The sequence below is a fragment of the Dipodomys merriami genome, unplaced genomic scaffold (genome assembly GCF_024711535.1).
Source record: "Dipodomys merriami isolate MVZ:Mamm:240054 unplaced genomic scaffold, mDipMer1.0.p SCAF_21, whole genome shotgun sequence".
Taxonomy (NCBI): Eukaryota; Metazoa; Chordata; class Mammalia; order Rodentia; family Heteromyidae; genus Dipodomys; species Dipodomys merriami.
This window is the reverse complement of record NW_027203493.1, coordinates 4,498,265-4,642,443: the sequence shown is the minus strand read 5'-3', so window position 1 is coordinate 4,642,443 and position 144,179 is coordinate 4,498,265. Positions and strand designations below refer to the sequence as shown.

The 144,179-nt window shown below is 35.4% G+C and overlaps 13 protein-coding genes across 13 annotated transcripts; 11 read left to right on the top strand and 2 right to left on the bottom strand.

Moving 5' to 3' along the window:
* Positions 1-13,643: 13,643 nt before the first annotated feature.
* LOC138833605 (olfactory receptor 5T3-like) lies at positions 13,644-14,612 on the bottom strand. The gene has a single exon (XM_070031887.1). The coding sequence runs from the start codon at positions 14,610-14,612 to the stop codon at positions 13,644-13,646; it is 969 nt and encodes a 322-aa protein (XP_069887988.1).
* Positions 14,613-27,724: 13,112 nt separating this feature from the next.
* On the bottom strand, positions 27,725-28,690 carry LOC138833604 (olfactory receptor 5T9-like). The gene has a single exon (XM_070031886.1). It carries the CDS (start codon positions 28,688-28,690, stop codon positions 27,725-27,727), a length of 966 nt encoding a protein of 321 aa, XP_069887987.1.
* Positions 28,691-34,971: 6,281 nt separating this feature from the next.
* On the top strand, positions 34,972-40,397 carry LOC138834158 (olfactory receptor 5T7-like). Its single transcript, XM_070032915.1, has 3 exons — positions 34,972-35,034; positions 35,744-35,796; positions 39,461-40,397. Exons 1-3 carry the CDS (start codon positions 34,972-34,974, stop codon positions 40,395-40,397), a joined length of 1,053 nt encoding a protein of 350 aa, XP_069889016.1.
* Positions 40,398-51,840: 11,443 nt separating this feature from the next.
* Positions 51,841-52,794, top strand: LOC138834157 (olfactory receptor 8K3-like). Its single transcript, XM_070032914.1, has one exon. The coding sequence runs from the start codon at positions 51,841-51,843 to the stop codon at positions 52,792-52,794; it is 954 nt and encodes a 317-aa protein (XP_069889015.1).
* Positions 52,795-60,261: 7,467 nt separating this feature from the next.
* LOC138833603 (olfactory receptor 8K3-like) lies at positions 60,262-61,203 on the top strand. Its single transcript, XM_070031885.1, has one exon. The coding sequence runs from the start codon at positions 60,262-60,264 to the stop codon at positions 61,201-61,203; it is 942 nt and encodes a 313-aa protein (XP_069887986.1).
* A 5,770-nt stretch (positions 61,204-66,973) lies between these two features.
* LOC138834156 (olfactory receptor 8K3-like) lies at positions 66,974-67,930 on the top strand. The gene has a single exon (XM_070032913.1). The coding sequence runs from the start codon at positions 66,974-66,976 to the stop codon at positions 67,928-67,930; it is 957 nt and encodes a 318-aa protein (XP_069889014.1).
* An 8,489-nt stretch (positions 67,931-76,419) lies between these two features.
* LOC138833602 (olfactory receptor 8K3-like) lies at positions 76,420-77,361 on the top strand. The gene has a single exon (XM_070031884.1). It carries the CDS (start codon positions 76,420-76,422, stop codon positions 77,359-77,361), a length of 942 nt encoding a protein of 313 aa, XP_069887985.1.
* A 7,892-nt stretch (positions 77,362-85,253) lies between these two features.
* LOC138833601 (olfactory receptor 8K3-like) lies at positions 85,254-88,260 on the top strand. The gene is made up of 2 exons (XM_070031883.1): positions 85,254-86,168; positions 88,219-88,260. Exons 1-2 carry the CDS (start codon positions 85,254-85,256, stop codon positions 88,258-88,260), a joined length of 957 nt encoding a protein of 318 aa, XP_069887984.1.
* Positions 88,261-93,596: 5,336 nt separating this feature from the next.
* Positions 93,597-94,538, top strand: LOC138833600 (olfactory receptor 8K3-like). Its single transcript, XM_070031881.1, has one exon. The coding sequence runs from the start codon at positions 93,597-93,599 to the stop codon at positions 94,536-94,538; it is 942 nt and encodes a 313-aa protein (XP_069887982.1).
* Positions 94,539-104,975: 10,437 nt separating this feature from the next.
* Positions 104,976-115,130, top strand: LOC138833599 (olfactory receptor 8K3-like; the record flags this gene model as incomplete). The annotated part of the gene is made up of 2 exons (XM_070031880.1): positions 104,976-105,888; positions 115,111-115,130. Coding segments are annotated over exons 1-2 (933 nt in total), but the record flags the coding sequence as incomplete, so codon positions are not given.
* Positions 115,131-126,379: 11,249 nt separating this feature from the next.
* On the top strand, positions 126,380-127,321 carry LOC138833598 (olfactory receptor 8K3-like). Its single transcript, XM_070031879.1, has one exon. The coding sequence runs from the start codon at positions 126,380-126,382 to the stop codon at positions 127,319-127,321; it is 942 nt and encodes a 313-aa protein (XP_069887980.1).
* Positions 127,322-133,106: 5,785 nt separating this feature from the next.
* LOC138834155 (olfactory receptor 5T7-like) lies at positions 133,107-134,098 on the top strand. Its single transcript, XM_070032911.1, has one exon. The coding sequence runs from the start codon at positions 133,107-133,109 to the stop codon at positions 134,073-134,075; it is 969 nt and encodes a 322-aa protein (XP_069889012.1). The 3' UTR covers positions 134,076-134,098.
* A 4,774-nt stretch (positions 134,099-138,872) lies between these two features.
* On the top strand, positions 138,873-139,951 carry LOC138833597 (olfactory receptor 8J2-like). The gene has a single exon (XM_070031878.1). The coding sequence runs from the start codon at positions 138,873-138,875 to the stop codon at positions 139,824-139,826; it is 954 nt and encodes a 317-aa protein (XP_069887979.1). The 3' UTR covers positions 139,827-139,951.
* Positions 139,952-144,179: the final 4,228 nt, after the last annotated feature.

Here is a 144,179-nt window from a genome sequence, read left to right as displayed (position 1 = left end):
GGGTTCAGCCTCCAGTACCAAGAAAGAAAAAATAAAAATATACAGCTAAAAAAACAAACAAAAGAATATATTTGAACTCAAGCCCTAATGTTAAAATCTTATATTTATCTCTCTTTGGTCAGAGACATATAGTGGAATTACCTGTGAAAGTGTGACCATCTTGCTTCCTTCAGAAAGAATGACACCACCCCATTTGTTAGGAATTGGAAAGACTTGGAGAAAATCATATTAAGTGCAGCAAGCCAGACCCAAAGAAACATAGGTCCCATGGTTTCCCTTATTTGCAATAATTAGTATATGTCTACAACAATCTTATTAGATGAGCAGAAAATCTCAAAAGCTATGTACATTTGACCATATAAGATGATGCTAAGTGAAATGAACCCCAAGATATGGACACAAGAGATGTTTCTTTGTTATTGTTGTTTTTAATGTACTATGTGATTTTTTTTTGTTTCCTTTGTATGTTCTTCCCCCTATGGTATATCCCCTGATGTCACTGTACTTAATTTTGGTACCCTGCATCTTGTATATACATTTATCCAATTTGGGGAGAGGAAGGAGAATAACAAAAATGCTGAAGCAAGGACACAGGATGACTCATTGCAACAATGATACTCAAAAGACACTATTATGTTGGAAGTGAACTTTGCAACTTCAGAGTGGAGAGAAGGGGAGGTGGGGAAGTGAAGGGATTGTAGGAGAAAAACGAAGGAGGGTGTAACAATGTTCAATAAGAAAAGTACTCGTTACTTTACTCATATAGCTGTACCCTATCTGTACAGCATTTTACAATAAAATAAAATTTAAACATTCTTATACTTAAAGGGTAAAAGACAAGGATATAAAGAAAATACTTCCAACATTAACAGATGTATTCATGATAGTTGCTGAAGATAGCTGGTTCTTAAACTGACTGTAAATATATGAGATTTTCTCAGGACACAAGTTGAAGACTTAGTGTACAATACAATGATCTGGGAGTTCAGGAACTGAATCCTTTCTACAGAAATAAGTAGTCTTAATGACTAAGAATATTTCATAGTCAAAAATGAAATTCATGCTCTCTAAAAATCAGAGTGGAAAAGAGAGTATTCAGACAGATGTGCTTTCACCAAAATAGACATCAAGACAGAGGCTCTTGAATGTACAAATAAAATCCTTTGTTGCCATCTTATTTATATTTTTGGACAAGTCAATCTGGATTTCTAGTGAAAAGTTACGCAATATGCTGTTTGAAGTACCCAGCAAATATGCAACCTTAGATTAGTCAAACGGCCTGGGTCCAATTATTACTGTTACATATACCTGATGGCTTCTTTATATCCTTGTATTTTAATCATTGTAATGGTGATTGCATGATGATCAAATGAGGCTTAGGGCTGGTTCCTCTGGACTGCTAACCATCAGCAGAATAACATCTGAATGACATATATATATAGTTATTAATCATAAGGAATAAATCAACTACAAGTTTACACTTCCACTGTCTCCAAATTGCCAGCTCTTTTTCCCCCTTTGCTTTTTCCTGTTCTTACAGGAAGATACTCTTCTACACTGAAAGTAATTCTCTCTGATCACACCATATTCACTGGTCAAAAGAAGGGGCTTAACAAGGACATAATCTAAAGAACCTAAAAATTAAATGGAAGTCTAGTTTATCAGCTTTCATGTCCAAATTTTGAAAATATTAAGAAGATGAAAGTTAAGGTAATGACATTTTACCATTCATAAAGTAAAAGAAATATCTGGAAAAAATAATTATATTAAACATAGTAAGCCAGACCCTAAGAAAAGTTCATTACATAGCTTCCTTCATTTGTGGAAACTAGAATGTGCCAATATATCTCAAAGTGAATACACTGTATGTTTAAAAATACACTGGATATGATAAATTATACAGTAAGGTCTCTAGAGACGCACAGTGAGACCAAAGGAAGCTATTGTTTGGAGAGGATAACAAAGGTGCAATAGCTATGTGCATATGACCATATAAAATAATCTTTACCAAAATGAACTCCAGGAAATGGAAGAAGAGGGTTTTTGGTTACTGTTTTATTTTCTTTTCCTTATGTCTTATTTGTTAGTTTATCTGTCTTTGATAGGGCAAGGGGAGACACATTAACTCAGGGACAAATGATGAACAAAGGCAGCAAAGATACTCACTAGCCACTATTTTGAAAAATGAACTGTACAACTTGTGAGTGGTGATAGGAGAGAAAAACTGGGAGACAGCAAAGAAAGGAGTGACATAGTTCAAAAAGAAATGTACTTTTTACCTGTTTTATGTAGCTGCAACCCCTCCATGAAACACCTTTACAATAACAATAAAAATGAAAACAAATATTGAAAAATATTTCTACTTAAAAGGAGTAAAACTCAAAGTTAGATTTCTATCATGGCTCACAACAATTTCTCACAATTTCTGTATTTCCATACCATAATCTCATCATAAAATGCCAGAACTATGGAAATATTATCTCTGACATGGTATTAAATGGCATCTCTGTTAACTTGATGTACTGAAAGATACTGACTATATCAAGTATAAAATTGAAAGTAACTTTTATTTCTATTAACTTATCCAATCTTTAAAATAATCTCAGTATTTTAATTACTATCTCATAAAAGCAAAAGTGAATAAAAATTGAAACCAAATTAAGATATTTCCATAAGCTCATTGAAACTTGTTGTTTCCCTTACCTCTGATGATTAACTTTATTTTTCAAAGAAAAAATAAATCCCATTTCTAAATTACAGCTCTATTAACTGAAACATGTACATCAACCTTTATCTTTTCTATAGTCTCAGAATATGCTTCATTTAACTTGGCATGTAAAACTTTTTAAGTAAAAGTAAAATATTCCCTGTAAGATTTAAATATCCACATTTATACTCTAGTTTCAAACCCATTATGACTTTTTAAATAATTTAAGTGACGAAAATATCCTCTTACCCATGAAAAAGAGCAGTTTTTCACTCAATTTCAAATACTATGAGTTCTGTGCATTTGGACTCTTATAGAAAATCTCAATTACTTGAGTCCATAGGGAGTTTGCAATGAGGCAATTCTCTTTGTTGCAGAAAAGAAAGCCATCTAGATGATTTAAAAAAAACAAGGCAATGATTCCAGAATAATAAGCTATTCAAACATGATTATGTAAAGGAACTTTAGAATTTACTTTAGAAAGTATTCCTTTGTGTGAAAATGTGATTTTACAAAACATAGACCACACTTTGATACTAATTATTAATATCATGCTGAGTTGGTAACTTTGATGCTTTGAAATTCTAGTTCTTGCTTCTGGGAATATAATATATGAAGATTTTTACCATATACATTGTAATAGAATTCATAACATATAATAAAGTTACTTAGCCTTAATATTGGATGAAGTATGTGAAATAGATTTGTTTTCACTGGGTCTTTAATACTGAAGACAAGACATGAATCTAAGATATACATGCATTGATTGTAGAGATGGATTACTTACATATAACAGTGTTCTGTGGAACAGACATTACAGTTTGAGGGATCTTGCAGACATAAAGTTGAAATGAGTTGAGCCATGTCGAATTTATTTGTGCCTAGATGATATATCTTGGTTATATATGGAGGATCCTATAACCTAGAACAAGTTTCGTATACTCAAATATACTTCTGAACTTACAACACTTAAAAAATCAAGACAGAGATGTATAGGGATAAAATTCATGCCTCAATGAACAGAACACATAAAAATAGCTTCACACATTTTCTGCCAACTTATTTTGACAAAGATAGCAAGGAAAATACATGGAGAGAAGACATTCTTATTTGGTGTTTTTTTAATATCAAAGAAAGATCTCATATCTAATATATACTTAAGAGTTCAAAAATAACTCCCACAAAAACACAAACCCTCAAAGAAACCACTCAATTAATAAATGGATTAATGACTTAAAGAGAGATTTCTTAGCAGAAATAGTAAAAATGGCCAATGGTCAACCTCTCTGACCATTAAAAAACTGCAAATCAAAGCAACACTGAGTTTCTACCTAACCCCAGTTAGAATGGCCATTATCAAGAAAAAACCTTAAAATATGAAGTACGCCTTCATATAATGATAAGATGATAACCTGTGTGGGGATTACAGTGAATAGATCAAAATGTAAGACAGACTTCTAAGGTGTAAACAAAACTGTATTTTGTTGTTTTTGTTTACATGGGTGGTATGATGATTACAAAATTTCAGTAGCTCTATTTATGATACATGTACCTTCTCGGTCTTTTTCTAATAGAAGCTAAAAGAGTAAGTTTCTTTATTTGGTTGTATATTTTTCTAATAAATGTTACAAGGCCTTGCATTACACTATGGATTAATCATTTTCAATGAATTTCTCATGCCAATCACTCACAGTTTACTAGTGTGTTTAAACATGAGATTCCATGGGAATAATTTGTATTTTAATTTTAAAATCCAACCCAATAGAAAAACTCCACTTGTTTCTTTCCCTTATAAATGCATACTCCACAGTGTAATATCTAACTCAGTAATCACTTATGCACCTTGAAAATATAATATAATATAAAATATGAAATATAATCTCAGAATCTCTATAAGTGTCACTGCATTTTTCAACCTTTCTTGTCTTTCATCTCTTCCTTCATCTTTTCCTTCTGATTCCCCTTCATAATTTTGTCTCAATAATCACTCAGACTCAAAAATCTGAAAATTTGCCGATTTTGTTGAATGAATTTCCATGTCTGGCTCAAATAACTGCTCAAATAGTTCTTAAACTTATTCCTTTCTCTGTGTTTCTTCTTGTAATCTTTGAATGTTACCATCAATATTTCATACAATAATGTGAAGAAGCAGAAGCTGACAAATGTTATTTTTCCACGTACTACAGGGTTTAAAAGCAAGCACTCTCTAGCTAAGATTATTAATTTGAACCTATTACCATTCTAAAGATTATGTAGCATTGAGTAAATTATTTACATACCTGTCCCTGTTTTTAACACATGATAAAACTGGGACATCCTATAATTAAAACATATACGTATTTTCCAAATCTGTCTTAGCAGTGTTTAGTGCTATTATTACATTATTGCTTGATACACTCCTCAGTCAACAGATACTTTCTTAGAAAAACATGTTTCAGATAATACTCTCTAACCTGGACATACAATTGTAAGGACACCCACAGTGCCTGTTCTAATAAATATTTGAAGGAACATGGTAAGAGAGTTATCTGGTAACCTGATAATGTGAGAATAATAGGATCATCACAAAATAAATGGCAATCCTGTTCATCAGTAAGAAAGACCTTATGAGGATAGGGAAACATTTGTTTCAAAGGAAGGACAAAAGGTAATTAATCTAAAATAGGGAGAGCCAAAGGTTGTTATTTCTGTGTTAATTGCATGGTTGTCTCATTAACTGAATGTAAAGAATATCATGAGAAATATCTGATTTTGACCACTTGATTTCTACTTCACTATAATGAAATGGAAGAGACTGGGATCTGAAAGGAAAATGTAACCCAGACAGAGAGTAACCCAAAAGACCACAGGGGCAAGGTCAGATAGAGAAAAGATTTCTTGCAGAAGAGCTGACAAGGCCAAGTTCTCGTGAAGAAATGGAGACAATGGCTTCCTCTGGCTCCTTGGAGGCCCCTTGCACACAGCTGGGGCTGGTGGTGTTCTACCACCAGGCAGGAGGAAGGAGGTGCCTCATCAAGGCACCCCATCAAGGGCGGAGCTCAGGCCAGTGACTTACATTGCTGACTTACATTTCCCCCCTTTTTGGTTAAATACGAACAGTACGGGGCCCAGAGTTTGGGCGAATGTCTTCTCTTCTGGAGCTACTACCTAAGAGGGGGCTGTAGCCAAAGGGCAGAGAGTCAGGCACTGTACATAAAGCTGACAGGGGTCTTGATGGTCATGGGGATTTTATTTGTCCGGGACAGGGCCCTCTAGTTCCTTGGTGACTGGAGGAAGACCAGGTGTGGTCTATTTTATCCATAGAGATAGGGGTCCTGTTGGTTCAGAGGTATATGAGGGTCCATCAAGCAGGTGACATTTAACATGGCAGATGTGAATCCAGTGTGGACAGCCCTGAACCTGCAAGGCTGTGGGAGTAGACAGAGTTACTGAGTAGGATCCCTCCCACTTAGCAGAGAGCTTGGTGGAACCAGGTGACTGTGGGCAGGTATTTACAGAAGAAAGTGTGCAGTTGTTGAAGGAGAGAAGACAGCATGGGGGAGGGGGGCAAAGGGGAGTCCAAGGTCTGAAATATGGGAGGCAAAGGTGGGGGCCATACATAACTTCAAAAGGATTTAATGTTGGAGGGTGTTTTTGGCAAGACCCTTAAGCGGAAGAAAGCTAAAGGTAAAAGGTTTAGCCAATCTAGAGGTAGTTCAAGGGATAGTTTGGTCAGAGTTGATTTAAGGGAGTGGTTGGCACATTCCATCTTTCCCGAGGACTGGGAGCAATAGGGAATATGGAAAGACCAGGAGATATTTAGAGACTTAGCCAGTAGCTGGGTCACAGAGCAGGGAAACTCCAGTCCATTGTCCATCTGGATGGAAGCAGGCAGGCAAGCCAAAGTGGGTAATTATTTCCTGTAAGAGATGAAGAATCACAGAGGAGGCTTTCTTGGTGGTGGTATAAATGCCTCTATCCAACCCGTGAAGGTATCCACCAGCACCTGCAAGTATCTGTATATCTGTACCTGTGGACGGTTGGCCTATGGGTGAAATCAATTTGCCAATCTACTCCTGGGAGGTTACCTCCAGCCTGATGGGTTGGGAAGGGAGGTGGCCACACATTGGTATTTCGGTTTGCCCTTTGGCATACTTCACAGGTGTGTGACAGCTGTATGAGGAACTGTGAGTCAGCCGGGGTGAGGGGAGACTCTGTTTTAGGAACTCCCTTAAGGCTCCTATCTGGGGGTGGAAAAGATGGTGAAGGTAGTTAAGGATGTCTTACCTGGAGGGAGGATCAGGATCCTCTGTTATTGGTAGTGTGTTACTGCCCATTGTTTTGATGATATAGCAGCCCGCTTGGCAGTTTAATCCTCCAGGTTGTTTCCTTTGGTTATAACTAAGTCATCTGATCTGTGGCTCCTGCAATGAACTATGCCAACAGCTGAGGGGAAGTAAGAGGCCTTTAAGAGCTCAGTGACATAAGGACCATTGATTACCGAGGTTCCCTTTGTGGTTAGTAGGCCTCATTCCTTCCAAATAGCTGCATGAGAAAGGACAGTATGGGAGGTGAATTTAGAGTCCATGTGGACTGTCAGGGAATGTCCAGAAGCCAGGTGGAAAGCCTGAGTCAGGGCCTGTTGATTGGTGGTCTGAAGAAGCAGAGGTTGACACAACACCACATCCAGCCACCCGTGAGCCTTCCCAAAGGAAGGAGCTACCATCAGTGAATCAGGTAAACAGGGAGTCCTTTAACAGCTCCTCACTAATGTGGTCTGGGTGAGGTAGCACGTCCTCCAGAGTCTCCACACAGGCCTGTTGGCAAGCTCCCTGTATCTGGAATGGGTAATAGGGTGGAGGGGTTTAATAGAGGGCAGGACTGGAAGGTTAGTATGAGGTCCTCTACCAGTGACACCTGAGGAAGAGAATACAGGAGGAAGACATACTTTGCAGCTCCTTATAGGTTAGTAACTCAGAGAGGTGATGGTGGGAGAGGCTTGATTAGGTATAGGGATACAGGTGGACCCATTGCAACAATGAGATGTACAAGTCATTATGTCGAAAACGAACTTTACAACTTTCGTGGGGGGTGGGGAGGATTGTGGGGGAACTGGGGGAGGATGGGAAGGGATGGTAAGGGAAAACAAAGGAGAAGGGTACAATGCTTGATAAGAAATGTACTCATTATCTTGCCCATGTAATTGTAACTCCTCTGTACAGTATTTTCACAATAAAAAAAAAGAAAAAGAAAAAGCAACACTCTACACACTCAGTCTTTGAAGTTCTTGAAATCATACCAAGTAATTTTTTTTCTGGAAATTGGTCCTGAGAATGACAAAGTGTTGCACAATTTTCCATGCCCTTTAAATGAGGCTTCCTGCAGCTAGCATGCTGGGAGAAGAGGAAAACACTACTCTATAGAAAACCAAAGTACTTGTTTGGGATTCTTTTCAGACAGAGCTTCCCAGCATACTTTTGATTAAATCAAACAGACCAAAATTTCAAGAGTGAATTAATTTATCACAGAAGAAAAGAAATTCAAAATAAAAAACAATCTGCATACATGGAAAATAAATGTTGTAACAAGCAAAGAAACTTTCACCTTCTTTAATTCATTTTACACTTTTTTCAGAGGCAAATTAAGGTTTGACAGTTCTGTGGGTGCTTTTTTCCAAACTTTGACTTTCACCATCTTTGGTTACAGTAAATATTCTTATAAAATCTGTAAAATTAGAACAAAATTTGTAGACATATGACTTGGGCCTAAGCTAAGTGATGTAGACTTGATTTAGATTCTTCATAATATGATTTTTGGAAACAGTTTATTTTATCATATCACTTTGAGTGGTATGATACAAATGTGCCATAAAGTGAAAATTTGGATTTTGACATAATTGACATTGAAAAAGAATGAACACTACATGATACTCTTATGCTGTCTACTCTCATTATTTGCTTTGACTAATATTCTGTTCAATTTCACTGAAATAATTATCAAATAGAATATGCTGGTATGATCATGTCATTTCTAGTCAAGTATCTAAGACCCAAATCAAAATCCATACACACAGATTAAGATGAAGTTACTTTCAGTTTTGCTTGATTTTCCACATCTAAGATATTGTTATAATAATAGTACCAATGGTCTACCACTTAGGTATATTGAATATCGTCTCTATGAAATCATTTGGAACAATTTCAGATCCTTTCTGCATTCAAATATCAGTCTATCTTCATGCTTATTCACTGAAACTTGAGTAAAAAGTGTAATGGACACTGGACCATCCATCTTGAGGTCATTTGCACTGTCCTCTTTTATGTCTCAATAGTTTGCTGCCGCATACTATTAGAACACATGTTGCCATCTTTTATCTTGATAGCGTTGACAGACTCTAGAGAGCTCGAGAGGGCCCTCTCTCTGCTGATTCTCCTGATACACCTAATTTATCTGCTGAGCTACCTAGAAATGATCATGATAATTCTGAATCTCCAGCCTCACACCCCTATGTATGTTTTCCTTACTCAATTCTAATTTCTTGACCTGTTATTCAAATGTCATCACACCTAAAACCTTAGGGAACTTTCTGACTTCCACAAAGAGCATTTCAGTTGTGGGCTGCTTCAACCAGATATTCTGTTTTATCATGTTTAGTGCTACAGAATGTTTTCTTCTCTCTGTAATGTCCTATGATCACAACATAGCTGTCACTAAGCCTCTATATTATCCAGCAATTATGTCACCAGGACTGTCATTCTCTGCTCACTTGCTGCTACATGATTGGTTTTATGGATTCCTCTGTCATCATCCGTTGGAAGAGCAGGTTATGATACTGAAACTGCAATGTAATCCATCACTTTTTCTGTGAAACATCCCCAATTTTAATCCTGTCCTGCAATGACACCAATGATACTGAAATCATAATATTCCTCATTGCTGGTTCCACATTGATGCTCTCTCTTTTCATAAAATGGTATGTCCTATATGTCCATTCTGTTGACTGTTTTGAAAATCAGTTACAGTTCAGGAAAGCAGAAAGCCTTCTCCACCTGTGCCTCCCAATTGCTGGAGTCACCATTTTTTATGGCACCACTATCTTTACTTATTTAAAACCCAAGAAACATTTAAGACCCAATACAACTTTGGCAAATGATCAAGTGCTGTCCGTGTTTTGCACAATTGTGATCCCCATTCTAAACTCATTCATCTATAGACTTAGGGACACAGAAGTAAAAAATGCTTTCATTTGAGCCATGCAGAAGAAAAAGAGTTTCAGGAGATGAAAATAACAATCGTGCTAAGCATTTAAGCTCTATTATTTTTTGTTGGGGGCGGGGAGCAAGGGAATGTCCTATTTCACTCTAAAAATATGAATCCTTCCTTTATATTTGTCCACGGTAATTTTTTCTTGTGCATAGTCTCAGGTATTTCTGAGGGCATGTTTTCAGAAATTTGTATTTATAATTGCATATCATGAAAAATGTGTCAAGTGTATGGTACCCATATATGATTTCCTTTTAAGCAGAACTAATGTTCAAGATATGATGACATTCCTATGCTATATTACAATGTTTTAGAATATATTGTTACATAGTTGTAGAATGAGTTTGCAATTCCCTAAGTCAGGTTTTGAGTACATCTCAATCAACATCCTTCCTTCCACCAGTCTCCATCTTTCTCCCTCCCAAGTCCTCAAGCTATGTAGTATAGTGTTTGTGTTTGGACATAAATGTTACTGTCTCATGTATTTGGATAAAAGAAATAACTGTCAAATTATTGAACTCACAAATATAAAAATAGTTCAAAAGGAAACATCACCAGTTCCCAAATTTTTATGTATGTACACCAAACTAACTCTTGAGTTGGAATTCAGTATAGGAAAAAAGCATATTATAGGTTGGAGAATATTTGCCAAATATTGAAGTGTATTAAGAAAGAGAAACATTGTAAATATTGGAGATAGTGACGTGCATGTGTTTGTATGTTTTTATATGTAAATGATTGTGAATATATGTGCATATATATATATATATATATATATTACATTTTGGAACAAAATTTCTGTCATTTCCTAGGCTCTCTTTTGCAGATTTCTTAATTGAATAAAAGCAGTTTAACATTTAATAATCTCTTGTCAACCCAAACTGTGCAATAAATGTCTTTTCAATTATTTATGCAGAATTAAGTGGCTTGTTATAGGGTAAGATTCCACATGTAGCAATTACCTTCTAAACATTTAAAACTTATTCTCATCTATGACATATCAAGGATGCACTCAACTGATTCATTGCCTTTATTTGATTCCTTTAGATGTGTAATATGTGTTGCCAATAAAGTCTTCAATTAAATGCTGGATACACATTTTTAATATATATAGAAAGAAGTGTTAGAGCAACAAGTTCACAATGTATTACAGTTTGTGGTATCCTATAAACTGGTTATGTAGTATTCTAAAACCTATTTAATTTATGTTTTTATCCACATTTTCTTTTGTAGAAGCTGTTATTTTTCTCTATGATTTAAAGTTTAGTGTATAATGTCTCCTATTTTCGTTCTTCTTTTCACTTTTTTCCTTTTCTTTTTATTATTTTTTGTTGGTGTTGTTGTTTTTGTTTTACCAGTCCTAGCTTTTGAATCAGTCCTGTACTGCCTAAGAAATAGCATGCCTATAGCCTTATTTACACTAATTTATTTATTTATTTAATTTGTTCATTTAATTTTACTTTTATTGTCAAGGTGACATACATAGGAGTTACAGTTACATAAGTGAGGTAGTGAGTACTTTCCTTGTCAAACTGGTTACCCCCTCCTTCATTTTCTCCCACTTTCTCTCCTCCCAACAGCCCCACCCAAATTTGTAAAAATCATTTTTAACTTGTTGTCTTGTGTGTTTGTAACCACTGGCCTAGGGACAGGATATTCCTATGTACATTTACTGTGTAGCTGGGATTATAGGCATATAGCATCATGCCTGGCTTATTTTTTTACACATTTTCTCACTAATGTTTTGCCTGGGACAGTCTCAAACTACTATCACTCTAATATCTTGCTTCCTGAGTAGGAGAGTTACAAGTATGAGCCACCATACTTGGTCCTATGGTTCTAATTTCTATTTAAATTTTAAAATATTTAAATTTTATTTATTTAAATTTAAATCTAATAATTTAATATATAGTCTATTAATCTATTTAATTTAAAATTTAATCTAATTAAATATTTAAATTTCCTTGGTGAAACTTGTGTAACTTTAGGATGCATTATACTCATAAAATAACATTAAGTTGAAACCCCATTGTACAACTGTTTAAAGATAATATAAATACCCAATCAATCAATAAATACTACATATCTACATGATATGTTTTTATAACATTTGTCTTTGGTAAGTTAACAATTTTAGGTAAAATTATATGTGAATATATTTCCCATTACTTTCTAAGTGCTTAAAATTAAACTTTTAGGAGTTAATCTTTTAATTTTCTGAGGGTTTATTTGGGGGGTGGGGCTAATTTTTTGAGCTCTAAGTATATTTTTTGATGTGAACCTTTGTTTGATGTGAAGATTTTCTCCCATTCTGTGGGCCTTCTATTTATCTTGCTAGCTCTGTTCTTTGCTACACAGTTCTTCAGATTGATACTATCCCATTTATCCAATCTTTCTATGATTTGTTGTGAGTCTGGATCTTTAGGTAGTTTAGCTCCGTGTATAGAAGGCTTAGGTTAGTGTTTAGTCTAATCTCATCATTTAACAGAATGATGCATTTAGGCAGCTGATTGGGTCGTGTATTCAGAAAACCTGTAACAGGTTTTAGTCACATGAAGAGTAAGAGCCAAAAATTTGTAATTGTTCAATGACAGAAAGTGGTATAATTTTTGGTCCTTGACTCATTTCTCATATATCTGTCATGTTCATATAGATTATACTCTGTGGCCACTCAATGCTCTTTTACATGTTCCTTTCTCAAGGAACTGTAATTTGTTTTATAACAAAATAAAAAGCAAATTAAAAATAAAAAAGCAAATTAAAGCCACATAGCATCACATGAAAACTTCCTTTCACAACTTTATTACTTTGATTTAAGTGATAGAGAAAAAGAGGGGTTGGAGGGAAGAAAACAGAAGTAGAAAGACCTGAATATTCACTACCATTCTAGATGCTTTTTCTGTGGGTATATGTTTGAGGAATATAATAATGAAAGATTATTACTTAAAGATTCAAAAATAGTGGTTATGCAGGGATCTAGCATAGAGAAATCCCCCAAGTCTGGTTAAATTTTTAGATATTTTAACAGTCATGAATATAGTTATGTACATACATATACCTGCATATACATAATATGACATGCCTAGAAGCTTGTTTCTACTCTATATTCTACTCTATATTTCTTTCTTCAGACAAAAGAAAATACTAAATTTTAAATCTTATACTAATTATTTTTGGTAGCTTCAGGTAGAATCCAGTCAATTTCTGGGGCTCAAAATATCAAGAAAAGAATTTAATAAAGTGAGAATGAATTTAATAATGGCATGTTTACATCCAGGGTGGATCTCAGTGTGGGAGAGAATTTCAGAGGGAAAAAAAATCAGATATGGGACATCTTTCATGGGGATTTCACAACAGGAATTTGACTCCATAATGCATGCTGACGAATTGCTGTGAGAAATGCCATCATTGTTTTATAGTAAAGTATTCAAAAGCATGAACTGTGTTTAAGTTAAGTGAAAAGTAATCACCCAACTACTAACAACAATAACACTTATGTCCAATGATGTTTAATACCCATTTTGGACTGTGTATTTGGCATACAAAAGACACAATTTACTTCAACTGGAATAATGTTGCATGATCACACTCTTAAGTAAAACTTCTAATAATTTCTTATCTAGTTTATGACCATATAATTAAAAGGGCATCCTTTATATTTTCTTTTAGTTTTACTAAATTCTAAAAACTTGCTTCAATTACTAACTTCTTTCAGCAATTTTTTCATTGCTTGCTTCACATCTTTGTTTCTCAAACTGTAGATGACAGGATTGAGCATAGGGATCACAATGGTGTAAAATATCGACACGACCATATCATGGTTTGAATCATAGCTAGAATTTGGTCTCATATAGCTGAAGAGGATTGTCCCATAATAAATGGATACTCCAGTCAGGTGAGATCCACATGTAGAGAACACTTTTCTCCTCCCTTCAGCAGAACGCATTTTCAGAATGGCCAACAGAATGAAACCATAGGATACCAGGACAATCAGAATAGTGACTATCTCAATACCACCCACAGAATAGAAGAGTATAAGCTGGTTCATTTGAGTGTCAGAACAAGAAATAGCAAGTAGTGGGGGAATATCACAGAAGACATGACTGATTTCATTGGATCCACAGAAAGACAGACTGAAAGTGGCCACAGTGTCCATAGTGCCATTAGCAATACCAGCAACATAGGAGGCAATGATGAGGGGCACATAAACTCTGGGTGACATGCTCACTGAGTAGAGGAGAGGGTTGTAGATGGCTACATACCGATCATAAGCCATTGCAGCCAATAGAAAGCATTCTGTGGTTCCCAAAGTCACAAATAGAAACATCTGAGTTACACATCCAATAAAGGAAATGGATTTATCTTCTGCTAAGAAATTGACCAACATTTTGGGGGTCACAACTGTAGAATAACAGGCATCTAAAAATGATAAGACACTGAGAAAATAGTACATGGGGTTGTGGAGGCGGGCATCCCCTATGACCAGTACAACCAGGCCCAAATTTCCTATCAGTGTGAAGAGATATATCGCAAGAAAGAGTAAAAATAATACAATTTTCAGGTCAAAATCATCTGTGAAGCCCATCAAAATAAACATGGTGACTTCAGTCTTGTTTTTTAAATGAATATTATATATGTCCAAGTCTGGTGACAGTCTGTCCATTTTATCTTTGAATCTTTACTTCTAAATGATGTATCCAGTGGGAATATCTTCTGTCTCTATCCTTGTCTGTATCTATGCTAAGACCTTATCTTCTTTGGTAATAAAGAGATGGGCTGTAATGAAGAATTAGACAAGAGCACATCAATTTAACTTATAGTAAGATATCAATTTTGTTCACTTGTGGGCTATTTTTATCATTTTTGACAATGTTGTAAATTAATGTTATTTTATATATCTCAGTGAATACTGGAAGAATATTCTACCCCTTCTGGGTATATGACATGACCTGAAAATTCTCCAGGATAAATACATATAAGCATATGTATATACATACATACATATATACATATGTGTGTGTATGTGTGTGTGTGAACAATACATACCCAGGTAGTAATCCCAGTTTTGTTACCCAGCTCTTTTATATTTCATATCTCTTAAAATAAGAACCCAAAATTGCCTCACAGGTAAATATGAATGTTAAAAGGATAAATGTGCTTACTGCTCAATGGTTTGCATTTGGAATCAAAAATCATTTTATGACTGCCGTTTTAGCAAATGGCTAATTCTATTTAGTAGAATAGATTTCATTGGAGATAGATGTGACTTATTCATTCCTTATTTACAATTTTTATCTTTAAATATATTTGATACTTTTGGAAAATTTTAGTCTTTATTATTTATGTACCATTATTCGTCAAATATTAGCTTAATAACATGAAACAAGTTTCTCCCTCTCAACTCTTGAATTTTTACACAGCGCTTAGAGATACATTTCTATTAAAATTAATTATTGCTACATTTAATAAAACTTTAGTGTTTCTTATGAAAGTTTCAAAATTATTATAAAATCAAAGTCTCTGAGATAATGAACTAATTTTTTGTCAAAACTATTATTGAAAAGGACAAATTATATATTTTCTGCAAAGAAATATTTGACTTCTGGATACATTCTGGATATCAGGAGAAGGAAATGCATATCCAAAATAGAAAAGTAAAGTTAGAAGGCTCAGAAACTGAACACTTTACCTGTCTACATTGAAAGGCTGAGATAGTCAAATGTAATTTACTGAATCAGCTGACCCACTGGGAGGTGATTTCTGCAGTGATTGCTTTGTCTTCAATATACTGTCAAACAGAAATTTATAAACAGAGTAAACACTCAAAGTACCATATATTCCATGAATGCAGAGTTTATAAATGAGTTACATTAATAAAAATCATATTAGTATTTGCTCTATTAAGATGAACACATAATAAGAGCGAATGAACAAAGAAGTTTGAACTACTTTAGAAAAGGAAACCACTTGACTACTTTGTCCCAGAGATGTTCTCAAAAGTCCATGTGGAAAATATGTTTTCTAATACATATGTTAGTTTTAACAGTACAGAAGTACAGAAATGCTATCATCTGTTTCTTAGAAGATTCTAGAATAAAAATATAATCACTGGTAACTCCAATTTCTTTCTTAATTATGTTTTAATCCATAACTATATTAATGTATAATACTGTTTGAGTACATTTGCCAATTAAGTAACAGAGCCACTGATAAACATATATTTTTACAATATACAAGGATACTAGATATTATTTGTATCTGTCTTTTATGTGCTCAGCAAAAAAATGCGTCTTTCTAAAATATTCCTATTTTTTGGTCTATTTCCCTCAACTTTATTTTTTTTTGCCTAGTCTCTCTCTTTCTCTTGGCTTCACATATACACTCATTGCCACCAGAACAGAATTCATAGGATATATGTAGCTATATTTACTTATAGAATCTGAGTCAAAAAGATAAAGAAAGGAAAAAGAAAGGGAACATAACTTTGGAAAAGAAGTAGAGAAAATAAGACAGAACAGCTGAAGGAATTAGTATGCAAAGAAATGTTAAAACATTGCTCATGTACTGAAAGAATTCACTGTTGAGCTGGATGGCAGTAGCTCATACCGGTAATCCTCACAGAACTATTTGCCAGTGTAAAGCTTGCTGTCCTGTTTAGCAATGCCAAAACAGACACACTCTCACACTCCATTAAGTTTGCTTGTGCTGGGACACTGTGTTTTACCCCAAGTATGCTCTTTCTCATGAACGTTTCTTCCCAATGGACTTTAGATAGGCTTCCTGAGATCAAGACAGAACATCCCTCAAAGTGGCTTTCCAAATAATTCCATTATTAATGAAGAAATAATGCTAGGTGTCACTAGGACACTTCATGGTCAGAGCAGAGAGTAGGCTTATTCAATATCTGGGCTTATTCTGCTTATTATTTTTTTATTGTGCAGAATCCATTCCATCTCATCATGACAACTCCTTGATGTTTCTCTGAACTGTTTCTTTCCATCTTGATTCAAGCTTATCCATTGATACGCAGCCTTAGAAGTTTTACTGAATTGTGGGAGAGAACTTCTCTTTACTAAGAACGCTTTAGCCTTGTCGGAAGAAAAACTCACAGCAACATGTCATGTATGCACAATGAGCCAGTCCGAAAGAAAGCCAGTGCAGAGGGAAACAGAGCCACAGGATAGAGAGACTTGAATCCTGGGGACAATGCTTATGGTGCTGGACTCAACTGTGCCTGAAACTAGTATATCCATTGGACTTTTCAGTTATGAGAATCAATATATATCCTTTTTGACTTATAAGAATCTCATATTTAGCCCCTGGTCAGCATAAATTTATACAAATGACTTCTCCTCCAAACTAAAAAGATCACTGATTACAGTACTCACATCTATCCTCTCTAACTATGTGCATGGGGTGATTGCAGGCTACGATTCTGTGATATGCATGAAAACATAATTTAGTGAATTAAATTTTAATTGTCCAGGAAGAATTTTTGCATATGAGATGATTTCCAGATTTTATTCCTATAAAAAATAAGAAGGATATACAATAAGATTATTTTAAATGATTAATGGCCCCAAATCAGAAATTACTATGCTTTTCGGTTTTATATGGACTTTCTAGATTAATATGTTATATATATATATATAGAGAGATCAATAGCTAGCTAGCTAGCTAGATAGCTAGATAGATAGATAGATATCTCTGGCTCAAGTGATAGAGTATCAGCCTTTAGTGAGAAAGAGAAGTGAGAGCATTAGTCTCTGAGTTCAAGAACCAGTACTGGCACAAAATAATATTATAATATATAAACTTAAGCTTCTTTAATACACTTGTCAGTATAATTTGCTAGTAAATGCTAATGTCTGTCATCTTGAATGTAAATCAATATACAGTCTATGAGCTGAGTCATATTTCATTCTAAATATTATCTCATTGGAACAGTAATATGTTTCATGACTGGAACTGTAGATATGACACAGAAAATAAAGCTATTTAGCAATGTTAATCAAGATGCACATCAAACAGCTATCTATATAAACATATTAAAGGATATTAGAAATATTTGTGCCTATTTTTAGCTAGCCTTATTTAAATGTTATATTAAAGAAAAATACCTGCATACTAAGATTTAATTAAATGAAATAACACAGAAAATTAAAGGGAAAACCAACTTATCAGCTCTCATGGTAAAATTTTGACAATCTTACCAAGACTGAAGTTAAAGTTATAAATTACACAAAGTTTTAAGAAGCCACTTGATGCTGTTAAGGCCATTAAAACAGGGTAGCAATTTGACTAGCTGGGACTTAGTTTTTTTATATATATAAAGGTGATATGTAGTATAATTTTTCTAGTTCTTATGTAGATTAATGATCCAGGAAATGGAATCAATTGAGATGCCCCTCAATGGACAAATGGATCAAGAAAATGTGGTGTATATATACAAAATAGAATTCTATTCTTCCATCAGAAAGAATGATATTGTACCATTCACTGTTTGTAAAGTACTGGGAAAACTTGGAAAAAGTTTTTAAGTGAAGTAAACCAAACCCTAAGAAAGGTACGTTGCATAATTTCCCTCATTTGTGGTAACTAGAATATGTCTATAAATCTAAAGTAAATACCCTGGATAGTTTAAAAATGCACTAGAAAGGATAAATTATACAATGAGCTCTCTAGGCATTCACACAGAGAGAGACGAAAAGGAGGATATTGTCAAGAGAAGATCACAAGGTGCAATAGCTTTGTGCGTCTGATCATAGAAAATAACATTTACCAAAATGAACTCCAGGAATCAGAAACTACAGTAGTTACTTTTTTCTTTTACATTTTTGTTTTCTTTTGTCACATTTGTTTGCTTGCTTATCTGCCTTTAGGAGGGCAAGAGGGACATAGAAATGGTGGGACAAAGGGTGAACCAAAGCAGTAAAGACATTCATTAGATACTATGTTGAAAATGATCTAGAATACTTGTGAATGGAGATGGGAGGAAAAAAAAACCAGTAGAGAGCAAGGAAAGGGGTGACATGGCTCAAAAAGAAATACACTTTTTATCTGAGTTATTTAACTGCAACCCCTCTGAACAACACATTACAATAAAACAATAAAAATGCAAAACATTCAGAAAAATATTGCTATTTAGTAGAAGCAGAATTCAAACTTATACTTCTCTCATGTTATGGCTCACAACACAATTTCTACTTGCTCATATCAAAACCTCATCATGGTATGTCAGATCATGGAACTATCTGAGATGATATCAAATGCAATCTCTCTTAATTTGATGTATTGACAGATATTAAAATATATAAAGTATAAAATTTATAATAATTTTAGTTGTTATTAACTTATCCAATCTGTAAAATAGTTTATATTTCAATTACTTTCTAGAAAACCAAAAGTGAATAAAATTTGAAACCAAAATAAAATACCACCAGCAGCTCTCTAAAATCTATTATTTCCCTTACTTCTCATGATTAAACATTTTTCAAAGAAATAGATAGATCACATTGCTAAACAAAAATCTATTAACTAAAATATGTACAGAAATCTTTATCTTTTCTCATCTATGTTCTCAGGATATGTGTCATTCCACTTAGAATGTAAAAGTTTAAGTTAAATAAAATATATCCTGTTAAATTTAAATATACACATTTATACTCTAGTTTCAAATTTTATATGCCTTTCAAAAGAGTTTAAGTGAAGAAAATATCACCTTACCCATGGAAATGAGCAGTTTACTCAATTTTGAAATTCTTCGAGTCTGGTACATTTGAACTCTTTTTTTATTAATAAGTTTTTTTATTGTGAAAATACCATACAGAGGGGTTACAATTACATTAGCAAGGTAATATGTACATTACTTATCAAGCATTGTTGCCTCCTCCTTTGTGTTTCCCCTACCATTCCTGCCCTCCCATCTCCACAAACATTTGAACTCTTATACCAACTTCTCAACTACTTAGAGTCTACAGGGAGTTTTCAATGGGATATATGTCTTGGTTGCAGGAAAGAAAGCCATATAGATGATTTTTTTTACAAAAAAAATAAACCAACAAGGGAATGGTGCCAGAATAACCAGCTATGCAAACATGATTGTGCAAAGGAACTTTGGAATTTACTTTAGAAAGGATTCCTTTGTGGGAAAATGTAATTTTACTATACACAACCCACATTGTGACATTAATTATTAATGATATGCTGAGGTGGTAACTCCATTGCTTTGCAATTCAATTTCTTCTTTTGGGGAATATAATCTATGAAGATTTTTTTTTAGAAATCCTGTAAGCATATACATTATGATAGTATAATAAGCATAGTTACTTAACCCTAATGTTGTGTGAAGTATGTGAAATAGACTTGTGTTCCTTGAGAGCTTCAGAATGAAGACAATACATGAATATTAAATAAAGATGTCTTGTCAGTAGAGATGTATCAGCATACACATGACAATATTCTATGGAATACATTAGAGTGTGAGCGATCTTTCAGATATGAAGTTAAAGTATTTTGAGGCATGTCAAATTTATTTGTGGCTAGGAGGCATATCTTAGGTATATCTGGGGCATCCTAGAGTCTGAAACAAGTTTGGTATATGCAAATACAATTAGGTCTTAAAATACTTAAAAAACGAAGATAGAGGAGTATTGGAATAAAATATATGCCTCAATGAACAGAACACATCAAATGTTCAGAAATAGCTTTACACATTTTCTGTCAATAATTTTTGACAAAGATAGCAAGAATAATCCATGAATAGAGGATACTAAAAAATCAGACAAGGACCTCATATCTAAAATATACTTAAGAGCTCAACAACAACCCAAAGAAACAACAACCCAATTAAAAAATGAGTTAATCACTTAGAGAGTTCTCAGAAGAATAAATAAGAGTAGGCAATAGATACACGAAGAAATATTCAATATCTCTGGTCATAAAAAAATTGCAGGGAGGCTGGGAAGGTGGCTCAGTGGTAGAGCACTTGCCTTGCATACATGAGGCCCTGGGTTCGATTCCTCAGCACCACATTAGCAAAAATAAAAAAGCCGGTAATGGCGCTGTGGGTCAAGTGGTAGAGCGCTAGCCTTGAGCTGAAGAGCTGAGGGACAGCGCCCAGGCCCAGAGTTCAGGTCCCACGAACGGACCCCCCCCCCCAAAAAAAAAACGAATTGCAAATTGATATTCTACCTCATCCCAGTTAAAATGGCCATTATCAAGAAAATTAACAAAACAGACGCTAGCAGGGAGGTGATCAACAGAAACTCTACTCCAATGATAATGAGAATGCAAAATTGTTTAACCATTCTGGAAAACAGTATGGATGGTCCTAAGAAGAATAAACATAGGCAGGATAATGCATACATTTCTTACCAAGCATTGCAGCCTCCTCCTTTGTTTACCCTTCACATCCCTTCCCAGCCTCCCCCCTCCTCCCCAATCCCAATCCTTTTCCTCCCCCCCCCACCCCCCGAACCGACATTGTAAAGCTCGTTTTGGACATGACAACTTGTACTTCTCATTGTTGCAACAGGTCCACCTGTATCCTTAAACAACTGGTTTTTCCCCATCTCCTCCACAAGTTATACTGACATCAAATATAGTGAAAGCAGGGGTTATACTGTGGGGGAGGGACATACAAAGCAACAAAGAGATAATCTTATAAATGCGTTAGAAACAAATGCATGAAAGAAAAAAACATTAAAATACATATCTAGGGGTTTATTTTCCTGACATCACATTATCTGACCTTTTCCGCTTGACTCATACATATACTAGATATTGCAAATAAGGGAAACCATGGACCTATATTTCTTTGGGCCTGGCTTACTTCACTTAATATAATTTTTTCCAAGTTTTTCCATTTCCTAACAAATGGGGCAATGTCATTCTTTCTGATGGAGGCATAGAATTCCATTGTGTATATATACAACATTTTCTTGATCCATTCATCTACTGAGGGGCATCCTGCCCATGTAATTGTAACCCCTCTGTACAATATGTTTACAAATAAAATAAAATTAAATTTAAAAAAAACTATTACACAAAAAAGATAAACAGAAGCTGGCTGGTAGTCACACAAGATTCTGACATATGGTTATGTGGTACACACACACACACACACACTATATATATATATATATATATATATATCACAAGTGTGATATATATATATATAGTGTGTGTGTGTAGTGTGTGTGTGATATATATATATATATAGTATGTGTGTGTGTGTGTGTGTGTGTTTGACCTATGAACTCACCCTGCTTGTTAAAAGAGATAGCTATCTAGAGTCCCCAAAGCTTGCAGGAGTATATAACATCCATCTTCGTCTAGTCTCATTTTTGCAGAATTTCTGTGTCTTTTGTTTTCTTTACCTCCTGTTCAAACCCTGACCCTTAAAATTCCTATGTTGACATCTAAATGCAAAAATATTTAAATGTACCTGAGACTTGCTCAGGGATATGCTGATTATTAAACATTAATTAAGAGAAAAAAAAAGAATAAACATAGAGCTTCCCATTGACCCAGCAATCCCACTCCAGGAAATTTATCCAAGTGACCACAATTCAGGCCTCACTAAAGCCACCAGAACATCCATGTTCATTACTGCACAGTTTACCATACATACCTAACATATGGAATAAATCCAGATGCCCCTGAGTGGATGAATACATAACGAAAATGCGGTATATATACACAATACAATTCTATGCCTCCATGAGAAAGAATGATATTGTAACATTCATAAGAAACTGTAAAGTTTTGGGTAAAATTATATTAAGCCAAGTAAGCCAGACCGAAGAAAGGTTGCATGGTTTCTCTCATTTGTGGTAACTAGAATTACTTATCAATCTGCAAGTAAACACACTGGATGGTAAAAGACAAAAATTACAATTAGATGTGATAAACTATACAAACTTTTAAACATTCATTTACCCAGTGAGACCAAAGGAGCATATTCTTAGGAGAGGATCCCAAAAGCTAACTAGCTAAGTTCATTTGATCATATAAAATAGATGTTTATCAAAATGAACCCCAAGAAATGGAAATGAGATTTTTGTGATTTTGCTCTTAGAGTTTTTGTTTTGTGTCATTTTATTGTTTGTTTTTCTCCTTTGTTGTTGTTTTGGTTTCTGTACCTTTTTCATATGTTAATTTATCTGTTTGGGGGAAGGTAAGGAGAGCACAGATTTATTAGGACAAAGTGTGAACAAATGCAGCTGTGATACTCATTACACACTATGTTGAAAATGAATTATACAACTTTTAGGGGAGGAGGGTCAGAAGGGAAAAACTGGAAGAAACGAAGGAAAGAGGTGAAATTGTTCAAAAAGAAATGTACTCATGACCTGGATTACATAACTGTAATCCCTCTGTAAGTCATTTTTACAGTAAAATAAAAATTATATTAAAAAGGATTCATTGCAAAAATCTGTGAGACTCAATTTCCTAAAGCTACTTTAAAAATGTAGGTTGGAGATGTGGCCCAAATGGTAGAATGACAGCCTAGTCTGCACTACTTCCTGAGTTCAAACCCTATTGTAATTAATTAATAATAAATGATAATGAAAGAAATTATGACTCATAATTTGAACAACCTTTGCCAGCAAAAGAGATATTAGCTCCTTCTTACTATCATATATTTTTTCTAATGAATCTTAAATTTTAATATATACATTTGGAAATGTATACATAGAAATCATTATAATATATGTCATATATATTATCAAAATAGTGAATGAACAAATAACATACCTATTTCTAGTAAACATTTTCTTAAAAAAATGTTCAATCAGTATGCATGTAGAATACATAATAACTTTTTCCATTAATTCTCAAAAATTCTCAAAAGTAATATAGAAAAGTAAAAATAAATCTGTTCACCAGTGGCCCAAGCATATAACCCTAGCTACTCAGGATGCTGAGATCTGAGGATCATGGTTCAAAACCACCTGGAACAAGAAAGACTTTGAGACCCTTATCTCCACTTAACCACCAGAAGATAAAAAGTGGTGCTGTGGCTTAAAGTTGTAGAGCACTAACATTAAGAGAAAAAGCTCAGGGAGAGAGTCCAAGCCCTGAGTTCAAGCCTTACTACTGACCAAAGAAAAAAGGCATAAACTTGGAGAAACACCATACCACAAAAGAGCGTATATTGTCAGAAAATTTCTTTGTACCAAAACATTTCTATGTACAATTTGATAGCAGGAAAATAATTTTAAACCTGTCAGTCTCCTGTAACCTGTCTTTTAAAACTTGCTATTATATGAATTACGCTGTGCCGTAAGATGAACATGTGTGCAGATTACAGTGAATAGATGAAAATTGAAGACAGACTTTTATTGTCTTTCTTTCTTGTCCTTCTCTCCCTTTGACTTCTGATTCGTCTTCATTACTTTATCTCAATGATCACTCAGATCTAAAAATCTGGAATTTATCCATTTTGTGTAATGAATTTCCATGTTCAGTTCAAATAACTTCTCAAATAGTTCTTAAACTTAATCCTTTCCGTTTTTCTTCTAGCAGACATTAAATGATACTTTCAATATTTCATATAATATTGTGAAGATGCAGACCTTGACAAATGTTATTTTTATTTCATGTACTATAGGGCTTTAACGCAAGCACTCTATAGCTAAGATAATTAAATTGGAATCTGTTATTGTTCTTAAGAGTATGTAGTCTTTAATAAATTACTTACATACCTGTGCCTGTTTTGCCTCATATGATAATATCAGGAAATTCCATAATTAAAACATATACATATTTTCCAATACTTAATTAGCAATGTTTAGTGCTATTAAATATACATATTTCCGTGACTCACCACTCAGTCAGCAGATATTTTCTTAGTAAAACATATGTTTCAGATAACACTTTCTACCCTCGGGATACAATTATAACACACACACACACACACACACACACACACACACACACACACACATACACACACACACACACACACATGCACACACACACACACACACACACACACACACACACACACACACACACACACACACACACACACACACCATGCCTGTTCTAATGAATTTTCTGAAGGAACATAGTAGGAGACTTAGCTTATAATCCAATGATAATAATCATAGCATCACAAAATAAATGACAGTGGCATTAATAAGAAAGACCTGGAGAGCATAGGGAGATATTCATTGAAGGAAAGGAAGAAAGGTAATTAAGCTGAAATAGGAAGAACCAAAGGTTGTTACTTCTGAGGTAAAGACACCATTTTCCCATTAAATGAACAAAAAGAATATCACGGGAAACATCTAAGTTCTACCATGTGATTTCTATCTCACTATAATGAAATAGGAGATAATGGAATTGCCATGTAGGTTGGCGTAGTAACATTCATCATAAATCTGTGACATTTATGACTAAACAGGAATCCTTACACATCCATTGCTGCATCTTTATTCCTGGGCTTGCTTCTTCCTCTATCAAAACCTGATGACTATGGTCAGTTTAAATGGAAGTGACACTTTTCAAAAATATATAGACTCATTTCCTGACATGTAACTGCAAACCCTGTGTAGACCACCTTTATAAAAAATAAATAAAAATTTAAAAATGAACAAATGAATCCAATGAGCCAGGAAAAAGCCTTGATTAAAACTGAGATAACAAGTTTTGGTAATCTGATTCTGGTGATATAAAGACAGCAAAGATGTTAGAATGCTGAAAACATGGTAGACGAGAAGAATATTTAGAAACACATTGGAAATAGATTGTTCCTTTGTTCAAGAAAATTCTCTCCTAAATATCATAGAGGAGAAAGATACTCTTTCATTTCATTTAACAAATGTTTATTAATTGCTTAAATTGAGACAGAATCTGGAGGTAAAGAGCACAATCCAATCTGCTGTATTGTTTCAGAGTTCTCCACCTAATAGCAGAGAAAGATGGGGAAACAGAATATTTAGAGATAAACGTTATCTTTTACCAGTGTAACTATTTTTTATTTTTGTTTTATTAATCATATTTTTGGCAATTCTGGGGTTTAAACTTGGTATTTTATGCATCCTTGGCAAATTCTCTACAGCTTGAACTATTACTCCAGCCCAGAGAGCCACATTTTAAAATGTTGAATTGAATAGCTTATTTTTAAATTAAAAGCCTTATCCATATGAATTTAGTTTGAGTCTCTACCAAACCATGAATTTTCACATTTTTCTTACCACACATCTACAAACTTTCTTTCTGTATTCTATTGGAAAACCAAGTCTGAAACTTACGTCATGATTCAAATTCTAACTTTTTGTAGAACTGGAGCTAACTTTTTGTAGAAGTCAGAGCCTGGAACTATGCCTTAAGTTGTTTGTTGATTTTTGTTTGTTTGTTTGCACAAGGCTGGCACTCAAAATATTGTCACAGCTCCACATCTGGATTGTTAATACATATCTGAAGATAAGAGTCTCATGGACCTTCCTGCAAGCACTGGCTTTGAATCTCCATTCTCAGATATCAGCATCCTGGGTAGTTAAATTTTCAGGTATGAGCCACCAGAACTTGGCCAGAATTCAAGTCTTACAAAGAAAACTGTCTTCATTACTGTGACAAAGTAGGATGTCTCTTGTGGAGGAACAATTCCAACACCTTCAAGGGAAAAAGGCATGCTTCACTAAGGACGAGTGAATGCCTACTCTGAATGACTTTTCAAGTATAACCACATTCTGCAAAAAAAAGTAAGATTGTTAAGGTTTGTTACTCTTACTCACTGGCTTTAATCTGTAGGATGATGAAAAACCAGCTAAGTAAGAGGGTCGAAACCCAGGGCTAAGGACCCAAGAAAACAAGAATCCTGAAAGTTAGACTGTTATGGAGATCTAAAGTGCACTCAAATGTTTTTGTCAGTTATGTTTTTGATTCTTTTTTAGGGGGGGTATGGAGGAGCATGATCTAAAATGTATTGTTTTCATTAATAAATCATAATTGTATTTCATTGATGAAGTATGTTAATATGAGATTGTGTTACAGGTATACAGTATGCAATGTTTAAATCAGATTAATGTAAATTTATTGACATTTAATATTTTGGTGATTATGCCTTTAGAAATTTACTTACTCTATTAGATATTTATAAATATTCAGTATTTGAGTTATATATATTCACTATTGTTATAAATTATTTTTCATGAATTGAACTAATTTACTAATAGATTAGTTTCTAAGATACACTAACATTAAGATAAATAAGTTTTAAATATTAGGATCCATTATATTTAAAGTAGGTGAAAAGCAGATGTGATCAATTTTTGATTGGTCAGTGATCAAAATGATAATAGAATTTAAAAAGTATGAAGTTTAACTAGGAAAGACCATGTCAAAAAAGCATACAAGGATATAAACATAAGAATAAGAGAGAAAATTTAATAAAATTTACGAAGTCCTCCACAGATATTATAGAATAAGGAAAAAGCATCAGAATTACTGCTCAATTTACTACATGAAAATGGCAGATGTCAACTCTAGCTATCTAAGAAGTGAAAAAAATCAAAGATCACAGAGGTTGGAAATATATTTACAACAGTAAATATTTAATACAAAAAATGAGCATAGCAATCATGATATAAGAAACATACTTCTCATACATTAAAAAAATCATACGTTGCAGGATTATTCAGTGTTTTACTGGCAAATATTGTGAGCTTCCAAGTATTATTATCTGAAACCAGGCCTTTTTGCTCTGTTGTTTCTAGATACAGGTGCTCAATAGCACTTTATTCTTTTTAGTTTATCTTTATTCTAAATGTGTACTTTAGTGATGAAGCCATATCTCTCTACCATTCTTAGAAATGCTGCTTTCACATCTTTGTTCCTCAAACTGTAGATGACAGGATTGAGCATGGGGATCACGATGGTGTAAAATATCGACACGATCATGTCATGCTCTGAGGCATGCTTGGAACTTGGTCTCACATACATGAAGAGGATCGTCCCATGATAAATGGACACTCCCGTCAGGTGAGAGCCACACGTGGAGAACACTTTTCTCCTCCCTTCAGCTGAAGACATCTTCAGAATAGCCAATAGAATAAAACCATAGGAGACCAGGACTATCAGAATGGTGACCAGCTCAATGGATCCCACAAAGTAGAAGAGTAGAATCTGGTTTAACTGAGTGTCAGAACAAGAAATAGCAAGTAATGGGGGAATGTCACAGAAGACATGCCTGATTTCATTGGATCCACAGAAAGACAGGCTAAAAGTGGCCGCTGTGTGTATGATGGAATGGGCAAGACCACCAACATAGGAGGCTACGATGAGGGGCACATACACTCTGGGTGACATGCGCACAGAGTAGAGGAGAGGGTTGTAGATGGCGACGTAGCGATCATAAGCCATTGCAGCCAATAGAAATGATTCTGTGCTCCCAAAAGTAACAAACAAGAGCATCTGTGCTGCACATCCATAGCGCGAAATGGATTTATCTTCTGCTAAGAAATTGATCAACATTTTGGGGGTCACTACTGTAGAATAGCAGGCATCTAAAAATGATAAGACACTGAGAAAATAGTACATGGGGTTGTGGAGGTGGGCATCTACAATGACCAGTACAACCAGGCCCAAATTTCCTAATAGAGTAAAAAGATAGATTGCAAGAAAGAGTAAAAATAATACAACTTTCAGGTCAAAATCATCTGTGAAGCCCATCAATATAAACATCGTCACCTCAGTCACGTTCTTCCTTGGAACCATGTTGATGTTCATTTATAGTTCTAAAGGTTATTTTCTGTGCTGAGAGACTCTAATCAGTTGTCTGAAGTTTTTTCTTAGACTGGTATAATGATTCCTTCAGCACTAATGAGTTAGGAGGTGACAGAAACCACTTTGCCACAAGTAGATGCATTTTGCTATATAAGTAAAATTAAGACTCCGTTTAATACAGGAAAACCACATTTAACATGTTAAAAACACCTCATAAATATTCATTGATTGTATTTTAATATAGTTTCTCTTACATATTCTGACACCTATTTTCATATAACAAATCATCTCCCCTTAAACCTCACAAAGATGAAAAATAAAGAAATTTTAAATCAAAACATCCTAATGAAAGCACAGATCTCTCCAGTAACTTTTGTGTGTGTGCTGGTACTGTGCCCTGAACTCTGGGTTTCATGCCCTCATTTGGCTTTTCTTGTACATTGTTGTTTCTCTACCATTTGGGCTATGCCCCAAATTCCAGTTTTATGCTGGTTAATTAGAGATAACATGCTCCACGATTTGTCTCTCCAGTTTTGCTTCAAACATGTCTTCCTTCAAACATCTGTCTTCCAGAATCAGCCTCCTGAGTAGCTAGGATTGCAGGTGTGATACACCAGCACTCAGCTTAATAGTAATCTTACATTTATTATATATTACATAGTTAATATTTGCAATGGTTGAAATGGAAAAAATCAAATTTAAGACTGTATCAAATAGAAATGTGAAAAATAGTTTACAAAATTATTTAATTTTAAATGTTTCCAAATGGCTTGAAAATAAGATGACTTACATTCATGCTGATAACATGAGATTTTAACCAAAATTATTTTATCTTTTCTTAATGCGATTTCTTTACAATACAAAGAACTTGACCCACTATTATTGAAATAAATGCATTGTGTTGCCAAACAAAACAAGTAGCATTTTTTCTATTCTCAAAAAAACCCACATAAGACAAAGTTGTTTAACCTCAGTGATTATTTTTTTTGTTTTCATTTTCATTTTTTAAACTTAATTTAACAGCTATGTAAATTGTTTTATCATTTACCTGCTTGTTTTCTATTAATGACCATGTACTTATTTTGAGGCATATGTGTATCAAAGTTAAAAGAATCACTTGTCAGACATTTTCACAGAGTTCTAAGTAACAATAAAACAAATCTCATTTGAAGATAGGAAATAATTCTAATTATAAATTCAATACTAAAATAATGAACATGCAATTTGCCACCAAACAGTATTTTACTTTTGAGCTATTTTTTCTTACATCTTTATAAATCTTCTCAAGTGTGTAACTATGAATAAGAACATGAGTATCGGGATCTCCACAACAAAAAGTGACTAACTCAACAGCACAATTATTGTAAAAGAAATTCTAGATCCAATGTAGATGCCTTACTAAAGCTACTTTGTCTTTCTTTCAGTATATTTTGAATAAGAATTTTTATACAGAATGAGAACCTGGATATAGTATACACAAAGAACTAAGGGTCATGATGTGAAATGTGCTCCAGTTTGGGGATAAGGAGACACTCTTTCTACAGGAAAAGTCCCAGAAACTCATGCAACTATTGTTAGAAAGACAAGAAAGCTCTTTGTCTATATTTTTTCCAGATATAGCTTACTTGATAAACTTGAAAGAATTTTTAATACATAAATAAACATACTCTTTAATATAGATCTATAGAAAAGCATTAAAAATCTGCTGTTTAGATTCTTTAAAAAGTACAAACAGTAGATGCTGTTTTCTGATTATATTTGGAAACCTATAACATATTCATAAGAAACACACAGATCCCTGATGTTAATTTTTAATGTCCTTAAACTGTTATAGCAATATAATGGAATTAAAATACCTCAGTAAGTAATTAGTGCAAGTGTGCATATTATTTCAAGGTCATAAAAGTAGCTATGTTTAATTTTTTTGCACACACACCCATACAAAGAAATAAATATCTACAAAAACATTCAGTATCGACATGAGGATGAATGGGAATTAGGCAGAAAAAGAAGCTTCACAATGAAAAGAACTAAAATAGGAAGAAAATTTTTGAAAAATACATTAATAGGTAGTCAAGTAAAGAAAACCATAAACCATTAAGCAATAATTAACTGATGTACACAGGAAGCATTTCACAGACCTTAGAAATTAACCTTTACTTTTCTGATGTGAATTGTATTTGGAATCTAAATGTTTGTATTAAAGATTCAGAACTAATTGACTCTAAATTTTAAAAAATTACATATATTATCTGGTTAGATTGTTCAAAGTTTTCATATATAGCCTGTTAGACTATGTGATGTTTTAATCACATGTGAATGAAGCAAAAATATGAAATATGGCCTCCATATTTTGCCATATAACAAACTATATAGTTTTATCAAATAAAATTTTAATGAAAGCACCAAGAAATTATATAGGCTAATATATGTATATCAGTATAAAATATATCCTATGTCTATTTGAGTTAATTTTCTCACCATCTAATTATTTTTACCTAGTTTTAAATATTGCCTTTGGTCTTCCCCTCTTCAGACATTTATCACATAAAACAAAGAAATTTTATACTTTGTAGTCTTAATGACCAAAATATAGACATGATTCATTTTATATTCATTTTATTCTTCTCTGCTAAACTTCCTGAAATCTGGTTTCTTTTAAAAATATATGTTACAATTTTGTATTCACCAGATCTTTTTCTGTTAGATTTAAATATTTGAGGTTTCTATCTTGGCATCAAATTAAAGGTTAAGTAATGAAACATCTTTCACCTTACCTATGAAATCACTCAATTATGGACTCCTGCGTGCACTATTCATTTTGGATTCTATTTTTTATAACAAACTCTTGATCTCTCTTTAAAGTCTACAGGGGATTGTACGAAGAAAAAAAAACACAAGTTTCTAAGATGGAAAAATATGAAGATGAATTTTTATTTCTTTTCTAAGCGAGTTAATGACACTAGAGTAATTAACTCATGAGAAAAGTCATTACATGTAGGGACACTGGCTTTTTTTAAAGTATCCCTCAGTGGGAAAGAATTTCAGAAATACAAGGCATAGTGCTGGCTTTGATCCTAATAATTTACACGACATTGAGTAGAGAATTGAATTCTCATTAACACAATTTCTTCTTCCTGGGAATTTCTAAAAAAAATTATACAAGTACATGTATAACAAAATATTATTGAAACATGACCTAAGAGAAAATGCATATATATATATATATATATATATATATATATATATATATATATATATATATATATATATATATACCAATTACTAAGGTTTGATAAATTATAAAGTACTACTCTGACAAAAGGCAAGAGAAACAGACCAAAATCATTTTGGTATTTAATGGAAGAAAAAAGATGTGAAAGCATAGATAAGACATAACGAAAAAGTAACCATTTTCCAATAAGCATCTTATTTAATGTAGGGAAAATAATTGAACAGTAGAATGCACACTGGCTCCTAACCCTCAAGCTCATTCCATCAAGATCCCTCCCATATCCCCAGCACCATGAGGTGCTTCCACTGCCTCCCTACATGATCCCATTTTCCTAAATTGTCCTTACCCATCTTATTCCAATATCTCCATTCTAATGACCACTAAAGGATGTGGTCATAGCCACTTTTAGAAGCTGCAGTAATTCTGACCTCAAGATACCCAGAATGACTCACAACTATGGTAGCACACTTTCGTGCACAGTTAACCCAAGACATTAAGAGCAAATTCCCAAAGTTAGCAATGGGTCCTCAAGCCTCTCAGACATGATCCCTCGCTGTAACCTTCTCTAACAAACAAGATCAAGCTGAAGAAGTGGCGCTGTAGCTCAAGTGGTAGAGCGCTAGCCTTGAGCTGAAGAGCTGAGGGACAGCGCCCAAGCCCAGAGTTCAAGCCCCATGATGGACAAAAAAAAAAAAAAAAGATCAAGCTGAAGAAGGAAGCCATAGGCCGTGAGAGGAAAGATGTGAGCCCAGACTGGATAATTGGGAGCAAAGTTTTTGACCACCATCTGAGGAGCCATGATGTCTCTAAATGACAAAGTATACACCTCAGGAGACAAGACACCAAAGATGCATCATCCCAAAAGCTCACAATGGTGATGGGAGCTGGGATCATGCTCACGAAGGTGATAATGGCAATGGCTAACCATAGTTGGTAAGGATGATATTTAGCCCATTCTAGGACAGTCTACATCAGAATAGAGGACTTTGGATGACACTGACTGTATCGAGCAAGTCTGTTTGGTTCCTTATAAGTTTGAAGGGCTTATTTATTTGCTCTGTAATTATAGGTAATTTCTCCTTTAAAAACGTACATTATGGATTGAGGAAAAGTCTCACTGGCAGAGCTCTCTATAATCTTCTGTCCTAAGAAAGACCAAATAATTACCTGTCAAATTGTCTTCTGTAGACTAAATAGTAATTACATTGTTCACATATAATGAATTTTTTTTCCTTTTGCTCATTTTTCTCTTCTTCTGCCTTTTCCATTCTTACATTAAGACAATTTCACTGTTCAAAGATAATTCGGAATTTTGTTTCCTTAGCCTAGTCCAGTAGAATGTAACACCCTGAACTTTATTTATTTTTTTTTTTGGTGCCTGTCCTGCAACTTGAACGCAGGGCCTAGTCATTAACCCTAAGTTTCTTTTTGCTTAAGGCTAGTGCTCTACCACTTAAGCCACAGTGCCACTTGCAGCTTTCTCTAAGTATTATATCAGAGATAACAATTTCACAGACTTTGAACTCTGATCCTCAGATCTCAGCTTCCTGAGTAGCTAGGATTACAGCTGTGAGCCACCAATGATCAGCTCATTCTAAACTTTTAGACTCCTGGGATCTCAAAGGATAAAAATTTGTGCAAAAGCACTGATAATAAAAACTAAAATGAGAATTTAATTCTCATTAACACAATTTCTACTCCTGAGAATTTCTATAAATCATAAAAATACATGTATTGGTAAAATATGCCAAAAGACCTGTAACTATGTGTGAACAGGTGATTTTAAATATGTGCTATTCTGTCATGACTATGTTTTAGATTTTAAGAAGTAAAATAGAAGGAACAAGTAAGAGATGGGGATATGTTATAAAAAACAAAACAAAACAAAACACACACACAAAGAAATGGGAGAAAGTTATCAGTTATCAGTTCCAGGTGCATTGTGAGACAAGATTGATGATAGAGGACCAAGTCCAAGAACCACACTACACACAAACTTTCCTGAAAATAGAACAGAAATACCATTAAGAAACTCCAATCACAAAAATAAGAATCTCTTCAGAGGGCACACCTCAAGTTCCTAAGAAACATGCATTTTGCTAAGAAACACAAGCAAAGAGCTTTATGAAGATGCAGGCAAATGACACTAAGGCCATGAGTGCTTGTGCAGAGACCATCAACACCCTTGTAAACATCCAAAAGGAGTTGATAACAAATGCAGGATGCCCTAAGAGTGGTTACCAGCAAGCTTCAGAAACTTGCCTACATCACCCATTCCAAGCTTGGGAAGCATATTCATTGTCCAGGGTAGCAGGCTCAGGTGAAAGCACAGGTTCATCCAAGGCTGGAACTCCAACCATATCTCCAGCTCAGGCCCAGGCTATGGGTCAGGCTGTTAAAGGTGCCCAGGCCCTTGGGAAGGCACCATAAATAAGTGCCACAGCCAGTGTGAGGACAAGTGGATTGGTGTGAACGCCAGCCCCTGGTTGGCCAGATATGAAAAAGAAAGGAAGAAAGAAATTTAGGCTGACTATATTGGTACATATCTTAAATTTCAACTACTCAGGAGTAAGGAATTGGAGGACAGTGGTTAAAGATCATGGGTTGAATCCATCCTAGGAAAGGCTATGAAACTCTTATGTCCAATTAACCACAAAAAAAATTAAAAAGCTGGAAATAGAACTATCACACAAATGGTAGAATGCTAGCCTTGAGCAAATAAAGCTTAAGGGCAGCATCTGGACCCTGAGTTCAAGCTCTAAGACAGTGTGCTCTCTCTCTCTCTCTCTCTCTCTCTCTCTCTCTCTCTCTCTCTCTCTCTCTCTCTCTCTCTCTCTCTCTCTCTCTCTCTCTCTCTCTCTCTCTGCCTCTGTCTCTCTCCCTTTCTACACACACACACACACACACACACACACACACACACACACACACACACACACACACACACACACACACACACACACACACACACACCTGCCAACCTGAGGTGGGTAGGGGAAGTGTTAATAAAAATAACATTTAGTCCCAAAGTAAGGATTGTACATGGCCTATGGATGGCATCACCAGTAAAAGCAGCACAGGGGCTCATGAGGTAATGGCCCAGATTACCAAGGTAGGCAAACATGGCGATACATGAGAGCATGCAGGGTGACACGAGGTCCACCTTAGAGCATGAATATATTGCCCCCCTTCAAATGTAACTAGTGACCAATTATGCTCTTGTGGCCCCTGGGGCAGAGCCATCCCTCAAAACAAAAAAAGTCAGTGAACCGATTTAGATATGAAAATGCTAAGGTAGCACACATAAAGCAAATTAGGCTTATCTTCAGCATAAATCAACCATCTTCCTCAGGAGTGCATATCTCTACCCTCTAAGAATCATTGTATGAGTAGATGTGTTTCTGGGGCAAAACTCCATACTACACAGTGGGAGAATTCTACCTGAGCAATGCAGTAACAGCAGCTTGGGAAGATGAGAACCAATGGACAGCTTTCCCCAGGCAGGCCAGTTAACATTCAGCAGTGTAGATTTCCAAGGAAAACACACTGACCATCACCCTCAAGTGATCCATTATAGACAGGACATGCAAACCTAAAAGTACAACTCGAGTAGATATGATTTACCAGTAAAACTGTGGGATTTACCAGTAAAACTGTGGGGTACCAACTCAGCTCTTCATTCATCTATGGCTGCTACTGACAATCACAGTGAACCCTTCCTGTGGGCTGCAAGTTCAGTGTCCATGTGAAACAAACCCAGGTTGTGTTTCAAGAGTTTTCTGAAAATCAGAGTATGCCAGAGTTTTCATCCAATGCCACAGAATGAACACCTTCAACAAGAGCCACCTCTAGGATCAGCGGTAGAATACTTGCCTTGAATGCATGAGGCCCTGGGTTCGTTTCCTCAGCACCACCTATGCAGAAAAAGCCAGAAGTGGTGCTGCCTCTCAAGTGCTACAGCGCTAACCATGAGCTAAAGAGCTGAAGGACAGTGCCCAAGGTCAGAGTTCAGGCCCCATAGACGACACAAAGAAAAAGAGTCAAAAATAAGAGACACCTCTAGAGCACACTGCCACATCATTCTGTATCAGCTATAGAGTCTTGGTCCTTGTCCAAAATAGACTTCAAAAAAGAAATGGTGGACTCTTAGTTAGAGTCCACACCACTATTAAGCAGGGAATTATTTTGGGAAAAGGAGAGGATTTATGAACTTTTTCTGCTATTTGAATTTGAGGAAGATAATGTGATTATTTGATTCTTCTCCATACATTTAAAGAGTAGAATTAAGTAGTATTCATCTTTCTGTGCCTGGCTTATTCACATATTATAAAGTCTAACAGGTTTTCTATGTTGTCACCTATGTCTAGACTTCCTTCTTTTCTATTTTTTTTAATTTTTGTTATTTTTATTGCTATTGTAAAGGTGATTTACAGAGCGGTTACAATTCAGGCAGTGAGTACATTACTTTGGACCAGTGTTACCTATTCCTTCATTTTTCTTGCAGTTTTCCCCCTCATTGCTCCCACAAATTCTATAGTTCATTTTCAACATAGTGTCCAATGAGTATCACTGCTGCCTTTTTTCAGCCTTTTTCCCCACCATTTCTGTGCTCCCTAGGACTCTCTTCAGGGTGGATAAACTTGCATACAATTCAAAAGGTGCAGAAATAAAAAGCAGTGACAGAGGAGAAAAATCAAACACAAAAGCAAGCCTCTTGTTTCCATTTCTTAGAACTTCTTTTTAAGTTCTCAATAAGATCCTATTGTATGAAAGTAGAACTTTTTTCCAATGCATCCATCAATGGACATTAATTTTTCCATGTTTGAGTTTTTTCAAAAAAAGCTAACATGAACATTGAAGTGCAGATAGGCCTTTGAGATAATCAATTATTTGAGTATATAGTTAAATATCTGGTTGCTGGATTCTATGATACAACGTCGGTGCGGGGGGGGAATGGGGGGGAAGGAGAAGGATTGGGATTGGGGGGGAGGGGGGAGGCTGGGAAGGGACGTGAAGGGTAAACAAAAGGAGGAGGCTGCAATGCTTGGTAAGAAATGTACGCATTATCCTGCCCATGTAATTGTAACCCCTCTGTACAGTATGTTCACAAATAAAATTTAAAAAAATAAGGTGTATACTGTTTTCCATAGTAACTGTGTTTGTAGACTCCTATCAACAATGTAGAGCATGGTCTATGCTCTTTTAATTTTTGAAAGCAAGTATGCTAACTGATGTTTGCATTGTGGTTTTAATTTACATTTTAAAGACCATATTATACACAGTGGTCTTAAAGCATTCCAAGATCCCTGAAGAAGAAGATAAACCATAAAAATCAGGTATTAATATAAAAAAACACAAGAGCCGAAGCAATTTTGTTAAAGAACAAAGCTAGAGGCATCACACCGTCACAGAGATCAATGGACCACAATAGAGAGCCTTGATACAGTTTCACATGTATGATCAACTATGTGAACACAGTTGGGAAAAGGATGGTCTCTCCAAAGCAGTGTTGAGAAAACAAAGTATTAATGGAAATTAGGCCCTTTAGACACATTATAAGGAAGAGCATGTAGGACCTCATACCAACACCATTTACCCTTTCATTACAAATCAAATCATTATGTTGCTGTTATGAACCAGCGGATAATTGGTGCATATTCCTCTGGGAGCATCTCTTTTGAGATTTACCAGCAGTTGAAGAAGTACATATAAACAACATGAATGAATAATATTTAGGGGCCAAACTAGCATGTTCTATTTCTTGGGTAAGATAAATTGTCAGGTAACTAAAAGATTATTAGGCAAAAAATACAGTTAAAGAATAACTATGTTGTTTTGAATTGCACATAGTAGTTGCTGATTACACTTTAGTTCTTATCTCTCTTACATGTTTAAATCACATATATTTGGAAGTATTTGAATGAATTAAAGCTGCAACCTCATAGAAGGAAGAAAAAAGCGAAGCTATTGAGTTGATTTTTGTTTATGTAAAAGATTGCTGTTTCAAAGAGGTATGATTTTGTTTTCTGATGAATGAAGTTAATTGAGAACAGGCATGATTTTTTCAGCGAGGGTAAGGAAACACTTGATTCACACAATAACCTATGGCCTTATAGCTTTAATATGGAAAAAGTGTTTTAAAAACAATATCTTCTGTATATAAGCATGGTTTTTTTTATCTCAGGAATTCAATATACTCAAGTATAATCAGACTGGACAGAGGAGAGAAGAGTTGGACAACAAAACCATAGTTTTAGGGAAGACAGTTAAGAAAATAAGTCAAAATGTGCTGTATACTGTGAGTGAGACCAAGAACTGAATAGTGGTTTTAGTTAAGTTGTTACTGGGTGAAATAATATAAAATTCATACCAGCTTATTCCTGTGGCAGATGCTCACTAAATGTCTGTTATCATGTCTCTCATCTTTTCAAACTTTGTGTTCATCATGCAGCTCAAGATCTTTGCCCTTATTTCCACTGCATTCAAGTGGAATTTTTACAATTAAATTCTTCTTGGCTTAAATAGCAAATTCAACATTATTTAGTGGTGAAAATTTTTATAGCTATTTTTCTAGACATTACTCCAAATTTTTTGGAGATATTTTTGTATTAATTGAGTCAGACTTAGTGTAACTGATTTTCACATCTTTCAAAAAATTGACTCAAGAAAAAATTTAACCCAAAACTTCTTATTGTCCAAAACAGAAGTAAGCTCATTGTACACTTAAAAAATTTTGTTAGTCATAGCCCTTGTACTCGGGGCCTGTGTACTGTCCCTAAGCTCTTTTGCTCAAGGCTAGCACTCTACCAGTTTGAGCCATAGTGTCACTTCCAGTTTCCTGGTGGTTAATTGGAGATAAGAGTCTCACAGACTTTCTTGCCTAAGCAAGAAAATATAAGAAGGAAAACCCAGACCAGCTCAGTGTGCTGGTAGATTACCTACTTAACAGATGTGAGGCTTGCATTCTAGGCTCAGTATATTTAAAAAAATTGAATTTTAATATAAGTGGTTCTTCAGTATTTATTTCAGACTTATGAAACTCGTATTAATATTGCTATTCCAGAAGTGAGCAAGTTATAGTGAAAACTTCTCTACAATTCCAGACAGACCTAATATTCTAATTCTATGCCAAACTCTGCCCTGATATAATAATTCATGGCCTTAATTAGCCACTCATTTTGTAATTTAATGTATAACATGAAATAGTCAATAGAATTCAGCTATGTTAACTAGTTTACTTGGTAATTAATAAAGAGTAATTGGGCAATCATGGTCTTAAAATCATCGCTTCTACTATTGGCAGTAGTGACTGCCAATAAACACAGAAATGAACATTCCTGAATTCTACTGCATTGAAGGGAAATTAGTCACTCACACACACACACACACACACACACACACACACACACACACACATATGCATATGCACAGGTATAGACAATAGCCAGATTCTTTAGCATCACAAGGCTGTATATTTCATTACCATCTAACTGTCTTCTTGGAATTTCTCTCTTCTAGTTGTTTCTATGACATTCCAACATAATGAATGTCACTGAAGTAACTCTCTTTGTACTCAAGGGATTCACAGACAGCCGCGAACTGCAGATTGTCTTCCTCTTCCTGTTTCTCGCCATCTACCTTTTCACTCTCCTGGGAAATTTGGGACTGATTGTGTTGGTCCTTGGGGATTCTCGACTCCATAACCCCATGTACTATTTCCTGGGAGTCCTGTCTTCAGTAGATGCCTGCTACTCTTCTGTCATCACCCCAAACATGCTAGTAGATTTTATGTCAAAGGAGAAAGTCATTTCAGTCTCTGGGTGTGCAACACAGATGTTTCTTGCGGTTATGTTTGGGACCACAGAATGTTTTCTGTTGGCTGCTATGGCTTATGATCGCTACATAGCCATCTACAACCCTCTCCTCTACACGGTAAACATGTCACCCAGAGTCTATGTGCCCCTCATTATCGCCTCTTATATTGGTGGATTTGCTCATGGCATTGTACACACGGTGGCCACTTTCAGATTGTCCTTCTGTGGCTCCAACAAAATCAGACACATCTTCTGTGATATCCCAGCTCTCCTGGCAATTTCTTGTTCTGACACTCATATAAACCAGCTGCTCCTCTTCTACTGCGCGGGGTCTATTGAGTTGGTCACCATTGTGATTGTCCTGGTCTCCTACGGCTTCATTCTGGCTGCGATCCTGAAGATGCGTTCTGCTGAAGGGAAGCGAAAGGTCTTCTCTACCTGCGGCTCTCACCTGACTGCAGTGTCCGTTTTTCACGGCACAGTTCTTTTCATGTATGTGAGACCCAGCTCTAACTATGCCCTGGAGCATGACATGGTCGTGTCAATATTTTATGCTATCATGATTCCTATGTTGAATCCCCTAATATACAGCTTGAGGAATAAAGATGTAAAGCAGGCGATGCAGAAGTTATTTAGAAAATATTTTCTTGCACTAAAATAGCACTGGGAACCTTGAAAATAATGTTGTCTGTGTCCATAGGGGAGGATATGATGAGGATCTTTGCTGGAATTAATGACTAATATTATCTCCTTGAATAGTTTAAAAATAAAGATTATATTCTATCTTATGTCCTGCTCTGTTTTGAATGAAGAAGAACAGTGATTTGGACATATGGTTTATACCAGGTTTACACATATATTCACATAATAAGGTATGGATGCTGATGCTGACATCGTCTGGAATACATAAAAGTTTCCCAGAATCCAAGCCACATCGCCTCATGCCTGTCACCTCAGCAACCCAGGAAGTAGAATTCTATCTCAAGCCTGTCTTTGGCAAAGAATTAGCATGAGGGGCTGGGGATTTAGCCCAGCCAAAGGGCGCCTGCCTGGCGTGCTCAAGGCCCTGACTTCGGTCCTCAGCCCTGGAAAAAAAAAAGAATTCGCATAATAAGCTAATTTTAGGCCATTTATAAAATGTGTATGGTGATGCGCACCTGTAATCCAAGTACCTAGAAAGCCCTAGGTAAGAGGGGATGAGTTCCAGGTATATTTTAGATATGAGACCCTTTTCCATTGTATGACTAGCCCAATCAATGGTCTTTCTATTGATCTTGCTAGCTATGTCCTTTGTCATGCAGAAGCTCTGCAATTTCATGCAATCCCGTTTGTCCAACTTTTCTTTGATTTGTTGTGTTTCTGAGTCTCTTTTAAGAAAATTTCAGCCTGTGCCAAGGAGACCTAGGGTTTCTCCTATTCCATCCTGTAATGTTTTCAGAGTGTCTGTTTTGACTCTGAGGTCTTTGATATATTTGGAGTTAAATAGGGATACAGGTAGACCCATTGCACCAATGAGATGTACAAGATCTTACGTGGAAAATGAACTATACATCTTTGGTGTGGGGGCATGGGAGAAGATGGGAAAGAATGGTAAAGGGGAGGCAACAATGCTTGATAAGAAATGCACTCATTACCTTGCCCATATAGTTGTAACCCTTCTGTGTGGTATTTTCACAATTAAAAAATACAAAAAAATAAAAAATAAGAAGAGGGGATGAACTCAGGCTGAGGTTAGTCCAGGGGAAAAATTGAAAACCTACCTAAAAGACAAACATCAGTTGCAAGTGTGTGATTCAAATATGAGGACCTGAGGTCAACAAAGGTACTACAAACAATCACACATACAAGCATACATAAATATAAGTTTTACTTCAAAATGGTGTATGTATATACATATATGTATATAAATGGTTTCCTAGAATCCTAAAATTGCTATTAAAATAAACTGTAGTCTACTACAGTTAGACTTATGAATAATGGAAATGTTCTAGCTGATATAATTAAGCTATATTAATATTTTAAAAAACTATGCTCTCAAACCAAATGCAGTGCTCTCCAAGAGACTTCTCCTAATGACCAGAGGTCATTGCTACCAGTCCTGTATCTAGCACTCTGCTTCATTTGCAGGAGCATGCAACAACCTGAATATCAGAGAAAACAGAAAGTGGAAAAACTTCTGGGATTTATCACTGAGTTGGAAATTAGGTTGGGTTTCTTCTGTTTTAAGCCCCTCTTTCAGTTCCTCACTAAACAGAGAGAAAAGGCTTTAACATTTTCCAGCCTTATACTTAAAATCAATAATAACGAGTCTTTTGAGGAACCTCCATACTACTTTCCAAAGTGGTTGAACAAGTTTACCCTCCCACCAACAATGAAGTAAGGTTCCCTTCTGTCCATATCCCCTCCAGCATCTGTTATTAGAGTTCTTGATTATAGCCATTCTAACTGGGGTGAAGTGGTATCTCAAGGTTGTTTTGATTTGCATTTCTTTTATGGCTAGGGAGGTTGAGCATTTCTTCATGTGTCTATTGGCCATCCTTCTTCTTCAGAGAAGTTTTTCTTTAAGTCTTTAGCACACTTATGTATTAGGCATTTGTTTCTTTGAGGATTTGAGCTCCCCTATGACCCAGCAATCCCACTTTTGGGTATTTGCCCAAATGTTTACAAACAAGACCGCACTAAAGCTACCAGCACAACTATGTTTATTGCAGCATTATTTACCATAGCTAAGATATGGAACCAACCCAGATGCCCCTCAGTAGATGAATGCATCAAGAAAAAGGGGTATATGGAAGTGGTGCTGTAGCTCAAGTGGTAGAGCGCTCGCCTTGAGCTGAAGAGCTGAGGGATAGCGCCCAGGCCCCACGACCGACAAAAAAAAAAAAAAAAAAAAATCTTAAAAAAAAAAAAAGAAAAAAAAAAGAAAAAGGGGTATATATACACAATGGAATTCTATGCCTCCATCAGAAAGAATGACATTGCCCCATTTGTTAAGAAATGGAAAAACTTGGAAAAAATTATATTAAGTGAAGTAAGCCAAGCCCAAAGAAACATAAGTCCCATGGTTTCCCTTATTTGCAATATCTAGTATATGTATGAATCAAGCAGGAAAGTTCAGATAATGTGATGTTAGGAAAATGAACCCTAAGATATGTATTTAAATGTTTTTTTTTCTTTCATGCATTTGTTTTTAATGCATTTATAAGATTATTTCTTTGTTGCTTTGTATGTCCCTCCCCCACAGTATAACCCCTGGTTTCACTGTATTTGATGTCGGTATAATTTGTGGAGGGGAAGGGGAAAAACAAGTCGTTTAAATAAGGATACAGGCGGACCTGTTGCAGCAATGAGATGTATAAGTTGTCATGTCGAAAACGAACTTTATAACTTTGGTTGGGGGGAGGGAGGATTGGGTGGAGGGACGAGGTGGGGGAGGCTGGGAAGGGATGTGAAGGGTAAACAAAGGAGGAGGCTACAATGCTTGATAGGAAATGTACTCATTATCTTGCCCACTGTAATTGTAACCCCTCTGTACAGTATGTTCACAATAAAAAATAAAAAAATCAAGAATAACGAAATAAAATCAAGAATAAGAAAATAAAGAAAAACTGGCCATCGGACACCCTCTCATTGCCCAGGGCCAAGAGCAAATTACAGAAGTGTGTTTCTAATGTGCTCAGGTATTATTTATTATTTACCATTCAGTTTTCATACATGTTCATAAAATACTGCAACCATGTTCACCATCCTTCATTCTCTCCATTCTCCCTCCCCTCTCCCTTTGGTATCCATTGCTTATCAGACACTGTCTTACAATACTTTCTTTAAAAATTTTAGTGCATATTGATTGTACCAAGGGCTTTGATCACTGTATTTCACACAGGCATTCATTATACTTCAATCAGATTAAAAGCTACAGTTTCACTCTTTCTATGTCCCCCAAGCCTTCTAATATTTGACAGCTCCCTGTGAATTTGCTTGTCCCATCTTAAAACATAAATGCCATGAGTTTTTATATTATTCATCACCCCTCAGCCATGGTTGCTGTTTGCTTTTCTCTCCCTCTAAGTGACCAAATATCTTAAAATTTCAATAGTGTTATACATATATATATATACATCTATATACGTATATGTACATATATGTAAACATTCCATATTTATAAAAATACACATATGTATCTTATATTTTATAAATGAAGAAAAGTCCTGACTTTTGTCCTTCCAAACTGCTCACTTCACCTAATATGATGCTCTGATCTGTTCCATTCAATTTCCTGCAAATGATAAAATTGCACTTTTCTTTATAGCCAAATAATACTCTATTGGCTACATATATCACATTGTTTGTCCTACTTACCAGTTGTAGGGCATCTGGATTCTTTCCATAATACTGAATGGATGTAGGAATATCTTTATTGTATCCTGGCTTTCAATCCTTGGGAATATGCCCAAAGGTGGTATTGCTGAATCACATGGTAATTCTATATTGTTATATTTATGAACTTCCATAATGATTTTCAGAAGAGTGGTTCAAATTTGCATTCCCACCAACAGTCTATAAAAGTTCCTTCAAATTGAGGCTTTTTTTCCTTTGTTGCTCTTTTTGTTTTCTTTTCTGTTAGTCTTGTTTGTTGGTTTGTAGAAGGAGGCACAGGAATGGAGAGAGAAAGCATGTACAAATACAGCAGTGATACTCATTAGACACTACGTGGAAAATAAACTATACCACTTGTAGGTGGGGATGGAAGGGAAACACTGGGAGAGACTGAGGGAAGGGGTGACATTGGTCACAAAGAAATGTACTCATTAACTGACTTATGTAACTCTAACTCAGCTGCACATCAACTTTACAATAAAAATTAATAAATTAAAGGTAAATAAATAAAATAGTAATTTGAACCTAAAAAGTTGTTTTATCCCACACATCTTTGCCAGCATTTGATGATGTTTGTGTTCTTGTCAATATCCATTCTGATTCGAGTGAGATGAAAGGTAGCAGATTTCATGGAGTATTTATTCATGTTTTTGTTGGACATATGTACTTCCTCTTTTAAGAAGTGTCTGTTCTTTTCATTTCCCATTGATTAATTGTACTTTGTGTATGTAGTTTTATAAGCTCCCTGTATATTCTGTTTATACTTGTGTATATCTGTGTATATTTTAGAGTTGGGGAATCTATTCTTCATTTTTTTGACTCTTTTCAGTTTAATGTCTATTTCCTTTTCCCTCAAAAAATGATGCAATCCCATTTGTCAATCCTTGCTCTTCTTTGCTCAGTTAATGCAGTTACATCCACAAAACTTCATAGGTAAACATTTATTAACCTTGTATCTTGCAACCTCAATAAAATGACTTCCAGAAGATTTATTTTCTTTGCCATTATGTGATGTGCTAACAATATTTTATTCATTTCTTTCTCCCAGATTATATTATAATCCTATTTGTCAATCTCATTCTTTTTGCTGAGCTACTGATTCACTACACAGGCTGTTATGCCTATGTCTAGATATTCCAAGATTTTCTATGTTTTTCTGTGGTACTTTCAATATTTTAGGTATGAAATTAAGGTATTTGGTCTTAAGGTATTTGATTCAGTTTGAACTGTTATTCTTGCAGGACCTAAGAGAGAAATCTAGTTACAATCTTCTATATGTGAAGATTGAGCTTTTTGACACCATTTATTTATACTGGTTCATTTTTCAATATATGTTCGTGGTTCCATTGTCAAAAGTCAGCTTATTGTAGCTATATGGAGTTGCTTTTTGGCTTATGTCCTATTTCATTGTCGTCTGTTTATGAGCCAGAATCATGTTGCATTTGTTATTGAGGCTCTGTAGTATATTTGGAAGGTGGGTATTATGTTACCTTCATTGTTCTTTTGCTTCTCATTTTCACAGCTCAAAATTGTCTCTTTGAAACTATTATTTTGAATGCATCTTTGCCATCAAGTGTTCACTTTATGGATTAATTATACCCAGACAATATCCTTACAATATAGAATGAACTGAAGAAATATTTTCTTGAAATGGGATTAATACATTTAAAGAACCCTTGTATAATACAAATGAAGGTATTCTATTAGAATTTATTTGTAGGTAATATTTTCAGATTTATGTTGCCCTTGAATCCTTTTCCTTGATACATTACATAACTCCTTCCCTCAAATACAAAATAAATCAAGGTCACTGACTTGCAGTTTTGCAAATCTATACAATGTAAATTAGGACTGACTTTGTCTATATCTGTTTACACATATGTCTAAGTGTATTTATATTATCAACTATAAAGTACTTCTTCAATCAGAACTGAAACTTACAAATTGTAACATTTTTGCTTACTAAATTTTTAATCTATCTCATAGAAATCAAAAAATATAAGACTGAACCTTTAACTTGAAAAGATGCTTCCATAAATATACTTATTCAATTAATAAAGAATAGACAGTGAACCTGTAGGAGAATGTAACACTAATAAATTGGTTTGGGCTTTCTTGAATCATTTACTCCAATTTCTGGCATGGAAATAGGAAATCTTCCTCCTATTTTCTTTATTTTTACCATATTATACTAAATTAAATCTTTGATGCAATCATAGAAAGTTGTAGAATTTTCCCACATTTTTATTTGTGTAAATTAATAACACAAAGGGGCATTATTATGACATGTCTGTATAAGCATACAGCATAATTTGATCATATTCACACCCTCCATCACTTTCATCCTCTGTACCAAACTTAACATCAATAGCCTTCATTGTTGCATTGTTTCATATGTCTATAAAGTATTTTGACTATATTCTCTGCATATGATGAATCAAATTTATTATCAAGAATAATCACCCATTGTATTGATCAAAATTATTTTATTAATGAAAATTCACCTGTCATCAAATTACTGTTTCAATTTAAAGGGGTTGTTTTTGTGACAGTTATTTTATTTTTAAGGTTGTACAATGACCACTCTTATCCAGAACTAAATATTTAGATCAGCAAGTGTAACTTCCTTCCCATACAGCCGTACTTGTTTTCCATTTACTCTGAGTAAGTGCAAATTTATCAAGGTTCATTCCTTTTGTAGCATGTACTGGGAATTCTTTCTCTTATGTTTTAAGAGGCAAATGTGAACTTTTATATAGGGTAAGGAAAAATAAAACTTACATTTTAACTTTACATATTCACAAATATTGAAAACTCCAGAAAAAGGAATATTAGATTGATTTCATTCCACTTAATGTAAGAGCTACTCACTGAAGAGTTTCCAAGATGTAATAAACTTTTAACTTCAAGTACAATTCTATACAGCAGACCTCCAGAATGAAATTATTTCATGTCTTTCCATAGACATCCCAGCTCTTATAACAACTATTCCACATTCTGGTACTCATGTAAGCAAAATTATGTAGTTGTCATTTTCTAACTGGTCTATTTCATTTAACATCTTTTCATCCAGGCACATAGTTATTATCACATATTGAGACATTTGGTTTTTAAGCCAGACAATTATTCTATTAAATTTAGTTTCCACATTTCATTCGACTATTGATCAAGAATGAAGAATTAGGCTATTTTGACATCTTGGCTCTTTTGAATTTTGCTGTAATGTATCCAAAAGTATGAACATATCTTTGAAATCTCATTACCAATTCTTTTGGATAAAACCAAAAGATGAATCACTGGCATATGCAATTAATTAAAAATAGATAAATATATAAATAAATTCACAAATTATTAAACATTGTCCCTGACAATTAGCAGATAACTTCCTGGTATTTCATTAAGCTCACAAATACTTCAGGGATAGTCTACATTTGCTCAGCATATCCTCAAGAGAAAATCACAAAGGTGAAAAAAAAATTACAAATTGCCCTTTAAAAAATGCTATGTTTGGGTCTGGTGGATTCAGTGAGAGTTCTCATGACAGTTAACAACCCTGGAGGTTCATATGTACTGACTTATGGTACCAAATCTATATAATGATCCTGTTTGCCCTGGCTTTGCTGTTGAATGTAAGTAAACCCTTCTCCTACTCTGTATTCCATGATGTCTGAGATGCTAAAAGTCATCTCTTCTTTTTGCTCCTTATTAATTTTTAGCAACTCCAAATACGTTGAGCTGATTAAGCATTTGGGAAGCACACTATATGTGTTTAGAAAAAATATGTAATATCTATTGGAAAAATATGAGAAGAAACAAGGTCTGGACTCTGTCTCTGAGCTTTTTGGCTCAAAGCAATCAATCATTTGAGCCACTTCCACTTCTGGCTTTTTTTGGTGAGTAATTGGAGATAAGAATCTCAAGGACTTTTCTGCCAAGGCTGCCCTTAAATCAGAATTCTCAGTCTCAGCTTTCTGAGTAGCTAGGATTACAGGCTTGAGCCACCAATCTCCAGCTTGTGTATAATTTTTAATGGCAAAACTTGAAAGCTGAATGATTCAGTCTTTAAGTTTGATGGGGTGTATTATACAAGAGTATTATACAAGTGATTATTTGGTGTCTTTGGATGCAAATAGGAAGTCACTACTTTACAGTGGAATAAGCACCATTAGACAATAGGAACTTCTCATGTATACATTTTTAAACTAAGGGCATGATGTTTTTCAGTTTGCATTAGGGAGCTCATTAAATGATCACTGAAGTGTACAGTAGAAAGTGAACTATGGAGAAATCATTGTTTCTTTCCATTCAACACCAAAGTTGAGATGAAACATTATTATCTTTCTTTACCTTTTAAGAAAGCTAACACCCAACACCTACACAGTTTTTGCCTCAATGTGATTACAAAATCATACCAATGAATACAATATGAGGCAATATGTGCGTGGTTTCTCTTTGAATGGTCTAGTGTTATTCTCTCATGTTGTATCTGATATATTTACTCGTATTTCTGTGAAAGGCACATGCATGAGGTGAGTTAGGATTCAAGGGGTCAGAACAGCATCAGCAACATAAAGCACATGTAACCAGATTCACTGTTTAAATTTTACAATAAAGGAATTGTTTGTTTATTGACTCGTCACTTGCAGAGCACGCACATGTAAATTCCAAGTATGCACAAGTTTATTAGAAAGTAAATACTAGAAATCCAGAGCTTGAAATTGGAGGTGGGATCACGGGAAGGAGGATAGATAAATAAAGAGAGGAAGGAAGATAAACACAGTTATAACACTCAATGCATATATTAGAAAATTAAGAAAAATGGAAGAAGTGTTGGGGTTGTGAAGGATGGGGGAGAAAGTTGAAAGGGGAGATATTAATCAAGATGCATTGTAGTCAGATACTTCTTTGTTGAATGGCAACAACTCTACAACTACTGAAGGAGAAAAATAATCTATAAAAGGAGGAGTGTCATTTGTACCCCTTGTTTAATATTGATATTGCTAGTATAATTTAATAAATACTGATAAAATTTTGTACAGTGATAAGAATTATCTTAATCACTAGCCTATCTTAATATTATCTTAAGTGTATAGCTTAGGAGAAAAAAATATTGACTCAATAAGATTCTCACTATACATTTAAGATAGAATATAATCTCAATAACATTTTTATTTCAGCTAAGCTACACCTTATATTTGTCAGGAATGATACATTCAAAAGTATTTTACTTGGTTGTATACATTTTTTTCAGATTTACCTTAACTTCCTTTTTTAATTGTGAAAATACTGTGCAGAAGGATTACAATTACATGGGCAAGGTAATGAGTACATTTATTATCAAGCATTGTTGTCTCCTCCTTTTCTTCCCCTTCCCATCCCTTCCCATCCTTCTTCCACCCCCCCCCCGCCCCAGCCAAAGTTGTAAAGTTCATTTTTCAACATAACGACTTGTACATCTCATTGTTGCAATGGGTCCACCTGTATCTCTATTTAAACAATTTGTTTTTTTCCCTTCCCCTCCACAAATTATACCAACATCAAATACAGTGAAAACAGGGGTTATACCATGGGGGAGGGACACACAAAGCAACAAAAAAAATCTTATAAATATGTTAGAAACAAGCGCAAGAAAGAAAAACCATTTGAATCCTTATCTTGGGGTTCATTTCACTTATTTCTGCATGACATATGCTATTCTTAAGTAACATTTGGATCACTGCCATGAAACTTTAAGGTATTGTATTTTATCTTAATGGTAGTTTGTACAATAGTAAAATTGTACATAATATACAACTTTAAAAAATTATTAAAACAGCTATAAATATTTTTTCTTTCCAATACAGTACCCATTAACCCAAAAGGAACTTTAGTATTTTAGAATTCAATGTCAATAAACTGTTTCTCCTACTATGCTCAGATACCTTCATATTTCCTAGGTTCTTGCATATAACAGACATCTAATATGCCCCTATATTTCAGAGCACATCTTGAATTAAATGACAATACCACCAGGGAAAATAATATTTACGTGAATTTACATCACATTATTTTGCAGAGAATATGTTGCTTTTTCTGAAAAATAGAAGATGATCAATCCCAAACTTCAGAATGCTGTCCAATTTTAGTCATTGGCCTAAATGACTAAAGATTGGGATAAAGATTGAAGAAAGTTTCAAGTGTTCATCCTCTTACCTCTCTTCAACCACTCATCACTTCAGTCTTGACAAAGAAGTGCAGTCTCTATACAGAAGCATGCTCATAGATCTGTGCAAAGAGAACTTTTTGAAGTTGGCTAATTTCTCCATTTTAAAAACAAATAGAAACCAAAGATAATTATGTCCATGATATATGGGGAAGACTTTTCAGGTAGTTTGGATATATTCAGTGTCTCAAATGTCTTTCATGCTCTTCAAAAACCCTGAGATTTTGTTTTATAGGTTAGAATAGAGTTTTAGTTCACTTATTTGCTCTCTGTATCCACAAATTATGGTGAATATTAACTGTGTCTATAAGCATACCTATTTTTACTTTTTTGTAGACAAGTAATCACTGATGTGAACTCCTATAGTTTTTGTACTGACAGATTTTTAAAAAATTTAACTCTAGGACTTGTAAGTGTATAAATTTTTGGGTGTATGACCAGTCTTGACATTTGAACTGAGAGAATGGGCATTATCTCTTCAGTTTTTCATTTAAGAACAATACTCTAGCATTTGAGCCTCAGCTCCACTTCTGGCGTTTGAGTGGTTAATTGGAAATAATCTCTCCAGCTACTCTGGAAGCTGAGATCTGAGGATCGAGGTTCAAAGCCAGTCTGGGCAGGAAAATCTTTGAGACTCTTCAATTAGCCACCAGAAAACCACAGTGGTGCTGTGGCTCAATATATAGAGCTCTTGCCTTGAGCTGAAGAGCTCAGGGACAGCACCCAGGCCTAGAGTTCAAGCCCCACCACCAAGGGAAAAGAAGAATCTCATAATCTTTCCTGTGAAGGCAGGCTTCAAGAATAAGCTTCAGAGCTCATCCTCTTGAGTAGATAGTATTACAGGCATGAGCCACTGGTGCCCAACCAAGTGGATTATAAACTTTAAAAAATGTGTTGAAATTAATGCATTTTTGAAATTTGCCATTGGAAATGTTTAATATATAACCAGCAAATGACATATCATTGTACTAGATGTATTAAGTCATAATGTGGCCACAATTACTATAATAAAATGTTAAAGGAGTAAAATAATTATACATTGATCTAAAATCTCTTAATTTTTAAATTTCTGTATTTTTCCTATACAAGTTTGCAAGAATATACGTATGTGTAGCTATCATTACCTAACTATATATATTTATATTTATCAGTATATAGACTAAGGTTTTTATACCCCCAGAGGAGGCTTATCTACTTGCATAACCTTTTAGGTTAATATTAGTAATAGAGGATGTTAGTCAGCTTGAACGAAGGTCAAGGTCGTATACCAGGAGCCCTTCAAACCCAGGTGTGACAGAAGAGTTACATATGTTGGAAAACATTCTTCTGTGAGTGAAATCTCTCTACTTGAGAACAAATAATGTAAATCCGTATCATCCTATAATACAATTTCTACTTGAAAAGGTATGATTATTTTCCAACATTCTCCATTTGAAAAGCAAGATAAAATTTTTCCTGTCATGGTTAAAATATACATACTGACTTTGTTACTGTCTTTCCATTGCAGGTTTTCTAGTAAACCTGGATGGAAAATTACAATCTCTCAGTGGTGAAAGAATTCATCCTGATGGGCATTACAGCACGCCCAGAGCTGCAGACCCCATTATTTTTGATGTTCCTCATCATCTACTTAAGTTCAATGCTGGGCAACGCGGGCATGATCGTCCTCACCACGGTGGACTCCAGGCTGCAGACCCCAATGTATTTCTTTCTCAGACACCTGGCTTTCACCGATCTTGGTTATTCCACAGCTGTGGGACCCAAAATGTTGGTAAACTTTGTGGTAGAACAAAACATCATCTCCTATTCTCTTTGCGCTACACAACTATCTTTCCTTCTTGTGTTTATCATAAGTGAACTATTTATTCTCTCCGCCATGTCTTATGACCGCTATGTTGCCATCTGTAAGCCATTGCTTTATACAGTCATCATGTCACAAAGGGTATGTTGGGTTCTGGTGGCCATCCCCTATCTCTACTGCACGTTTGTGTCTCTTCTCATCACCATAAAGATTTTCACTCTGTCCTTCTGTGGCTACAACGTCATCAGTCATTTCTACTGTGACAGCCTTCCATTGTTAACGTTGATCTGCTCTGACACTCATGAAATTGAATTGATTATTCTAATCTTAGCAGCTTTTAATTTATTTTCGTCTCTTCTGGTGGTCCTGGTGTCCTATCTGCTGATCCTCATAGCCATTCTGAAGATGAAATCTGCAGAAGGCAGGCGCAAGGCTTTCTCCACCTGTGGGTCCCACCTGACCGTGGTTGTAGTTTTCTATGGGACTTTAATATTTATGTATGTGCAGCCCAAGTCCAACCATTCCTTTGATACTGATAAACTGGCTTCTGTCTTTTACACCATGATTATCCCTATGTTAAATCCACTCATCTACAGCTTGAGGAATAAGGATGTAAAATATGCCCTTCAAAGGATTTGGAAAAAGATATGCAATGTTTGTTCTCTAAAGCTTGCATGAGATATGAATTTTATCCTGTGGTTTTTGGCTTTAGAAGATTCATGGAACACAATGAGGTTAATATATATTTCGTGATTGACCTTCTTGGGAGCAGAGTAACACTAAGAGTAAAAACGAGGAGAGATAAACTGTAGTATACTATTAATTAAGAAAATACTCGAATACATTGGAGTAGATATAAGTGAATACTAAATTGAATCATAGTGACATGTAGAGGATGTAGTATGGAAATGAATGGTTGTAGATATTGATAGTCAATATATTCTTATGGTAGTCCGTTTAGAGCAAACTTCCCAATGTTGCCTGTACTTGTGTATTTGCTTCTCTCTTCATGTAAGCATACATTTACATTTAATTTTTTTAGTTTGATTGTGTTAATGAAATAAAGTAACAGTTTTGCTACATATTCTTGTATAAAATATCTATAATGAAGTTGTTTGTTGCTCTATCATTTGTGACTGACTTCCCTCATATTTTATTCATGTGTCAGTGCTCCACTCTATCTTAAAGGTTAACATTTATGACATTGATTTGACTACTCAACTCAAAAGAATCAAACAGATAATTGTGATTTTTATTTATGCTATATATCTAAGGAGAATGTAGTATGATGTCAAACATTAATAAATCAAAACATCAAACAATTCTCATGAGAAAACATATGAACAAACATATTTTAGAAAGAATCAGATAATATTAACTCAGGGAGCCAGCAAATCTCTAAGAGGAATAGCAGAAATAGAAATGAACAAACATGATTTGAATCAACTAGAAAAAAAATCTAAGGAAACTACCAGATTAGAAGATTCCTCTAAATACTACTCCTAATAGTATTCCTAAAGAGCCTAAATTCTTCAATAAAAAGTTGTAGATTGCCTGATTGTATTAAAAAAAAAGTATTATCTAATCATTTTCTACTTGTGAGAAACACACTTCCCTGGAAAAGACAAAATCAGACTAAATGTGAAAAATTGTAAAATGATATTCCAAACAAATTTAATTCAAAGTCAAATTGGACTGGCTATCATCCAATCTGACAACCAAGAGTTTAAATCAGAAATATTCAGAAGAGAAACTGGTGCTGTGGCTCAAAGGGGTAGAGCATTAGCCTTGAGTGAAAAAGCTCAGGGACAGCACCCATGTCTTGAATTAACTCCCATGGCTGACTACAAGTAACAGCAACAACAAAAAGAAGAGATAAAGAAGGTCACTAAACTCTAATAAAGGGAACAAAATATTAAGAAATACACAAACACATAGATAAACATATATATGTGGATTTATAAGTAAAAAGTTAAAAATCCATAGGAAATTGGAGAAAATATACACACAAAACATTCACAACAGCAAATTTTTTGTATTACTGACACATGTGGTTCTGTTTTATAATGAACTAGAAATGAATAATGCTACATCATAACACAAACTTATAAAGCAGATAAAGAACCAAAGTTGTTAACTCCAAAATGTTACAGAAGAAATGGATTCATGGAAACATTTCCAACCTCTTGGTAGGAATATCAAAAGAACAAATATGATAGAAATATGAGTTTCCAATAGTTTGTATGGACAACAAATTAGAGAAGGATGTCCAATTAAATGAAATAACATGAAAGCATCACAATCAACAGGAAAATAGTAATTCTGAAGAGTAAGACATTCAGCAGTATAAAACTCACAAGTTTTTATTTGACTTATCTACAAATATCTAATATAATTTTGTAGTGAGGACATACATTTCTAGTTCACTATTGACAACTTGTATTTGAACTACAAATTATAAACAGTGTTTGAGTCTAGCCAAGAACATTCAGAGATCCATGAAGTACTGGGCATATTATATGATAGGCAATTAGCACTGTTCTCAATGTACTTGGAACAAGTCAAGTGGACTTTCTGTTCCTGGCCCTCTGACATTGTTTTTTTTTGTTTTTTTTTTTTTTTTTTTTTTTTTATCAGCAGTGGTCTTGGGATAACAGAAAAGAGTTATTGAATAGACAGAACAGTAGATGGGGGCTTGAACTCAGGGCCTCTTTCTTAGTTCTTTCACTGACCTGGCTTTCAACCACTTAGCCACACTTTCTACTTCTGGCTTTACACTGCTTATTTGGAGATAAGAAATGCTTTTTTTCTTGTCTGCTTGGCTTTTATCCTTAATCTTCAGACCACAGCCTCTTAAATAGCTAGGATTACAGAGATGAGCCGTTGGTGTCTAGATAACAATGGAAGTTGATACCTTCTTTATTCCAGGAATCATAAATAACTTTTGTATCATGTGTAGGGAAATTTTCCTTTCAAAAAAATAACATTGTTCTATTGAGATTATTTTTCATCAATATATACTTTTTTAACATTCCCAAAGTAATACTGTTGACTATAAGCATTTTATCTGCAGTAGTTCCTGGAACTCATTTATTTTGCATAGCTAACACTTCATGTCTATGTGTAAACAACTCCTATCCCTTTGAAACCAAAACAGTGTATGATTCAATAAGTTCGAGTAATTTAGTTACTTCAGGTAAATGGGATCTAGAAGGAGCTATTTGCCTTTGCATGACTTATTTATTTGATTTCACATGATGTTCTCCAGATGTTATCATTGTATATTGCAAGATGTAAATTTGAAGACTAATATCCCAGTGTTTGCATTGAATCATTTCATTTGTACATTGACAGACGTATCAATGGGTATTTACCTTGTTTCTAGCCTTAGCTATTTCAAATTATTCCAAATTGGAAATGACAGCGGTAATAGCTTTTTGAAATCCTAATACCTATATTTTGTATAACATTCAGAAGTGAATTTGCTGGCTCCTACTATAAATAAGTAATAAATAATAAAATAAAAGAGAGTTCAATGCATTAGGGATATTCAACAAATTGCTTAACAATTCCTCTGGGAATGTCACTAAAGTTAAAAGAAATTCATCAACTGTTCTTAAATGAGTAACATAAGGAACCGTATGGAAGAATCAACAGAGAGTTTCTATCGCAGGTAAGAAGGACAGGAGTTCATCTAGTATCATAAGGCATGACTAGTTGTTGGATCTATCTCCTTTTTACTTCATATTATTTTTCAAATATTTCTCTCCTCAGTGGAGAAACTAATTTCTCATAAATACCTTTGAAATGCTACATTGAGTTTTGTGTATAAAAACTATTCATTGTGAACTTATATGATTTTATATCTGAGGTCAAAATGAATGAATATAAACAGTTAACAAAATAATATGAAATAGTGTTTAGAAGCCCTAATTCACACAGGAGTAATTCAGTCCCTAATATCTATACATTACGTATACAGAGGATCAAAGCCATTTTTGTGATTCTCATACTTATTGTGAAAATAAAATGTAAGATTCACATCTGTTTTTTAATCAAGCAAAGACATTTCCATTTCACATTTATTTAGCGAGTGACAAAACATTTTTTAAATGCTGGATTTCGGATGATGGTAAAATATTTTTCATTTTGTCATAGAATCTATCTAAAATTTTCAGGAATACAGGATTAAAAATACAACTTTACAACTTCAGGCGGGGGGGGGTAATGGTTTGGGGTGCGGAGAAGTATAGGAGGTAGGGGCAGGAAGGGATAGTGGGAAAACAACAGGGAAGGGAAAGGGTAACAAAGATTGACATGTACTCACTGCCTTACTCATGTAACTGTAACCCTTCTGTACAGCCCCTTTACAATAAAAATACATAAATAAGATTCTACAATTGAAGCAGTAAAAATTTTCAAGAATTATATTAAACTATAAAAATTACTTATTTCCATTAAACTACACAAACAATGACAGGAAACACCTTCATCTTTCTTTACCTTAAGGAATATTGGTACTAATTTATCGTGTGTGCTATATTTTTTGGTCCTCTTCCTCCTTTCTTGTTATTTCGATATTGGTACTATGGTTTGAACTCAGGGATATGTACTTTCATTTTTACTTAAGGCTGTCTTATACCACTTTTAGTCTTTTGCTGGTTAATTGGAGATAAGAGTCTCACAGACTTTCCTGCCAGAGATGACTGTGATTTTCAGACCTCAGTCTCTTGTGTAGCTAGGATAACAGGTGTGAATCACTGAAGTCTGGCTTGTAGCTTTGGTGGTTCCAAACAAAAACAACCAAAACAAAACAACAAAAAATTAACTCTAGCTACTTAACAATTATTGAAGATATCCAATGTAATAAGTTGCTATACATGGCAATGTCTGTTGTAAGAAAGTGTTTGAATGTAGCAGGGCCAGATACCAGTCACCATAATCATACCAATAATGATTTATGCAAATCTAGTGCAATTTACGTGTAATCATTTTTGCATAGAATAACACACAACTGTTGTGTCTTTGTTTACTTATTTGTAGCTTGGGCACAGAGGTCTGTTACTAGAATTTCCACTAATATGTGCCATTCCTTCTTCTAATTTTTAAATTTAATTTAATTTTAGGCTAATTGATCCTCAGAAGTTTCCACAAAAATGATAATTATCTTGTTCAAATTACATTTATAAGAGAATGAATCTTGTTAATTATAAGATGAATAACTCTAGCTCCTGTACTATAGTTACTAACTATGGCCTATGAGATATATTCAGAGATGTTTCATTTTTTACACACATGTTCATCTGCAAAATACAGTATATCCTACCAGGAAAAAGTTCTTGTGGAATATCACACTGAGTTTCCCAAAGCACATCAGAGAATCCATGTTTCTGTCCTATATGTGTCTTCTATTTATGTTATGTGTCATGGTAACAGGTTTCCACTATGTGTCATAATAAATGTTTTGTATGGTTTAGGATGATTACATGTATTATAAAAAACACCCAATTTTTCTCTTGCAAATATAGAATCCCTTTCCCCTGCCTTTGTTTTGATGCCAATTCTAGTCTTTTTTTTAATTTTAATTTTTATTTTTTGTGAACACACTGTACAGAGGGGCTACAATTACATGGGCAGGTTAATGCGTACATTTCTTATCAAGCATTGCAGCCTCCTCCTTTGTTTACCCTTCACATCCAATCCTAGTCTTGAAATCAGAAACCAAGTGCTGTCTGTGAACTGTTTTGCTCAAGCTATCACTCTACCAGTCGTGCCACAGCTCCTCTTCCAGTTTTTTGGTGGCTAACTAGAGACAAGAGCCCCACACACTTTCATACCCAGTCTGTTTTCTTCGAACCCTGATCCTCAGATCTCAGCCTCTCAAATAGCTAGGATGACAGGCATGAGCCACCAATGCCTGGCTACAATCCCCCTGTTAAAGGAATTCTTTTTAAACCAATCTTCACTGGTTAAAAAACAAAATAAAACAAGACAAAAAAAGTGTCAATGACTCCTCTTCTCCCAGTTGACTCTGATTTCTCTTACCTCACCAAATTATTGCATGATAGATTTGCTATATTAAAGTTAAAACTGAGATGCATGAGTAAGGTGAATAATATTCAAAATAATGTCTAGATATACAAGTCGTTATGTTGAAAATGAACTTTACAACTTTGATGGGGGGAGGAGGACAGGGAGGGGAGGCGGAGGGAGTATGGGAAGGGGAAACAAAGGAGGAGGCTACAATGCTTGATAAGAAATGTACTCATTGGGCTGGGAAGGTGGCTCAGTGGTAGAGCGCTTGCCTTGCATGCTCAAGGCCCTGGGTTCGATTCCTCAGCACCACATAAGCAAAAAGAAAAAAGCCGGAAGTGGCGCTGTGGCTCAAGTGGTAGAGCACTAGCCTTGAGCTGAAGAGCTGAGGGACAGTGCCCAGGCCCAGAGTTCAGGCCCCACGACCGGACCCAAAAAAAAAAAAAAAAAAAAAAAAAAAAAAAAAAAAAAAAGAAATGTACTCATTATCTTGCCCATGTAATTGTAACTCCTCTGTACAGTATTTTCACAATAAAAAATTTCATGTAAAAAATATTAATTTCATACCATAATACTTACTGAAATGTATCCAAACACTTATTAAGAATAGAATATGTGATATAGAACAACACCATACTGATTATCTGATTGTAGTCTTGGGGTGGAGACACAGCAAGGTTAGAGTAAATACATAGCATGCTATTGATTCATAGCATTTTATCTGTCCCACTTCAGATATTCTTGTCGGTTCTTCCGTTTAGCAGTGACAAAGGAGTCACATGTAGAAGAATGCACATGTGCACAAGTCAACAAAGCTACTTTTAGGTAAGTTAGTATCATACTTGCAAATACAAATAAGCATAAATAAATGCATGCATACTCTCTGAAAATTACTTACAGATTCTATGCACACTGAATAATTGAATTATTCTTTATCTTTGCCAACAACACTACAATGACATGTTGGTTTTACATAAGAAATTTAAAATACTTAGGTAATTTATTTGTTGAGAACAAATGTATAAACCAATCAAAATGGTCCATGCCTGTAATCCTAGCTACTGAAGAACCTGATATTTGAGTAGTAGGGTTTGAAGCCAACCCCAAAAGGAAAGTCAGTGAAATTTATTTACATTTAATCACCAAAAACCCAGACATGGAGCTATGGCTCAAGTGATAGAGCACTATCTTGAGCCAAAAAGCTTAGGGATAGCACCCAGGACCTGAGCTCAAGTCCCAGAACCAGTACATGCACATATAAAAAGTAAATAAGTAGTCTCTAAATTTCATGTATAACACCAAATATATCTGCATACATATGCCTCCAGTTTGTTTCTTCATATAAACATAAATTTCTCTGAAATTAATTATAGATTTTTAGCTTATATATCTGTAGATTTTTATTCATACACGTACAAATAAAATGTTATCAAATTTAGGCATATTACCAACTTTAGGAATTTTTTCTTAAAACTTTTTCTTAAAAATTTCTCTTAGTATATTGTTGGATTTGAGGACTTATTATACCATTGTATTAAATATATTTGTTGCATACCACAATGTTGTTGGAGGTTTATGAATGACAAATAGATAACCTCCATAACATGATTATAATGATGGTTATCAAGTGATGTAATAGTAAGGTAATAAAAGTTTAAACATTTTTGTTTTGCACATCTATGTATGTGCATATATACATATATTTGCCTAGCTATCTAGTTGGGTGTCTCAAGTCTGGAACTATTATTTCTTTTTCCTGGAAGTCTTTTGGACTGGATACTGGATGTAAGAGGGTACTGGGTATTTTCACAGGTCTGTGGTCCATTCAGTTGTCAGTGAAAAACAAAAAAAAAGTCAATTTGCTTTTGATAATATGAGTAAAATTACCTTAGTTTAGAATCAATATATTAATATCTCTATTCATACAGAGGCAGATACCCAGTTATGGTAAAAAAAAAAAAGTGCATTTGTTTTCACATAGTCTGTATTGATAACTTTGGATGTATCTCATTGAAACTAGAATTCCATAAGAAATTTCTGCAGGTGAAAATATCTGAAACCAATTAGCTGTGATAATGCCTTTATCCTATATAGGTTTTCTGAAAACACAGGATGGAGACACACAACCTCACCGTGGTGAGAGAATTCATCCTGATGGGCATCACGGATCGTCCTGAGCTGCAGGCGCCATTGTTTGTGCTGTTCCTTGCCATCTATATGGTCTCCGTGGTGGGCAACTTGGGAATTATCACCCTTACCAAGGTGGACTCCAGGCTACAGACTCCAATGTACTTTTTCCTCAGGCACCTGGCTCTCACAGATCTTGGTTATTCTACCGCTGTAGGACCCAAAATGTTGGTCAATTTTGTTGCAGAGCGAAATACAATCTCCTACTATCTTTGTGCTACTCAGCTAGCATTCTTTCTGGTGTTCATTGGTAGCGAACTTTTCATCTTGTCGGCCATGTCCTATGACCGCTACGTGGCCATCTGTAACCCGCTGCTCTACACCGTTGTCATGTCACAAAGGGTGTGTTGGGTCCTGGTGGCCATCCCCTATCTCTATTGCACATTTGTGTCTCTTCTAGTCACCATAAAGATTTTCACTCTGTCCTTCTGTGGCTATAATGTTATTAATCATTTCTTCTGCGACTGTATTCCCTTGATATCTTTGCTGTGCTCAAATACGAAGGGAATCGAATTTATAATCATGATCTTCGCAGCATTCGATTTGCTTATCTCCCTTCTGATCGTCCTTGTGTCCTACCTGCTCATTCTCATAGCCATTCTGAAGATGAAATCTGCTGAGGGCAGGCGCAAGGCTTTCTCCACATGCGGATCCCATCTGACTGTGGTCATTGTCTTCTATGGAACTTTGATATTTATGTATGTGCAACCTGAGTCTAGTCACTCGATTGATACTGATAAAGTATCTTCTATATTTTATACCTTGGTCATTCCAATGTTGAATCCCTTGATATACAGCTTGAGAAACAAAGATGTAAAATGTGCCCTACAAAGGACAAGGGAAAATATACGTAAATTTTTTTCTTAAAGGATACACCTGAATGCACCATACACAAGGTAAAGAAGACAGAATATAAAATCTAAAAGAGAGAGAGAAAGAGAGAAATCTTTTGTTCCCTTAAGACCATGTAAGATGATGCTAAGGGAAATGAACTCCAAGACATGGAAACAAGAGGTTTTACTTCACTGTTCTTACTTTTAATGTACTATATGATTTATTTTTTCTTTTGTGATTTTCCCTTACTCCTCCTGTCACTGTATTTGATTTTGGTACCATGGGAGATATATATATATATATATATATATATATATATATATATATATATATATACATATAAATATGTATATATATGTATGCATATATATCCTATATTATATATGTGTGTGTGTGTGTTTAAATTAGGGAAGGAAAGGGGAACAACAAAATGGTGAGCCAAAAGACAAAGAAGAAACCCATGCAACAATGACACAAGACAATATGTTAGAAATGCACTGTACAGTTGGGGGGGAGGCTGGGGGGAAGGAAAGTGGGAGAAAAATGAGGGATGGGTAACAATGTTGGGCAAGAAATGTACTCACTCCCTTATGTATGTTACTGTAACTCCTCTGTACATCACCTTGACAATAAAATTAAATTTAAAATATAAGTCCAACAACTTAGGTTGGTTTATTAGAATGTAGAGTAGCACACACAAATAAACTCAACATATATTTAAAGATTCTCTTTCATTTTCTAGGTGAATTTCAAAATGCCATAAATACCTATGCAAACTAAGTAGAAAAGTATTTTGCCTTCCTTAGGAAGAAATGATATTAGTACAATATTTGAGTGAGTTATTTATGAAAAAAGAAAGGGTCTAGATGTAAAGGTCAGTAGATACAGGAAAATGGTATGCTGTGTGGCTCTGAAGAATAGTTGATATAAAAAAGGAGTAAATATTATTGTAATATTTTCAGATATTGTAAAAATATTTCCAGTCCCCAGGTATAATGAATACCTATCTGAGGATCCAAGCATTTCTATAAGCTGTTAAAAAAAATCATGGGCTGGGAATGTGTCTTAGTGGTAGAGTGCTTGCCTAGCATGTGTGAAACCCCGGGTTCAATTCCTCAGTACCAAATGAACAGAAAAATCTGGAAGTGGTGCTGTAGCTCAAGTGATAGAGCACTTGCCTTGAGCACAGTTTATAGTGCAGTTTATAGCTTTTGTTTCGTATCCACTCTGCATAGAACTGATCCTCTAACTTGGAGAAAATAACCATATGTAATCTCATTAATTTAACTGTGCTTTGTTTCTGAAAAGACTTTGAATTGATTGGGTCAAGAGTGAACCTCAGCAATAAGTAGCATATATAACACAGTCTTTGGTCTCTGCCCCAGGGTGGGTTTAGAATGCAGCATGCATTGCTGATTTCAAAAGGCATGATGCTAACGCGGCTCCATCATGAAAATAGTCATTACATTTAATAAAAGTCACTCAAAACAAGGAATATAACCTAGAATCTCCCAATTTGACATATGTACACTCAACATTATCACTGTGGTCTCTTACCCTTCTGAATGGAATCAGATTAACTTGAGTGGATGGATGAAGTTGGGAAGAGGAGGGAAAATGCTGGAAAAAGGAGCCATAGGTCAAGATTCGTGCATTGTACACCAAAGTGGACAGTAAACTTAAGTCCCCTTGGGCAGCTATTTAAAATATATATATATATATATATATATATATATATATATATATATTTAACATTTTCTCAGCTTCACAGCACACTTCTTAGCAGACACCTCAGTAGTCAAGAGTATTAATAACTTTTTTTTACAGTCTTATTTAAAACAACTCTAACAACAACAGATGCTGGAGGGGATGTGGACAGAAAGGAACCTTACTTCATTGTTGGTGGGAATGTAAACTTGTTCAACCACTTTGGAAAGCAGTATGGAGGTTCCTCAAAAGACTTCACATAGATCTCCCCTATGACCCAGCAATCCCACTTTTGGGCATTTACCCAAATGTTTACAAACAAGACCACACTAAAGCTACCAGCACAACTATGTTTATTGCAGCATTATTTACCATAGCTAAGATATGGAACCAACCCAGATGCCCCTCAGTAGATGAATGGATCAAGAAAATGTGGTATATATACACAATGGAATTCTATGCCTCCATCAGAAAGAATGACATTGCCCCATTTGTTAGAAAATGGAAAAACTTGGAAAAAATTATATTAAGTGAAGTAAGCCAGGCCCAAAGAAAAATAGGTCCCATGGTTTCCCTTATTTGTAATATCTAGTAGATGTATGAGTCAAGCGGAAAAGGTCAGATAATGTGATGTCAGGAAAATAAACCCTTAGATGTGTATTTTAATGTTTTTTTCTTTCATGCATGTGTTTCTAAAGCATTTATAAGATTATCTCTTTGTTGCTTTGTATATCCCTCCCCCACAGTATAACCCCTGCTTTCACTATATTTGATGTCAGTATAACTTGTGGAGGAGATGGGGAAAAACCAGTTGTTTAAGGATACAGGTGGACCTGTTGCAACAATGAGAAGTACAAGTTGTCATGTCCAAAACTAGCTTTACAACGTCGTTGCGGAGGGGGGGGGGGGGGAAGGAGGGGAAGGAGAAGGATTGGGATTGGGGGGGAGGGGGGAGGCTGGGAAGGGATGTGAAGGGTAAACAAAGGAGGAGGCTGCACTGCTTGGTAAGAAATGTACGCATTATCCTGCCCACGTAATTGTAACTCCTCTGTACAGTATGTTCACAAATAAAATTAAATTAAATTAAAAAAAAAACAACTCCAAAACCTTACCAATGAAAATTACTGCACCAGCAAACCTCTCCTTTAGAATAGAGTGATTTTTCAGGCAAGCAAGATCAGAGATGACTTCCCTGAATTTCTTTGTATTAACTGATTGTTTTAGTTAGAATTTCCAGAAACATTTGAAAAATATAGGCAGAAGGCAGCATCAGTTTCCTGTACCAGATATTAGTTAAGGAACTGTCAGTGTTTGTCTGTAAACACAATGTTAATTGATGGCTTATTATAAAACCATTTGCTGTACTGTTGTCATGAAATTATATTAAGTCTTTTGTAATATACTTCATAGATCTACTGAGATTATTTTTCCCTTATTTTCTTGATATGGTATATTTATTGATTTGTTTTTATTAAACTATCCTTGCATTCCTGGGACGTGTCCTTTGTTTATAACAAATACTTCATTTAATATACTGTTGTATTAGAGAATTTAATTGAAGATGCTTTCATCTGGATGCATACCTGTTGCATGTATTGATACTGCATTCATTTTGATTTTTGGTTATTTCATTGTGATCAAAATGAGATTTATGCTCCTAATAATGTAATATACCCAGTACAATACTATTAACTAGAGACAAAATATTTAATAGCAGAACTCTCAAAATTTTTTATTTCATATTCTTGCAATTCCATAAATATTTTTAGCAATTCCTTATTGCAGCTACTTCCTAGCTTTTGGAATTCTATTTACAGATTATATACATTTGAATGTTTCTGATACCTCTGGAAGGTAGGTTCCTGCCCTTTTATTTTTGTTTTATGTGATTGGTTTATTTTATTTAATGTGATGACCCCCAGGTTAATTCATTTCATGCAATATTCTAAGATATTGCGTTAAGGTGATCAATTGTGTCTACCATGTTTTATTTATCCATTTATTCATGAATGTATAGCTATTATTAAATCTTGATCATTTCAAATTATACTAAAGATGATCATGCATTCTAGTATCTCTGAAATCCTTTGAATAATAGACCACAGAATTTGGACTGTGTGCTCATACAATCTATTAATGAAGTCACAATTGACTACAAATTATCTCTGACAATTAATGGTCATTCTCCAGGCATTTCATTAAGCATTAATTTTTTTAGAATAACAATAAATTGCTTATCATCTCATTAGGGAGTTTTTCTGGGAAGAAAAAAAAACCATAAATTTCCCTCAACAACCTATGTCAAAAATACATGAGAGAATTGATGTAGAACCATATCATTGCAGGTAATAAAGTTTCATTGGGTGTCTTAGGTTAATAGTATCTTATTCAACAGTCACTTTGGTTCAAGCTTGCCCATCTACTGTAAGTAACGATTTAGGATTCATTTTCTGTGATTTCTATTACTTCATGATTCCTGGATGCAATAGGACCACTCTTCTTTTTAAAAAATCATATTTATCTTTGAATATTTTAAAACAGGTTGAGAAAGTAAGCATCTTAGAAGCCTGTATTGTGATTGCATATTTAGAAAATATTCAGTCATAAGTTTTGAAACATGCATATGTAATTCTCGACCTACGGAGATGAGTCAGAATGATCTATCTCAAGTTCAGCAGCCTGAAGTGAGAGATAGTCCTCTTGCAAATATATGTATTTATGTGTGTGTTTACATACATACATATAAGGATGCAAATGAATGTAATGTCCAACAAAAGCCAAAAGTAGGCAGGGTGCCGTAGCTCATGTCTGTAAACCTAGCTACCCAGGAAGCTGAGATCTGAGGATTGCTGTTCAAAGCCAGCCTGAACATAAAATTCCCTGAGATTCTTATCTCCAATTAAGCACCAGGAAGCTGGAAGTGACTCTGTGGCTCAAGTGGTAGAACACTCACCTTGAGCTGAAGCGCCCAGGCCCTGAGTTCAAGCCCCACAACCAACAACAACAAAAAAGCCACAAGTAAGAAAAGCTGAATCAGAAGGGTAAATATGTATTGTTATGACAGAATCTGAAACTGTTGAGTTTATGTATATATTTAAAATAGGTATGCACTTAATATGTATGCAAAATACAATTTGTTGTTTTGAGCAAAGAATGAAGAATTTCCTCTATATATTGTGGTATAAAAACAGTATTTTAATATTAGGAGAACTTCAAATTTCAGCTATATAATAATAATAAAATGTTCTTTATTTTGCAGAGGAGCTGAGTAAATATATCTCAGAGGATTGTCATAAGACTAAAATTAAAATAGTCCATAAGCACAATGGATTATAAAACTGTGATTTTTTTCATGCCTCTGGATTCCAAAAATGGTTGGATAAAAAAAATTCTCTCTCCTTTCTATGCAAAAAAAAAATTGGTAGGTAATTACCAAGTATACTTTAATCATCTAAAGATTCACAATTATAAATTAAACCAAAGAAGCCACAGGAAGCAAAATAAACATAATTTCTTATTGAATTTATTGAAGACCCTTCTCTAATCTTTGTAATCTTATATGTTTTCTCATGTTTTTAACTTAAGAACATGTATTCAAAGCATAGAGCAGAATACAAAGTAACCACAACAAAACAAGAAGCATGTCACACAGTTGGGAGATACAAGTTACACAGTCTTTCCTGTCCAACTCGGCTTTAAAACACAATCCTGAGATCTCAGCCACCTGAGTAGCTAAAATTATAGGAGCCACTCAAGGGCTCCTCGTATATTTATCAAGGTTCCCACACCTTGAGCATGATTCTTGATCTGGATATCCTCTACAGTATATATTCTACTCAGTGCATGTCTAGTAATAGAAAGGTCTCTAACCATTAGATATCAGTAAAAATTCACCCTTCAACTGTGATGCCAGACTATATGTAGTGAAAAATGTTCTTCATATTTAATTTTGGACATTCTGAGGTTCTTGAATGTTAAGGTTTGGTAATATTTCACTTGCTCTAGCCTTACATACTTAACCTTCTGTGTGAAAAAATGTTTAAATCTATTTGCTTTGCTATTGCGTTTACTCCAAGTAGGTTTCTAATAATCCTGCATGGAGAGAGACAATCTCACAGCGGTGAGTGAATTCATCCTGATGGGCGTCACTGATCGCCATGAGCTGCAGGTTCCATTGTTTGTGCTCTTCCTCATCATCTACCTAAGCTCAACAGTTGGCAACTTAGGCATGATTATTCTCACCAAAGTGGACTCCAAGCTACAGACCCCAATGTACTTTTTTCTCAGACACCTGGCTATTACAGATCTCGGTTACTCTACAGTTGTGGGACCAAAAATGTTGGTAAATTTCCTTGTAGATCAAAACATCATATCCTATAATTTATGTGCCACACAGCTGGCATTCTTTCTGGTGTTCATTGCTTGTGAACTCTTTCTTCTTTCTGCCATGTCTTATGACCGCTATGTAGCCATATGTAACCCATTGCTTTACACATCTATCATGTCACAAAGGATATGTCAAGTGCTTGTGGCGATTCCTTACCTCTATAGTACATTTGTGTCCTTGCTCGTCACCACAAAAATATTTACCTTGTCCTTCTGTGGCTACAATGTCATCAATCATTTCTTCTGTGACAGTATGCCCTTGCTACCATTAATCTGCTCAAATACCCATGAGATTGAAGTGATCATTTTAATCTTAGCGGCTCTTAACTTACTTTCATCTCTTTCGATAGTTCTTGTGTCCTACCTGCTTATCCTCAGAGCCATTCTCAGAATGAAATCTGCTGAAGGAAGGCTCAAGGCTTTCTCTACCTGTGGATCCCATCTGACAGTTGTCATCGTTTTTTACGGGACATTGATATTTATGTATGTGCAGCCCAAGTCCAGTCATTCCTTTGACACTGATAAATTGGCTTCTGTCTTTTACACCATGGTCATCCCCATGTTGAATCCATTGATCTATAGCTTTAGGAACAAAGATGTAAAATATGCCCTCCAAAGAACATGGAAAAGATTGTGCAAAGTTTTTCTTAAAGCTTACATAAAGTAGGAGTCCAATCAAACCAGAATTACCTCTCATAATTTGTTTTATTCTTCAAAAAATATATATCCAAGATAAGCCTTTATAATCGTAGTCCTAAGAAGAAATGTTCTCAGTATTTCCTTGGGAGCAGAAATGAACTGTAGAAAAATAAAGATTTTTCTCTAGTATGTAATAAAGGTTTGGTGTGCATTAGTAATAAGATCTTACAACATTGAGAATGAGAAAGGAAATAGATATAAAACAGGAGTTAGATGCTGAGGTTGGTGCTATTGCCTATTACAATGAATACTCCAATGTCCATGCATATGTGTGTGTAGGTATTACTCTTTTGAGTAATGATCCTCCTATTTTAGACTTCCCATTTTTCTAGTATTTGCAATAAAATCTTATTGATAGAGGTAGCATTCTAATAAATGTACCACAATGATTTGAGAAAGTCAGTCACTGAAAATCTGCTCAGATGTCCCAGTTTCTCTTGTGGTCCCCTTTGTTTCTCATCTGTACCCTGATTTTTTATAAGAGTTCAAGGTAGTGTGGTAATCTAGTTTGCCGTTTACCAAGCAATAGCTTTAGTGTAACATCTTATTTTTTCTAATTAAATGCATGTGTGTATGCACATAGAAATTAAGGTAAATGTATTGACACCTGAAATGAAAGCTTCCATGAATTTGCTATCTTTACCTAGGGCTTGTTGTCTTCTATTTCTTACTGATTGTCTTGCCTAGTAGCTGGAAACACATCTTTACTTTTCTATTGGATGAATAATTCTTATGTAGAAGTCACAGTCTTACATTTTTTTAATATGGTAGAATGTAGACAAGATGGTGGAATGAGGACAATTTTGGAGGAGAAAATGGACAAGCAGATATTGAGTGTTAAGGCAATAAAGTAATGAGGAGTGTGAAAATGTCATAGTTAATTTCATCTTTTGTGTGATAAATCGACACCAACAAAAATAAAATAAATTATTGTTCAATCAGTCACAGTCTCAGACATATAGGGGGGCGGGAAGAGGAGATGGCAAGGGATGGGAAAGGGAAACAAAGGAGTAGGCAACAATGCTTGATAAGAAATGTATTCATTATCTTGCCCATGTATTTGTAACCCTTCTGTATGGTATTTCCACAATTAAAAAATCACAGTCTCTTGTGCCAGTATCCAAGTTCTTTTGATTACTATGGCTTTGTAGTAGACTTTGAAATTTGGTACTGATATTACTACAACACTGTTCTTTCTGTTAAGGATCATTTTTGCAATAAAGGGTCTGTCATTGTACCATATGAATTTTTGAATTGCTTCCTCTATTTCATTGAAGAATGAGGTTGAAATATTGATAGGTATTGCATTGAATTTGTAGATAGCTTTGGGAAGTATTGCCATTTTCCTGATGTTGATCTTTCCAGTCCAAAATCATGGGAGGTTTTTCCACTCCCTAAGTTCTGCTTTGATTTCCTTTTTCAGGTTTTTAAAGTTTTCATCATAGAGGTCCTTCACTTCTTTAGTTAATTCCTAGGTATTACAAAAGGAGTTGCTTTCCTGATTTCAGCTGTGCTCTTCTCATTGTTGGCATACAGAAAAGCCATTAATTTTTGAGGGTTAATTTTATACCCTGCTACTTTGCCAAAGTTTCAAATCAGCTCGAGTAATTTGGGAGTTGAGTCTTTAAATACAAGATCATGTAATTGGCAAAGAGGGAGAGTTTTACTTCATCTTTCCCTATTTGGATCCCTTTTATGTTTGCATCTTGTCTTATTGCTGTAGTTATGCATTTTAATACTAAATTGAAGAAAAGTGGAGAGAATGAACATCCTTGTCTCCTTCCTGAGTTTAGAAGAGATGGCTTTAGTATTTTGCCATTAAGTATAATGCTGGGTGTAGGTTTGTCATATGCAAACTTTATAGTATTGAAAAAAGTTCCAGGGATTCCTGGTTTTTCCAGAGCCTTCATCATAAAGGGGTGTTGGATCTTGTCAAATGCTTTCTCTGCATCTATTGAGAAAACCATGTGGCTCTTAACCTTGCTCTTGTTGATGTGATAAATTTTAGGACCAATGGAATAGAACTGAAAACCCAGAAATGAACCCCATATCTATAATCACCTAATCTTCGATAAGAGAGTTTAAAAATAGAATAGAAGAAAGACAGCCTCTTCAGTAAATGGTGCTGGGAAAATTTGTTAATCACCTGTAGAAAACTAAAGCTAGATCCTTATATATCACCCTGCACCAGAGTCAAACCCAAATGTATCAAAGACCTCAGAGTCAAAGCAGACACTCTGAAAACATTATGGGATGGAATAGAAGAAACCCTAGGTCTCCGTGGCACAGGCCAAAATTTTCCTAATAGAGACCCAGAAATACAACCAATCAAAGAAAGATTGGCAAATGGGATTGCATGAAATTGCAGAGTTTCTGCAAGGCAAAGGACACAGCTAGCAAGATCAATAGAAACCCCACAGTCTGGGAGAAGATCTTCACTAGCCATACGATGGACAAGGGTCTAATATCTAAAATATAACTGGAACGCAAAAAAATATATCTCCCAACAACAAATCCTCAAAGAAACAACTGCCCAATAAATAAGTGGGCTAAAGACTTACAGAGAAACTTCTCTGAAGAGGAAATAAGAATGGCCAATAGACACATGAAGAAAGGCTCAACTTCTCTAGCCATAAAAGAAATGCAAATCAAAACAATATTGAGATATCACCTCATCCCTGTTAGAATGGCTATAATCAAGAACTCTAATAGCAGAGGCTGGAGGGGATATGGACAGAAGGGAACCTTACTGCATTGTTGGTGGGAGTGTAAACTTGTTCAACCTCTTTGGAAATTAGTATGGAGGTTCCTCAAAAGACTCCACATAGAGCTCCCCTATGACCCAGCAATTCTACTTTGGGGCATTAACCTAAATGATCACAAACAAGACCACACTAAAGCTACCAGAACGTCTATGTTTATTGCAGCATTATTTACCATAGCTAAGATATGGAACCAACCCAGATGCCCCTCAATAGATGAATGGATCAAGAAAATGTGATACACACACACACACACACACACACACACACACACACACACAAACACACACAATGGAATTATATGCTTCCATCAGAAAGAATGACATTGCCCCATTTGTGAGAAAATAGAAGGACTTGGAAAAAAATTATATTAAGTGAAGTAAGCCAGGTCCAAAGAAACATAGGTCCCATGGTTTCTCTTATTTGCAATAACTAGTATAGGTCTGGGACAAACAGAAAAGGGCAAAAGCTATGTATATATGACCAGATAAGACTATGTTAAGCAAAATGAACCCCAAGATAGGAACACAAGTGGTTTTTTCTTGCTTGCTATTGTTTCTGATGTATTTATAATATGCCATGTGATTTTTTGTTGCTTTGTATGTTCCTCCCCCACAGTGTAAACCCTGTTTTCACTGTATTTGATGTCAGTCTAATTTGGGGAGGGTAAGGAAAAAAAACAAATGTTTAAATAGGGATACAGGTTGACCCATTAAAAAAGAAACGGTATCTTTTGTTTCTCTTTGGTTTCTCTTCTTCCTTCTGGCTGAATTTCCTCACATTTGTTCCTTATGACAACATAGTCATTTTGATTAGGATATGTTATTTGCATCAACTGAATAATCCAACTTGTAGGAAATAGAGGTAGTAGGTAATGATTTGAACTATGAAATATTTCTAGGTCATGTAGTATGACATGCATGTTTTTTTTTAACAATTATGTCTTCTTGATACATTCCTAATTCTTTAAGTTACTCAATGCTTATTTGCTTTTATTTCTTAGCATTTATGAAATTCTATGTATGTTGTAAAAAACTTACATATCCCTTTGCAGCCAATAGAGTGAGAATAAAATTTTCATTTGACTGATTGGAAGCAGTTGCCCACATCTTTAATCCTAGCTACTTAAGTAGATGAGATCTGGAGGTTCATTGTTCAAAGAGAGCCTAGGCAGAAGACTACATCTCCAAATAACCAGCCAAAGAGTGGGCTGGAGCCATAGTTCAAGAGGCAATTGAGCAAGCAAGCTGAGTATGCACAAGGCCCTGAGTTCAAATTCTAATACCATATGCATACATACAGACACAAAAAATTTGTGAAGGGCATGATTATTATATTTAATGTGAAATATCCTCTCCTCATATTTCAAATATACAAAATGGTACCATTAAGTATAAGTACAATATCTTGCAACAGAATGATGAAACTCATTTATTTGTGTATAGATTTTGCATCTATTTTTATTAGCAATTTCTCATTCTCAAACCCCAATTTTTATATAAACAACTCCAATATCTGTTTGATTCTAGGACAGTAGTATCATGGTGATAGTATGTGTCCTTATAGGACTAGTCTATTTAAACTAGCCCAACATTTTCCAATACTTGTTAATCACATGCAATTCCATATACTAGGATATCATTTTGAAAACATTAGCTCATTCTGTTTATCCATTCACCATACAAATGGATGTATAAACTTGCTGCTATGGCTTTTCTATTTACTTTCTGATTCCAGTTATTTGAATCTGCTCCTTCATATATTTCCTGTGGAGGTAGTGGAATTTGAACTCAGGGTGTTGTCATTGGTGAGCAATTAATTTCAACATCTCAGCTATTTATAATTCTGCATGGATGACTTAGAAATCTTAATATCCATAATTTAAAATCAAAACCACATATTTTATTTTAAAATAATTCCTATACTAAATTAATAAATTAAGAATTAATATAAATTGTTCTTGAGAATTAGTGCACAACCTCCAAACACTTCATTATGCATTCCATTGCCACTGAGTTAATCACCATATTACTTCCATATCCTCTGGGAATCTCTAATGTTAAAAAATAACATAAATTGTCCCGAAATATCAGATACTTAAGAATCACATTGGAGAATCAAAGAGATGTTTCATTATAGGTAACAAAGATTTTTGTACCTAGAGAATATTTAAAATTTTTGTCAGTTATGGGTTGAGAATATTAATTTTTTAATCTTTTTATATCTAACAAATGGTAAACATGATCAGATATGAAGCATAAATAAAGTATCTTCCTATCTTGAGAGAAATAAGTGAAATGTACATGGTTCACCCTTATTTTCACATGCTTCTAAACATTTAGGTATATAGAAAGTCCATGCATTATTGTGATTTTCTCATTTATTCACTTACACTGTAGATATATGTACAATTGTAATTCCTTCTCATCTCTTGATAAGGAAAAGGGGAAAAGAGAGTTTCCACTTGACCGAAATCTCTGTTCTTTTCAATGTTAATGTTATGATGATGACAAAATGATCATTGTACAGTGGAATCTAATTTCTTCTAGAGTGTACCTTTAAAAAAATAAGTATATGGTAAAGATCAGTTCAAACTACAAATTATTGATAGGAAACACTTTCATCTATTGATCATTGTTTACCTGCATATTTATTAGTAGTAGTTCATGATCATGGGAAAAAGAAAGAAAAAAGCAATTTACAGTGTTCCTGATTATATTTATTCAAGATATATATATATATATATATATACATATATTTGCTTATATATATATATGTATATGTGTATATATATTTGTGTACATATGCTTTAAATATAGTATATATGTCTATATAGGATATATGTATATATACATACATACATATATATACATATGTAGTACTAAGCTGATATGCTTTGCTATGTTTAATATAGAGAAGATATTTGAATTGCCAGGGAAGAATATCAGATTATAACAATGTTACAAAAATATTTTAAGTGAGTTCAATGTAATTTACAATGTTACAAAAATATTTTAAGTGAGTTCAATGTAATTTACATGTATTATCATTGCATATGATATTATAATAGTGAACATATATAATAATGATATTTATGTGTAGGTCATATTTGGTCCCTGTCATGACAATTTTCAGTGTCATGTATAGATAGATAGATAGATAGATAGATAGATAGATAGATAGATAGATAGATAGATAGATAGATAGATAGATAATAGATAGATAGCTAGATAGATGCATTTTTCTTTTCAAAGAATTGATTATCACAGTTTTTCACATCAGTAATGGTATCTAACCTTAAGCTGACATTCACTCGCTTTTGTATAATGTCTGTATAATGCTTATTAATGTCTGCATTACTATACATATTTAGCTTTTATTTGGTTCTACTTGGCTATATTTGTGCCCATTTGCTGTGCCATAGGACATGTGAAAAAGTCCTCGCTGTAAATTCAGCAGAGAACTCTAAAATATGTCCAAGTATCCATGGATTCTCTATTGAAATTTCTTTGTAAATAATGTTTTATATAGCATTTACCATAATAAAACTCACCATGAATTTTCAAACTTTACTCTCTCAAAAACGTAGTGCCCCTTTAATAGAAGAATATTTAATGAGTCATGAATCAAACCAATGACCATCGCTTCTCTTTCTTTTAAATTGTTCCATTTTTGTTAGTCTCCTAGTTTCTCAGTCAAAATAAATTGCACTCGATACATAACATCAAGTATGTATACTAGATGTTACAATGAATATTCCACCTAGAGACAAAGTAATATTTCATGGTAGATTAATGTAATACGGCCTACATTAAAATGTGAATAAAACTATATAACTAGATGATAAGTAGTATAAAATAATAGGCAACTGATTATTTTTAAATTTTTCATTGTAAAATTGGGGATGAAGAAGAAGGAGGTAGACAATATAAACGATATTTTTATTATAGTTAAGTAGTTATACAAAGGAGTTGCTATTCAACAAAACAGTTTATGAATACAATGTGTCTTAATCACTATCTCCCCTTTAAGCATTCTCACCCACCCCTCTTAGCCAACCCTTTCCCTCACTCTTCTTGTTTTAGGTGATGGATTGATCACACATTCTTTTATCGGTTCAGCATTTTGGCTCTGCCCAAGAAGTGAGATCTCTGTGCAAAAGAATGTGCATACACCTTTGTAAAGAAAGCTCTTCAAGGTAGGTTATGGTTACCATGTCAAAAGTAAGGATATCAAGGTGGGAAGAGAATAGAGGATCTGTGCTTTTCCAGAGTACACTGGCTACAGAGCAAGCTCAAAGCCAGCCCAGCCACCTATTCAGACTTTTTCCCCAAATACAAAAGCATGTGATATAACTCAGCAGTGGAGTACCTACCAAACTTTTACACACTGACCTGGATGCAAGCCTTGGATTCAATGCTCTATCTCTAAACCACTGAAGTGTATTTTCTTCTACCTTGTATTTAGATACACTGAAAACATGAAATGATAGAAACATTCCTCACCTTTCCAAACAGTTCTGTAAGGATGTTTATGTTTGGTACCTGGAAATGGACTTTCAGATAAATTATTTGTCAAAACTAATATTTGTGCATCATATCTGCATATGTTAACCCTTTCAGCTATACTGCCTGTCATTATAGAATTTGCAGAGCTACGATTTTTAATAAGGTTTTCAGATGTGATTTTATAAACTTAATAGAAAATCTTATGTGATTGGAATTTTTATTATTATGTGATAATATTTAATAATATTTGTTGAAATCACTTACATAATTAATATTGCAATGAGTTGAAACATAGATCTGGAATCAATCTCCATCCCCAAACCACCTATGTGTATAGCTATTTCCATTTATAATGGATACCTATTTAACACCAGTATTTTTTAAATGTTTAAACATTTTTTTCTCATGTATACATTTGTACCTGTGTATCTGTTATATCTATCATCCATCATTTATCTATCATCTTTCTATCATCCATCAATCATCTATGTCTTCTTATTTTCTCTCTATCTTTCTGTTTATCCATCAATCATCTATCTGTCAATGATCTATCTATTGATCTACCTATATCTTCCTAACAGGATTGATTAGCCTTTCACAAAGTTATTGATGCAGACACTTTTTGGGCATGGCAAGATATTTAACTTTGTAATGGTATCACTGCTTTTTGATATTAGTAGCAGTTCAACTAAAAAATAAAGCACAGAATATGATCTGTAGCTAGGGAATGATTTTTTTTTGGTTGGTCAGGAGGCTTGAACTCTGGGTCTGGGCAATATCCCTCATCTCTGCAGCTCAAGGCTAGCACTCTACCACTTGAACCACACCACCACTTCTGGTGTTTTGAGTGGTTTAATGGAGATAAGAGTCTCAGGGCCTTTCCTGTTTGGGCTGGCTTTGAACCACCATCCTCAGATCTCAGCCTCCTGTGTAGCTAGGATTACAAGCTAGGAATGATGTTTTTATATGCCTAAAGTCACCTTAAATAACAACCACATGTCCTATTTTGTCCCTGCCTGTAATTATACCTACAAATGTGCAATTATATTCAAAGATTCTACAGTTAGAAGTTTCAATTTATTTCATTTACAATAACTTTATATCAGTAAAAGTTCCAGGTGATAGTATTAGAAAGCTGGTGAATAAGCTGATGTCTATTTTCAGAATAGGTTTTCTCAGACACCTGGATGGAAACACACAATCTCACTATGGTGACTGAATTCATCCTGATGGGCATCACCGATCGTCCTGAGCTGCAGGCTCCGCTGTTCGCACTATTCCTCTTCATCTATGTGGTCTCCGTGGTGGGCAACCTGGGCATGATCGTCCTCACCATGGTGGACTCCAAACTACAGACCCCGATGTACTTTCTCCTCAGGCACCTGGCTCTCACCGATCTTGGATATTCCACAGCTGTGGGACCTAAAATGTTGGTCAATTTTGTTGTAGATCAAAACACAATCTCCTATCATTTCTGTGCTACCCAGCTAGGTTTCTTTCTTCTGCTAATTGGTAGTGAACTTTTCATCCTGTCGGCCATGTCCTATGACCGCTACGTGGCCATCTGCAAACCACTGTTGTACACCGTGGTCATGTCACAGAGGGTGTGTTGGGTCCTGGTGGCCATCCCCTATCTCTACTGTACCTTCATGTCTCTTCTAGTCACCATAAAGATTTTCACGTTATCCTTCTGTGGCTACAATGTCATCAATCACTTCTTCTGTGACTGCATCCCTTTATTATCTTTGATCTGCTCTGACACCCACGAAGTTGAATTGATCATTATGATGTTTGCAGCTGTTGATTTGATTTCTTCACTTCTGTTTGTCCTTATGTCCTACTTGCTGATCCTGGTAGCCATTCTCAGGATGAACTCTGCAGAAGGCAGGCGCAAGGCCTTCTCCACCTGTGGGTCCCACCTGACAGTCGTTACAGTGTTTTATGGAACATTGATATTTATGTATGTGCAGCCGAAATCCAGTCATTCCATTGATACTGATAAATTGTCCTCCATATTTTATACCTTGATTATTCCAATGTTGAATCCTTTGATCTACAGCCTGAGGAACAAAGATGTAAAATGTGCTCTACAAAGGACATGGAAAAAAATAGGCAATGTCTTTTCTTGAATGTTACATGCACTATGAGCCCTTCATTTCTGTATGAAATATACTCTGCCCTGTGTCCCTGCTGTATGGAAGCAGGCCAAAATAGGAACAACATGGATTAACTAGAATACTCTTAGTACTAATCAAAGCTTCAACTATTATGCATACTTTAATCTAAGAATGATTAAGGCCTGATTTCCTTGAAGAGAAGTATTAAGCTGTATATACACTTAATAACTTAAATATTTGCAATAAGTAGTATGGAGTGTCTATAGACCACAAGAACAGGTTGGAGAGTTGCCCACTTTAAAAGAGTAAGAAATAATCCTATGTGTGAAAGAGGACTGAAATGTTCTTCCTGGCATTCTAAACCTTGTGTTTTTGTAAATGTGTTTCTTTATTTAGTAAACAGAGACTATTTTAGACTTCATACAGTTTTATGGAGTGTGTTAAATAAAACCTGGTTTAGGATCCACAGGCTCATTGTACATTGCAGCACAATAATTTGGAGAAATGAGTTACCTAATGCATTACCTCACTTATCTATGCTCAAATGTTCCTATTCCTCCATGGAGATTTTAGGTTAGCCTTTCTCTCTCTCTCCCTCTCTCTCTCTCTTTCCCTCCCTCTCTCTCTCCCTCCTCTCTCTCTCTCTCTCTCTCTCTCTCTCTCTCTCTCTCTCTCTCTCTCTCTCTCTCTCTCTCTCTCTCTCTCTCACTCACTCTCTCCTTTTTTACTTTTATATATGGAAATCAATTTGTATAGGTGTGTATGTACACACACCACTCATGGAGCTTGAACTCAGGGCTGGATGCTGTCCTTGAAATTTTTGTGCTCAAATCTAGTCCGCTGTAGCATTGAGTCCCAACTCTATTTCCAGCAGTTGTTGTTGTTATTGTTGTTGTTGTTGTTATTTTGTTAGTTAACTGGACATAAAATTCTCATGAAATTTCTTGCTTGAGTTGGCTTCAAACCAAGATATGCAGATCTAAGCCTCCTGTGTAGCTAGAATTGTAGGCAAGAGCCATCATCTTGAGTCTTGTGAATCAATTTTGTGGATATATTTGGATCACCCAAAACTTAACTGCAGAACAGCATCTAACTTTGTCTATGCTATATTGTGTGTATACAATTTAATGTACTAATTAAAATGATAGTTCTATGTTCTTGTAAATTGTACATGGTTTGTTATCTAGTATCAAAATGAAACTTTTAAACATTCTTAGTGATTTTCTTTACTTTCCTTTATTGTTTTATTTTCATCTATCTATCTATCTATCTATCTATCTATCTATCTATCTATCTATCTATCTATCTATTTCATGACAAGATTCATTTTCTCTCTCTAGAAAGCCTTATTTTTAAACTGCATCAGGAAAATCTCCTTATAAAACAGAAATCAATCAAAATATTTTCCCTTAAATGGGAATTTTAAAAATATATCTTCAGAATAATTCTGACTTTTATTAGAAGCTCTCTTCACTAGTATTCAGAGGGTTTTTAATGGAATGTCAAAATTTAATCTTGGCCACTGAGATTGGGGAGAACTTTTCTACTTTCTCTTACACATTAGCTATTAACTTTGTATTAGATTGATGTGATGATTCAGTTGAGAATTGTTTCTGCCTCTTGAGTCTGTTGAAAAGTTGTACCACATTCCCATATTGCATCTTGATATCTCTAGGTTGAACATTATTTTATTATAGGAAATAACCTTTTTATACACCATTGAATTGTGTTTGCTAGAATGTTTAAGCATTTTTGTACCTATGATAGACAAGAATATTGGCCAGTAGTTTTCCTTCCATATTGTGTCCTTGTATAGTATATGTGTCACATAATGGTGGCTAGGGTGTCTGCAATTTCTTTCTCCTCTTTTATTTTTATTTTTATTTATTCATTCATTCATTCAATCATTTTTGCCGGTAGTGGGGCTTGAACTCCAGGCCTGTGCGCTGTCCCTGAGCCCTTTTAGCTCAAGGCAAGCATTCTACCACTTGAGTCACAGTGCCTACTGCAGGTTTTCTGGTGATTAATTGGAGGTAAAGTCTCATGGACTTTCCTGTCCAGACCGACGTTGAACAGTAATCCTCAGATCTCAGCCTCCTGAGTAGCTAGGAATGTAAGCATGAGCCACCAGCTCTTCTCTTATTTTCTCGGTAGGAGTTAACAAGGAATTAATAAATAGTTCTTGCTTAATAGGCATACTCTAACTCAGAAAATCATTTTGTCTTGGTTGTTGGTAAATTGGAGGTTTTCTTATTGTTGATTCAAACTTGTTGTTTTGCTAGTGTTCAGTTTAGATTATGCATCCATTTTCGTAAGAATGTACAGCCAGCTGTTTTTTCATAAACTTGTCTATGATCATCTCTAATGACCGCTGCATTTCTGCCTTTTCAGTAGCAATATCTCCCCGCTTTTCTTCAGGGCTTTTGAAACAACTGGGCATGCATGCCACTTATTAGTTTATCATCAATTCATTCATCAAGCCTCCTTTTTTCAATTGCTTTTTATTCCCATCTTTTCTTGATTTTTCTTGCTAACAATTTGTCAATTTTATCTTTCAAAAATTGAACTTTTTATCTTTGGAAATTTTATAGACATCTATAATTATGTTACATCTATTTCTGATGTAGTATTTATTATTCTTTTCCTTATTCTAATTTTTCTTCTACTTTCTTAAGAAAGAATGATGGATGGCTTGTGTGAATCTCTCTGACTTTTCTGATGCTCCTGCGATCATCTTGACTGTACCTCCATAGTACTTGCTCATTTTTCTCACTGTCAAAATTTTTCAAAATTTTTTCTTCTTGATATAATCTTTGATATACTCATTTTTCAATAGTAATTTGAAGGCAAGTGCAGTAAAGATCTAGTTTAGAGCAAAATCTAGTTTACACAACATTATTTCAATCAGTAAGAAAATTCATCTCAGTTACATATGTAATTGAAATCTATAAATAGAAGGACTGTAATCCAGATAGGCTGGGGGAAAATTGATACTATTCAAAAAGTAACGTAAACATTTTACACTATGTAACCCAAAGGAAAATATTACTTCTTCCATATACAGAAATATTTCACTTGGAGCATTGATAACTAAATCTAGATGAAAGGAATTTGCTCAATTTGTAGGTGTATGTAGCAATGTAACCACAGTCTGTTGGACAGAAAGTACAAATAAGTACCCTCAGATCACAAGTGTTAATACTAGGCTAATTTGTGAAGGGGAAATTTCACCCTGTTTGAGTATACCATCCCTTGCCCACAGAAAATACATTCTTCAGTCTCACAGACCAGACATTATCATTACAATCAGGCTTTAAATTCAAGAAAAACTAAAGAAAAGTTAAGCTCAAAGTAATGTGTAAAACCTTGGCAAAATTATCTCTTCCAGACCTGAGCTTTCCATCCAGTGTAGAGAAAATACTGGACCTACTACAATTTTGGACTTCTGGATTTTGTTGGTGGTGTTGTGTTACTTTTTTTAAAACTCTAAACACTATACTGTAAAATTCTTACAGAGTGCATCTTTCTAAATAACCCACACATAAAAATCAACATACAGAAAAGAATCTCTGCTCTCTACATGCCTAATCATCCTTCTAATTCACTTCAATTTCACTGCAAGACCTGTCTCCTTTAAATATAATTTCAATTGTTATGGTTTCTTCATTCTTTGATTTTTCTTATTACTTTATATTTTTATTTTTTATTTTTATTTATTGTAAAAATACTGTACAGAGGTGTTACATTAACATGAGCAAGGTAATGAGTACATTTCTTATCAAGCATTGTTGATTCCTCCTTTGTTTTCCTTTCCTATCCCTTACCATCTCCCCCGCGCCAAAGTTATAAAGTTCATTTTTCAACACAACATCTTGTACATCTCATGGTTCCAATGGGTCTACCTGTATCCCTATTTAAATTTATTTTTTCCCTTCCCCTCCACAAATTACACCAATATCAAATACAGTGAAAACAGGGGTTATACCATGGGGGAGGGGACATACAATGCAACAAAGAAATATCTTATAAATACGTTAGAAATGATAGCAAGAAAGAAAAAACATTTGAGTCCTTATCTTGGGGTTCATTTCACCTATTTTTATTTTTGAACTCACAAAACTTGCTGTCTCTAAGATTTCCTTTTACTGATTATAACAGAAAAATACCCTGAGTAAACCAAACATAACCATGATACTTTTTTCTAAAATTAGGAATAATAAACTTAAATAATGCTTCAACAAACAGAAATAAAAACATTTCACAAATAGAGTGTTTCATATCAGAATATATTCCTACATAATAATTTGACAGTTTTTTATTCTCCTGGAAAAATGTTATTAAATTCTTTCTTTAAATAGCAATTAAGTAATGGATATTGACATTCATTATCTGGGTAAATGCAGACAACAAAACTGAAACTTCTCTTTGTATGCTTATGGGTTTATATAATTGCATATGTTTGTGTATTATTAGAATGGAAAGTATCCTTAAGTACACTGTAAAATTGTTACTATTTAATGCAGTGCTTGTAATCCTAGCTACTCAGCAGGCTAAGATCTGAGGGTCATGATTCAAAGCCAGTGATCTAGGCAGGAAAGCCCATTAGACTCTTATCTCCAATTAACCACCAGAAAAATTGGGAGTGGATCTGTAGCTAAAAATGGTAAAGCAAAAAAACAAATGGTAGAGCACTAACCTAGAGTAAAAGATCTCAATGACAGCACCAAGGCCCTGAGTTGAAGCCCAAGACTGAACAACAGCAAAAAAGTTACTAGGTTCTTATTAGGCCATTATAATAAAATTATATCTGAACTCATGTAGAAGTAACTCACTGAGATAAGTTTGCATGCCATATACAAGGGGAATAATTTCAAAAAAAGTATACCAGAGTCACAATCAGTAAAGTCACAATAAAGTCAGAGTTTAATGCAAGTTGTTCTCCCTGTAATTAGTGGGAAATCTCCAAACATTTCATTAGGCTCTCAAATGCTTTGGGGATAGTCAACAAATTGCTTAGCAGCTCCACAGGGAGAATTTCAAAAGTTCTAAAAAAAAAAAAAAGGAAAAAGGAAAAGAAAAAAATAATAAATTAATCTCTGAAACCCCACCTTAGAAACACATGGAGAAATGGAGAGCATGGTTTCATTACAGGTAACAAAGAAAGATGGTTTCTCATTATGCCCACTGCTCACGCCTTCTGTCTGTCTTCTTCTGACCATTACTGACTCAGTTTCCTTGCTTACTACTAAGTCCGTGATGCCTGGAGAGCTAGAAGACCTTGCATTCTTGCTTAAGTGAAGTTCTTAACATTTCTATCTAGGGTTGGAAGGTAAATGCTCACAAGCACACTTAAAACTCGATATGTCTTTTCTAATTCAGCATTCAAAACCATGTTTATTTCTAAATGTATACTTAGATGTACACACTGGAAGCCAAAATTGAGAGGAGGTGAAGCACAAGTAAAGAACCCTGATGTTTTTAAGAAAGACTTCTGAACTAAGAGTTATTCAACCTCTCATTCTAGTGTGCATACAATCTTCAGTGGCTTTTAATTCTAGGTTCATTTTGTGATCTTCTAAAAATTAAGGTACAATGAGTAAGTGAATAAATGCAGAGGTAAAATTCAGTCCTGAATTCTTGATAAAATTCCTGAATTCTTCACATTGATGTATGCAATGTACAAGTATCAGGAAATACTTTATAAAAAATAGAATCTGATTCATTTTCTAAGTGTGTTTTTCAAAAATACAATTCAGGTCTTCAGTAAAGAGAGTAAATTATCTTTAGTTAATTCTATTGAATTCATAACTTTTTGAGAGAAAACACTTGTGTTTCTTGTTAAAAAATGATACTCTCCCTGTGCTTTTAGTCTTATAATTTTTATGATTTCAAACTGAACCAAGAAAAGAGAAAACAAAGGTAATAAGATGTATTTGATTTTCTATTGTATTTATTGAACATATGTCTTTAATATTATAATCTGACATGTTCTAATATTTAGCATTAAAATAGCCTACCAGGCTGGGAGGTAGCTCAGTGCTAAAGTGCTTGCCTTACATGCATGAAGCCCTGGGTTCGATTCTTCTTCACCACATAAGCAGAAAAAGCCAGAAGTGGCCATGTGGTTCAAGTGGTAGAGCGCTAGCCTTGAGCTGAAGAGCTGAGGAACATTGCCCAGGCCCAGAGTTCAGGCCCCACGAACGACAAAAACAAAAAAAAAGTAGCATACCTGGAGTAGAAGAAAATATCAGATAGCCATATTTTCAGCAATATTTGAATGAAATATGTACAAAACTTTTATAAACATTTTCACACAAAGTCTTATAAAAATTCTTATTTATTTGCATTTTGTTGGAAACTAGTATCTCTATTCTTACTACGAACTAGATCAGAGCTATTTATATTTGTATTCAGCAAACACTTTTGCTCAGGATTTTTTAGAATATATTTTAAATCTTTTTATTATTATTTTTGTTTATGTGGTACTGAGGAATTGGACCAAAGACATCATGGATGTTATGCAAGCAATCCACCACTAATTTTTCAGAATTTTTTAATAAAACTAATAATTAGAAGCTGTCAACCTTCAAGTAATATACATTTTGCTTTCGTTGGTTGTTAGAGATATTCAGATGTATCTTCTTTGTGTATGTTACTTTGCTTTTGGTTGTACACTCAATTTGCAAGATGTGAGCACTTCCTTGAATGCAAGGAAGCAGGTCTCAATTGTAAAGGAAATATCCTAAGGTTAAAATAAGCATTTTATAAAGAGATAGCTTATCAAAATATAAGTATTAAAATACTTATAATAGAAGGAAAATAATTTTAAACACTTGCATAATGTAGAGTTTTGTTCTCAGAGAGGTGGAGTAGATATAAGGGCAAGTGATATTTACTATGTATTTCTTTATCTATTCCACTTCTTTTCGCTGTTTGAGTACTGACAAAGGACTAAGAACATGTCTTTGTCCAGTAGGATGTTCATATACACAATGAGAACCTCTTCCAAGTAGATAATTATCACCATTCTTAGAAACCAAAAGTTCACATGTACATATTGTTTGAAATCTATGTTTGGTAGGCCCACTGAATGTTGGTACTCTTTATGCCTTCCCCTAAAATTGCAAGCTCAGGCTGGATTTATATATGTGAATAAAGTAAACCTATTTGCAAAAGTAATATCTTTTCATTCTATCCTAAGATTGTTTGCACGACCATGTATGTATTGTTTTAATGATCCAGAGTTTTTAAGTCTCTTATTTGAATTAGAGGGTTATATTGATTTATTAAATTTATCATTTGAAACTGTGATTGAGTAAATTACAATTTACTATTAAATTAAATTAGTGTGCAGATGTGTGATTAAAATTATATAAGTGACATATAATACAACTAAAACAGTACAATAATTATCCATAGATATGGGACTCAAATTTCTATGATTCTTATAACATGTAATATTTGTAACTTTTTTGATATGTATCTATATGATTCAATATTTAACTATCAGCCTAAAATTTAGGAAAATGCATATTTCATAATAAATAGTACACTAGAGAGGTATTGGTTATAGTAAGAAACAGGAAATACATAATATCTCAGGGCATTGAAAACTATACCTTTGGCATTGAAATAACTCTAGAGGAGAATCAATTAACTTTCTCCCACTTTCTTTCTCTCTAAACAGGTAAATGTTTAAATCAATAGATAAATGACAGAGAAACTTAATAATTAGATGATATATATATATACATGTAGTTATTGTAAAGATGGTTTTATTTACAAATGTCATCTACAGAAATATTTGTATGTCATATTCAAGTGGTTTTCAAGTGAAGATGGTATTTGAAATCTGCTGACTATTCTGATTTCTCTCTCCAGAGAAGGTATTGGTATCAAGCAGGATGGAAACTCACAACCTCACTATAGTGAGAGAATTCATCCTGATGGGCGTCACGGATCGTCCTGAGCTGCAGGTGCCATTGTTCACTCTGTTCCTCATCATCTATGTGGTCTCTGTGATGGGCAACCTGGGCATGATCATCCTTACTATGGTGGACTCCAGGCTGCAGACCCCAATGTACTTTTTTCTCAGACACCTGGCTCTCACTGACCTTGGTTACTCTACAGCTGTGGGACCCAAGATGTTGATGAATTTTGTTGTCAACACAAACACAATTTCCTATAACTTTTGTGCTACTCAGCTAGCATTTTTTATCACATTTATTGGGAGTGAGCTTTTTATTCTGTCAGCCATGTCCTATGACCGCTATGTGGCCATCTGTAACCCGCTACTCTACACTGTCACAATGTCACAAAGACTATGTTGGATCCTGGTGGCCATCCCATATCTTTACTGTACATTCATGTCTCTTCTTGTCACCATAAAGATTTTCACTTCATCTTTCTGCGGCTACAATGTCATCAGTCATTTCTATTGTGAGAGTCTCCCTTTGTTATCTTTGCTCTGCTCAGATACACATGACATTGAAATGATTATTTTGATCTTCTCAGCCATTAATTTGATCTCCTCTCTTCTGATAGTCCTTGTGTCCTACCTGCTCCTTCTCATAACTATTCTGAGGATGAAATCTGCTGATGGAAGACGCAAGGCTTTCTCTACCTGTGGGTCTCACCTGACCGTGGTCGTAGTCTTCTATGGGACATTGATATTCATGTATGTGCAGCCCAAGTCCAGTCACTCCTCTGACATTGATAAAGTGGCTTCCATCTTTTACACCTTGGTCATACCCATGTTGAATCCGTTGATCTATAGCCTGAGGAACAAAGACGTTAAATCTGCCCTTCAGAGAACATGGGCAAAAATATATGATATCTTCTTATAAAAGTTAAATAAAATGTAAGTCCTGCAAATATGCTTCAGATGTGAACCCAATCTCCTTTCTTCCCAAATGACCATAAAATTAAAATGGACTCTCTCTCTTCATACTTAACTACTGGATTTTCTCACAGTAGTCAAGTTTTTATGTGCTCTCTAAAGATTATTGGAAAAACAGTAAAATGGTTTGTTTTCTTTGAAGACAGAGGAATTACAACCATAATAAATGAAGATGTAATAAAATAGTTAATGGGCTTGTAATATATCCTAAGAACTGGTAGCAGAGTTTTACGCTTGCTAGTAAGAGATAATACTAGCTACTGAAGATTGAATGGCTAATGTAGTTTTCTATTATCATAACATAACTTCCAGTTTCTATGAAAGTGTTTCTGTTTGGTGGGGTTTTTGTTTTGTTGTTGTCTGTATACAACCCCACTCTTAGGTTGAAGCATAACACAGGTCTGTGGAGTGTATTAAATTCATGTTTTATCATAGCATCAGGTTCTATGTTTTACTTTTCAGAAGATTATCATATAAGTCTCTTGCAGCATCAAGATCTCCATGCTGAACTCTATTATCTTGCGTCTGAGAAACAGATATTTAAAAGAGGCAACGCAAAATATGTTTTAGAAAAGAATCTGTTTATCAGTACTTTTTTTCAGACTAAAATTACATTGAAAAATGGAGAATTGCACACAATATTAAGAAGTTCAAAAGAAAATGTATCTGTTTACTTATTGGGATAATGATCTTTTTGTTGAAATATTTCTTAAGAACAACATGGATAAACTTCTCTATTGTTGCTTTAAATACAGAAACAATATGTACTACCCATTTGCAGAGTGTTTATTATAATATGTAAACAACATTGGGGCTCATTTGTTAGGAAATGGAAAGACTTGGAAAACATTATATTAAGTGAAGTAAGCCAGACCCAAAGAAACATAGGTCCCATGGTTTTCCCTATTTGCAATAATTAGTATCTGTCTGAGACAAGCAGAAAAGATCAGATAAGATGATGTTAAGCGAAATGAATCACAAAAAAACACGTTTTTTTTCTTTCTTGCTATTGTTTTTAATGTATTTATAAGGTGATATTTTAGTTGTTTTGTATGTCTCTCTCCCATGTTATAACCCTGTTTTCACTGTACTTGATGTTGGTATAATTTAAGGAGGGGAAGGGATATAGGTTGACCCATTGCAACAATGAAATGTACAAGATGCTATGTCGAAAAACAAACTTGACAACTTTGGCGAGGGGCAGGGGCAGTGGGAGTGTAGTCATGGAGATGGGGGGCAGGGATGGTAGGGGAAAAACAAAGGAGGCAACAATGCTTGATAGGAAATGTACTCATTACCTTGCTCATGTAATTGTAACCCCTCTGTATGGTATTTTCACAATAAAAAAGCTTATTAAAAACAACATTGGGGCTAATTCTATGTGAAATACACAAAAATAATACACACAGTCACATATTTATGTAGTCTTCATGCTAGATGTATATTGGTTTCTTTGATTTATATTTAGGCCATATATCATGCCTGCCATAGGTACAATTATTTTTTTAAAAATAATATTTTTATCTGACTGGTTTGAATGAATATTATATTAAGTCAGAAGGAGGAGCATAGCTCCAACTATTTCCAAAATATTATTGGTACTTGATTATATTTCAGTCACCTGACTCATTTGTAGGTCCATACAATAAATCCATTTTAATGCCTGCCTGTGCTTCAGACATCACAATAATTTGCATAGAATCCTGGGTATTCTCACTGGTCTGATACACAGAGATAATTTTTTTCATCTCTTATACTACCATTTATAGCATAGTTATGAAATATACTCTTCATACAAGACACAGTAGACAGAAAGTGGGTGCATATTCTCTTTCGCTGCCATTTTTTCCCTAATAAACTGTCCTATTGTTTTACTAATGTTAGTATAGCTTGCCTGAATTTCCTTTCCAGATGTTATAGATCAAGTTCAACTTAACTGCCTTAATTACAGACACATTGCTTTGCAACAGATATTTAGATCTGCTTTTCTGTTTCTCCAGCTGTGCCAATAACCCTGGTCTAATCATTCTAATAAGGCCTAATTCCTAGACCAGAGTTTTGCCTATGTAAAATGGATGAGGCCTACCCAGAGCCCCACTTTTCTTTAGTACTTGCTTTACCCGACTTATCTTTACATTTCCTGAATAAATCTCATATATTTACCATTTCAAAAGGTAGCTCCTCCTCAGTCTTCTGAGAAGAAGACTTAGAATTAAAAAGCTAATATGCTCAGATGTTATCCGATTTGTTTTGCCTTGTTTGGATTTCTGAACCTTGTTCTTTCGATATATGATAAAAGCTATAGATTTTCATCTACCCTCACTCATAACCAGCACCTCAACCTAGTTCTAAGACTCAAGGCCAAAAGAGCCAGTCTGTCACACTCATGGGTTCCAAATACTTATTAATTGTTATACATTTTGTTGGCGTCTACTCAAAAATATTTAAAGTTATTATAATCAAACGTTTTCACATTCTTATTCCTAGTCACTGCTCTTAGTCATCAGATGATCGAGTTTCTTGCATCTTTCCTTGAATATTATGTGTATTTGAGCTCAGAGCTTCCCATTGGAAAAGAAGCCACGCTACCACTTGACCTCTTCCACCAGCCAGTTTTCCATTTCATTATTATAATTCTAGAAATTTCATGGAAATAATTTATAGTGTAATGGTGACTATTGTGGCCAGTCTGTGCTGAATTGGTATTCGGTTTGCAATATTCCTACCCGTGTCCATGTGTATAAGAAATGCTTAGAAGAGTCTTCAGCTGAGCAACAGATTGACCAATTGGACCCATTAGTTGATTAAAAGCAGGATAACAACTAGGCACACTGTCCTCCATATTTTACTGATCAGCACGGGAGTTTTGACCTGCTCCATTGTCCTCCATATTTTATCTGTATCCTTTGTCATTTGTCCTGAGCTATTCTTTCCAACAGTCACTTTGCAGCCATCTTAGAACCTGTTATCTACCTTGGCTGTTTAGAATATCTTCTACAATGTCCAACATGAGAATGACATTATTTCTCAGTGTCCACAATACCAGTACTTCTAAGTAAAACTCAAAAGTGGATTTGCTGCTCTCCAGAGTAGATGAATGAATTCAACGTTGCCTACAAATTCTCCATGAGAATTAGGGCAAAATCTCCAAGTATTTCAGTAACTATGCCGACGATGTTCACTTAATCAACAAATTGTCTGGCATCTCCTCTGGGAGACTTTCTACATTTTAAAAAGGAAACCTATAAGTTGTCTTGAAATACCCACAATATTAACAAGCACATGGGAGAATCAAGAGAGAATTTTAAACTCTGGAAACAAAGACAGGTCTCATGTGGTACCTCTCATTACCGTACCTACAGAAATGTCATGTTTGGCTGTGATATGGACTCACACTGGAAGGTTTGAATCCTTTATGAGGTGTCTACTCTTCCCTGATCCCTGGCCTGCATTTGGATCCCTCTCCCTTTCTTCTACTTCCTCATAGACAATACTTCCTCCTAAATTCAGAGGTAAAGCACTACATTCTGTGATTCTGCTTAGAAAATACTCAGTTTAGACTGCATATACTTTTGAATCTCACAGATGTCACAGCAAGAGTAGGGGAAGGCAGCATATATGGTAGTACATGGATATTTACTTAAAGACAAAAAGAGAAGATATTCATTCCCATGTCCACAGCCTTCCTACTGTTTAGATAGTTTGAGGATCTAAGTCCTTGCTCTCATATATTAGGTATCAGTTAGATTTGAGCTTTATTTACGGGTGACAAAAGAGAGCTTCCTGTTCATATTGAGATCTGTATGAATGCCAGATAATTTTAGGTACCCAATTAAAAATTCATGATGTCAATATATTTCATTTTAGCAGTGTGATATACTAACTTTTTCTGGAGTTCAGATTTTCTAAGTACAAAAATACTCAGTAAAGATGCTAAAATATGAAAATGTAATTCGTTTTATTTCCATTGAAATACAACTCTGATGAGAGTTAGCCCCTTCATCTTCCATTATGTGATGAGAATATTTATTTGTCTGTAGAATATGCATGTGATTTTATAGTATTTAATTAATATAAACCAATCAAAATAAGAAAAGGCAATGAGTTGAAGGGTTCCTCATTTCATTTATGATGATACGCATCTATGGTTATACTCTGATGTGCTCTGCTATCATAAATATAAGAAATTTTATTCAATGAAGCACATTAGGATATCAGGTATCACCACCAAACTAACAATGCTTTCTGTGGATTCAGGCAATTACATATAATCAGCTTCATATACAATATTGTAAAGCAGCCTTATTTATTTGCTTTGATCCCATGTGTCACTTGTTATTTACACACTGATCGCTGGTATTTCTCTCTTTTTTTCTTTTTGAAGATGTCAGGACAATTAGTAATCAAGACTTTGCACATAGGTGGTAATTACATTAGGTTAAGTGTCAGGTACCTGCTAGTGGGCTGCATTTCTTAACCTCTGAGCTATTGCAAGTTACACTCTGAGTTATGCATTTGTGTCTTCTTTCTGGTCTTTATCATATTGGAAAAAGTTCTGGAATATTACAGAATATTCCTATATATATATATATATATATATATATATATATATATATGTATCAAAGAAGACATGTATATCTCATTTGTCTGTATTTTGTTTTGTCTCTATGGTGTTGTATGTCATAAAATAATAGATAAATTGGAGCTTTAAAATGGACTATCAAAATCAAATTTTCTTTTTATTTTTTATTGTCAAGGTGATATACAGAGGGGTTACAGTTACATAAGTAAGGTAATAAGTACATTTCTTTTTAATAGTTCTTACCTCTTCCCTCATTTTTCTCCCACTTTTCCTGCCCCTTCCCAATACCCCCCAGTTGTATAAATTACTTCCAACATATTTTCTTCTGAATATTGCTATTCTTTAAAACATGTTATCCCTTTATGTAAAGAAAATTTAATGGGTGTTTATTGCATGAAACCAATGCCAATGGTATTTTTCCCCATTTCTGTTCAGATTTCCATCCAGTTGCAATTTCTTCTGCCACCAAAAATTCATTGACTGTATCACACACACACAGGTATGTGTAGTTCAGTCAGAATGAAAATGCCCACAAAGGACAGGAGAACATATTTCAGTAAATGACCATTATGTTACTTATATTAAAATGTCATTAAAATTATGATGAATAGAAGAGGATAATTTTTACAAACAGTAGTACAGTGATTATCAAATGGTAGCTTTGGAGTTGAGATAGAGGAGTGAGGTTGAAATTGGTAAAAATTGGGGCTGGGAAGGTAGCTCAGCGGTAGAGTGCATGCCTTGCAAGCATGAGGCCCTGGGTTCGATTCCTCAGCACCACATAAACAGAAAAAAGAAAAGCCGGAAGTGGCGCTGTGGCTCCAGTGGTAGAGCGCTAGCCTTGAGCTGAAGAGCTGAGGGACAGTGCCCAGGCCCAGAGTTCAGGCCCCATGGCTGGCAAAAAAAAAAAAAAAAAAAAAAAGAAATTGGTAAAAATTTTATGCACTGTTTTTCTATGGATCTGTTCTTCATCTGAGTGAAGGAGATCCTTGCAACAGCATGTACATGTACCTAGCTAAAGAAAAGCTCTCTTAGATAAGCCACTGAAGGGGCAACTGTGTTCAACAAGAATCCCTCTGTACAGTATTTTCACAATAAAAAAAAACAAGCAGTGTACTCATTACCTTACTCATGTAACTGTACAGCATCTTCACAATAAAATATAATTTTAAAAAATGAAAAGAAAACACAAAACAAAACATAACAAAAATAGACACAGACAATAAGGGAGGAAGAAGTCCAGAGGTGGATGAACCTGTTCCGCTGAACAAATCCAAGGTTGGACTGAGTCTCATAGGAACAAGGACAGGTAATGAAGCTTGGCTTTGCCTAACAAACCTGAGACCCTGGATTGAATTCCCAGATAGGCACAAAAGAGAAGAAAGGATACACAAAGACACAGAAAAAAAAAACAACAGAAACTAAACAACGTCATCTGTACACATTTCTTGAGAACTCTTTTCAGGTATCATGGAAACATTGGATCATTTCACCATCTTTCATCCTTCTGAGAGGACATGTTTATTTTGTCTCAACAGGTAGAATTATAGAGAAAGTGTGATGACAATAGTAACCTTTGTATACTTAAAGTAATAAGTACCATGAACTTTATACACACATATTTCACCATTTGTTTCTTCAGGACAGTATTCTCTGTGATATAATTTGAATTCATTTAGTTGTCCAGTATTATAAAATGTGTTAACACTTTCAGCTACATGACCTATAATTATTATTTATAACATGATGTTTTGTTTTGGCTTTTTTGTTGGTGGTGGTTGTAGGGCTTGAACTCAGGTCCTGGGCATTGTCCCAGGCTTCTTTGTGCTTAAGGCTAGTGCCCTACCACTTGAGTCACAGGGCCACTTACCGTTTTTGAGTGGTTTATTTGAAATAAGCGTTCATTAGGACTTTTCTTCCTAGGCTGGCTTCAAACCATGATCTTCAGATCTCAGCTTCCTGTGTAGCTAGATTACAGGTGTGAGCCACTGATGCCCAGCTAATCCTATGATATAGAGATTTGTTTGATTTTCTGGAATTCAAAAATGCATTCTATAATTGGACTATATATTGTGATACTATTGAATGCAATTATTAATGTTATAGTTTTGATATATGTTTTCAAAACTGAAAATCTAAAGAACATAAAAATAATTGCACATTATCAGTTTTAATCAAACTTTTAATAATATTTAAACTTTATATATGTCAAATAGTTGTTTAAATTCCTATCTGTTCATTGAGATCTACATATCTCTTTGGCTATCTATCTTCCACTCCACTTATCTATCTACTTAACCATCTATTGATTTAGCTACTTTACAGCTTCACACAATCTTGGGACATGATTGTTGATGTGGTATTGTTTGGGTTTGGATATTGTATGGCGCAGGATGTTTGTCAGCTTAACAGGGCTCTGATAGTGGTTATAGACATTTCCCTCAAGTAGAAAGAAAGAAAATATGGCTACATATTGGATCTTATTCTTTTATAAGTAACATCATTTTAGATGTAAACCACAGATCAAGTTGAAAAGTTGAGATGCATCTTATTTACGAGGTACCTCCTGCCTCCATTGCCAAAACATACATTGTTCATCCTTATGTCCATTCTCAAGATGAGCATTTTGTTTCTAAGGTGCACCCCTCCTACTCTCCAGAGGTAAAAGTTTTAAGAAATAAGTGTAAAGTTCCCCATGTGATAATATTTAGAAACTAGAGACTCTACTGTTCTCTTTCCTTAGAGTCGATATTCTGATGAACCTGGATGGAGAAGCAGAATCTCACAGCAGTGACTGAATTCATCCTGATGGGCATCACTGAATATCCTGAGCTCCAGGCTCCATTGTTCGCACTCTTCTTCCTCATCTATGTAAGCTCAACTTTGGGCAACTTGGGCATGATCATCCTCACCATGGTGGACTCCAGGCTACAGACTCCAATGTACTTTTTTCTCAGACACCTGGCTTTCACTGATCTTGGTTATTCAACAGCTGTGGGACCCAAAATGTTGGTAAATTTTGTCGTAGATCAAAATAAAATCTCCTACTATTCTTGTGCAACACAGCTAGCTTTCTTTTTTCTGTTCATTGGTAGTGAACTTTTTATCCTGTCCGCCATGTCTTATGACCGCTATGTGGCCATTTGTAACCCACTACTCTACACCGTTGTCATGTCGCAAAGAGTATGTTGGGTCCTGGTGGCCATCCCCTATCTCTACAATACCTTTCTCTCTCTTCTAGTCACCATTAAGATCTTCAGTTTATCCTTCTGCGGCTACAATGTGATCCATCACTTTTTCTGTGACAGCAGTCCTTTGTTATCTTTGCTCTGCTCAGATACCCACGAAATCGAATGGATCATTATGGTCTTTGCAGCCTTTGATTTGCTTTCTTCTCTTCTGCTTGTTCTTGTGTCCTACTTGCTCATCTTCATATCCATTCTCAAGATGAACACAGCTGAGGGAAGACACAAGGCTTTCTCCACCTGTGGGTCTCATCTCTCAGTGGTCATAGTCTTCTATGGGACACTGATATCTATGTATGTACAGCCTAAGTCTACTCATTCCTTTGACACTAACAAATTATCTTCCATATTTTATACTCTGATTATCCCAATGTTGAATCCCTTGATCTACAGCCTAAGAAACAAAGATGTGAAATGTGCATTACAAAGGATGTGGAAAAAGTTGTGCAGTATCTTTTCTTAAAAGTGGCTTTCAATGGGAGTTTCTCAGTACATTCTGAATAGAAACCTATTTTGATTTTTCTCCTAGATATGTGCAGGAAGCCCAGATAGCCATAAAAAATATTTCTTTCCTGGCCTTCTTGTTAAGAATCAAATTTCCCAGGGCTATAGACACTTTAGTGAACAAGAGAATAATAGCTAATATTTCCACGAAAGTGGCAGTCAATTTATAAACTTAGTGATTAAATAAAGTCTATTTCAAAATAGAATGGATGTGAAGATTCTTAGACATGAAGAACGGATTTCAGAATTGCAAGAGGTAGAGTGGTATATGCATCACAAAGAATAGCATGCATGAATGGGACCTAGAACTTATTCTGTGGCAGCCTCTATTATTCTAATAAATTTTGAAGCATTCATGTTTGTCTTTTCATATGTTTTTTTCTCTTTTTGTATAAATTCAGTCTTCATACCTGTTTCTGGGTTGTTTAGATTGTGGTGCTAGGAAGGTGATCACTTTCTGATGATTTACAAGAACCCCATATGCATGTGCCCAGGATTCCAATTCACCTAGAACACTTTAGGTTCCTTCTTTATCTCATCAGTACCCTTCCTTTCATTTATGAAGTTCTTTTATATAACATACTTGGCTATTTAACCATGTGTACCTTCATTGTTTGATTTATTATGTTTGTATCTATGAATACATGCATCAATTAAGAAAATGTTCTCAAGCCAGACACTTGTGGTGCATGATTGTACTCACGATTTTGAGACCTATAGGATTATAGTTCAAATTAACCTATGAAGTAATAACAATGAGGTCCAAGCTCCTATTATGGACTCCAAAAGTCAGACTGGAAACATGGTTCAAATAGTTAATCATCTACAATGAGTAACAGAACCCTTGCCACTGAGGTCCTTTATTTCAAACCCAAGTACTGGAAAAGGAAGAAAAGGGTCACAGGGAGGGAGGGAAAGAGGAAAGAAGGGATGGAGCATAGGTTGAAAGACAGAAGGATATAGTGATGGAGAGAGGGAAGGAAAATAAATGGAAGGAAGGATAGATTTTTACAACTTATACCACAGTAATCTGTGTTTATTTTTAAATTTTAATCCTGTCTTGATTTTGGCCATATTGCCTCTTTTATACAGTGGATGATTCCTCTCCTTTCGACTAAATATAAGAAGATCAATTATTGTCTACAATTACAGTGTATTAATCATTTTATTATTGCAAGATATGCATATTCTTGTATAAAATAGGTTTTTTTTTACTCTTTCTTAACCTAGCTTTCTCTGGTATTTTTTACAGTCAGTGTAGTCTCTTCAATACAATTTATTTTCTGACTGCATTAATTTAAATTTCCATATTGGAGTGAGCAAATTAATATTCCCCAGTTTGAACCATGCTTTATTTCCACTGCTGTGTTATGGTGATGAGCATATTTGCAGCGTATTCTTGGCATTTGCCATCTATATCCCTTCTTGAAATTATCCTTGCTTAATTCATCAGTCTTAATAGATAGTGTCTTGCCACTGAAGTTATACTATGGAAGACTTAATGTATCCTTTATTATATACCATGACAGACAATTATCTCATGAGACAACAAAAAAAAAAAACTAAAAAACAATTTCTTGGAATAATAAAACCTTAGGTGTATTTTCATTTACACTTAAACATTCCTAAAGAGTTAATATTCTATTTTTTACTTATATTTATGCTTAAGAAAAATCTTGAAATTTTCAAGGAAACACGTGTGTTACACAGGTATACTATATTAATATTGGTTTTCAGTTCTTACATGATTATAAAATTATATTAATATACTTTAACAATGTTACGATAATAAATGAATCCCAATAAATTTCCTCATATGAAATGTAAAAATTCTAATATCTGATTTTCAAAATATGTGAATAAACAACAAAATACTTCTTCTAAAATAAATATTAGACATCATCTCAAATAATAATCAAAAACATAGCACAATTTACTACCACTTCCTATTAATAATAATAAAAATAATAAGTTTGCCATTTGAAAAGCAGTCTCATTTTCATTTTTATGAATTAATTATTTAGAAATTTTACATTTTACCATAGTATATACCAATTTTTAAACACAAGAGATATTAAAATGATTCTGTTTAGCAAAATTTTATATTTTACACAATAGTGTTTTAAAAGCTTCAGCACAATAGAGTGTGAAGGAAATATAAATATAACAAGGTTTAAGTGATATGGATAAAGACCAGTAGCATGGTAGTGTGAGGCTGTGTGTCCACTTGTTAGCAGTAAAGAAACAAATAGAGAAAGAGACAGAGAGATTGACAGAAAAATTTGAGAGACAGAGACAGAAACAGAAAAGCTAAGGTTTAGGACACTGGCCATATATATCAACAATATAGAAGGGATTTTTGTTAGAGCACTTAATAGTTGTAAGTAAATTTAATGACTTTCAAGAAACACTGAGACCTGTAATCCTAGCTACTCAGGAGGCTGAGATCTAAGGATCGCGATTCAAAGCCAGCCTGGGCAGGAACATCCTTAAGATTCTTATCGCCAATAAACCATTAGAAAATCAGACGTGGCACCACAGCTCCAGTCATAGAGCATTCACCTTGAGCTGAAGAGCTGACGGACAGCGCCCAGGCCCAGAGTTCAAGCCCCACCACTGACAAAAAAAAAAAAAAAAAGAAACACTGAGAAAAAGTTCAAAATAGTAGCATAGGTTCTTTTTTTGAATTGTCACAGTATTTCTTTATTTTTTGGGAAAAAAAAGTAAAGGGAGTAGAAAACAACATTCATTTTTCAAGATTCTTGTTCATAAGAGGAATTGTGGCATTAAACTTGTCAGTATTTTTTCCCTGTAAGGATCCTAGGTACATCAAATATCTGAGATAAAAATATGAAGGCATTCTTCATTTTCTTTCCAAGAAAAATACAATTCTTTTCCATATGAATCTGGTGAATAGCACAGTTAACAGAGCAGTGCCATCACAAAGCAAAGAGATGCAAACACCAACATTTTGAGCCAAAACAATTTTTTTTTTTGGGGGGGGGGTACAGTCATGGGGTCTGAACTCTGGGCCTGGGCGCTGTCCTTCAGCTCTTCAGCTCAAGGCTAGCACTCTATCACTTGAGCAACAATGTCACTTCCTGTTTTTTTCTGCTTATGTGGTGCTGGGGAATCAAACCCAGGGCCTCATGCATGCAAGGCAAACACTCTACCACTGAGCCACCTTCTCAACCCACCAAAACAAACATCCTATACATATTCATGTCATAGAGATGAAAGTCACCTGACTTTTATTATCCAACTTTGAGGGCTAAATCATGAAAGACAGAACAAAATAGAAAGAGAAACAAATGACGCTTCCCACCCTACTGAACAGCAGGCTTTTCAACAGAAATCTTTTTTTTTTAACCAGCACAACTATGTTTATTGCAGCATTATTTACCATAGCTAAGATATGGAACCAACCCAGATGCCCCTCAGTAGATGAATGGATCAAGAAAATGTGGTATATATACACAATGGAATTCTATGCCTCCATCAGAAAGAATGACATTGCCCCATTTGTTAGGAAATGGAAAGACGTGGAAAAAATTATATTAAGTAAAGTAAGCCAAGCCCAAAGAAACATAGGTCCCATGGTTTCCCTTATTTGCAATATCTAGTATATGTATGAGTCAAGCAGAAAAGGTCAGATAAGGTGATGTTAGGAAAATGAACCCAAAGATATGCATTTAAATGTTTTTTTTTCTTTCATGCATTTGTTCCTAATGCATTTATAAGATTATTTCTTTGTTGTTTTATATGTCTCTCCCCCACAGTATAACCCCTGCTTTCACTGTATTTGATGTCGGTATAATTTGTGGAGGGGAAGAGGAAAAACAAGTCTTTTAAATAAGGATACAGGTGGACCTGTTGCAACAATGAGAAATACAAGTTGTCATGTCGAAAACGAACTTTACAACTTTGGTGTGGGGGGGGAGGATGGAGTGGGGGGGCAGGGGAGGCTGGGAAGGGATGGGAAGGAGGCAGCTACAATGCTACAATGCTTGATAGGAAATGTACTCATTATCTTGCCCATGCAATTGTAACCCCTCTGTACAGTACTTTCACAATAAAAAATAAAAAAAAAGAATGTCCCACAAGATCTTAGATTTAGCAGCTTTCAACCAGGAAGCAGACTCAGGTGATGGAATCAGGCAGGAGTTCCTCCAGGTGACTGTCAGGCCATCGTTGAACTTCACCCATTAGGGTATGCAGCCACAGCAGCAGCAGCAGCAGCAGCAGCAGCAGAGTCTCTCAGTGGCTCCAAGGGACTGTCACCGCATGCTGGGCTGCAAATTCCTACACAGACTGGTTAAGGATGCAAGTAATACATAGGCTTGGCAGACTTTGGCCTCGTTGGTTTTTAAGAACATTTAGACAATAGCCCAGGACAGTTTACCAAAATGACAATTTTTTTACTAACCAGGCTTAGTCTTGTAATCATCTCTGACAGGTGCAGGCTCCACACTTGCACACCTACAACTGTTAACACTATTCTTTATGCCTTTTTCTAAAAAAAAAATTATTTTATCTATTTTGCCTCATTTTTCTAAAACTGACTCTAGACTCTTGATCTTAAAAGGGGGTTGATGGGCAAAGGTCCATCTTCTCTAACTTCTTCAAGTTGACTTCAGGGACGTTGATCCTACCTAGCCAGGTACCTATAACCTTAGCCTATTTTACAAAGAGGCTATCAGGGTTCGATGTCATTAAGAACAATATTTAACTTTTGACAACTGCACAGACCTTTTCTCCGGTTACAGCAGTGTAGCTTGTTTAGCACTCTGGTTTACAAAAACATCTTTCTGGGTGACAGGAATGTGATCTCTAGTGACCCTAACAATGCCTAAGTTACTTTTGCAGGCCTTTAGACAGATATCAATAGAAACACTCTCTCAGGTTTACAAACGTTCCTGAGCAGATGAATTTCATGTAGCTGGTGTCAGCTCAATACTTACTGCCCATTAGAGCTTTTGGCTCATAAAGGGGTTGAGATTTAAACTATCCCCCACATTTTATAACATTAGCTTTTTACTATCACAGAGGACTGGCAAGTTCCTGTCCCTTTCAAGGTAGATAGTCATGGACATTAGGCATGCTTACAAACTCTTCCCATGACCTCCCAGCTCTGACCAGTTTTGGAGGGCCACGCACAAATGACTCTAGGATCTGACATTTCTGCCATCCAAACAGTTGCTTACTGCCTCTGGATGCTCCTCCATTGCTTTTGTCCCAGGAATGTCTTCTCCACATTGGGATAAATGCCTCATTGACATTTCCCTTAGCTGGTCGCTGGACTTGAACTCAGGGCCTGAGTGCTGTCCTTCAGCTCTCCAGCTCAAGGCTAGCCACTTTGAGTCCTAAAGCAACTTTGCTTGCTCTTTCAGCACCCTGCTGGCTGAGTAGAGGTGACAGTCTCACAGGGACCTTTTTCTGCCCGGGCTAGCTTTGAACCAGTTTGCAGATCAATGAGTCTTATTAAAGGCCACTTTACTACAATTAAAAGCAACAAGATGGTCAACATAGAAGTAGCTTTTAAGCATGCTCTTACCTGGAACTTAAGAGCCAACATTACATCTGACAAACTTGTAAGAATCCTCTGTGCTTTGCTCTGGGCTTGCTGGAAACTCGAGGCTTTTCTCAGAACTTCTCTCCAACAGCCAAGTGCCCTCACACTGTCCTCCCAGCGGGGGATCCCAGTACCCCTCAGGTTGGAGCAGCTAAGAGCTCTATCCCAGACAAGCCCCCATTAAATGTAGTAGGAAGACCCCCCTACTCAGACAGGCAAGCCCACCTAGTCGTCTGGAGTGACATAGCCCACCGCAACAATGTTGTTAATAAAGAAGCAACTTTATTGAGAAGGTTCGTACACTGACCGGCCAGGGCTGCAGCACAGGCTCAGGAGCTGATACTGTGACTCAACAGAAATCTTATAGCCCAGAAGACAATGGCAAATTCTCATTACAGAAAAAAAAGTCTCAAGAATATTAGACCTAACAAAGCGACCTTTAAAAATGAAGAAGAGAAAAAATATTCCAAACAAATTCAAACTGCGAGAATTTATCACCACCAGATGAATCCTTCCTTCCAAAAACATGCTAACTCTTGTTCTTTAAATAACAGCTAGTACTAAAGAAGAGTAATACCCTTCATTCATAACAAAATGCCCCTTGACTAACATATGCTCAATGTTTACTTCATTCAGCCATTGATATGCTGATGTCCATCTCTGTGAATTACTTTTTCAGGATATTTCATGAAAAGAATTTATAGAAAAGATGACTTCTGTTGACTGTCTTCATGACACGTAACATTTTCAATAAGTTATGCCCAAGCAACATTGTATATTGGAACTTCTCTTTTAAAATTGCACTGAGCCTTGTATGATATACATATAATTAAGAAATGTACTCATTATTTATGTAACTGTAACCCCTCTATACATTACCTTTACAATAAAAAATTTTCAAAAGCATAACTTAGTACTGGTGCAGGTAGGCACAATATTTACTAGACATCTCTTAAACATTTCATTTTCTTAATTTGGTTATACATGGCAATTTGTTACCAGCTTCCATTTGCCCAAACATAAGGTCTTTGGAGCAACAAGCTGGTTTGATAAGACTGAATATTTTATGTGCTTAATATCATTGAAATGATGCCCTTTTTATCTTACATAGTTTATTTTAACATAATATCTTACAGGTTCAACTATGTTATTAATTTTCCATTATTTAAACGTGAATAATATACTGTTTATATAATGCAATATTTCACAGAATAGATTTTTATATCACCCATCCAACAACAGGTATTTAGACTGTTTTCATAGCTCAGCTACTACCAGTTATGTGACAATGCACTTGAGAGTTCTAATATAATTCTGATACCTAGACATAAATGCTATTATATGTAACATCCCATTTATATACTATATAAATGGAAAATATCTGTAAGTGTAATTGCTGAATTATTAACCAACATCCCACTAATTATCTACATAACATTCAACGTTCAGAGCTGGAAGTAGAAGTTTCCTGGCAATTACCAGGGAATCTCCAGACATTTTATTAATCTCTCAAATGATTTAACAACCACCAACAAATTGCTCATCATCTCCTAAGGGAGAGTCTTTAAAGTTCTAAAACAAATCATAACTTGATGTAAAAACCCTATGCTAACCAGCAAGTACAATGGGAAATCAAGAGAGTAGATTTTTTACAGGTAACAAGGAAAGACTGTCTTAGGATTCAATCTATTCCATCAATTCACATATTTGCTGGCTTTTCCATTCAGTATAATGACTATTTCTGATTCTATCTCCTTGCTTTCTACTATCTCCTGATGCCAGGGCAGCAAGAGGCCCTCTCTACTCTTTCTTTCATATTATAATTTGAAATTTTTCACATAGGCTAGAAGGGTTAAATTCTCATAAGCTTACTAGAAACATACCTTGTATGCATTTGAGGAAGCATTTAAGTTTATGTACATCTCCAATTATGTATAATTATAAAAAATGGAGGCTAGAGCTTAGAGGAGGTAAGGCATAAAGGTAGAGCTCTGAAGTAGCAGTGATTCAATAGTTATTCATTTACCTATTTCTATTTATTTATTTACTTACTTACTTTTTTGGTTCTAGAGCTTGAAGTCAGGCTTTGGCAATGAGCCTGAGATTTTGGTTCAAAGCTAACCCAGCCACAGCTGTACTTACTCAACATTTCATTTTGATATCCTTGAACTTCGCAGTTACTTTTGGCTCTACACCCTTTTGAGTGTGATGCTCTGAAAAATTTTAAGTTTTAATCAGTAGATGAATAAATGCATGGATGTGATTAACTATAGGATTCATATGTGTGTGGTGTGTGTGTGTGTGTGTGCATGCACGCACACGCGTGTGCATGCAAGCCTGTAGTGGGGCTTAACTAGAGGTTTCATATCGCAGCCTAGCCTTTTTTGCTCAGGGATGGTTTATCACATCTAAGTGTCTCTCAGATTTGCCTGCCTAGGTTGTATCTTAACCAAGGTAGTTAGACCTAAGCATCATGAGTGGCTAGGATTACAGGTGTGAGTCACCAGCACCCAACTAATTCCAGAAGGCTTAAGGAGAAAAATGGGGATTACACAATACCCTATATTGTGATGCACCATTTGAATATCAGAAGACATTTATCTTGCTTTGTGGTCATTGAAATATGTCCTTTTTAGTGAAATATGACTACTTTCTAGTATAACTTCAAATGCAATTCATCAGCAATGATTTTTTTATTATGGCAAACCACTTGGTTGCTTTCCATGGAAGCGAAAAATTATTGATTGCAAGTATTTTCAGTTGACGTAGGAAGGTTGATGCCTTGTGTGCTTTGCACTTTATCTTTTCATGATTGCAAACCAAACCAATACAAATGAAACTGAGACTTTTGTAGTTTATTACTGTGTTTATTGGAGGAATTCTCTACTGTTGCAATCTGATGTAATTCTTTATATTAAGTAGAATACCAAAGTCTGCGGGGGGGGGGGGGGGGAGGGGACATTAAAGTACAGAAGGTAACTCAGCTTTTTAAGCATGAATGAACGGTGTGAAAACTGTGTGGTGGTGTCAGCTTTACCAGTAATCTTATAAATTTTTCTGGCATTCATTTTGTTGGATTGTGAATTCATATTTCTAAGGAATTACATCATGTGAATTCTGCAATGTCTATACTTTGGTGAATATATTTGTGTATATATGTAAACAGCCACATATTTATTTATATATACATTTATAAATTCCATCCTTTCCATATTAGATTTTCCTCCAATAATATCAAATTTCTCCAGTTTTTGCTCACCAAACAATAATAATATTTTCTTAAATTATAACCTACATGATTGTATTCTCTACATTTTAATCTCTAGGTTATTAGGGATATGCATGTGCATTTCTTTGACTACTCACATGGTGTTATTTATGATATCATAGTTGGAAGATGTTCATGCGGAACTAAAGTGTTCAAGGATTGCATTTGTGAAATCTAAATGACGTCTCTTCCTATTTTTTTGTGTCAAATACACATTTTCTATGGACAATCAAATGCATAACTACTATAATGAAAATGCTCCCCCAAAGTAATAATAATGTTTTAAGTAAACTAACATGAAGATAACATACCTTACAATGTTTATTAAAATAGTCATGGAAAGAGAAGAAAAATAATCTAAATTACATAGATTAACACATAATTTAGGGAACTAATTTTATTCTTGCAGAATTGAGAAAGGTACTGGGATTTTTTTCCTACTAGATCTTACTTGACATATGCCTCATTTCTTCATTATTTCAGACAGGACAAAGAAGTAAAGTCACTATTCATTAAGGTGTCCATAAACCTATGTAAAAGGGACACCTCACAGGTAAATCTCCCTGTCAACAAAAAGACACATATAAGGTATCTGAGAACTATTTTGAGGGACCATGGGATCAATGAATCATTTAATCCTTCCATTCTTCAAGTTAATTTTATGTATAGGAAAAGAGTTTTGCAGGCCTAATATGATTTTCCCAATGTAATATTTGTAATATTATACTAACACACAAGAGAATAGTATATTCATGTTTGTTAGTTTGGGTTTTTATCTAAGGCCAATCCCATATGTGATCTGTTAAGTATTCTTATTCATATATGTGCCTAATATTTTTCAACTGTTTTAATACTGTCAACATCTTTACCCATAAGTATAAGAATATAGAGTTCTATGTTTGAAGTGCAGATTATGTATTTTGGAAAATTTACTACTGTATTTACTCTAACAATTGTGGTTCTACATATTTAAACTGAATGTAATTATTACTTGCCTCTGTCTTTGAAATTATATAAATAAAACATGGAAAACTTGAAGTAATGAAATAACTATCCATATAACTGGCATAAGACTTTATACAATTTTAAAATCTTCATCTCTTTTGATATACACATAGTATACTATTCATATTTATCTATTTGGAGCAGAATATTCTTTGGGACAATAGAAATTTTAAAAGCTAAGCTTGCTTAGTTTTCTAACATGTGTCAATGACAGTTCACTTCCCATTTGGGAAAACTGAATATCTTTAGATACTCTACAACATTATTTTGTGGGCCAAATTATTCTTGGTTGAGAACAGTTTATTACTACTTCTCAACTAAAGCTTTCTCTGAATAAGTACATGATAGATAGATGGATATTTAGATAGATTGATAGATGAGATGATAGATGCATAGATATTTATATATAAACGTAAGGATTGTAAAGATAACTCTACGGTTAGTATTGTAAATGGAAAAGTTTGCATGTTATTTATGCTAGATTTTATAATTTTAAGTACTATTGACTATGTTGATATTTCTGTCTAGAATTGGCACTCTAATCAAACAGGATGGAAAAACGCAATCTCTCTGTGCTGAAAGAATTCATCCTGATGGGCATCACCGATAGTCCTGAGCTGCAGGCCCCATTGTTTGTGCTGTTCCTCCTCATCTTTGTGGTCTCCGTGGTGGGCAACTTGGGCATTGTCGTCCTCACCACGGTGGACTCCAGGCTGCAGACCCCGATGTACTTTCTCCTCAGACACCTGGCTCTCACTGATCTTGGTTATTCCACAACTGTGGGACCCAAAATGTTAGTGAATTTTGTTGTAGATCAAAACACAATCTCCTATTATTGCTGTGCCACACAGTTGGCCTTCTTTCTTGTGTTCATTGCTTGTGAATTATTTATTCTGTCGGCGATGTCCTATGACCGCTACGTGGCCATCTGCAAACCCCTGCTCTACACTGTCATCATGTCACAGAGAGTGTGTCATATGCTGGTGGCAATCCCCTATCTCTACTGCACATCTGTGTCTCTTCTCATCACCATAAAGATTTTCACTTTATCCTTCTGTGGCTACAATGTCATCAGTCATTTCTACTGTGACAGCCTTCCCTTGTTATCTTTGCTCTGCTCAGATACACATGAAATTGAAGTGATAATGTTGTTCTTAGCAGCCTTTAATTTACTTTCTTCTCTTCTGATTGTCCTTGTGTCCTACCTACTCATTCTCATCGCCATTCTCAAGATGAATTCAGCTGAAGGCAGACACAAAGCTTTCTCTACCTGTGGGTCCCATCTGACCGTGGTTGTAGTCTTCTATGGGACGTTGATATTTATGTATGTGCAGCCCAAGTCCAGTCACTCTTTTGACACTGATAAAATAGCTTCCATCTTTTACACTCTGGTCATTCCCATGTTGAATCCTTTAATCTACAGTCTGAGGAACACAGACGTCAAATCTGCCCTGCAAAGAACATGGGAAAAATATATATCTTTCCTCAAAGCTTGTATACAGTGTGAATGCTAAAAGCATGTTCTGAATATAAACTATGCTTTTCCGCAGAATTCATAAGCAGTAATATTAGGCTATACATATATTTAAAGATTGGCCTTTTCTTCTTTCATAGTAGACAGTCTTCTATAAATATGGCTCAAAGTAACAGAAAAATGCTTTATTTGAGGACACCAATTATAGAGTGATGATTTGATAGGATAGTATAATGGGATTAACAATTAATGGTCAAAGGAAAAGACAGAAGAGTTGTACATTTAAATATGTGAAGAATAATAGTCAACAAAAAAGAAGATTTTCCTTTTTCTTTTCTTTTCTTATTTTTTTTTGGCCAGTCCTAGGGCTTGAACTCAGTGCCCAGGCACTGTCCTTGAGTTTCTTTTGCTCAAGGCTAACACTCTACCACTTAAGCTTAAAATTTTTCAATTCCTCTGTAACAATAAACTTTTCAGTGTCCATGTACATATTGTTGCTTCATTTCTCATGCAAACAGGTTGTTAGGGTTTAAGGATTCTACATTTCTACATACTCTGTTAAAAGCAAACATGATTATACTTATATCAGATTTGAACATTGCTTTAATTTTAAGGAATAAATCATAGAGGTGCTCAAATATGCTTATTCTACTTGTGAATATGCTCTAGTTGGCCAATTTTTATTTGTGAAATACCTATCTGTAGATTTCAGTGTATGGCTCTTTTTTTCCGGATGACTTCCTACATATTTGGTCCATATGTCAATTTGCTCATTTTAATTAGGATCCAACATTTACAACAATTAAGTGATAAAACTTGAAGGCAAGAGAGATAATGGCATGAGTTGAACTGTGCAATATTCAATGGAGGGTAGAGTATGACAGGAATCTGTGTTTTACCTGCCATGCCTTCAAGAAATGACTCCTGCAAGGCTCTTTCCAAAGTTTTCCATGTTGCTTTCAATACTTATATTTCACAATATTTACAGCATTGTCATAAAATTTTCTGTACAACCAACCAAAGTTGAATGAAATATTTAATGAAATGGCTAATACTGAAGTATAATATGGAGATAGCTTAGTAAATAATATATTTTTGTGTAAATACTGAGTCCACATACTCTCTGGGACTCTATCACTTGACTGCACTCCAATCTGGTGTTCTTCTTGGATAATTGGAAATGCAGTTTTCTGAACTTTTATGCCCAGGCTGGCTTTTGAACTGAGATCTGCTGAGTAGTAATCATTACTGGTGTGAACCACAGAACAAGATCAGTTTTTATAGTCTTTCAAATGAAGAAGAATAAAGAAAACAAAAATGTGTTGAGACCTAAGTATGATGATATATTTCATAACTCATTAAAATAGCCTTTATTTTATTACATAGATTTACAGATACTTGAGAAAATTTTGTTCTTCTCTGTATGTATTAGAATTTCAATTTCAAAACCAGACATATGACTAACAAATTGCTAAGACAATTAGACACAATAGAACAGTTTTTTTACTGGAATAATTTTGAAATATCAGTACAATTAGTAAAAATAATAATAATCAGAAGCATAAAGTGTCTACAAATATCTGCTGAGGTTCATATGTAGGGTGGTGTTTCAGCTTTTTAATATGTTTTTTATTGTAAAGATACTGTACAGAGGGGTGACAATTACATGATCAAGGGAATGAGTCCATTTCCTATGGAGCACTGTTACCCTCTTCCTTTGTTTTTCCCCCACCACCCCTATCCTCCCACTTCCCCTCCTCTCCCCACCCCAAGTTGTAAAGTTCATTTTCAACAGTGTCTTGTACATCTCATCCTGTATCCTTATTTCAGCCTTTTGTTAATTCCTTTTGTATTGGCATAGAAATTATTTTGACTTTTTTTTTTTTTTGCTTATGTGGTGCTGAGGAATCGAACCCAGGGCCTCGAGCATGCAAGTCAAGTGCTCTACCACTGAGCCACCTTGCCAGCCCCTTGGCATAGAAATTTAAAAAACACACAAAGGTGAATAATATTGAGATACATTGAGACCATGTATGAAGATGGCACAGAGATCTCACTAAAATTTCACTGAAAGTTATAAATAATTAAAATGTAGTCAGGTTTGCTGGTTTCTACAATAAGTAAACAAATCCAAAATTGAATACAAATCTTCTACTGGTTCATGACATTGGGGCCTTACATTAAGTATTTCAATGTGGTTGTGTTCACCAACCAATTGCTATCTTCTCAGGACTTTTTTTAAAAGTCTGAGTTGTAAAGTCTGGTTTTCCACATGGTGGGGAGGGGGATGGGGAGGGATACGTGGTGGGAGATGGGAAGGGTTGGTGAGTGGAAACAAAGGAGGAGTCAACAACGCTTGATAAGAAATGTACTCATTACCTTGCTCATGTAATTGTAACCCCTCTGTATGATATTTTCACAATTAAAAAGAAAATAAAAGTCTTTAAATTGAATCCACTGTGTTCAGAAACACATGGGAGAATTAAGGGTTTTGAATATAGGTAACAAAGACAGAGGTTTCAGGAGGGTCTCTATATTTCCTATTCTCAAGAAATGATTAGCCGGGAGCTGGTGGCTCATGCCTGTAATCCTAGCTACTCAGGAGGCTGAGATCTTGGGATCACTGCTCCAAGCCAGCCGAGGCAGGAAAGTCCATGAGGCTCTTATCTCCAGTAAACCACTAGGAAATCAGAAGTGACGCTGTGTTTCAAGCGGTAGAGCGCTGGCCTTGAGCTGAAGAGCACAGGGACAGCGCCCAGGTCCAGAGTTCAAGCACCACAACCGACCAAAAAAAAAAAAAAAATGGTTGCACTTTCTCTGAGTTTGCCATTTACTGTAAGTAACTATTTCTCATTCTGTTTCTGTAATTATGACTAAGCCATGCTGTCTCATACACATCTTTGAAACCTGACATTGTGTTTGCATCTATAAATGGTTCTGTATTTATGCCTATGGTTTTATATCTAACAGAGGTCAAAAAGGAGAGAGGAAAAAGAACCAAGAAAAGGACATTGAAACAAACATGATTTACTATTATTTCCTCATCCTCCTAAATATGGCAGTGATTGGATGCCAGAAGCTATTTTCTCTCTCTCATTTGTTATACAAACAGATTTGCAAGAGGGAAAAAATAAGATTGGAAGAGTTTTCTTGAAGTGTTAGCAGAAATTCAACTAAAGTTTATGGTGACAGTAAATGCTGTTCATTTTAGATGGGTGACATGATTGAGCTTTCTTAGAGAATGTTTGAAAGGAGAAATGTGTATTCAGTAGAAATAGTAAAGTATCAAAACTCAACATGTTCATTTCATTGAATTACAAAACTGGTTAAATAAAATCCACTTGTCCTTATTTTTCTTTTTGTAATATTTCCCTGTATATTTTATTTTTGTTTATTTTTTAAAAATTAATTTAATTGTCAAGGTGATGTACAGAAGGGTTGCAGTTACATAAGTAAGGTAGTCAGCATATTTCTTGTCGAACTTGTTTTACGTTTGAAGAAATACTTATACATATTTTTCATATATTTTGCAATGTTGTCTAACCAAGATTTAATTTGCTTCTATTTTTATTGAAATTACTTATCTAACATTGTTTTGCCACATATAATATAACCACAATGTTCAAATGAGCTCTAGTAGCAAAGAAAAGTATCATGAGTCTTCATTCTGTAAAAAGAAAAGCTCAGTTTCCACTAATTTGTTCAAGTTTTCCTCATAGTGTCTCAGGGTCTTCTAACACAATAAGTACAAAAACAAATATGTGCATTTCAGATAAAATGCCAGAAGGAAAGAATAATATTTTCCAGCTAATTAATATAAATATATCTAACTTTAATGTTAAGAAAATATAAACAATAGAAAATTAGTAATTAAACAATATAGCACCTTGATTGTCTAATTTTAGATACAGAAGAGAAGGATGAGCAAGGTAGATGTTGAGTCCATGCTTATGTCTCATTCCTAACTCATGCATCTTTCATCTATTCATCATTTTATCCATGACATATTTATTCCTTTGACAGAAGAACACATACATATGTAAAAAACTGTTCTATTGGGTAAGTCTGTCACTACTCATAAAATAAAAATTCCAGAACTGTGAGCAAAGGCAGGTGTATCCCCAGTCCCAGGTGAGCTGTGGCACAAGCAAGATCAAGGACAGTTTGAGTCCTTCAGCTCAGAAGAATGGTAAGTACTTGATGTAGCTCAGTAGTAGAATGCTGTCTTAGCATGTAATGATTCCCCAGTGCCACCAAACATAAATTTCCTCATATATTTGTGTACATGATCTTTAAGAAGAGTTGAGATTGGAAATATTAAATCATTTCATACACCCCTGAAAGGACATATTTGATTTGCATATGGGGACAGAATTTAAGATAAACTATTTGCCCAAAGTCATCTTTGAAGGTCTTAATTAACGTATGCTACACAGTGTATGATGTAATTGCATATCTTTTTATTTAACTGGTAACAGTTTTCACCTATGCCACCTGTAAGGATAAATATTTTATAGGATTAACTTTTTAAAAAGTAGGCTGTGCTAACTTTTGAAATTGAATTTAGAAAATGTTACTATCTGTATCTATCATCTATCTATAAAAAAATCTGATGTCTTTTCTTAAAATTTTATGCACTTGAACCCTTAGGTCTCCTTGGCAAAAGCCGAAATTTTCTTAATAGAGACCCAGAAACACAACAAATCAAAGAAAGGTTGGACAAATGGGATTGCATGAAATTTCAGAGCTTCTGCATGGCAAAGGACATAGCTAGCACGATCAATAGAAAGCCCATGGATTGGGAGAAGATCTTCACTAGCCATACAATGGACAAGGATCTCATATCTAAAATATACCCGGAACGCAAAAAATTAAATCCCCCAACAACAAATCCTCAAAGAAACAACTGCCCAATAAATAAGTGGGCTAAAGACTTAAAGAGAAACTTCTCTGAAGAGGAAAGAAGGATGGCCAATAGACACATGAAGAAATGCTCAACCTCTCTAGACATAAAAGAAATGCATATCAAAACATCATTGAAATACCACCTCACCCCAGTTAGAATGGCTGTAATCAAGAACTCTAATAATAACAGATGCTGGAGGGGATATGGACAGAAGGGAACCTTATTGCATTGTTGGTGGGAGTGTAAACTTGTTCAACCACTTTGGAAAGTAATATGGAGGTTCCTCAAAAGTCTCCACATAGAGTTCCTCTATGACTCAGCAATCCCACTTTTGAGCATTTATCCAAATGATCACAAAAAAAGACCATACTAAAGCTACCTGCACAACTATGTTTATTGCAGCATTATTTACCATAGCTAAGATATGGAACCAACCCAGATTCCCCTCAGTAGATGCATGGATCAAGAAAATGTGTTATATATACACAATGGAATTCTTTTTTGGGGGAGTGGTCCAGTCGTGGGGCCTGAACTCTTCAGTTCAAGGCTAGCACTCTACCACTAGAGCCACAGCTCCACTTCTGGCTTTTTTCTTTTTGCTTATGTGGTGCTGAGGAATCGAACCCAGGGCCTCATGCATGCAAGGCAAGTGCTCTACCACTGAGCCAACTTCCCAGTCACACAATGGAATTCTATGCCTCCATCAGAAGGAATGGCATTGCCCCATTTGTTAGGAAATGGAAAGACTTGGAAAAAATTATATTACGTGATGTACAGTACATTCTTGTTGCTTTTCATCACCATAAGAACGTTCACTTGTTCTTTCTGTGGCCACAATGTCATCCACCATTCCTTCTGTGACCTTATCCCTATGTTGTCTTTGCTCTGTTCTAATGCAGGCGAGATGGAATTGATCCTCATGATTTCAACTTTTGATCTGATCTCCACTCTTCTGTTTGTCCTCGAGTCCTACCTGCTCATCCTGACAGCCATACTCAAGATAAACTCTACTAAGGTCAAGTGCAAAGTTTTCTCCACCTGTGGGTCCCACCTAACCATGGTCATAGGTTTCTATGGGATGTTGATATTCATGTATGTGCAGCCCATGTCCAGCAATTCTATTGATACTGGGAAGTCGTTTCTTATTTTATACCCTGATCATCCCAGTGTTGAACATCCCCCCACACACACATTCATCTATCACCTGAGGAACAGCGATGTGAAATATACCCTACAGAAGAGATGGAAAAGTTTTTTTCTGTGAGTTTTCTGAAAAGTTACATGCAGTATGAGTCCTGCAAAACAATGTGGAATGTGAACTTTCCCTCTTTTCCTTTGTAATATAGCAAGCACAAATGGGCTCAGAAAAGATATGCTTAATGTCAGAACTTGTTATTACTAGGAAAATGTCTAAAGGCTATTGAATAAGCTAATAGAGCCTTTGTCTTTCTAGATATATGTTTCTGTGTATGTATATATTACATTGAATGATATATAATATGATATATTCTAATATATGATACAATGATTAAGCATGGAAGTACTCTTTAGACATATCTATGATTTATAAAGGAGCATTTTGTGTTCTAGGTTTATTAAATCTCCACAATTGAGATGGTCTGACAGTGCATATAGGATTAGAGAAAATAGATGCAAATACATCTCAAAGTAAAAAGTAATACACTTCACAGGAAGTTGAAAAAACTTTATGCTTGTAAATTAACAATGAAGTTATTCTGGTTATGTATGATGTGTGTATTTTACTTTAGTCATTCTATGGAAGTTAATGAATTCAAAATATGGAAAACATTCTTCAATAGTTAAACTGACAGGAATCTAGAACACTGTGACATGAAATTTATATTGAGAAGTCAAGGTAATGGTAATATTTTCACATTCCTCATGAACATAAAGACATTTTGGGAAATGTTTGCTAGTTTCTAGTAATTACATATACTTAGTAAATTCAGATATTAATGCCCAATTTAATGAATTAACATGAGTACACCAAAAAGTCAATTAATAGAAAAGTTAAATATGAACAATAAGATATACAATAGTTTATCACATGTGATTTTTAAATGCTTGAAAACATACTTCTGATGAATGAATAAATTTTCAACAGCAATAACAACTTTTATATGAGTGACAAATAGTAGGACAGTATTTATGTCCAAGAGAGAGAAAACTTAGGGATCAACTTTTATTTTTTTAAAAAGTACATACAAGCAATTTCAAATTTATAAAATATCGTTTATTGGAACAATAAATGCTAAGTTTAATACAAAGATAATTGAAATTCTATTTGATTTTTAAATCATTATTTAAGAAAATATAACCATACTAAAATGTTTAAAACTCTTAAAGTTAGTAGAATTCCCTAAACTTAATTGTATATTTTCACCAAGTTTGGTAATTCTAAAATGCAAGGTATTTTGAGTATACCGAAATTTTAACTTCTATAAACCAAAAACTATTATAAATTAATTAAAACAAAATTATCTTATTTAATAAATGAATTAAAACAAAACTATCTTATTTAATGTATAAGATATATTATTTGTTAAGATTAATACAAATGTTATGGATAAAATATGTAACTAATGGGTCTTTGTAATCCAAGCATACCTACAATACAAGTAACTCAGGAGACAGAGACAGAGGGATCAATTTTGAAACCAGCCAGGCAAAAAGATCAGTAATTCAAAGTCCCGTGCATCTTGTATATACATTTATCTATTTGGGGGAGAGGAAAGGGAATAACAAAATGCTGAAATAAGGACACAGGATGACCCATTGCAACAACGAGACTCACAAGACACTATGTTGGAAATTAACTTTTAAATTTGGGGGAGAAGAATGGGGGAGGTGGGGAAGAGAAGGGATAGAAGCAGAAAAACCAAGGAGGGGGCTGGGAAGGTGGCTCAGTGGTAGAGCGCTTGCCTTGCATGCATGAGGCCCTGGGTGCGATTCCTCGGCACCACATAAGCAAAAAGAAAAAAAGCAGAAGTGGCGCTGTGGCTCAAGTGGTGCAGCAAGCACTAGCCCTGAGCTGAAGAGCTGAGGAACAGCGCCCAGGCCCAGAGTTCAGGGCCCACGACCAGACCCCCCCCCAAAAAAAAAAAACAAGGAGGATGTAATAATGTTCAACAAGAAATGTATTCATTACCTTACTCGTGTAAGTGTAACCTCTGTACAGCATCTTTACAATAAAATATTTTTAAAGCTGGGAAAAAAATAAGCTGGGGCTGGTGGATCATGCCTGTAATCCTAGCTACTCAGGAGGCTAAAATCTGAGGATCATAGTATGAAGCCAGCCCTAGCAGGAAAGTCCATGGAGGTCTTATCTCAAATACACCACCAGAAAACTGGAAGTGGCATTGTGGCTCAAAGTGGTAGAGAGCTAGCCTTGAGCAAAATAGCTCAGGCATAGAGCCTAGACCCTGAGTTCAAGCCCCACAACTGAGAGGAAGAGGAGGAGGGAGGAGGGGGGAGGGGGGAGGGGAAAGAGGTAGGGGGAGGAGGAGGGGGGACGGGGAGGGGGAGGGGGAGGGGGAGGGGAAGGGGAGGAGGAGGGGGAGGATATTCTCTATGGCCTAGATGATTATGAGATTAGTATAATGTTTTCAAGTTTATTCTATATTATAGCTTGTGCTGCAACTTCATTACAGTTTTCTTTTGCATTTATTTTTTCTATTATTTTAGCATTGAATCTACACTCTTCATATTTCAAATGTGCGATAAAGATCTGTTCATTATAGATGCAATGTCTTGCAGCAGACCAATGGAATGTCTCTCTTTTGGGTACTTGACATTTCTAGCGTATTCACTAGTTACTCCTCTTTTCTTCCATTTCCCCATCTTTTGTAACTCCTTCTTCAATATCTGTAAGCCCCAATAGTTCCTGTACATCATGAAATGGACATCTCACAGTGTCTGTCTTTCTGTGACTGGCGCATCTCATTTAGTCTCATCTTTCCAACTATGTAGTTGCATAACATACTTATTAAAGCTGAACCATAATCATTCCAGTACTTGGATATATCGATATTTTATTTATCCATTTATTCATGAATAGATTTTTAAATTATTTCCATTTCTAGACTGCTTAGAATTCTTTTGCAATAAACATGAGAGTACTAATGTCTCTTAGAGATGCTAATACTAATATTTTTAATGAAAACAACAATCAGATTTGCTGATTCCTAAAATAAGTAAATAAATTCAAATTTAAATATAAATTCACCCTGAGAGGAGTTCCGGGAAGATGGCGGAGGAGAAGCTGGAATCTGAACAAGCTCTCGCATAGAAAGTAGGTTTAGAGTTCCAGTGAACAGTCCTAAGCCAGAGAACCACACCAAGTGTGCCATCACAGGACAGAGAGTTAGACAAGAGAGGGGAAGCCAAGGAAACGCACCAGCTGCCGCTCCAGCGGCGGGGTCGCGGCGGCGACCACCGCCTCGGGAGTCATACCTGAGACACAGAGAGTCGGGGACGAAGGAGCCAGACACAGCGGACGAGCGGATTCTACCCAACACCAACAAGAACCGACAAGGAGCGAACATCTTCATCCTGCTGTTTGCAGACCAGAGACGACCCAGGATCCAAGACTCGGCGTGAGTACAAGCCCGACATCCTCACTCCTCAGGGAGCAGAGGAGGGAAGGCCACCCCTCCCCCCCCAGCACCGGTGATCTCCATCTTGGATACCGACAAAGCTCGGAGTTGCTGCTAGCTCCAGCTCAGGCCTTGGAATAAAACGAGTCATTTAGCAGGTCACAAGAACTTAACGCCGAAGTGACCTGCCAGACTCAGCTCCATCCAGGGAAAAGTCACCCAGCTCAGGCGCCAGCCATGGGAGTGCCTAGCGTCACTGGGTAACCAGAGCCAGAGGCTGCCCCTCCCTCTAGCAGCCACCACAATCAATTGAAAAACAGAAACCCTGAGAATGGCTCCAGGCTGGGCGCTGTGAGCTCTAACACAAAATAGCCCCAGGGAAAAGCTACTGTTTGTTGAAAGGCCTCAACCCTACCCAGAACCTAGCCTCATAACCACATCCCCCTCTTTTGTGACTCTCAAAGCAGACCACCCTCCCAGAAAACTAACCTGGGAGGGGGATCTCAAAATCTTGGGTAAAGCAGAGCATTTTTCTGCCTCTTCCAACCAACCGACTTAAGAAACCAATCAAGCCACAGGACCTCAAGCTGACCAGAGACTACAACAAGAGACTGGTCGCAGACAAAAGGGAGATACAGGATTCCTCCCACTCCTCCCCCCCCAAAAAAAAAAAAAATCAAAAGACTTTTTTTTTTTTTCTTCTTCTTCTTTTCTTTTTTTTGCTTGTTTTTTGTTTTTTGTTACCTTATATATATATATATATATATATATATATATATATATATATAAATTTTTTCCCTTCTAAAACTTTTATTAATCTTTAATTTTTGCCTCTTCTGAAAAAATAATTGTTTTCCAGTAATTTTTTTTCTCATCTTATAATTTTTATTTTAGGAATACGTGAATGAGAGTTTTCCTTTCTTTTCTTGTCTTCTTTCTCTTTTTCTTTCATTCTTAATTATCTTTTTGTTTTTTATCTAGCTCTACTGAACTTCTGATCTTTTCTTCTCCCTTTCCCATCCTTAAAGCTTTCCACATCTCCTCTATGTCCCTCCCCTTCTCTGAACATATTCACATTCCTCTCTAAATAGACGGTCTTTTAACCTCTATAATAACATTAATTTTTACGTTTCTATTCTTTTTCTGGTCTCTCTTTATTCCCCTTTCCGTCTCTTCTTTTTCTCTCTCTCTCTACTTGCATCCTACCCAACCCATTTCCTGCACTGTGATTAGGACATAGTTAACTCTCCCTGTGCCTCCACACACCAATCTATTCCTATTTTTTACCCACATCTCTCCCTAATCCTAATAATTTCTGGTTTTCCAAATTCTTTTCTGCGGTTCGAAGTCCTTCAACATATAGTCATTTGATGTTGAATAGATGTATCTGTTGAACTAGATTGTATCTGTAGACTATTGACTGTACAAATGCAAACTTTGGTTGATGGTTGCCTTAAGATAGTGTTCTAGCACAAAACTGGTGCAATCTGTATCTCAAATGGGCCGAGTAAGCCGGAAAAACACAAGAAAAATGGCAAATTCGGGTATCTCAATTCCCAACCTTGATAATCAGGGATTAGAACAGATAAAGAATAATCCAGAGGAGAGTTCCGAAATAGCTCTACAAACACTAATAGCAAACATGATAAATGAGAAGTTTGACAATGTACAAAGGACTCTGTATGAGCGTGATAGGGAGAGAGAGGAGGCATCCCAGAAGTTTATACAGGAACATCATAAGCGTGAGGAAGCTTCTCAAAAACTGATACAGGATTTGCGTGAACAACTTGAGAATACTCAAAGAGAAAGGGAGGAATGGCGTGAGCAGGCAGAGAACACTCAAAGAGAACTGCAGGAATCCCACAGAAGGGAGGAAACTAATCAAAGAGTAATTCACGAATTAAGAGACCAGGTAGAGAATACACAAAGATCACTAAAGACATTCATGGAATCCATTAACAAAGAGCTGAAGGAAGTCAGGGAGACCACAAAGGGAAGGCTGAATGGAACCCAACAGAAGGAATGGGAGTCCAAAGAAACCATAACCAATCAACTAAGTGATTTGAGAACAAACACTGAACACCAAATTAAGGAAGTAAAGAAAATCATACAAGACCTAAAACAGAGCTTCAACAAAGAACTTGAAGCCATCAAAGCTGACCAATTAGAAGGAAAAGAGATAAAAAACAAAGTAGAGAGTCTTGACAGCAGGTTAGACCATGCAGAAGATCGAATCTCAGGGATTGAAGACAGCCTAGATATTATAGAGAAAGAACATACAACCATCCAAGACAAGTCCAAGAAATATGATAGGTCTATCCAACACCTGGAAGACACCATCAGAAGGCCCAATCTAAGGATAATGGGTGTAGAGGAGCACCTAGAAACAGAAGTTAATGGTCTAGGAAATTTGTTTAACAGGATCCTAGCAGAGAACTTCCCAAACATACAAAAAGATAGGCCTATTCAGATACAAGAAGCTTTTAGAACCCCAAATAGACCAGACCAGAATAGGACATCCCACCGTCACATTATAATCCACACAGGATCAACCCAGACCAAGGAAAAGATCCTTAAAGCTGTCAAGGAGAAAAGGTTAATCACCTATAAAGGGAAACCAATTAGAATTACCTCAGATTTCTCACCAGAGACAATCAAAGCAAGAAGAGCCTGGAATGATGTATGCCATGCCCTAAAAACAAACAACTATCAACCAAGAATACTGTACCCAGCTAAACTCTCCTTCATAACTGAAGGCCAAATAAAAACCTTTCATAGCAAAGAAAAATTGAAACAATACATCTCCACCAAACCAGCCCTGCAAAAGATTCTTAAAGATGTCCTACACATAGAAAACCAACAAGAACGCAACAAAGGCCAAGAAACTGCACCCAAACTGAGAATCCAAGAACCTTAGGAAGAACCCAGTTTTCACAGCCCCCAAGAAGGTGGATAACATGGCAGGAACTCCCAAATACCTCTCAGTCCTATCTCTTAATGTTAACGGACTGAACTCTCCAATTAAGCGACATAGACTGTCTAGTTGGATTAAAAAACAAGACCCTTCTATCTGCTGCCTGCAGGAGTCACATCTTGCCCGTAAAAACAAACATATTTTCAAGGTTAAAGGCTGGAACAAAATCTACCAAGCAAACGGCCCTCATAAACAGGCGGGAGTTGCAATCCTAATATCAGATAAAATAGACTTCAAATTAAAATTCGTGAGAAGAGATAAAGAAGGTCGCTACATACTAATTAAAGGATCTCTCCTTCAGGAGGATATTACAATTCTAAATATCTATTCGCCAAACAATGGAGCACCCAAATTTATCAAAGAAACACTACTTTCCCTCAAATCCCAGATAGATCCAAAGACATTAATCGTTGGGGATTTTAACACACCACTCTCCCCACTAGATAGATCAACTCGGCAAAAACTCAACAGAGAAACCGCAGATCTAAACAGCTGCATAGATCAACTAGACTTAACAGACATTTACCGAACATTTCACCCAGCAGCATCAGAATACACGTTCTTCTCAGCAGCACATGGAACGTTTTCTAAAATAGACCACATTTTAGGCCACAAAGCAAACTTGTCTAAATTCAGAAACATTGAAGTTATACCTTGCATTCTCTCTGACCACAAGGGAATAAAATTAGAACTCAACACCAAAAGCCACCAAAGAAAGTCCGGTATCACATGGAGGCTGAACAACACACTGCTGAATCATGAGTGGGTCATGGAAGAGATTAGAAAGGAAATTCAAATGTTCATGCTATTCAACAAAAATGAACACACAAATTACCAGCTCCTCTGGGACACAGCAAAGGCAGTACTCAGAGGCAAGTTTATAGCTCTGAGCTCCTACATCAACAAATTGGAGAGATCGGAAACTAATAATTTAATGACACATCTAAACCTCCTTGAAAAAGAGCAGCAAGATAAACCCCAATCCAGTACACGGAAAGAAATAATCAAAATTAAATCAGAATTAAATGAATTAGAATCCAAAAAAACTATAGAAAGAATCAACAAAACAAAGAGTTGGTTCTTCGAAAAACTTAACAAAATTGACAGACCCTTAGCAAACCTTATCAGAAAAAGGAGAGAACACACCCAAATTAATAAACTCAGAGATGAGAATGGAAACATCACCACGGAAACAACCAAGATTCAGAACATTATAAGGGAATACTTCTCAAAACTTTATGCTAATAAGTTTGAGAACTTGACAGAAATGGACCTTTTCCTAGCAAATATTGACATGCCAAAACTAAACCAAGATGAGTTAAACCAGCTTAACAGGCCCATATCAAGCATCGAAATAGAAACAGCAATAAGAGACCTCCCAGCTAAGAAAAGTCCAGGACCAGATGGTTTTACAGCGGAATTTTACAAGGCCTTCAAAGCAGAGCTCACACCAATACTCCTCCAACTCTTCAATGAAATTGAAAGAGAAAGCTCACTGCCGAACACATTCTATGAAGCCATCATAACCCTCATCCCAAAACCAGGCAGGGACTCATCAAAGAAAGAGAACTATAGACCCATTTCTTTGATGAACATTGATGCAAAACTTCTCAACAAAATTTTGGCCAATCGACTTCAACAATTCATCCAAAAAATCATACACCACGATCAAACAGGATTCATTTCAGGGATGCAAAGCTGGTTCAATATACGCAAATCAATTAATATTATTCATCACATCAACAGGAGCAAGAATAAGAACCACATGGTTATCTCAATAGATGCAGAAAAAGCATTTGACAAGATCCAACACCCCTTTATGATGAAGGTTCTGGAAAAATTAGGAATCCATGGAACATTCCTCAATATAATTAAGGCTGTATATGACAAACCTACAGCCAGCATTATACTCAATGGTGAAAAACTAAAGCCATTTCCTCTTAACTCAGGAACAAGACAAGGATGCCCACTCTCTCCACTTCTCTTCAATCTAGTATCAGAATGCCTAGCTACAGCAATAAGACAAGATGCAGACATAAAGGGGATCCAAATAGGGAAAGAAGAAATAAAACTCTCCCTCTTTGCAGATGACATGATCTTGTATTTAAAGAATCCCATAGACTCCACTCCCAAATTACTCAAGCTGATTCAAAACTTTGGCACAGTAGCAGGTTATAAAATTAACCCCCAAAAATCAATGGCTTTTCTATATGCCAACAATGAGAAAAGTGTGGCTGAAATTAGGAAAGCAACTCCATTTGTAATAGCCCCACAAAAAATAAAATACCTAGGAATTAACTTAACCAAAGAAGTGAAGGACCTCTATGATGAAAACTTTAAAATCTTGAAAAAGGAAATCAACACAGAACTTAAAAAATGGCAAAACCTCCCATGCTCCTGGATTGGCAAGATTAACATAGTGAAAATGGCAATACTTCCCAAGGCTATCTACAAATTCAACGCGATACCTATCAAAATTCCACCCTCATTCTTCAAGGAAATAGAGGAGGCAATCCAAAAATTCATATGGAACAATAAAAGACCCCGAATAGCAAAAACGCTCCTCAACGGAAAGAACACTGCTGGAGGAATATCAATACCAAATTTCAAACTCTACTATAAAGCCATAGTAATCAAAACAGCTTGGTATTGGCATAAGAACAGACCTCAGGACCAATGGAATAGAATTGAAAACCCAGAAATGAACCTACAGACCTATAGCCACCTAATCTTCGATAAGGAAGCTAAAACAATAGAATGGAAGAAAGACAGCCTCTTCAGTAAATGGTGCTGGCAAAATTGGTTAACTACATGTAGAAAACTAAAGCTAGATCCTTATATATCACCCTGCACCAGAATCAACTCCAAATGGATCAAAGACCTTGAACTCAAAGCAGACACTCTGAAAACACTACAGGATGGAATAGGAGAAACCCTAGGTCTCCTTGGCTCAGGTCGAAATTTTCTGAATAGAGACCCGGAAGCACAACAAATCAAAGAAAGGTTGGACAAATGGGATTGCATAAGATTGCAGAGCTTCTGCAGGGCAAATGACATAGCTGGCAAGATCAATAGAAAACCCACCGATTGGGAGAAGATCTTTACTAGCCATACAACGGACAAGGGTCTCATATCTAAAATATACTTGGAACTCAAAAAATTAAACCACCCAACAACAAATCCTCAAAGAAACAACTGCCCAATAAATAAGTGGGCGAAAGACTTAAAGAGAAGCTTCTCTGAAGAAGAAAGAAGGATGGCCAATAGACACATGAAGAAATGTTCAACATCCCTAGCCATAAAAGAAATGCAAATCAAAACAACATTGAGATATCACCTCACTCCAGTTAGAACAGCAAAAATCAAGAACTCTAATAACAACAGATGCTGGAGGGGATGTGGACAGAAAGGAACCCTACTTCATTGTTGGTGGGAATGTAAACTTGTTCAACCACTTTGGAAAGCAGTATGGAGGTTCCTCAAAAGACTTCACATAGATCTCCCCTATGATCCAGCAATCCCACTTTTGGGCATTTACCCAAATGTTTACAAACAAGACCACACTAAAGCTACCAGCACAACTATGTTTATTGCAGCATTATTTACCATAGCTAAGATATGGAACCAACCCAGATGCCCCTCAGTAGATGAATGGATCAAGAAAATGTGGTATATATACACAATGGAATTCTATGCCTCCATCAGAAAGAATGACATTGCCCCATTTGTTAGGAAATGGAAAGGTTTGGAAAAAATTATATTAAGTGAAGTAAGCCAGGCCCAAAGAAGCATAGGTCCCATGGTTTCCCTTATTTGCAATATCTAGTATAGGTATGAGTCAAGCGGAAAAGGTCAGATAATGTGATGTTAGGAAAATGAACCCTTAAATATGTATTTTAATGTTTTCGTTTCTTTCATGCATGTATTTCTAATGCATTTATAAGATTATTTCTTTGTTGCTTTGTATGTCCCTCCCCCACAGTGTAACCCCCGTTTTCACTATATTTGATGTCAGTATAACATGTGGAGTAGATGGGGACAAACAAGTCGTTTAAGGATTCAGGTGGACCTGTTGCAACAATGAGAAGTACAAAATGTCATGTCAAAACCAGCTTTACAATGCCGGTGTGTGGGGGGGAGGGGGGTATAATTGGGTGGGGGGAGGGGGGTAAAATTGGGTGGGGGGAGGGGGGAGGCGGGGAAGGGAAGTGAAGGGTAAACAAAGGAGGAGGCTGCAAAGCTTGGTAAGAAATGTATGCATTATCCTGCCCATGTAATTGTAGCCCCTTTGTACAGTATGTTCTCAAATAAAATAAAATACAATTAAAAAAAATATATAAATTCACCCTGAGAATTAGCACATACTTCCAGGGATTTCATTAAGTATTCTAGGGATGCCCAGCTTATCAACAAATTGCTTAGTACCTCCCCAGGGAGTTTCTATGAGTTTTTTCAAAATCCATAAATTGTTTTCAAACACCTAATATTAAGAAATGCATGGGAGAATCCAGAGAGAGCTTGCAAGACAGGTAACAAGGACAAAAATATTCATGTAATGTCACAATGCCCAGCAGGTGTAAGACCACTTTCCTTTTTGGCCTTCATAGCAATTTTTGAGGGTTTTGTAAATTGAGATCATTCAATGTTGTTAATAATCTTTGAAACATTTCAATTCTTGTTGATGCTTAGAAATTTTAATTTTACATACATATTATTTTTATCTAGCATAGCAAATGAGGGGTGATGAAGCATAAACAAAAAGACACAGATTTTATTTTAAATTGACAGAACTGGAAAGAAACATGATTCACTTTCTTATTACTTTTGTTACTTTCCAAATACTTAGATATATACTAGATAGATAGATAGATAGATAGATAGATAGACAGACAGACAGACAGACAGACAGACAGACAGACAGACACAGATAGATAGATAGATAGATAGATAGATAGATAGATAGATAGATAGATAGATAGATAGATAGATAGACAGATAGATAGATAAATGATAGTCAGTCTTATGTGGGGCTTTTTCATTTATCAAGTAAAAGTACATCACTGAGATTCATTCCTGATCCCCAGATAATGAAAAGGGAGCTTCTGATTCACAATGAGATTGTAAAAAGTTCCACATTCACATCTCAAAGCTTTAAGTGTCAGAGATGTTTTAATATTCAGTTTTAGACTGCTATAAAATCATTTTTCAGTAGAATCTATTTTTTCTAATATATAGCTTTAAAAAGACATGAAAAGTGGAACTGTGGTGGCTCAAGCTTATACTCTTAGCTACTCAAGTGTCTGGGATCTGAGGATCATTTGAAACCAGCCCTGGCAAGAAAGTAAAAGAGACTCCTATCTGCAATCAACCTGCAAAAAGCTGGAAGTAGAGCTGTAACTCCTCAAGGGTACCACTTTTCAGTGGAAAAAGCTGAGAGATAGAACTGAGTTTAAGCCTCAGTACCATTATGAATAATAATATTCCAAATATGCCTTTATAATATAATATTAATTTATCCTAATAAATGAGTATTCAATAATTATAATAAATGTAAAATGTAATTTGTTTCCTTCCAATTGAACTGTAAAACTGGTTCCTTGTTATACAAGAATATTATATACATGATTCATATATAATCATGTGCAGGTCAATTAATATAAACTCAACCAATAGAAAAATCTTTGTTTAAAGTGATTTTGAGTACATTTACTAAAGACATGTATCTCTGATATTGTACTCTGACATGCTTTGCTTTGATTAATATAAGAAGGATGTTCAAATGGTTGGCAGGACATTAGGTAGCAACAAAATATTTTATATAAAGTTACATGTTATCAGCTTGCTAGACAGTCCTAAAAGATTGCATGGTTTCATTTCTTGACTTGGACCCCAGGCCTAGATACCTGTTCATGTAATTTTTCCCTTCTAATCTGTAATGTTAGGAGACATGTTTATCCCATATTTTCACATAAGTAATCATCATCTCCAGCATTAACTCACTTCCAGGCTACAATGATCCATCTCTAGGTTATTAAAAAATACTTAGATATGTTTAATGTGTTTATATTTGTATCTGCTAGTTATGGTGTCTGCTATTTGGAAAAGTTCTTTATGTCATATTGTCCAGAGAATTTCAAAATACAGTCAAGTTCCCATATGCGTATCATGTTCATTGTCTTTTGTTTTGTCTCTATGCGGTTATATACTGCAGTAAAACTTTATTCAAAGTAGAACATAAATATCATAAGAATTTCAATCTTTATTGTCTTGAGAATATAGTATATTTATAGCATGGTACACTTATTTTATTTTGTTCAGTGTCTGTTATGTTAAAAACCATAGCAAAAATGTATACAAAATGTAACAAATATCAGAGCTTATTGTCTTTAGAAGATAGTACACCTTTAGCTATGGAAATTTTATGAATCTTCAGTGTACCAAACTGGTGTTAGTAGCTTCTGTTTCTCCTAATTATTTGGATTTCTTCACCATCCCTGGTTTTTCTGTGTTGGGTTGGTTCCATACAGGAGCTTGTATCTATTATAATGAAAATAGCCAGAAATGAGATAAAATGTTTTTCAGTAAATTTGTGCAAATTTAAATTATAATCATATGTCATCAAATCTGTAAACAATAGAAGATAAATCCAACTCTACATTGGTTTCTAATTTCAGTTATAACATGGGATGGGAAAGGAGGAAATACTGAGAAAACTTGCAGGCATTTTACCTAGTTTCTATTCATCTCTTGAGCTCTGACAGAGAAGTCCTGTGCAGAAGAATTTATATTATATATGTAATTGAAATCTCTTTCAGAGGGTTATGGTCACCATTAAATTATAAATATAGTATGGGTCAGCCTAGTCCGGAAAGAAACTTCAAGGCCAGCCTGAGCCACATAGCCAAGCCTACAACAGAAAAAGCAGGGCAGGTTGGTACTGAGTTCAGTAGCATAACTCTGTGTTACCACGTTCAAGATCAAACAGTTCAACTCCAGAAGTTTTAAAAAATTCTATGTGCACTTTCTTTCAGAGCTGTTTTTAGAAACATTCAGAACATTAAATCACTTAATTGTACTTTATCCTTCCAAACCACCCAGAAAGGACATTACGTTTAGTATGTGTGATCGAGTTTTTGAAAAAAATCAATGGTGCAAAGAAACATTTGAATACATTTTTCACACACTATCTCATTCATATCTATATGTTTATCACTCTCTGCCTCTATCTCTCCTGTAGTTTTATATGAATCTCTGCATTGCTCATCCATCTGCCTAACTATATCTATTTATAGATTATCTATCATCTTTTTCTCCAAGTGGTTTTTATCTTCTAAAGACAATTTTGTGTGATTCCTTATAATGATTATAATTGTATTAGGTAACTTAAATATTACTTGTACATTATTGAATGCCATTATTGTTACTCTAATTATTTTAAAACAACTAGAAATATTTAAAAACATAATAATTATCATTTCTCTACCACTAAATGTTAACAATGTTTGAATATTTGCCATTTCCATTTTATGTGTCTATATCTATATCTATAAATTTAAATATGTGTGTCCAATTATCGGTCTGTCTGCCTACCCTAAAACTATCTAGAAAAATTTATTAATCTTGGATAAGATTATTGTAGTGGACGTTGTTTGGTATGGATATTGTAAATAGTCAAATATTTACCAGTCTATTTACTCTATTAGTACTATTTTCTGCCAGTATTATATTTCACCTCCACGCTAGGCCAAGAAATATATGTCTAAATAATGAGTGATGGTTTTATGAGTAAACTCGAGAGGAGAACCACATGTCTGCTTGTGTTTATCTCTGTATTTTTGCGCATCCATCTTTCAAGCTATAAATCTTCTAAAATGTAAAGGTGAGATTCCTTATGTTAACATTTGCGTAAACAACTGTCTCCCAGGTGATAAAACTTTAAAGCCATTAACTGCACTAGCTAATGTAGGTTTCTCTGATAATCACAGATGGAGAAGCGCAACCTCACGGTGGTGACTGAATTCATCCTGATGGGCATCACGGATCGTCCTGAGCTGCAGGTGCCACTGTTCGTGCTGTTCCTCCTCATCTATGTGGTCTCCGTGGTGGGCAACCTGGGCATGATCATCCTCACCACGGTGGACTCCAGGCTGCAGACCCCGATGTACTTTCTCCTCAGACACCTGGCTCTCACCGATCTTGGATATTCCACAGCCGTGGGCCCCAAAATGTTGGTCAATTTTGTTGTAGATCAAAATAAAATCTCCTATAACTTTTGTGCTGCACAACTCGCCTTCTTTCTTTTTTTTATTGGAAGTGAACTATTTATCCTGTCGGCCATGTCCTATGACCGCTACGTGGCCATCTGTAACCCACTCCTCTATACTGTGGTCATGTCACAGAGGGTGTGCTGGGTCCTGGTGGCCACCCCTTATCTCTACAATGTATTTGTGTCTCTTCTAGTCACCGTAAAGATGTTCACTTTATCCTTCTGTGGCTACAATGTCATCAATCATTTCTTCTGTGACTGCATCCCCCTGTTACCGCTGCTTTGCTCAGATACACGAGAAATCGAATTGATCATTGTGATGTTGGCAGCTTTTGATTTGATCTCCTCACTTCTACTCGTCCTGGTGTCCTACCTGCTTATCCTGGTAGCCATTCTCAGGATGAAATCAGCAGAGGGCAGGCGCAAAGCCTTCTCCACCTGTGGGTCCCACCTGACTGTGGTTACAGTGTTCTATGGGACGTTGATATTTATGTACGTGCAGCCTAAGTCCAGTCATTCTAATGATACGGACAAATTGTCATCTATATTTTATACCTTGATCATTCCAATGTTGAATCCTCTGATCTACAGCCTGAGGAACAAAGATGTAAAATGTGCCTTACAAAGAATTTGGAAGAGAATAGGCAATGTCTTTTCTTAAAAGTTACACACAGTACGCATCTCTTAAATGTAATTACCTGATTTATATAATTGTAACTCCTCTGTACGTCACCATTACAACAAGAATACAAAATATTTTAAGAAATGAGAAAATAAAATAAAAATGCACAATCTTAAAGAAAAATATTCTCTGTGATGTTCTTCACTTTACAAAAAACTTTTCAGTGTCATGTAGCTTTTTGTGTATTTATTCTTACATTTTGTAAATATAGTCTTTCTGTTTTACACTTCTTACATATCTGTAAGTTGCATTAATATCAACCTGCTAGAACTCAAAACATGCCAAAGGAATAATAATCAAAAGCTGTGTCATAAAAATGGACACACAGACCAACAGAAAAGAAAATGACACCCAAAAACAAGCCCAAATGACTTTTGAGAAAGTAATCAAGAACATGGCACAAAGAAATGATAAATGCTTTATTAAATGGCACCGAGAAAACTGGATCTGTACATGTGAAAGAATTCAATAGATCCCTATCCATTACCAGTTATATCAACTCAAAATTCATGAAAATAAGGGAAACCATGGGACCTATGTGTTCATGAATTTATAACTGTTAACAGACAGGTCCCATGGTTTCCCTTATTTGTAATGACTAGTATTCGTCTAGGATAATCTTACCGGACAAGCAGAAAAGGTCAAAAGCTATGTACATATGACTATATTGAAGTAAGGAGGTCAGGTCTGGCCGGTGCCATATAGATCACACGGTGGATTGTAGGGTCTGGCATCTTGTCTTCATGCTGGGGGAAGAACGCCCCCTACCCATCACCTGCCTCCCAGGTGATGGGCGTGCCCAGATCGCTGGAGTCAGGGGCGGGCACTTGGTTGATAGGTTACTGAATGTGTCAGTCCAGTGTCTGGGACTGGGCATTTTGTGGCCCTGCCCCCTGTGCTGACCCTATTTAGGCCCAGACCAGACTAACCGCCATTTTGTCATGCCACGTGTGTCTCCGTGATTGTGTCCTGTGTCCTGTTTCCTGCTCATCTCTGGGCATCATGGAGTCCCAATTCAGCTCTCCATTGAAGCTAAATTGGCTTGTTGATATAGTTTCTGTTATTTCTTCGTCTTTAGTCTGTTTCCTAACTGTGTTGTGTGTTTGGGGGCTGCAGGCCTTAGAAACAACGGGTGGCAAATGGCCTGTTAACTGTATAATAAAGACCCCAATAGTTCATATTTCAAAATGTGGCTTCTGGGATGACTCACCTTACAACAATACAAGATGAGGCTAAGCGAAAGGAACCCCAAGATGGAACACAAGAGTTTTTTGCTTGATTTGTGTGGGGTTTTATCTTTGCTGTTGTTTTTAATGAACTATGTGATTTTTTTGTTTCTTTTGTGTGTTCTTCCCCCATGGTATAATCCCTGTTATCACTGTATTTAATTCCCGTGCCCTGCATCTTGCATATACATATTTCTAATTTGGGGAAGGGAAGGAAAAATAACAAAAATAACAAATACTGGTTGACACATTGAGATGTACAAGACACCATGTTGAAAATGATCTTTATAACTTTGGATGTACAGGAAGGAGGAGTTGGGGAGGTGGGGCAGGAAGAGATAGTGGGGGGGGAAGGAAGGGGTAACAATGCTCCATAGGAAATGTACTCATTACCTTACTCTTATAAATGTAACTCTTCTGTACAGTATCTTTACAATAAAAATTAAATATTAAAAAATTCATAAAAAGCTGGGGCTCACACTTCTATCATCATAGATACTCAGGATGTTGAGGTCGGAGACTCATCATTGAGAGTCAATCTGAGCAGACAAAGCTCCACAATGTCTCTAATTTTGAGTAAAAGACTGTCTTTATTACTTTCATATGGTTATTTCTTCGGATGTGAAAATTTAATCATAGTCATTGATACAGGGCATCTGTGCATATTATAGGTTAGTCTTGAGTGTCTATATAAATGTATGTGTCAATGTGTATGTTTCAATGTAGAAAAAGTCTTTAAACATAACTTAAAATGATAGGTATTGATAAGGAATTAAAGAACTCTACCATGTGATCTGGCTATTCCATGCTAAGTACATATCCAAAAGATTGAAAATGGTGATTGAAAAAGAATTCTACACTCTGATTTGCATTCCAGCACTTTTTACAATAGATTTAATCTGGAAGCAACCAAAGTGTCCATCATGTATGATGGACATATTTATACTCCCATGATGTATAAATAAATTGTAGGATTTACAGAATGTATTAATTTTCAGTCTTAAGATGGAATGATGAGAGATTGTATTATTGCACGTAAGGTCAAATATAATACAAGGTGAATCAAAATTGATTTCATAAAAGTTAAAAATAGAAGGGGACTGGGTAAGGTGGCTCAGTGGTAGAGTATTTGCCTCACATGCATGAGGCTCTGGGTTCGATTACTCAGCACCATGTACAGAGAAAAAGCCAGACGTGGGCATTGTGGCTCAAGTGGTAGAGCACTAGCCTTGAGCTGAAGAGCTGAGGGACAGCGTCCAGGCCCAGAGTTCAAGCTTTATGACCAACAGAAAAAAATAATATAGGAGTAGAACATACAGACAAAAGTTATCATCACACACTGGGAGATTAAGAGGATGAAGAATGTTCATCAATTAGCTAGAGATAATTTCTATTGTGTTTTTACCAGGTAGGTTGATCATAATAAGGAGTAAAAATGTTTTATTTTAAAAATGATAATCTTTTATGATAGAAAATGCTTATACCACAATACATACTATACAATGTCTATGTACATATAAATGCTTCATCATTCCCATATGTTTACCCCTGATGTCTTTATCTATCACTTAAAATAAATTTCATTTAAATAAATAGAAGAAATTCAGAAATCAATTATACCAATACAATGAAGAACAGTTGATCAATGCAGTCCAATTGACAGCCCAGAAACAATGCGTCACATAGATGGGCCTACTATAAGAGTGTGAAAAACAAACACAAAAATGGAAAGTATAGAGATTACTCAGAAAACTAAAAGTAGAATAACTCTATGATCCATCATACCACTTTGGAACATTTATCCAAAAATTGCAAGTCAGGACATAGAAAGAGCACCTACACAGGCATGTTCATTGTAGCTCTAGCTACCATAGCCAAGTTATTATAGCCCAGATGCCCTCCAATTGATGAATGGATCATGATAATTATTCACACACATGTGCATGCATATCCACACACACACAATTTTACAAAGGAATTTTATTCATTCATCATAAAGAATAATATTGATGGGAGTGTAGTTGTAGAGGTTGGAGGGAGGGGATGGTAGGGGAAAAATAAAGGAGGGTAACAATGATAGGAAATGTACTCATTACCTTGCTCATGTAACTGTAACCTCTCTGTACAGTATTTTTATTATAAAAATGTATAAAAAGAATAATATTATGTCATCTAGTGAAAAATTGATGGACCTTGAATGAATTATATTGAGAGAAGAAACTCAGAGACACCAAAGCCAAGATATGATACAAATTCAAGCAACAAAAATAAAATTATATGAGATAAACTATATCAAACTTACAGTCTTCTAAGACTGTACATTACAAAGAGTAATGACCACCCTGAAAAGGCAAATGATAAAGTATTTGCAAAACATCTAGTACAGAGTTAATGTGAAAAGTAAATGATGATCCTATCACATAATAACTAAATAGCTAATACATAAATTGATAATGAACTTGAATATCCTCTTATATGGTCAATAAGCATATACAAAGGTCATCACCATTATAAGTCATCAGGAAAAATGCAAGTCAGAAGCACTTTATACCAAGGCTAAAGAATACCATTCACTCAATACACATCAGCAGGTAGAGCCTTATTACCCTAATTTTTAAATGCTATGAGCTAAACAACTACACTGTATTAAATCAAAAAATAATTGGGCATATTCCCCTCAGAGCCTCTCCCGTGGGATTCCTCATAGTTAAATCAGTAAGTAGATTCAAACAAATTAATCAGCCATATTGACACTGTTCTGAAACCTTAGCATGCTCATCCTGAGAAAACATACAATAAATAGCAGTGTATTCTGAGGGTTACCACTGAAAATTTCTAAGTTCTCTTGGCTATTTTTCTGCTACACATTTTCACTGCTAAATATTACATCTCAAATTACTTGTACTTTTTGATTTACTCAGAGTTCTGCCTAGAATTAAATACCAAATCTTCCTAGAAGAGATAAGAAAATATAAACATAAAATATATAAGAAAAATATAAAATATTGAATTTAAATATCTATAACTGCTTGTGGCTTTTTCGATAGTATGTGTTTTCATTGAATGAAGTATGTGCTTTCCTAATGAAGTTACTCTACATTAAAGACAGTTTCTTACGGATTAACAGAAGGTAAGGAAACTTTAGATATATTTATTTGGATCTTTACACGATATTATGACAAATAATACCTAACATCTCTGTATTGTTTTTTACTTCAGTAATCATTTTGTATTACTTATTTCATAGTTTTAGCATTTTGAGTTTCTAAAACATCAGTTACAGTATTTGTTTTGATATGATGAGGCAGAAGAGAGTCATAAAACTCCTAGCAGAGGATAGTGAAAAGATGACTATGAGAGAAGTGCCAGAGTTTGCACTGAATATTGGCTGCTACTGTTAGGTAAATGACATAATGTTCCCCAAAGTTCATTTCTGCATGAGATGTCCAATCAATGGCTGGTATTGTAATCTCCTCTTTAGCAAACTCACTGATTCATCATAGAAGTCAAGCTATTCAAAGTTTTGTTCGTTTCATTCAAGTTGAATTTATAGATTTAGATTTATGTGCATTCCAGAAGTTCATCCCATATTATTCAATCTTCAAGAATCACAGTGGTTTTCTGTACATGACTATGAATTGCATGGTGTAATAATGTTGCTTATGAATTACAGTCCAAATTTTTGTTTAGTATCTAGCAGACATTTTTTTCTCAACACAAATTTAGCTGAAACATTTTATTTACTTGAAACAAATTAAGCTCAATTATAATGGAGAACTTTGATTGCGATGATGTTTGTGTCTTTTTCAAACAATTGTAGAATTTACTAATCTTTTAATTTTCTAAAGATACACCAACCCATATATGGCATGTTGGCAAAGCATGAAATACATTGTATTGACTTTTATGAGACTAGCAAGTCTAATTTAAAATTTTTTTAATTCAAATTATTATATTTGTTAATTTTCCTTATCCATAATAAACTTTTAAGCAATATAAATATCAAAATTCACATGCTTCAGGAAACTAGATGAAAGTAAACCATTCCACACAATGGTTGAAAGATGCAGAACTGTGATTCTATTTTGCAATATGCTTGATCTATCAGCTCAAGTGTTTGGATGTCTGAAGAAATGTTTTAGGCCATCCAGTTTGCATTCTGGTGATATTTACTTTGAAAAGAGTGGCATTTGGTGATAAAGAGTTGAAAATTTGAAAATAGCCTGAGTTCCAGTCACTGTGTAAAACATCTTTACGGCCCACCAGGTGCAGCAATGAATAGCAAGATTATTTGATCACTTTTAATGTCACTCTCTACTAATCTGCTTCTGGGAAACCACACAGCCCAAATACACCTGTACACACCCATATATGTACACCTATGTACATACCCACACCTATGTGTGCCCTATATGTATATATATAGATAGATAGATAGATGTAGTCATTATCTGTAGTCATTATTCATTGTCAATAGTACACACCTCTTTAATGCATTCTTTAATATGACTGTCATTTTTTAAGAAATGTTTTCAAGGATGTCCTCAGATTTCAACACGAAGAATATCACTGAAGTGTCTCTGTTCATACTGAAAGGCTTCACAGACAACGTTCAGCTGAAGGTTTTCTTCTTTCTCCTGTTTCTGCTAATTTACCTTTTCACCCTTGTGGGAAATTTAGGACTGATTGTATTGGTCATTGGGGATTCTCGACTCCACAACCCTATGTACTATTTCCTGAGCGTCTTGTCTTCCATAGATGCTTTCTATTCTTCCCTTATCACCCCAAATATGTTAGCAGATCTGATGTCAAGGAAGAAAGTCATTCCGCTGTCTGGCTGTGCGGCACAGTTGTTTCTTGCTGTGACGTGTGGGACCACAGAATGCTTTCTATTGGCTGCCATGGCTTATGATCGCTACGTAGCCATCTACAACCCCCTTCTCTACACAGTGAGCATGTCACCCAGAGTCTATGTGCCCCTCATCGTGGCTTCCTTTATCGCTGGCTTTATCCATGCCACAATTCACACGGTGGCCACTTTCAGGCTGTCCTTCTGTGGCTCCAACGAAATCAGGCACGTCTTCTGTGATATCCCAGCTCTCCTGGCAATTTCTTGTTCTGACACTCATATAAACCAGCTGCTCCTCTTCTACTGCGCGGGGTCTATTGAGCTGGTCACCATTCTGATCGTCCTGGTCTCCTACGGCTTCATTCTGGCTGCGATCCTGAAGATGCGTTCTGCAGAAGGGAAGCGAAAGGTTTTCTCTACCTGCGGCTCTCACCTGACGGTAGTGTCGGTTTTCCATGGCACAGCTGTGTTCACCTACGTCAGGCCCAGCTCTAATTATGCGCTGGAGCATGATGTGATCGTGTCGCTGTTTTACACCATTGTGATCTCCATGCTGAACCCCGTGATCTATAGCCTGAGGAACAGGGATGTACAGGCAGCCATGCACAAAGTGTTGGAGAAAACCCGGTTCAACAAGAACGTGTGCTTCTCCTATTAAAAAAAAAAAATCACATAGGATGGAATTGGTGCTCAGAATGTAGAACAGGAGGAAGACGTCCGATTAAATGCATTTCATGATTCTCTTCTGGGCCTATATTTTATTTTAGTTTAATGTTAGTATTTTTAAGTTTTTTTCTCTTTATTGTGAAAGTGATGTATAGAGAGATTACAGTTACATACTAAGGTAATAAGTACATTTCTTGTCAAACTTGTTACTCTTCCCCTCACTTTTCTCCTTTCTCTGCCCCCATCCCCCAACTCTCAACTTGTACAGATCATTTCCAACATATTGTCTCTTGTCTATCACTGTTGTACTGGTTTCCCCTTGTCCTTTGTCTCACCATTCTGTTGTTCCCCTTCTCTTCCCTAATTCAAATAAGCATATATACAATACTAGGGTACCAGAATCAAATACAGTGACAACGGGATATACCATAAGGGGAAAAACCATACAAAAGAAACAAAATATCACATAGTACATTAAAAACAACAACAAAGAAAAACTTCTTGTGTCCATGTCTTGGAGTTCATTTCACTTAGCGTCATCTTATATGGTCATATGTACATAGCTATTGAGCTATTCTGCTCACCTGCTAAGATTATCCTAGGCATATACTAATTATTGCAAATAAGGGAAACTATGGAACCTATGTTTCTTGGGGGTCTGTCTTACTTCACTAAATATTCTGTTCCTATATTTTAAAATAAAATTATGGGCCACATTGTCTTCCATGTTGTTACATTTTCCAAAGAACTGCAACACCTCTTTCTTTTTATACAACATTCATGATAATCTATGCACACATCTCTACATGTGCTTACAAACTGAAATATGTAAAACATACATATGTGCTCCTATGATGTTTTATAATTTATTTATTATTTATTTTGATTATCAATACATATTAAAACAATGTGAATTAGGATCTCCTTTATTGGTAATTATTTTTATATATGCATACAGATGCACATAATGTACTACAAAGTACTATAAAGAATAGAAATCTTCTTTAAACAAAACTTAAAATTACAAAGGATAGTGAATTTATGGTTTAAATATTTCTAAGCACATATCATAGAAATCAACCACAATGTTAACGAAGACCAGACAACTTGAGAAAGCAGATACTTCTGTTGAATTAATAAGTAATAGAATCTCCAGTGATAGCAGGATAAAATATTCAGATTTTACTAAGAAAAAATTCCTCCCTGGTAATCCTATTTCTTTAATTATCTGGAAAATGTTAGCATAAAATAATAGCAAGTGTTCTTAGATGCTCATAAAAGTGAATCAAGTTTAAAATTTTATTGAGGAAAGAAAACATTTCCACCCTCCTGTAGAATTTATATCAGTTACTGACATTTAGAAAATAAATTGGAAATATTTCACAAGTTTGCATATTTAACAAAATCAGAAAATGTCTAGCTAAATATATTAACATTATTTGAAGACCAAGGCATCCACAGTGTGAAAAAATAGTGGAATCACACAAACTTAAATTGCTTATAAATGGAGTCTACTTTGTTGAGTACATAAATTTGTGTTTCACCATAATTCATGACAGTCAATGTAATTAAATACATGTATCTGTGAATTTTTATAATAGAATTAGTTCCAAACAATCTTTCCTAATATGTCCATATAATATATAAGATATTTATGTATTCCAGTGCATTATCTGGAATTATTTATGTAAATGTTGTAATATTTCAAAATAAGAAAGTGATATTATTGTTACACTGAGCTGAAGGTTGGTGCAAATGGGGTGTTGCTAATAGACTTTAAATCTCAACTATGAAGAGTCAAAGTTCTAGATTTCAGTAGTAAAACCTTATACTTATATTTACAATTCTGTATTGCACACTGAAATTGTTCATAGTGAAGCTATCATGTAAAATACAATGAAATATTTTTAAAGAAAATGCTTGTAATTTACCCAGGCACCAGTGTCCTGTAAGCCTGTACTCCTTAAGCCTAGCTAATCAGGAGGCAAAGATCTTTTTTTTTAATTTTGAAAATACCTTACAGAGGGGTTACAATTACATGGGCAAGGTAATGAGTACATTTCTTATCAATAAATGTTGCCTTCTCCTTTGTTTCCCCTTCCCATCTCCCTCCCCCATCCACGGCCACCCTCCCCCCACCCCCGGCAAGGTTGTAAAGTTCATTTTTCGACATAACAACTTATACATCTTATTGTTGCAATGAGTCCACCTGTATCCCTATTTAAGCATTTGTTTATTTCAGATAAGTTGATGTTAGGTGAAATGAACCCCACCAAAGTTTTTCGACATAACGTCTTGTACATCTCATTGTTGCAATGGGTCCACCTGTATCCCTATTTAAACAATTTGTTTTTTTCTCTTCCCCACCACAAATTATACCAACATCAAATACAGTGAAGACAGGGGTTATAAAATATTTGGTAACAGTTACTCAAGCTAATAGATTCTCCTTGTATGAAGTATGCACTGTAAGATAATTTAAGCAATAATATATCATCTACATGTGTGGTATAATATAATAGATGCAGTATATGTTAATATATTCATACATAACATACTAATTATATATAGAGATATATTTTACATATATGCATATTATGTATATTATGTACATTTATAGTATATAATACATATGTATTATGCATTATACATACTACATATAGTATCTATTATATGTATATCATGTACATATATATAAAATGTCTAATACATGCATATATTATATAAATCTATACACATATTAATGCATAAATAATATATATTATATACATATTGTGTGTTTTATTCAATAAATACTCTATGTTATTCAACATAACCAATGAAATCCAAGGCAACCTTCACGTTTTACTCAGTGTGAAATTCTGAGAGTGGGCATGAGTAATGAGCACGCTATTTTTCATTTGTCTTTCTTTCCCTCTGGAAATTTTATTTGTAGTGTTCGGGGACTTGGCTCTCCAGAAAGCACCTCAGGGTGGAGCCCTTCAGGGACGTGAGCAACACAAAACCTGTCTCCTTGCTTTGTGCAGCTGCCTCAACGGAGGTCTCATCTCAGCAGGCCGCTGCACAGGTAGGCTACAGAAGAAAACGTTTCTTATGTCTATGTCTAAACGTAAATTGCAAGTACATTTGAATGATTTACTTTTCAAATTAGACTCCAGACTAAAAGGCTGTGCCTGCCTTCCAGGTGGCTCCACGTGCTGACATTTTGATTATGGCAAGGACGGGGATGGAAGTTGATGATGGCCAGATTCCCAGTGGATAAATGAGACAGGTGTATTTCTCACTGCAGACAGGTGTACTTCTCACTGTAGACAGGTGTACTTCTCACTGTAGCTCACCATAGCATGTAAAAGGATGTACTTTTCTACTTCAAAACTAGCAAAAGTTATAGCAGAGGCTTTAACCCCCACAAAGGAAGTTTCTCAAATGTCTCTGAAAAATCTGAAGTTTCCAAGAAAGGCTCACAAAATCACTGCAAATTAAAAATGAGAATTTTTAATATTTATGTTTGCATTATTTAGATTGTAAAACTGTAAGTTGAAAATATTACTGAAATTATTTATTTGGTAGACTCTCAGATATATGTGGAAAGTTTTGGGGGGGGAGGTTGTTCCAAACACAGCATAGGTCTAAAAAAAATTTAGACAAATCCCAAGGGCTTAGGGAGAAGCTCAGTGGAAGAGTGCTTGTTTATTGTGCAAAAGGCCCTGGGTTTATATCTAAGAATGGAAGTAAAAAGAACAAGATATCACCTCCTAGACCAGTAAAATTTAATTTCAAAATCATTAAGATTTAATTTTTATTTGATCCTTATTCACACTCATATTTTTGGGAGTAAGACAGGAAAGGTAAGATACTAATTATAAAGTTAAAAGAAATAAGTTGAAGTGAACTGAAAGTGAAGATCAGGCTCAAGTCATACTGGCCATGAGCAAAAAGCTCAGGGACAGTGCCCAGGCCCTGAGTTCCAGTGCCAGCACTGGCAACAACAACAAAAACCTAACCTAGATGTAAAATAAAATAAATTGGAGCAGCCCATAATTAATTGAAGGGGAACTGGAATAACTGTGAATGGAATAGATAGGAAGGAGTGCTAGAAGAAAATAAGAGGCGTTTGAGGAAGGAGAGGAGACAAAGTAGGAAGAACTACTTATTTGGTGAAAGAAAGGATTACGCATTTCTGAAAGACACAACAAAGGGTAAGTACTGAGATGTGAGTCTGTTAATGACATTAAGAGGAGAAGGGAGTGAGAGAAATGAACAAAGAAAATCTCAGGTTATAGACAACATTTCTCACAAATACTGAAATTCTCTAGGAGTCTGATGACAGGATGATTTTGACAAAATAACAGGGAAATCTGGGAATAGCATGACCTGAAGTCATTTTGGCTTTTCAGTCACAAAAGGCCAATCTCTTTTATCACTGGGAACACACACACACACACACACACACACACACACTCACACTGTTGTATGCATCAAATGTTGTACAACACTCATTCATGAAAATATTAACCAATACAATAGTGAACTATATGTGCACTTTACCAAGTACCATACAATGAATAAGCAAAAGGTCAAAACCAAGCAATGCCCAAGAACTTGGTTTTGTCCCTTGTGTTTCTAGGGCTCCTGAAAAGATGGGAGGGGAAAAGCCATAATTGAAGTCTAATTTGACCAAGAAAACTGATGGTTTTTAATAAAACATTTATTAGCAGCATCAAAAAGACACAGTAATTTGGACTATTTTATGAATATATTTTTTCCTCTTAAGATGAATATAACATAAATGGCTTCTGGGAATCATACCCACGTGGCCGAGTTCATCCTGATGGGAATTTCTGAGCGCGCAGAGCTGCAAATCCCCCTCTTTCTTGTCTTCCTGGTCATCTATGGACTGACGGTCATTGGGAACCTGGGCATCATCACACTCACCAGCATTAATCCTCGGCTTCACACCCCCATGTACTTCTTCCTGCGACACCTGGCCATCATCAACCTTGGGGACTCTACTGTCATTGCCCCTAAAATGCTGATCAACTTCTTAGCAGCCAAGAAGAGCACCTCGTACTACGAATGCGCCACCCAACTGGGCGGCTTCCTGGTTTTCATTGTGGCTGAGATCTTCATGCTGGCCGTGATGGCCTATGACCGCTACGTGGCCATTTGCAACCCTCTGATGTACACGGTGGTGGTGTCCCGGCAGGTCTGCGTCCTGCTGGTGTCTCTTACTTACCTCTACGGCCTGTTCACCGCGGTGGTGGTCACCTCTTGTGTGTTCTCCGTGTCCTATTGCTCCTCCAACGTCATCAACCATTTCTACTGTGATGACATCCCTTTGTTAGCATTGTCCTGTTCAGACACCTCTGCTCCAGAAACAGCTGTGTTCTTCTTCTCCGGAACCAATTTGTTTTTCTCCATGATTATTGTTCTGATATCCTACTTCAACATTATCCTGGCCATTTTGAGGATACGCACTTCGGAGGGGAGGAAGAAAGCCTTTTCCACCTGCGGTTCTCATATGGCAGCAGTCACGATCTTCTACGGGACTCTTCTTTTCATGTACCTGCAACCCCGGACCAACCACTCCTTGGACACGGACAAAATGGCCTCTGTCTTCTACACCTTAGTGATACCCATGCTAAACCCTGTGATTTACAGCCTGAGGAACAAGGATGTAAAGGACACTTTGAAAACATTCTTCAGGAGCTCCTGCCTGTCATGCAAACCCCTGTTAACTTGAAAACTGCAATTCCATTTATGTAAGAGGTTTGGTTCCCTTCCTTAAAATACTGTTCTCGAAAGAAAGTGGCAATACCTGCTGAGAGGAATTCCTTCATTTCCTTTGACATAAAATGTAATCGATTGTATCCCAGATTTAAGTGCCCAGAAAAGAAAGCATCACATGCATATGATAAATTATGAAATTGGTATGCTTCAAAAGTACAATATAATATGTCAAATGGTTCTTATATTTCCTAAAACCAGGGAACAGGTGGTACAGATGTGTGGGGATCATTTCTTGGTTGATATCAAGGCTCAGAATCTTCTCCTTCCAAATGATATTTTGTATTTAGACAGCAAAAATGATGTTTTTATTTCATAGCATCTTATTCAACAGATTCTGAATTTCTAAGGAACCATCTCTATCTTTTCTTAAAGATAAAATGTACATCAGAAAAGTTACTTTTAGAAGCGCATACATACTAGACCTAAATGTTAAATTCATATGTAATTAGGACATGTGAAAAACGAACTAAAGCAAATAGAAAAAAATCTATTTTCATCTCTCTTGCTTAGTGCTTCCACACAAAGGAATGTGCTAATATTCAACGAAAAAAATTTAAAACCTCAGAGTTAATTTTTAATTATCATATAATTTCACAAAGGGGTTTCATTGTTTTATTTCCAGAAATCCATGGAATGTACTTTGATCTAATTCACACTATACTCTTTCTTTTTTATTGTGAAAATACATACAGAGGGGTTACAATTACAAAGCCAAAGTAATGAGTACATTTCTTATCAAGCATTGTTGCCTCCTCCTTTGTTTCCCCTTCCTATCCCTTCCCATCTCCCCTCTTCCCCCCATGTTTTTTCTTTCTTGTAATTGTTTCTATTACTCTTTCTTTTACACCCCCATTTAAACCAATATAGTGGATTTTATTATTCTATTTTCACATATGCATATAAAGTATTGTGATCAGAATCAATCTGTATTACTATTTTAACTCTCCTCTGGGTAATTTTAGTACCTCATATTAAAACCTGCTGTATTAAAATATGTTTTATTATTTTTATTGTCAAGGTGATGTACAGAGGGGTTACAGTTACATAAGTAAGGTAATAAATACATTTCTTGTTATCCCTTCCCTCATTTTCTCCTACTTTCCCTCCCCTCAACCCCCCCCAAAGTTGTACAGATAATTTCCAACATATTGTCTTGTGTATATCACTGTTGGATTGTCCCCCACCTTGTCCTTTGTCTCACCATTCTGTTGTTCCCCTCCCCTCCCCTAATTCAAATAAATGTATATATAATAACAGGGAACCAAGATCAAATACAGTGAAAATTTTTATTTTAAATAAATGTATATATAATAACAGGGAACCAAGATCAAATACAGTGAAAATTTTTATTTTGAAAGCATACATTAAACTTCACTTCTTCTAGTATTTTTATTTGATATGATTTAGAGCAAAATGTTATTCAACTAAAGAACATAAAATCGACAAACAAAAAGCAAGACAAGGCCCTGTTTCCTGAAAGACTCACATGTTCTCCCAACTATTCCAGAGGGGTGAAAAAAATTGTGCCTAGTTATTACCAAATCTGTACAGAGAAACTATTACTAATGTATAATGATCCAGTGAAAAAGAAAAGCACTGACATGTGAGGTAAAGGAAAAAATACATTTTGGGGGTGGAGGAGTCATAAATTAATTACATTCAGCAACTAAGGTTCTTAGGTCAATGAGTCAGTTTCTAATGTAGTCAAACAGAAGCAGAGCAGGTGAAAGCAAGGCATATCCCACAGTGATTGAGATACCTGGTCTCAATACTAGCAATAGATTTGTAGTTTTAACCATTGAACACTTTATTTTTTTAATGTGTATGGTAGATGTATCAGCAGTCTCTTCCTCCTGGAAGCTCAGGAAATGATCTATTCTCTTGTTTTTTTTCCTTCCTCTAGAGATTGCCCACAGCCATTTTCCTAGCTCTATTTCCAGCAAATCTATTACTAATATCTTTCTGTTGAAATACTTTTCTCTGACTTTAATCCTCTTTCCTACTTCTTCCTTCATGGTGATGAGTTGACAGACACCAGCATTTCATAAAAGCTTTCTAATGACAATACATGTGGCAATCTCTTTTTCCACTTGGAGTAACATTGTGATGGTGAATCTTGATTGTCCTTCATGGTATTGGAGCACATCTAGGAGATTAGTAAAGCACGGGTGTACTGGGCAGATGTGGGCAGCTGCCTTCAGAAAGGAATGGCTTACAGAATAACCATCATAGGGGAAAGCCACTCCCTGCATATGGGAGTCAACACGTAATAGGTGAGAAGACGGGATAGAATGAAAGTGACAACAAAGGGAGACCTTCATTGTTCCAGAGGGAGAGCATCACATGCTGCTGTGGATATCTGTGGACATCAGGTTCTAGCTGCTTATACTTTTAATGCTTACAACACATTCAGTGCTTTCCAGGGAATCTCGAAGCCCTTAAGCCTGTTCATGACACCAACTCATTGGTCCCACTTGTTCTGAAGCAACTTGTTTCTTAACCTGAGCACTTGTCTGGTCCTCTGACTTTCCAGCGAACAAATGGACTTAAGCCTTCACAATGCACACACACACACACACACACACACACACACACACACACACTTTACAGTGCATTCACTGAATAAAATAATCTATTCCAAGCATTCCACAATGAGACATGTTTACATACACACACTCACCTAACTCTTGCCATACTCCAGATGTGATAAATTCCAACAACCAAGCAGGACCCACTACCAAACTATTAGGAAGATAGGATCAATGATTTATAGCTCTGATCATATTATCCATGCTAAACAAGTTTTGTTTATGCATTTGCTGTTTTTGAAAGAGAATTATTTATCTCTTTATATGGATTTGGGTTAACCGAAATGCAAATGTTTAAACATCTAGTTATTTCTAACTATCCTAACAGCAATTTGAGCTATAGTAGTCAACTTACATTTCTAATCATTAAAAATAATTTGGGCTTGGGGGTGTGGGAGTTCTGAGGCTTCAGTTCGGTACCTGGGATCTGTTGCTGAGTTCTCTTACTGAAGTGCAGCACTCTAGTATTTATGCAACAGTTTGCTTCTAGCTTTAGGGTGGTTAGTGACAATAATAACTTCAGGGGCTTTCCTGCTAGGCTGGCATTAAATATGACACTCAGATTTCAGCCTCCTGAATGGCTAAAGATTCTAGGCCAGAGCCACCGGCACCCAGCTGATTAAAAATAATACATATTATACATTTCAAAAGTAAACGATTTTATAAATGCCTTACACAATCACAAATTAAGTGTAATGATTCATTGATTTACATTCATTGAAATGATTAATCATGGAAGTATTTTTGTATTGAAAAAATTATACAGTTTTGCTTCTTGTGATTTTTGCTTTGGGGCAGTATTAGGGCTTGTAGTCATACTAGGAAAACATTCTAATTATTTCTTTTTCCTTTTTGCTTTAGTTATCTTTTGAATAGGGCTTTGAGACTCTGCCCAAGTCATCCTGGGTTATCTTGTGTAGCGATGACTACAGTGTATGTTACCACACTTCCATTTTTGTTTGAAATGGAATCTCACTCAGTTTTTTTTTCTGCAAACAATAATCATCCACATCTTTGCCTGCTTAGTAACTGAGGAATACAGTTATGAGCCACAGCAACAGGACAAAATGTGTTTCTTGATCACCATGTAACCAAATATGGCAATAAACATTTCCTTATATACTTCTGTTGCCATAACATTTTGGTGCTTAACTTCCTGTCTCATCTGTCTCATGACTTTTCAACCTAACATCATCAATATTTGCTCAACAACTATAAAATACAAGGTCTAGCAGAGAGGGCATCAACATGGTGCAAGACACTAGAGGGAAAAATGGCTTATTGTGAATCTGATTCTGTGAAGCCATGCCACTTAAGAGTCAGAAAAACATAAACAGGAAACAGGCATAGATTTGTAACTTTTACACATTCTACATATTTAAAATTAACTGCAGGACAAGTTTAAATGTTAAATCATTGTCCACTGCCATAAAACTTGGTGTAAACTGGGCTCTGGTGGCTCAAGCCTGAAATCCTAACTACTCAAGAGGCTGACATCTGAGGATCACAGTTTGAAGCCAGCCTAGGCAGGAAAGCCTCTAATCACCAATTAAGCATCAATACACTGGAAGTGGAACTATGGCTCAAGTGGTAGAGCACTAGCCTTAAAAACAGAGAAGCTCAGGGACAGCATCCAGGCCCTGAGTGCAAGCCCCAGAATCAACATACATACACAAAAACTTGATTCAAGTACTATTGCGAGAAATGCTGACTGTTGA

What these genes read in the sequence shown, in the direction of transcription:
- LOC138834158 (XM_070032915.1), top strand. Translation starts at nt 34,972, where the DNA reads ATGGATGGCATCACCAGTAAAAGCAGCACAGGGGCTCATGAGGTAATG. An exon ending in TAATGGCCCAGATTACCAAG is followed by an intron (nt 35,035 to 35,743) that starts GTAGGCAAACAT and finishes CCAATGCCACAG; the next exon opens with AATGAACACCTTCAACAAGA. An exon ending in TCAGCGGTAGAATACTTGCC is followed by an intron (nt 35,797 to 39,460) that starts TTGAATGCATGA and finishes ATGACATTCCAA; the next exon opens with CATAATGAATGTCACTGAAG.
- LOC138833605 (XM_070031887.1), bottom strand. Translation starts at nt 14,612, where the DNA reads ATGGACAGACTGTCACCAGACTTGGACATATATAATATTCATTTAAAA.
- LOC138834155 (XM_070032911.1), top strand. Translation starts at nt 133,107, where the DNA reads ATGTCCTCAGATTTCAACACGAAGAATATCACTGAAGTGTCTCTGTTC.
- LOC138833598 (XM_070031879.1), top strand. Translation starts at nt 126,380, where the DNA reads ATGGAGAAGCGCAACCTCACGGTGGTGACTGAATTCATCCTGATGGGC.
- LOC138834157 (XM_070032914.1), top strand. Translation starts at nt 51,841, where the DNA reads ATGGAAAATTACAATCTCTCAGTGGTGAAAGAATTCATCCTGATGGGC.
- LOC138833597 (XM_070031878.1), top strand. Translation starts at nt 138,873, where the DNA reads ATGGCTTCTGGGAATCATACCCACGTGGCCGAGTTCATCCTGATGGGA.
- LOC138833600 (XM_070031881.1), top strand. Translation starts at nt 93,597, where the DNA reads ATGGAGAAGCAGAATCTCACAGCAGTGACTGAATTCATCCTGATGGGC.
- LOC138833603 (XM_070031885.1), top strand. Translation starts at nt 60,262, where the DNA reads ATGGAGACACACAACCTCACCGTGGTGAGAGAATTCATCCTGATGGGC.
- LOC138833604 (XM_070031886.1), bottom strand. Translation starts at nt 28,690, where the DNA reads ATGAACATCAACATGGTTCCAAGGAAGAACGTGACTGAGGTGACGATG.
- LOC138833602 (XM_070031884.1), top strand. Translation starts at nt 76,420, where the DNA reads ATGGAAACACACAATCTCACTATGGTGACTGAATTCATCCTGATGGGC.
- LOC138833601 (XM_070031883.1), top strand. Translation starts at nt 85,254, where the DNA reads ATGGAAACTCACAACCTCACTATAGTGAGAGAATTCATCCTGATGGGC. An exon ending in CTGCCCTTCAGAGAACATGG is followed by an intron (nt 86,169 to 88,218) that starts GCAAAAATATAT and finishes GCTTTGCAACAG; the next exon opens with ATATTTAGATCTGCTTTTCT.
- LOC138834156 (XM_070032913.1), top strand. Translation starts at nt 66,974, where the DNA reads ATGGAGAGAGACAATCTCACAGCGGTGAGTGAATTCATCCTGATGGGC.